At 37.9% G+C, this 115148-nt stretch overlaps 2 protein-coding genes across 3 annotated transcripts; both read left to right on the top strand.

Moving 5' to 3' along the window:
• Window positions 1–12644: 12644 nt before the first annotated feature.
• SOSTDC1 (sclerostin domain containing 1) lies at window positions 12645–17171 on the top strand. The gene is made up of 2 exons (XM_053466515.1): window positions 12645–12917; window positions 16399–17171. Exons 1-2 carry the CDS (start codon window positions 12713–12715, stop codon window positions 16830–16832), a joined length of 639 nt encoding a protein of 212 aa, XP_053322490.1. The 5' UTR covers window positions 12645–12712; the 3' UTR covers window positions 16833–17171.
• Window positions 17172–29520: 12349 nt separating this feature from the next.
• On the top strand, window positions 29521–111137 carry CRPPA (CDP-L-ribitol pyrophosphorylase A). Of its 2 annotated transcripts, none has more exons than XM_053466986.1 (10): window positions 29521–29929; window positions 32829–33108; window positions 48772–48921; window positions 63390–63494; window positions 64238–64283; window positions 74455–74552; window positions 78063–78155; window positions 78512–78604; window positions 83102–83174; window positions 110870–111137. In XM_053466986.1, exons 1-10 carry the CDS (start codon window positions 29706–29708, stop codon window positions 110899–110901), a joined length of 1194 nt encoding a protein of 397 aa, XP_053322961.1. In that variant the 5' UTR covers window positions 29521–29705; the 3' UTR covers window positions 110902–111137. The 2 variants fall into 2 exon arrangements, with proteins under 2 accessions (XP_053322961.1, XP_053322960.1); XM_053466985.1 differs by having other exon boundaries at window positions 83102–83221.
• Window positions 111138–115148: the final 4011 nt, after the last annotated feature.

Raw genomic sequence — 115148 nt, 5'->3', positions numbered from 1 at the left:
AATGGCTGCATGAAAAGTGGTAGAAATATCTACAAAAATATTACTGATAGAAAAGACATGTTTTATAGATTTAGTTATGCTAAAAATTAACAACCCTAATGACGGAAGGCAGATTTACGAAACGCACAGATACAGGACTGCTTTTAGGGGAAGCAAAGACTCTATGTACTGTGTCTTCGGCCGGCAAAAGCAAAGTAATGGACCACGGTCCAAGGAGCAGTGAGCAGAATCAGAACTGTAATATTAAATGCTGTTGTGATTTTTAATCCTGTAAGTATTATTATTAAAGTGTGTGCAGAATGAGCGTTTGTACCGGTTACACTATGGATGCCTCTTATTTCCTGTATGAAAATGGGATTCCAACATAAAGAACGGATGGACCATTATTATAAAATCGTGGATGGATTTAACTATTTATCTGTACAATATTATCGTGGCAAGGACTCCTTTCTAGAGTAGATTCTCGCTAACTACTTTTGAGTTTTTAGGAAGATATACGGTGTGTCGAAAGTATCTATGGAAATAACAAGTGGATGTGGTGCCTGCTATATGGTATATCAGCTAACGGTGAGGTTTAGATCCCATAGGAACCAATGAGAACAGACTAGAGTCATGTGATTGCTGTGGTCACAAGTCACGCGTAAGACCATAAAGGTGCAACTTTGTTAAAATAAAAATACCCTCCAGAGAAAGGGTTCAGCACTAAATACAACATGGACTATGGTAAATGTAACCATTATTGACATATCTAAAGGAGACTGAATGTTTGCATTATGTGTCACTGGAGCTTTCTGATGCATCAATGCTGTTTCCTCATCATCAAAATATACATTTGATGTAATTACAGGGGTGGATACAATCGGTCTAGGCTGAAATATTCAATGTATATTATGACTCATTGGCTATTCATGTCCACATTAAGGGTTGTTGTTCAATGCCTGTACTGATTTTTTTAGTGCAAATAGCATTATATTTGGCACAAGAAGGCTTGTGATCTCTTTGTGTTTGTGTCTGTATTGCTGCTATTTTAATTAAACTTTTCTTTCTGAGCCTATAGGTTGTTTTAGGACAGGTTTTCATAGAGACAATCTTAGCAGACCAAGTATTAGTTTGGCAGACTGTACACCCATAGTCACATTCCCACATTCCAGGCCTGTCTCTTAAAACACATCATCAAAAGCTGCCTAGATCTTTATATGAAGAGATGTCCTTTCAGATCTATTCAACAGAAAGATTTGATCAGCTCTAAATGAACATTATGTGGAGCCAGTGGGATGGAGACTCACACAGCCACTACAATACTAAGAAGCTGCTAGAAAGTTATTTATTAGAAAATAGTTTGGCAAAAAGTACACAAAATTCTCATGTGTATTCTTTGTGTGTATGGAACGTTATTTTTGTGCGGTTTCTGTGTCATCCTCAAAAAGTTAATGGAAACGGTATTATCCAGGACAGCTCAGTGAATAAGGGGATCTTCACTACTATCCTAAAGTTTACTATTAAGGGTTAAAGATTTGTATTGTGGAGACCTGGCTTAAATTGAGAAAGGATTGAGAAACGCTGATATAGATATACTTGCATGATTTACTAAGAAAAACAAAAAACGGTTAACCCGGTTTTGGGTATAGACTTGTGAAATGCCCACTTGCTCGATATCCATACACACCAAGGGGTTTGTATAGTAAAAGGCACAAATATATATCTGGATGGGTTAAGGGTTAAAAAACAACAAACAAACAAAAAACACTGGTGCTGGAACGGTGGTCAGATTGGCCTTAAATTTGACTGGGTTAACTCCACTGACTGAACATATGAAGGCCATCGATACATGATGTTGATCTGCAGGTCTGGACAGCTAAAAACTAGTGATGATTTATACGAATATCATTCTAAATAAACTGCAATATCATATAATGTTCCCAGCAGGATATTTATTTCATCACAATGAGGTGCCGTGCCGTGTTTTCACCCAACTAGGGTCTTTCTCATTTTGAAAGCTTATAGTCCAGCAGGCAGCCACACAAGCAAAGATAAGAGTAAGTGGGAGACTTTGGGACATTTTGGCCAATTGCTAGCCCTGGTGTTGCTGCACATATTTCTTTAATGGAATTACTGGTGCAAAAACTGGTCTATTTTTTTTTTTGATAAATTATGTGCTAAACAATTCTTTTTCTATCCTGATGAGTGTCAAGAGGTCTCGCTAGTCAAAAGTGATGTTACCTTGGATCAAAACAACAAACATATATTTTTATATTGGTTTATCAATCATATTCTTTGAATATTTGTTATATTTTTCTCTATTAGACGTGTCATATACCGTATTTCCCCATGTATAAGACGCACCTTTTTGAGAAAAAAATTGCGGTCTAAAAACTGGGTGCGTCTTATACAGTGGTGTTAGATTTTGTTTTTATTTAGTTTTTTTTACGGAAAGGGGACCTGCTGCTCACCTCTGTGTTGCTCAGCAGCGTCTCGATCCATCGAGGTGACACGGCCTACCACAGAAGTCTGTGAGCGGCACCAGAAGATCTGCAGTTCAGGTAAGGGTGGGGGAGTAAATGAATGAATTTATGTGTGTGTGATAGCATGGATGCGTGTGTAGGGGGCACAGGGAGACTGAAAGTGATGTGCATGTACTGGCTGCCTGAGCATGATAGGAGTGTGATTGCTAACAATTGCTAGTAGCTAACATCAATCACACTCATATCATGCCCAGGCAGCCAGTTCAATAACTTTATGTAATATTTTTTTTTTCAAATTTCGGGCCCCAAAATTAAGATACGTCTTATACATGGGGAAATACGGTATATTGTGACTAACCCAGTAAATTCAGAATTTACCTTCTATTGGCAATTGCAGGGTTTTTGCTGTAATCTGAGCTATATTTTCATGGATTTTGCAAGTGCTGAAGTGGAAAGTGTACTTTGCGGGTATGTGTGAGCAATAAAAGATAATCCAAAGGGGGAAGTGAATGAGACAGGATCCCCTTCCTCTCCATGATTCCACAGATGTCATATACTAGATGCATACACCATACACCGACACTTACATATCCGTTTGGAAAGATTTTCGCTTATTCTGATCATATCTCTTATTTTCTTTTTCTTTATTTTTATAAAATTTTCATTTTATTAAAAAGCACCATATCGTATCAGAGAATTAGAAATAAATCAGATATTTTAAAAAAGTATTAAATGGCACCACATTGTCATGTTGATATTAGAAACATTAACCCCTTCATGACAAAGCCCGTACAGGCTCACAATGCAAAAAAAACTTATTCCTAACTTCCCCAACTCAAAGTTTTTCAGGAATCATTTCTAAAATGTAAATTGTACTCAAACGTGGTCAGATTTGGGACTTTAGCCTCTAACAAACCCGTAGTAGAGCGCTGTCAATTCATAAAGAGATTATTTTCTTAAAAAAATGAACTAGATAGCATTAAGTATACTTTGATACTTGCGGCTGTAGGGTTCTTGTATAAACTTTGGTTAAGGTTCACTTGTCAAGGTTATTTTTATTTCTTTTAATGTACAATGAATAGAAAATAGATATACAAGAACAAGAGGTCATAATCTAGGCAGGGAGGGCCAACAGATAGCTACACAACTGTCATAGAGCGATGGTTCATGTGATTCTCAGTTGGCCTGAACCAAGAAGTTAAGCACAGTGATGTTCCTCATGGTTTATTATCCATTTGCTTTAATATGAGTATGAGAGGAGGCTGGCTATAGGATCTGGGGGGTTTGAGGGAGACAAAGCTACCTATTTAGGGGGAACAGTAACAGCTCGTCTGTGCCACAAACTATAGAGGGATGAAGAATGAAAATGTATTTTCAGTGCGGTTTGGATGGTAGGGTGAGTTACCCCACCAAAAATCTTAAAGCATTTTAAATGATTGATCTAATACTAATAAATCTCTCATTGGTTTTACTTGGCCTCGCCTTTTGATCTACAATATGCAGCGTGGTCAGCAGTCTCACATAGGGGCCAAGGGCTGGTAATTGCACAGCGAGCCTAATGAGACACATTTACAGTTGATTGAAGTATTTGGAAGGCGTGAGCCCGCACACAGAAGCCACTGAAAGGTTTAAGTGAAATGAAACATTAACTATGGCCCGAAGTGGCTTTTCCCACATACAGCCCCTTCTTCCCCTCCAGTTATTATTCACCGTCTATTGTCTCTAGCTGGGATCACACCCATTATTAATTTGGCCGGGTAAAGAGGCACCTCCTGTCATGTATCCTGGATCCTCCTTACTGTATAGATCGGCTTCTCCCGCCATTGTTCTGTTCCACATTCATTGTACGTCTGCTTTTGTGACCATTAAAGCTGTCAAGTGAGGACAAAGCCAAACATCTGATCCCTTGCTATGGACAAATTAAAGATACTAAGTATCATATTTGCGGCTGTTCCTTTTTGTTAATAACCCCAGCCCACTGTGGAGACCGGTTCCCACTGTGGCTCTTGAATAGTCTTTTTTTTTTTTTGGACTTTCCTTCTTCATGAATTCCACACCGCCTGCTCAGAGAATTTTTTTCTTACCGTATAATTACAGGCCTCTTTTCTGGTAACATTAACAAGTTTTTTTTAAACAATTGTAAAGTTATTAACCCCCTTCTTTTTGAGACAATTAACCACGGAATGTCTTAATAAGTAGTTGCCTAATCCGGCAGCGTATCGGAGTAACTGTAAAATGTTTATTCACATAACGGTGAGCTGCGGATGTGTCGTACTCATAGGAAACATTTTATCTGCCACTTTTCCTAAATCCTACAATTAGTTTTATACACTAAATAAATGTATCTGATGGTTTTTATGAATTAAGACCATAGGAGCAGCTATCTTAATTTCTTTTTTGCAGGATCTGCATGATTATTCCTCCCCGTTCATTTTTCTCCCTATTGTTAGGCTGCTGAGAGTTGCCCTGGCATGTCTCCTCAAATTAGCCCTGCCACTCGTCCCACCACGGAGCAGGAAGCCCTCCAGGGTGGCAGCCATCTCAGCTTTTTTTTTAATACCTCCTAACTGGACAGTCACTTTTTCTGTGGCCAGAATATATATATATATCTATATATATATATAGATATATCTATATATATATATAGATATATATATATATATATATATTATAAATATATTATTAATTGCCCCTGACCAGCAGGATAGGCTCATTTATATAGCAGATTATTTTTGTGAATTGTGTGTGACTTTCAAACAAAAGCATACATTTATTAAAAGCCAGAATAAAACACCATCAGTTTTTGGACACCATTGACAAATTTCACAAGAATAATCCATATGCATAAAAATGAAAAAATAATAAACTCAAGCTAAGAGCAACAAAATGTATATATTTATAAAACTATACTTTGATTAAGAGAAATTCTGCATGGCCAAGCAAACTGTCAAACTAAAGAGGATGGTATATCACAGCTTTAGATTATTAGAAGATGATTAAATGAAGCAAATCAACTGTATCCAACACCAATTATACTGCTATTTCTGCAATTCCACCTCTAGCTCAGTTTTATAAACGTAACATTTTCGACAATGTTATTTATCTCAGTAAAGCCTTAGGCACATTCGATCATTTCTCCGCAAACGCAGCCTTTAAATGGGTGTCCTAAAAAAAGTGAAAACATTATAGGCCAGCATAACAGGCAGAGAATTGAGAACGCGGGGGGGGGGGGGGGCGGCGTATTTGTCTTTCTTACATATGTTATCAATATTTGTGATGGAACACAAAGTCTGTCCAAAGTACTCCCCTTTTTTTCCATGATGTCCTAGTCAAAGATCTGAGATTCTTAAAAAGTCAGGCAGCTGCTTGTGTGGTCTTAATAAGATCTGAATGTTTTGCCGCACACTGTAAGCAAAGCCCACGGCTCACGAGACAGTGATCATCTGCGCTGTTTAGAGTGCGAGACAGTTTCACGAGACAGAAGTAGCAGCTGTCAATCACAGCGTGGTCTTTTGGGTCACCCGGTGCTTTTAGTAGCCTCTATATATATTATGGCTGCTATAAATATGTCTTTTTTTTGTGATTGATGATCATTTGATTGGGATCATAAAAATTCACCACTGGCATGATGCAGAATGTTAACTCTTAAATGACTGGCTCATAAACCTTTTAATTTCTATTGTACTCAAATGAGAATCGTGTGATTTCAACTTTCCCTAACGCCGCTCCGGCCACATGAACTAATTCTGAATATAATCTCCCAATTAGACACATAATTCAATTATTGATAGGAATAGATGTGTTTTGGGATTAAGCAGATTTTTAAAGAATTGGAAATGGTAGCAAACACATCAGTGACTTTCTCTCTCTTTATGACATCACACATCCCGCTGTGTCTTTTAAACCCGTGTGTTGTTGTACAGTCCCATTATTTGCAAGAACAAAGGTAAACTATGAATACGGAGGGATTATGCAAATGGATCTATTGAATTCAAAATAAGTTATTTTTCTCAAATTGTGCTTTATTCATAGAGGTAAAGACAGAACTAGCTAGCGCGGCCAACATTTCCTTCTCTAGTCTCCTCTGTGTTTGAAAAGAAAGTCTAACAAAATAGTTATTTCTTTGACCTTGGGATGTAAAGAAGTTTCAATATGTTCCGAAGGAAATGGGATTGACCATGTTTCTCCAATGGGTTTATTTTGTCTGTAATAGATCTATACTTCTGCCACTCAAGAAATAACACACGGAGGCTGTCTAGCCTTACACTTTGTTCAATTTAGTCTAGGCTTTTGCTTATAGACACCTCAAGATTGACCAGGGTACTGCAGTGTTTGTCAAACCTGCCCCTAGGGACCACTAATGGTTCAGGTTGTATGGATAATCCTTATACAATCCCAATGGACAACCTTTGGTGGTCCTTGATGAATGGTTTGATAACAAGTGTTATAGGGTGGGGGGTGATATGTTATGGGAATTGTGTGTAAAAATGTGGTCCATTAACCATTACTTCATCTCCTGCATCTCTACACAGCATTCTGAAGCCTAATACATGGTAACTAACGAGAAGGGGCCATTGTTACTTTTTAGTGATTTCTCAGCATATCATGGAGTGCAATTCCCATAATTCTCTTCCAATACTCTAATTTCCATCTCTAATGTCTTGGAGGTATCATGGGGTAGCAATTTTGCTTGGTTGATGTCCCAGACAGTTTTGGAGCAGGATTATTCTACTGAAGGCTTGGTCTGCATATCCATACCGCCACCAGATCACCAGTTACTGGATTCCCGATGGCACCCAGCACCCCGACAACACATACATGTTTAAATACAAGGGATTCTCCTTTAAAACGGTGTGCCTTTAAATTGTTATGCTAGTGTGCATGGCCCGGACCTAGGTGGGACATCACAACTCGCCACGGTGCATTAACATAAACAGACACAAATGGGAGCATTGATTGTATGTTAAAATACATTTTCACGCTAAATATCAAAGAGGCAATGAGTTGTAATCTCCCTGAATGAGCGTTCATACCACAGTTTGAAATCATTTATTTTATGAGATTTCCTGTCTCTTTATCCCAACAAACTGCCTTTGAAGATTTTTCTTACATTGTTTACCCATCTTTTTTTGTGTTAATTATCGAGCTAATCCTCACTTTCCATTTTTACTATTTTCTTTGGCCAACACTTAAAAGTTAGAAACTCAACTAATTGAGAGAGATGAGGGAATTGAGCATCATGGGTAAAGTATAATTCGAGGAAATAGAACAATGATGTTCTAAAAAAAAAAGGGGAAAATTATAGTTTTATAAATTTACTTAAATTATGTACAATCTCACTTGGTTTCCAATAGCTTCCTAATTCATATCAATCCCAATGTCCATATAATTTAGATTTTTTTATTGAGAGACCCTCAGATGCAAGTTCTCTCATTCTCATTTCTACATTACTGAGCAAGAAAATACGAGATCAGGCCATTGGGGAGATGTAATGATTACTCCAGTAGTTACTCCAGATGACTCCATAGGTCCCAAGGAACCTATATATACCCCCCCCCCTCACTATAACAGATAAGATGAATGGTTTATCTGCTATCTTTCATGTGATGGAACCCTTTCGACTTTCTTGCTAAATATATTCCTGTTTGCCAAAAGAAGGCAAACCTGGAAATGATATTTTGGAGAGATTTCTCTCCTAACATGAGAAGAGTATGGCAGCCAATGGCACTTATCCAGGACTGCTCATAAACTGAATGACATCCCAGACAAGAATACTCTTTGCTCCCACATTATTTTTATTTTTATGTTTTTAGACAATTGTTATGTTTTTTTTGCAGTTTCATATAAAAACCGATTTTCTGCTTTGCGTTTCTGTTTTCCGTAAAAAATATTGTGACAACGTGATACACGCACACCCAGCAAATATTCTGAGCTCCTGGAAAAGAGGGGCATTGGGGGTGGAAGAAGACACAGACAGGGCGATCTGCCTCTAGTAAAGCATCGGAGGGGCTGTTATCACTTCAGATCTGCGTCTCTATGGAAAATATGTCACTGCTCAGTGTCCCCATGCTAAGACCCGCCATGAGCAAGGGAACTGATGCAAGTTTCACCCGTTTCTCAAAATGTTGGTCAATGTTGGTGCCCATTCAGAGAAATAGTAAGATAAAATAAATAAAAAACAGCAGCAACCTCAGACGCCGTGACACCTGAGGAGTATGCGGCGGAGGAACTATCCATGGAGCCCGATATGGTTTCTTGACATAGAAGAAAGTGAATGGAGGCAAACATTTCCACAGATCCTCATGGGGTTCTCATTTACTTAGTTACCGCTTCCCTGAACTGTTGACTGCTTAAAGAAGTACACTTAAATGTTCATTAAATAAATGTTGTTTCACCAATTATTTTTAAATTACCTTGTATCATATAAAGCACCAAAAAATATTTTACGAAACTGAAATAATTAGCTTTAGGTATATCTTTTGATATTTCCTAATATTATTTCTTAAATACCAACATATTTCAGAGTGATTTTCCGTAAGAGTCCAAGGAAAATAACCTTGATGATATTATGCATTTCCTTTAAATATATTCCATGAAGCAACACTGAAAAAAAAATCACATATTTCTGGATGTCTGGAAATCGTTAATACTCAAATGGATCACAGTCACCATCTGTTTTAGGGGATATTTATAATTTTCAGCAAATTATTTGTTCACTAGATGGTGCTGCAGACATCTCAGATAACTTCAGGTTAAGGCAAGAACTTCTGTCAAGGTCGCAGGATCTCAGCTAATCATGTATGACATCTTTGCAAAGAAACTCTAAATCCTATAACACTTCTTTCACTGCAGAGTTTTAGAGAAAGACTTTCTTGACGGTTCTGTTTGTACATAGTGTCTGCTTCCACTTTGGTTTCACAGGGTAAATTGACTATGATATTTTAACTCCAGTTCTGCATAGAAGCATCTAAATCACTATATAAACTGAACAGGGTATCCATGATCCACCAGAAAATAATGAACATAGTTTGATGGTCAGGCTTGGGTTTAAGACCAACCAGAGCTGGCCAAGATATTTTCACTGTCATGCAAATATGTGAGTGCATGTAGTGCGAGTGTGTGAGTGCGAAAAAAATACATTCAGACAACAGAACCAGAAGGATCTTTGGTTTACAGCCACTGAGTGGAACGAGTGATTTAAAAGAAAGTCCAGGTTGACAATGCAATTCCAATTTGGGACAGGATGGCAAGAGTTGTATCAATCAAGCAGCTGGAGATTCACCGATGCTCATCACACGGGATATTAGGGGTCAAGACAGGGGGATACACAAGGGGTATACACAAGACCCCAAATCTCTTGGTAGTGACAGAAAATCAGATCACCTGGTAGGCTGGTACCCTTGTGTGTCAAAGCAGATCTATAAATCTATATAATGCTACATGAATATATTCACTAAAACCCCATCAAGTATGTATACAATGAGAAAAGTGTGTTAACGTTCTCTTCTTATAATTCACATAATCATTCCTTCTTTGTTAAGCTGGAGATTTCCATTGATTGGTTTAGAAAATGGGTGAGAAAGAAGGGAGATAACAAGACAGAAACTTGATTACATGATGTTGGGCTGCCACTTTTCTCCACCAGGTAAACGTTTAAACATAATATCTCCAAAACAATTACACTTATTAAAAAAAAACAACAAGCTATAAACTGTATAGATAAACTCCATTAATCATTTTAATGGAGCAGTTTGTCTGAAGCGGTAACCGGTAGCTCAGATCCTGCCAAAAATATGATTCTTGCCCGTTACCACAATGCTTTGTGGTGCAAGTGACGCCATATTCCTGGATTCCAATAGGTTCCATGTGAAAATGAGGCAATTGTGAAATATCCTCCCCTGAGAGGAAATATATAGGGTAGACATTTGACAATTTAGCCCTGACTTCATTCCGTTATACTTAAAGGACTGCTTAGGTCCCCATGCTTACTTAGATCCATAGTGGCCTTTTCCTTTTTGTTTTGGATTTTTACCACTAACAGCACTAGAGTGAAATATTCCAGTCAAGGAAAGGTTTGAACACAACTCTTGACTGGGCAATAGACAACTGATGTGTTTTTCAAATTACCCATAACATTCTAGGACACACAAGGAAGTCAGCAAATAACGGGGGCACCGTCTGATCTAATAGCCTTGTCATTCCTTAAGCTGTGGTAGCCTCAGTGACAATGGATATTACCAGTATTATAATATTTGCAATCATTTCCGAACTGGACATCTGGCACACCAGTCAAATGCCCAGGCCACTGGCGGACAGCACCACCAAATCTACCACCACAGTGGCAGATCAGGTGCTGTAGTGTGTGTGTGTGTGTGTGTGTGTGTGTGTGTGTGTGTGTGTGTGTGTGGCCAGTGGCTGGATATATTCGAATGCATGCTATATGACCATAAAAATGTAGGGTGCACATATGTCATCAGGTAGCTACTGGCCTTAAAGTGCCAGGGCCACTGATCATTGACAGTGTGCAATAAGAATTATTCTCAAGTATAAGCCAATCATACCAGGTATAACCTAATGAAGAATCAGCTGTATTCTATTTAAAAGCATACATTTTCTCTTTGAGGGGATGGGATCTGTTGCACTGTTATCAATGAAGCACATAGTGTATTGATCAACAATCCTATAGCTATGCAAGCCAGCCTTGCTAAACCATAATTCACAGTAGGGCCAAGCCACATCTTGGGCTTGGGTCAACGAGCAATCCATGAGTACAGATATATGTGAAGAATCTAATAGATTATGAAACTCTACACCGGATAACCCGGCTACAAGCTCTCTCCAGTTTACCTGCTTCAGAACCACAAATTTCAATATATATTTTGAAACAATTAAATCTAGCAATTAAACTAACCTTTTAGGAGGTACTGCTCCTCAGACTTAACACAAGCAGGCCCCAGGACTGCAGATATTCACAATAACCAGAAAGTACTAGATGAAGGCTACAAATGGTTGGGGATCCAACATGAAAAGCATGTATATAAAAATATTTATCCCAAGTTCCATATTCCGCCATTAGGACATGACATATTCCAACAAGGTGATTTACTGCTTTCTTATTAAAGTAGCAGGAGATGTATTTGGAATTGCTGTCCTACCCTGTTAGGATATCAGATGTCTGTCTCTCCAATGGTTTATATTATGGAAGACACCGAACAAAGAGAAGTGCATGCCTCAATAGGTAACAATATGCATGTTTTAGTTACTCTTAAGGAATGTTAATACCAGGACATTATGGAACCAAAGCCGGCATAGCCAGAATGTTTAGTCTGAGCATAGGAAGAGAAGTCAGTTCAGTTTTCATTTAGGTTATTTCATATTATAACAAAATTTACAATTTCAGATAAAGATCACAGTCATGAATGTTAACAGGGTTTACTTAGCTAACAGTTTAGCATCATTATTTTACCCTCTGTGTATGTGCTGTGTCTTCTTGACTCTAAAACAGCCTATAGGACAGCATACAGTGAGACCCCCCCAAAAAAAACATAAGGAGAACCCCAAAGCAAGACCCTAAAGTTAACTTTTGTAAAATATTTCATTAAAAAAGTTGCAAGTTTCATTAGAACCAAGGTAAGCATTAAGTATATAAATCCAAGATATATTTGATTGTCCATATACTGTTATACAAATATCTTATCATTATTATTTTATATTATTTATTTGAAAAAAACAACAAACTGTTCAATCCAAATTCACCAGCAGGTTTTCCTTATAAATGTTTAATTGCAGAAAACTGACAATATTAAAAAGAAACTTGAAGTTTGCATTTCAGGTCCAGATTTTATATATTCTGCATTTTCACAAACAGCATCTCGCACTTGGTTTTACAATTACAGTCAGGGCAGAAAATATGTATTGTCAATATATTAAAATTTTAATATTTCTATGAGTTTTAGAAGGGCTGCTCCTGATGCCAGTGCATTATGAACATTATATGAATTCTATCCAGCCCCAGGCAGGCAGGGAGGCAGGCAGGCAGGCAGGCAGGCAGGCAGGGAGGCAGGGATCAGACTCTGGGCAGCCCTGTACTGTCTAAAGCAGGGAAGTTATTCTCCTCCCACCAGTTCCTTGACACCTGAATGCATGCCAAGCCCTCCTGGGTATATAAATGGGAGTCAGCAGCAGGCAAGTTCACAGTTACGGGCGAGAGAGGAGTAGATTTGGGCTGCGGACGCACATCAGACGCGATCATGATCGTCCCGAGACTTCAGTGCTTTGTCTTCTACTTCGCCTGCATCCTCTTTAAGAGCTGCCTGTCTTTCAAGAACGATGCCACCGAGATCCTTTACTCCCACGTGGATAAAAACACCCCGGAGAACAACGCCAACAGCAGCAGCCTCAACCAAGCCCGCAACGGGGGCCGGCACCCCGGGAACGCTGCCACGGACAGGACCGGTAAGTGTTATCACAAAGCTGACAACCACCGGAGATCGCGTGCGGTTATTAGGGATGCCGGGTGGGGATATCAATGTGGAATAATCAAAATAGAAAATAATTATTCAATGGGTGTTTAGCATTGTTTGGGGGCGATCAGTCTGGTATAATGCAGCACAGTGTATGTATATATATATATATATATATATATTTTACATAATGCACATAATGATCATATTCCAATATTAAATTAGAAGTGACATGACATATATAGCTTGACTCTGATATTTACTAAAAGGTGATCATATCAAAGCCCCTACTGCTCCCTGAGCTGCTTGCAGTTTTTTAAGGGGTAGAGGTTCCAAAAAAGAACATGCTATACTGAGATTGCTTTAATACTGCTTTTTATACCTGACCTACAGTACATTAACCAGCATATTACTTTATATACCATATTAGATTAGAAGTAACTGCATTAACCCTTGTGATCTTGCATCTATCTGTGCTGAAGTTAGCCTAGTGTGTGTGTGTGTGTGTGTGTGTGTGTGTGTGTGTATTTATGTGTATGTGTATATATATATATATATATATATATATATATATATATATATATATATATATATATATATATATATATATATATATATATATATATATATATAAGACCCTGTATATGTGAGAACATGAATAGTGGGTGGTAGATCAGAAAACACCTTGGTGATAACTGAATGTGTTAATAAGTGAACATAATACAAACCAGCATGGCCCAATCCAAGTATCCAAGTATATTTTGAATAGACATGCATATACTCTATGCAGTACAGTGTTGTGTTTAAATATTGTGATTTCTACCTATTTAACTTATTCTACAGATGCCAATTCTTTTGCCTGTTGGCATTTCTTATACACCCATCAAGCCTCTCTGCCCCACCTGCTCAGTGGGAAGGGGTAAAAATATCAGAGATGCTAAGAATGCTAATGACTGGGTTCATAACAAATAACACAGACCATTGTTCACCATCAAAGATCATGTGTAATTACTTAATTGTGTGCTGTGTTAAATAAAACCTCTACTTTTGAAACTTTTTTTTTAGCCCATCAGACATAAATATCAATATACTAAGTGTTGTGTTTGTAAAAATGTCTGATTTACAATATATAGAATTTTTTTCTTGCGTATTGAAATTATAAACTAAGGGGCATGAATAAGCTTTTCACACATCATATGCTGTAAACTACTTTTCCTAACAGTCTTAACCAGCTTAAAGAAAGGTCAGGATGCATGGAGGATATAGGTCACAACAGCTGGATGGATATAGGATACCACTTCCTGCTTAAACTCTCCCTCGCCTTGTTGAATATATATATATATATATATATATATATATATTGTATATACAATTGTGCATGAATTTGGACACTTTAAAGCATATACCATTGCACATTGCTGCGGTATCACTATATAAAACAATAAATAATAATAATAATGTACTAATTGTACTTTAGAACACAGGGGCAGCCAACCCCCTCAAGCTGTTGTAGAACTACACCTCGTATAATTCTCAGCCTGTGTCCACGAGGGGTTTGAGCCTTTTGGCTGCGCCTGAAATATTACAACTCGATTCCTTGGCAATTTATTTAACGTGATGTTCCTTGTGCTCGATACACCCTTTAACATTTTGTCCCCAAAACTGATCTTTATAAACATGGCCAACTGGGATGCCTGATATTTATGGAGGAATTATATGCATGTTTTAGTTGTTGTAAGGACCCACTTCACATCACCTGTAAATACAGGAAGGCAAGATAATGGTTATGCCTCTTCCCACTCTCACCTGTCTGTGGCACTTCAGAAATGTAAAGCGTTATCCAGACTTGAAAGACTTTGACTTAAATCCAGCATTTGTTTTCACTTCCTGGCTAAGTACTTATGAGCTGAGGCCTCTGGCTAAAGTAAACATAAGCACATTCTAATGAAATCTCCACCACCCTCGGTTTTCGCCTTCAGCATTTTACCAATTTTAGTTGTCTACACTAGAGGAGGGGGTGGAATCTGGATCAGGATGAACAGAAGTAACACTTGGCTTGATTCCCATGGCACATTAATCACATGGTATATACAAAAGTTCTGCTGTTTTGAGGAACATAAGGGGTCCTCATAAACTCAGCGATGCCAGATTGGCAAGTGAAGAAGAGCTTAATAAAGTGCAGAAGCGCGGGTAATAATTCACACAACCTGACTATAGATTTGCAAGCAGCCACTATGTTGATCCAGGAAGAGTTTCCTTGGTGAGGCTTGACTCGTCAATTCCAGCTTCCTCAACAATGAAGAATAACAAGCATGAACCAGTTTCGGTTTTCGCTTTTGATACGATATGCGAGTAATGCAGAATGCTACAATTTTTGGTGCCTCAGTTTTTGTTTACTTTTTCAATATTGGCTATATCATTAAGATGCAGTATAGTCTTACTTTTTTTCTGTAATCATTCAAAAGTTATCACATCAGGAGATATTATCACATAAGAGATTCTGGGTGCGCTTCGTGGCTTTTGCATCTTGTGGTGGCGCTTCTTTATAGATGATTTTTCTTTGGCAGGCACCTTGTGCTCATAAAATACATAATATATTAGCATCCCACACAATGTAAAGCACACTGAGCTTAGAGGACTTAAACAAAAAAAAGTTGTTTTCCTGCTGAATGGGACAGGAAGGAAGGCACTACATTATATATTTTTCCTGTGTAATTAGTGGCACTTTCCTTTAAGCATATGGTTGTGTCTGAGATTCCATGCGGAAATAATTAAGACAAGATTTTGGAGGGTGTGTTGGATTTCCTTTGTTAATTTTGACATGTAGAGTTCATAAAATCTTCAACAGAACCAAAAAAGAAACAAAAAATGTTACAGTTAATACATTTGTAGTAAATTGTGTTAAGGCTATACTATAATAATTTAATAAAATACTACTATAATAAAAGACACTCATAGAAATTGTATAGTTACATGAAGGTGACACATTATACAATTATATCACCATACAGTTGACAAATTCTACCATCAGTGATATGTTGAGGAGTTAAGAAAATCTTGTAAGACTGGGCAGGCATGTAGATGCTCAATGAGGTTTTAGCAATGCCGTAAGGTATATCTGTGCCCAGTTAGGTGTTAGTGGGAAGAACGTGACCCAGGGGCTAATAAGAACTAAAGTTGACTAAGTGCAACCTCTCCCACGTGGCCGGCATGTGCCATGTTTCGTCTGGCTTTCCTAAATGTACATTTTCTATAGGAAGTAATGCCCAGTACAGCAGACTTGAAGGCCACCTGACCCTAAAGTAAGGCGACATCTATAGGAATATTTCACATGAAAAATCAACCTACATCTTCCAAAAATAGAGTTTGAGGATTTTGTACAGTGTTGGCTATTACTTTTATTTATTTTTTTTACATTGCTCTGGATATTTTTTATAATTATTCATTTTGTCATTTTGTTCTTCTCTTTGAAGGTCCTCATCAAGTTGGCTGCAGAGAACTTAGATCTACAAAGTATATTTCTGATGGCCAGTGCACCAGTTTAAGACCTTTAAAGGAACTGGTTTGTGCCGGAGAATGCTTACCTCTTCCAATTCTGCCCAACTGGATCGGGGGTGGCTATGGTCTCAAATACTGGAGTCGCAGAAGTTCCCAAGAGTGGAGATGTGTTAATGACAAGACCCGCACTCAACGTATCCAACTTCAGTGTGAAGATGGGACCAGCAGAACCTACAAAGTTACTGTGGTGACTTCCTGCAAATGCAAAAGATACACAAGGCAGCACAATGAATCCAACCATAACTATGACATAGCTTCTCCTGCAAAGCCCATCCACCCTCATCATCACTCACAATCAAACCGAGATAGGAAAAGACTCACCAAGATTGCCAAGCACACCGCCAGCTAGACGAAAGGATGCCAAGACTTTCAACTGAACTTTCTTCCAGTACATTGAATGTCACAGCTGACTAAGACTGCTTGTATTCTACTTTTCCTAAATGGAAATATTCACGTTGCTCAATTTTTAAAAGAGATCTTTGGCATATGGTGAACACACTCCCGTTTTCATATTGTTTTGAAGGACTGAATGTTTCCAGAAAATGTGTTTTTTTTAAAGCTATTATTCAGAGGAACTGAGGTGCTTAAATGGGTTTAAACAAATAATGTAGTACAATTGTAAGTCAAAATAATTTATAAAGTCCCAGTTTTTTTTTCCCTGAGAATTTTTATTTTATAACCATCCCTTATTCATAAAAAAATGTAACACTTTAATTGAATGTTATATACACTATATAAAAAACAATTCAACATAGAAATTGAGAATGAAAATATAATAAATATATTTATTTGTCAGTGTAATTATCCTGGAACTTCTGTGCCAGACTGAGTTTCTGCCAGTTACCACGACTCGCGATTCTGGCGCTGGAGGTGGTTTCAGAGCTTTTGAATGTTATTGTTCCTTTGTACAGTACTGCCTTCTCATGTATCAAAGTATTTTCCTACAACTTGTAAGTAGATTTACCATCTGCATTTTTGTAGATAATGTAAAATATGTAGTATTTGTGTTATATTTTTACATTGTGATATTTTATTGGCTAAAACATTTCTTTGAATGTTTATTAAAAAGCTACTTTGTGCAATCAAGAACCATACTGTTGTTTTTTTTTTAATCTCATCATGTTTTGGGGTCCTTGTACATGAAAGTATGGTGGAGCGATGGAAATACAATCTAAGCTACTCATTACATTTCATTACTGAGTTTGCCAAATGCACCTTGAATACATCACATGTAGCTAACCATAAAATAACATCTAACATACAGTGTCAATTAAAAAATAGATGTTTTTATACTGGCAGAAGAGCAGTCCTTTAAGTTATTGGACCTGCCTAAATATCTTTATTTTTTATTAAGGTCCCAATAGGATGTGTAGGTTGTTTTTTTTTTGTAAAGATGCTCAATTTATATATATATATCCATATGTTTTACCTATAAAATGCTAAAAGTGGTTAAAACTGAATTTTAGTGAATTGAGAAGAAATATGCCCTAAGGGTATGGAGATTTACACACCTGGAAACATTTAAACTGAGTAGACCTGGAGACCTTTGAAAATGTTAATCTCTATGGAGCTTCATTGCACATTACAAGTGATGAGTTACTGCTTGTTTTCACCCGATTATATGAAGCGTCTAATAAATTGTGACACGAGGGACGTAGAACAGCGAGTAAAAGTTGTAAACATTCACACCCCTTTTAATTCAATAGGTTCTTTTTGTTATATAAAACAAATGATACAGCCGTTAAATATATCCTGATATTTCAACTAATACATTCATATGGTTAATATTTCCTTTTAAAGGCAAATGCTACCTAATAGAGAAAAGAGGCAATAACATATAATTAGGGAATTCAAAGAGGTACAAGAAAAAATGCTGTAACTCTGTTTACTATGGAATAAAGATATATATATATATATATATATATATATATATATATATTTGCAATTCAGAGGGTCTTTGTTTTAAGTACCATATAAAAGGTAATTATTGTTCAGGGAGAAGACATCTCTGGTCTGCTGGCTGCATGTGTCGTGGCAAAGGTCTTTTCTGGCACTTATCAGAATCTTTTGATGATGCATCAATTTGTTTCATGGTAATAAAATATGACGAATTGCCCTGACTTTGGTGCACCAGTGTTTTATTAATTTTTTTTTATTAGCATAGAACTAATATTTAAAAATAATAAATCTGTCTTCTTTTGAAACTTTCATATTCATCTACAGAACTACAAAAAACTCCAACTCACCATCTTGTCTGTTTTTTAATGCCCTCACATATGGTGAATGTCCTTGCCCTCTGTTAAGTTGTAATGCTTCACATACTTTTTGGATAACCTCAGAGGTTCCTGTAAGGTCCCTCTTCTGGGTAGTGCTTTCCACAGCAATAATTCAACCTAAACCACTTGGGATTTTCAAAAGAACTTAAGTACTAAGGCCCAGATCAGTAGATTGAAGTAAAAACTGTCCATGTAATATTTCTTAGGCACCAAAAGGCATTTGGCAAGACCAAGAAATCGCAGTGAACAAATGAACCCCTCAAACTGGGGAGTCAGAAGGAGACAGAAAACAACACTATAGCAAACGGTGGAAAGGTGTTTGCTTTCTGTAGCACAGACGAGTAAATCAACAATCTCCCCAAATCCTGATTACGTGAATATTCACCCCTTTCTAGCTCGGCTCTCCTTCAACAATACCCAGGCTCCATCTTGCGAATATTCTAGGTCCTTATGGCTTTGCTCTTAATAGCCTCTTAAAATCCAGCCATTCCAGTGATCCTGTGTTATATGAACCAAGTCCCCCAGAATTGTATACACATTTCCCACCAGGGATCGGTTTAAACAGAGCAGTTGTTTTGATCTTCACTATAAGAATTCCTGGACATCGAGGGCATTCTGGTCTTTGTATTTCATCTTCACTTTGGTGAGCTTTGGAACCTAAAATCCACATAACGTAAACATGGCAAGCCAAGATGAAAGGCTGATATGGTACACCCTCTATATAAGTATGTGCCACTCACAATAAAACCAGGAACATTTATGTCTCGTTTTTGCACATTATCTTAAAAAATGAACTGTCACTGGCTTTATCTTGACGTTTGGTGTTTGGAATTTGGGTGTACTTCCCATTGAGAATATTAGGGAGGTGTTAAATAATGAAGTTAGCATTGCTTAATTGTAAGGGTCTGACCTAATATCACTCTCTTAAGATAAAGTTCTTGATTTATTTGGAAAAGTGATAGATATTTCCTGCAAATGCAGAAACACTGTCCAAGCCTGATATGGGTCTCTTCTCTTAATTCATTCACCACACTTTGGTTTAGCTCAGTGGTTCTCAACCTTCCTAATGCTGCGACCCTTTAATACAGTTCCTCATGTTGTGGACACCCCTAACATTAAAATTATGTAATTATATATTGTGAAATGTGTTTTCCGATGGTCTTAGGCGACCCCTGTGAAAGATGGGAAGATGGGAAGAATGTGTTTTATGCTTGTGGGACTAAGACCTAGCATACAAAATTAGTTCAGTGCGACATTTTGATATCACCCAACACCACACAACTGCTACAATGAGGTGCACCAGCCCCCTGTGTGGTCTCGTTTGTAAGCCATTTTGGCTGCTTGAAGCAGCCAATCAGATGCAAAGAAGCACTCTCACTGAAATCAACGGTAATTTAAAGCGGAAACAGCTGTCATATTCATTAAAGTGCAAATTATGGCTGGAGTTTCCCTTTGTGGGTCCAAAAATGTTTATATGGGACTTCCCCTATAAGGTGGAGAACTCTCCTCTACGTTGGTCTGCAAGGCGCATAAAACCCCAACAGGGGTTAGTTATATGCGGAATGTGGAATGTGATTGTTGTGTGTGTTTATCTGTTGCTGAAATATAATATACCTCACATTTGTTACAGTATCATTCCTGTGTGGTCTCTGTGTGTTTTGTGTGTTTGAAATTCCCGATGAATTGTAAACAAAATGTTGGCATCAACGAGGACACCTTTTTAGAGCCAGCACCTTATTATAAAACACCCTTATATTAACACAGTATTTCCCAGTAGTTCTCAAACAGAAATGAAATGCCACTGTCATAAGGAAGTATAGGATGTTACCATGTAATATAATATTTCAATAAGCTTTCAACTCTGTGATTGTGTATAACAAATACACCATGTACACCCTTTCATGGACACAGTATTCCTGATGGCATCGGCTTGTTTCAGCAGGATAATACACAACGAGTTCAAGGTGTTGACTTGGCCTCCAAATTCCCCAGATCTTAATCCAATCCAGCATCTGTGGGATGTGCTGTACAAATAGGACCGATCCTTGCAAATTACAGGACTTAAAGTATCTAGTGATAATGTCTTGGTGCCAGTTACCAAACAGTATTATCAGCTTTTATTTATATAGCGCCAACAGGTTATGCAGCTTAATACAATACATATATTCAAGGGGTATGACAAGACAAGAATTGACAGACTAAGACAAACCGATACATTAGGTGGAGAGAGCCCTGCTCGCAAGCTTACAATCTTGAGGATAACCTCCAGAGGGCTAGTGAAGTCCATGCCTTGACAGGTCAGGGCTGTTTTGGTAGCAAAAGGGGGACCTACACAATATTAGGTTGCAAAAGCAAAGCAAAAGCTTGAACAAAGCATGTTATCTTGGCTAAACCTCAGAGGAAGGGTTCTTGCCACAATGGTTGCCAGTATCATCAATGATCCTCCTTTATTGAGGGCCAGACTGGCAATGATTGGGCGGAGATGGCACTTTAGGGCTCGAGTAGAGTTTTTATTCTCACATAGCATGGGGCAGGGCATGTCCACCCGCTGGCCACACGTTACAGCACCTGATCTGGTTCTGAACAGGCACATTAGGTGAGTGTGTGGCACTGACAACCAGCACCGCACCAGGCATTTGCCCTATGTGGCTGATGGCCAGTCTGGGCCTGCCCTAACTCCTTTGTGCCTGGAAGTGATGTCAATTCTGGGCATGCAGCACAGTGAGGGAGCTACCAGCCATAAGGAACATCCAGGAGACTGTGAATTCAGTAAGTGCTTGGTGGGGGACGTGGCAAAATGGCCCTTTTTATAACTGTTTCAGGGCCTCATGTGCCTTAAACTGGCCTTGTATTCAGGCATTCATTGTACCGTAGTATAAGCGGAAGGTGTATATACCAAACATGGTTATATTAGGCAGTATTAACTATTTGCCACAAAGCAACTCGCTTAAATCACATTTTCTCTATATTATACCACTATACCTAATGGTCAATTGAAGGTGCAGTGCTGAATTCAAAACGTTTGTAACTAAATACAATATTAGAAACACTATTCCTAGTACTGTTGAATTTCCAAACCCTTTCCACAAATAATTCTTTAATCATGTAATAATCTTTCATAATTTGTCTGGCTCATTTTTCATGTAAAATATTTCACGCACAGGTTTCTGCATTTGTGCCTTCATGGGAAATAAACTACTATAAATATGTGAATTTTCAAAAATGAATAAATATACAATAATGTTTCAATGGTATTTGGAATATTACAGCTGTTTTTTTCCTTATAATCTTATTTATATCCTTGCAACAATTTATTTAATGCATTATGAGTACCCAGGTGAAGCTAATTTGCAATTTTGTAGCTTTATAATGTTAATGGGGAAAAAAGCAGAAGCAGTCGACCTTAATAAAAGATGGAAAATCAAAACATTTGATTCAAGTTACTTACAACCCAGGGAAACCTGATCCGCCAGATAGCTGTTTCAATGTTATCCACTGGTTTAGTGCAGTGCAAATGATAAGGCTGCTTTTCATTAGCAGTGAAAATCAGTTGGTCACAGGCATCACCATAACACGTACCTTATGGTTTTACATCATGCCTCCTATTTTTTACATTCAGAAGACACAAAAATGTTGCACATTAGTAAAGTTACATTAAGCTTAACTTCTAAAGTGCCAGCAGACTCTATAGTGCTATTAAAACTATAGAAGAATATAAGTCTAACACATTCAAAATGAGATGTGCCAATGGGCCAAAAACAAATTTTAAAGCAACCAATTACCTTCCGTGCCCATTCAGTTTGGACGCCAATTTGTCCTTTAATTCAGGAATTAAATTCATTGCTCGGTTCCCACATTTACTCTCACTCTCAGGTAGGGTAACCTTTTGAGGGTGTGAAAAAGTGAACTAGATTGTGAGAGACTGTTAATGAAATGAAAATTTCGAGCTTTTTGCTTCTTCTTCCTCCGCTTCCTGGGGGGCTAGGCTTGTTTTCATAGCTTTGTGCGAATGCACAATAACATGAACAAATATAAGACATACTGGTACAGAAGGAGAGGGTTGTTTTTATGCTACAATATTTTACTTTTGCTTCAAAATGGTTCTTTTCTGTAGAATTCTCTGTTGAAATGAAGAAGAACCTAGCTATATACCGCTATGTGATATGAAATTCTCTGTAAATAGAACATTCATCTGTAAATGATCAGGTGGGCAGAGATGCATAATCTTTTGTCTGGCCAAAGGGCAGAAGTAAAAGGCAGGGTCTTAGTCCCAAGGGACACATCATATAGCCGGAACACTTTAGATTTGCTTTTATCTAGTTATTGTCCGGTGTGTTAATTTTCAGGTTGTCACAGAGAAAAAAGTTTGTAATTTTAAACACAACATTCCTTAGTTTATAAATATTTGTAATTGTATCAATTGTGTTATATTTCTTTTTTTGCTTACCAGCTCTTATTATTAACATTCAGCCACCCTTAAGAAATTAACCAAAATATGTTTAGGAACTTTTACTATTATAAGTTTGTATGTTTTCTTTCTTGACATTTAATAAAGAAAGGGCTAGTAAATAAAAATAAATATGTTATTTTATTACACAAAAAAGGTGTAGTGTAATACAAAATAATACTGTGTATCTAATTTTAAATGTTATAACCAAAAAAAAAAACTTTTTTGTGTACCAAGACATTTTTTTTAAAGAATATACTGCTTACAAGAGAATTTAGGCAGGTTGAAATTTTGGGAGAACTTGTTATAAGGTCTAATACGAAGCAAACGTAACAACTGAACTAAAACACTACTAATAATAAAGTTACGATATTAACGGAATATATATATAAGCATTCTGCCAAGTGATACAGGGTCCCACACGAGCGCTAAGTATTTCCTTTAGAAAAGAGCTTCAAAATAATATATTTAACTATCATAATTATTATGTAAGTCATCACTAGGCAGTCATGAATTAATTAGGAGGCATTCATATTGTAATTGTAGAAAATCTTGAAAGAACAAATGATAAATGCATAAACAGGAATTTTGCACAGGTTCCCAGCACTATAATTTGTGGATTTGCATTCTTAAAAAAATGAATTGCATATTATACCATAAACACAGAAGACATGCCAAGCTTGGTTTATACTACCTTCAAATATAATTATTTAGTATGTTATAGAATTCACGTGACTCCATTTACATGCATGTATGTTCTTCTAGAATTCTATTTTAAAGAAACTGTAAGAAAATGTGCTACTACCATTCTCACAAATACTAAGATCTCATTATCTACCCATAACATTCCTTAAAAGACTGACAGGTAGATTGTACACAGTATTTGCACACCTCTTCTAGACCAAACCATTATTGAATCGTACTGTAAATACACGGGGGATCTAGAAAGAGGAGAAACTGAGCAGATATCCTGTGTGCTTGCAGCTGGGATGCTGATAGTATGGCTCAATAGGAGATTAATAATTCTTTTGCTGCACCAATGTCAAGTGAAGTGTCTATAACACTGTCCAGGACTGCACACTGTGCTAAAGGTACTAAATTGAACTTAACCTCTGGGATATCAGAACAACTTTTCCTTCCATCCCCGATCCCATTACTCTCTTTGTAACCTGGAGTTGGGGGTTTATAACCATTAATCACAAAACAAAGAACCATCATGGATTAATGTGCTTTCTCTTCTAAGCGAAGGTTAGATAACTCACGTAATTCTGTATATATTTAAAGGGTATCCTGGTGTATTTTAACCGTTATGTTTTTAGGAAGTATTTAGGAAGTTGTATTTTTTTGTTATCCTTACCACTTAGCAAGTGCTGATACTATTTTAAAGAAAATCAGTAAAAAAATCTGTTTTTGACTTATGAATGCCTAGTAATTCACATGATAGAATGGAGGCGAGTAGAACAGGAAACAAATGTGAACTCGTTATAGTATTTATTTATTAATCGGACACGCCAACCATTATATGCATTTTAAACTTATGTGGAGTCCCACTTTCAAATGCATCGGGGGATTCTACAGAATCCCATCGTATGCATTTGCCCCTTTTGCCCATCTTCCAGCTAGTTTCCATGCAGGAGATACGCTTGCAGCATTTCCTGTCATGTGATTTGCCTATCACCAATCAGCTCAAGCACTGGCTCAGCGAACACCCCGAGCAGGGTGGTCTAACAATTTCTACGAGAGCTCTTTCCTGCCACTGATTGACTGCTTAAAGCACAAACGTCAGATCACAGAGAAAGCGAGCTCTTCATTTGTTCTTTACATTTTGATCAATGCATATAAAGGAACTTGCATTGGTTGTTCAGGGAGCTTCTTTGGTTACTGGGTTGTCCCTTTAAGTATTTATTTATTTTAAAGTTCAATCAGACTTCTGGTCCCCCAGGGTAATCTATAAGATCATCAGAGCCAAAGACATAATGTAATAGATTCCAGGGCTCCCCAATACCACAACAGAGACGGTTTGGACTTACTTTGCAAGGGAGGATTGTAAGCTGAAGGGGTCAAATTAGTTCCAAGAATCTGACAGATAACAGGTGTTTATGAACACTAGTCATAAAACCGTACATTCTAATTAAGATGTGTTTCATACGTACAAACTCAAAAAGGTATCTTACGTTCATTATATTAACAATAAATGCAGAAAGAGAAGTTGTTGAAGGACCATGTTAGACTAAAGCAATGAATCTAAGGAGGCAGAATACTTTGTGAGGGTGGGGTAAGGAAAAGCGAGATAATATCAGGGCAGGAAGTCGATTAGATATGCTAGTTCGGCCATTTTATGAAAAAAATAGCAGGATCTGCAAACTTTTAAACCAAACGAAACCAGAATAATAGCACCAACTGGGGAAAAAAAAGCTATTCGGAAACATGTCATACCATCAACGGGTACACCTGCATTAAAAGGTGCCATAAAAGCCTTTATATAACAAGAGCGATATAGTGCGCTAAATAAATGCAAGTTACGCAATTATATATTGTAGTATAGTCTCATGTATCCAATATACAAAAACACACACCATAAAAGAAAAAAGGAAACGAACAAATATAGTGCAGCATTGCAAAAGTATAACTTTTTAGAAAAGTTTGAAAGAGTAGGTCCCAGGTCTCTCCAGCAGGTTGAGGGTTAAAAGAGATGCTCCTGTTACCAGTTAATAACTTAAAACCAATCATTTTTATCAGTAATATTACTTGCACCTTCCACACCTACAAAAAAGTAAGCAAAAGTGACTACACAAGGGATGGTCAAGATGAACAATAACAAATAAAAAACAATAATAAAAAGGGATAGCTTTCTTTAACCCCTTCAGGACCGACGTTTGCATACTGCGTCTTCCCTTTAAGACCGCGGTTTTTAAAAAATATTTAAATTCCATGCTCGTGATTGGCTTCAAAGCGATCATGTGCACGGAATTGAGGGGGAGTGGCTGCTACGGATCGCTGGGGACACCCAGCGGTCAGTAGCAGCCGCCCCTCATGATCCCAGCTTTTATAGCGACGCTAGATCGCGCATCATCGATGACGTGCCGGTGATCTTTGACCAGGAAGTACCAGGTACGTCCCGGTCTTGAAGGGGTTAAGCAATGCATTTCGCTCTGTAGTATGCGATTTCTCCAGGCATTTTCAGTAGTTGCGATAGTGCCTTCCGGGTCTCGTGAGACTTCGCAACCTCAACCAATATGGCCGCTTGCATAGATGTTGATCGTGTCCATTGCAACCAATAGTTCCATGCTTCCCTCCGCTTGTTTACAAGGAGGGATACTGTAACAGGGACACAGTTAGACATGCTTTTCTTTCTCCTGCTTTCAGTCCATGTAAATTAAAAGCACGAAAATTTACTGCCATTAGAAGGGCCCTTGACTGTCCATTTCGGAGCCCGAGATGAATGGGGGACATGCACTGACCAAGTACTGCAGCATGGGAGGAATCTTGTTGCACAAAACCAGAACTTTCCCTTTGATGGCTCCATTAATACAATGTTTTACTGATTCTGCAGAATCATGCATTTCACCTTTTTCCCCCACAACCCAACGTTATTCATTAGTGAGGCTGCTAGGACGGTCCCATTAACTTTCCCATAAAAAATGCTTCACATCAGTATACAATGTAAAATTGCAAGTAGCCATACATTAAATAATAAAGACCATGTTGCTGATAGACACTATGCACTGCAGGGGGGGTGGGGCTACTTTACTTAATACTATAGAGAAGCTAAAATGTGCTTATTTTAACTGAATTTGGCAGCCAGATGAACCCTGGCTTTCAAAATATCCTAAGGATGTAGCAGATTTTTAATAGAAAGAACAAATAGTGCTTCTTTGAACTCACTTCTATCGGAACTTTTTTATCCTAACAAACCTTGCCCCAGAAGGGGTAATTGTTTTAGCTGCAAATCAAACACAATATATATTTAGAAACTTAATAGTTTTAAGACAATCTATTTGGTCATGAATTTCAATATTACCAAATGGTGTTATTGGAAGGAGCTCTACTGCAGTCTTGGAAGAGATCAACTGTCATGTAAATATTAAAGTCATCATGATGTATTCCGCACTTACATTAGTTAAAGACAATCGATAGCCAAGGTTGCTCAGATGAACAAAATAACTCATTTATTTACTAAGCACCGAGTAAGGTAGCTATAACTCGAAGATCACTATTTGCAAAACCTCTCTCAAATTTTGCACATTAGAATGACAATAAGAGTCCTTAAGAGTTGGCGAACATGTATGGACTATCATTCAACTTCAACCTTTTCTTTATCTTGCACCAAATTTTACCTAAACCCGAGGTAAAATTTTAAATCATCCAGATTATGAACACGCTTTCAATTTTTGTTTTGGGTTACACTGAGTCCTAAGTGGAAAGTACAAGTTTTTGTTAAAGGGCCACTTCAGCTGAGATTTCCCTATACATTTTTTCCTTATGTTGGCAGAATTCCCCCCCATACGCATCTTCCCCACTGCCTACCTCCCCGGCTAATTTCCATGCAGAAGAGGTGGCACGTGACATTCTTACTGCCAATAAGCACTGGCTCGCAAACGTGTGCATGCATAGAAAGTGCTCCTATTGATTTTAAGCAGCCAATGAGTGTCAGGAATTGCTAGACTATGGAGGAGGGAGGTAGCTGCAGTTCTAGAGATTCAGCTTCACATTGTACTTAAGTACACACTCTTCTATGAGGCTGACAGGAGAAGTAAACTTTTCCTTAGAAACTAACACATGCCGTAAGGTAACCTTGTGCTTTTCTTTTCAGTAGGAGAACATACAACTTGATACAGATTTTTCATTTATCAGAATTAGTTTTTTTAAACCGTGAGGAAAGAAAAACACTTCTTCTAATATCAAATAAAACCACAGATTCTCAACATGAAAAAGAGAGGGAATGAGAACATGCAGGAAAAAAGAAAGAGGGAGAAATCAAAATAAAATAAGTAAAAGGACAATAGAAGTGATTAGAAAGCCAGGAAGCCCAAACCTTGTGAAAGGCCACTGAAGTGTGATGAACCATAGCTGGCAGCGTATCCACGGACATGGTGTCCATGGGACTATGGAGTACCCTCAAAACGGTAGTTTTTACCAGTGCTGTCAGGCCGATAAGCTAGATCCGGCCACCTTTGTTTTCGGGTTTAGTAAGAGAGTCGCATGCTTTAGAGAGCAGGAATATCCATAGGCACAAATGGATAGGTAGAAATCCAGAGCATCTGATTCCAGAACCCAATCAAGCATGGGCATGACCACTATGTGTGAATATACGATCCTCATTACCCAGCCCCTGCAACACAAATCTATGATATTTGATATATTACAGCTGGAGTTGTATACCATCTGAAAACAGTTTTATATACAGTACTTGCTCTTTCACCATTACACATATAGTAAGCTGACATGGCCTCCCAGACATTTGCCCAATCCTCACCCCAGAGGTATCCCAAGGTTCTTCTCCCACGAGAAGTGTGTAAAAAATGTGGCAGAAAATTGTCAACCAGGCAGCTTCAATGTTACACACTTCTACACAGTATGTATAATGAGCTTTATGTCATCCGTTTCACCTCTGGCTTTGAAGCAAAGGTACACTATTGCATATACCGTATATTGAAAGACATCCCTAGTGGTAGGAGGACCAGACATGTTCGCAGACCCAAAGCTAAGCACTGCACCACCTCGGCATAGTCCAACTGCTTCAGATCCAGACCTGGGGGAAACGCCTGCTATGAAGAAAGGGGACAAACGACGAGGGCACAGTGAGGTAACCATGTTTAAATACCAGTCTTTCCCATTTTATCAATGAGTTCAATATACCAGGGCATTGGGTAGTAGATAGAAGCATGTCACATCTGGGAGCAAGAAACGGGGATGGTCAAGGAGCGCAAGATCTAATCCTAGGCCCATTCACTGTGGGGAGTCCATACTGGTTGGTTAATGGAGTGCCACAGTAATATAGCATAAGGAAGCCACATACGGAATCTGCTGGCGCTATACAAATAAATGTAATGTAATAATGACAATACTCCGGCTTCTCGCAGCAGACACTGAGAAACAACACAAGAAAACTTTTTTTTTTTTCGCATTTGCACACATTTTCTCCCCATTTGTGTACGATTTATATACATGTAAAAATGAAAATTGGATTCATTAAAAGGTAATAGTGGGGTAAACCCTACTCCAATATGATAATTATCTGTATATATTTGTATGGGTATGCTAATTGCAAAAACACAATAAATGCTGGTCCTGCAGTGTGAAGCAGTCCTGGAAGTAAAGGGGTTAATAGTAATAATACTGAGAGTAATAATAAGGCAGTATATGCATTCTCCGGTATAATGTCGGAGGCCCCGGGCCCTGACCTTTCCCCAGCCCACACACACTTCACTCTGCCAGGATCTCGCTATTAATACACAGCCGTGTAATCACCGGCGCGGCGTGGGCACAGGCCCTGGGCATGCCGCTATTGGCTGCAGCGGGAGAAGTGGGTGCAGGGCCGGAGAAGACTGTGCAGCGCTCCCCGGGAACGATGGAGGCAGATCAGGATACCTCAGTGCTGCGTGTCGCTGCCGTGCTGCCGGCCGGAGGCTGTGGAGAGAGGCTCGGGAGCCGCACCCCGAAACAATTCTGCCCCGTGCTGGGGAGGCCCCTGATCAGCCACACCTTGGAGGCGTTTGAGAGGTAACAGTGCGGGCTGACACAGCTCAGGGAGCGGGGTCTATGTGCTGCAGAGCCCGGGGCTCCGTGGCCGGCTCCCGTCCGCTAGTAGCCCAGCAACGCGCCTGCACCGGCGTTACACGAGCATGAATGCACATAGGAGGGGCTTCCATATCACAAACTACACCGCACATCCCTTAAAGAGAACCTGTCACCGGCGTGTTACTAAAAGGCGCCATGTTTCCTCCTCACTTGGGGTTTACGCATACTCATCCTGGTCTACTTATCTCGGCTGCGCTGGTGAATTTGTCGGCTTCGGCTTAGGGCAGGTGCCTCTCTACGAGCCCTCGGTATGAGTTGCTGATGCATTTGTCTGGGCCAACAGTTTATACCAAGCCATTGTTATTCAATATTAAACAAGCAATAATGATAATTAAATTTACATAAAATAAACTTCCCTCTCATTGCAATTGTTTCTATTCGCCTTGAGCACACGTGGGTTTCTGCTTGCTTCCAGCGCACGCGGGCTTCTACTCGCTTTTAACACTCACGGGTTTCTACTCGCTTCCAGTGCACGCGGGCTTCTACTCGCTTTTAACACTCATGGGTTTCTACTCGCTTTTAACACTCACGTGTTTCTGCTCACTTCCAGCGCACGCGGGCTACTACTCGCTTTTAACACTCACGGGCTTCTACTCGCCTCCAGCGCACGCGGGCTTCTACTCGCCTCCAGCGCACGCGGGCTTCTACTCGCTTTTAACACTCATGGGTTTCTACTCGCTTTTAACACTCATGGGTTTCTACTCGCTTTTAACACTCACGTGTTTCTGCTCGCTTCCAGCGCACGCGGGCTACTACTCGCTTTTAACACTCACGGGCTTCTACTCGCCTCCAGCGCACGCGGGCTTCTACTCGCCTCCAGCGCACGCGGGCTTCTACTCGCTTTTAACACTCACGGGTTTCTACTCGCTTCCAGCGCACGCGGGCTTCTACTCGCTTTTAACACTCACGGGTTTCTACTCGCTTCCAGCGCACACGGGCTTCTACTCGCTTCCAGCGCACGCGGGCTTCTACTCGCTTCCAGCGCACGCGGGCTTCTACTCGCTTTTAACACTCACGGGCTTCTACTCGCTTTTAACACTCACGGGCTTCTACTCGCTTTTAACACTCACGGGCTTCTACTCGCTTTTAACACTCACGGGCTTCTACTCGCTTTTAACACTCGCGGGTTTCTGCTCGCTTCCAGCGCACGCGGGCTTCTACTCGCTTTTAACACTCACGGGTTTCTGCTCGCTTCCAGCGCACGCGGGCTACTACTCGCTTTTAACACTCACGGGCTTCTACTCGCCTCCAGCGCACGCGGGCTTCTACTCGCCTCCAGCGCACGCGGGCTTCTACTCGCTTTTAACACTCACGGGTTTCTACTCGCTTCCAGCGCACGCGGGCTTCTACTCGCTTCCAGCGCACGCGGGCTTCTACTCGCTTTTAACACTCACGGGCTTCTACTCGCTTTTAACACTCGCGGGTTTCTACTCGCCTCCAGCGCTCGCGGGTTTCTACTCGCCTCCAGCGCTTGCGGGTTTCTACTCGCCTCCAGCGCTTGCGGGTTTCTACTCGCCTCCAGCGCTCGCGGGTTTCTACTCGCCTCCAGCGCTCGCGGGTTTCTACTCGCCTCCAGCGCTCGCAGGTTTTTACTTGCCTCTAACGGACGCGGGATTCTACTCACTTCCAGCCACGCGGGTGTTAACCCGCCTCTAACGTACGTGGGTTTCTACTCGCTTCCAGGGTACGCGGGTTTCTACTCGCTTCCAGGGTACGCGGGTTTCTACTCGCTTCCAGGGTACGCGGGTTTCTACTCGCTTCCAGGGTACGCGGGTTTCTACTCGCTTCCAGGGTACGTGGGTTTCTACTCGCTTCCAGGGTACGCGGGTTTCTACTCGTTTCCAGCGCACGGGGTTTTCTACTCGCTTCCAGTGCACGCGGGTTTCTACTCGCTTCCAGCGCACGCGGGTTTCTACTCGCTTCCAGCGCTCGCGGGTTTCTACTCGCCTCCAGCGCACGCGGGTTTCTACTCGCTTCCAGGGCGCGCGTGTTTCTACTCGCTTCCAGGGCGCGCGGGTTTCTACTCGCTTCCAGGGCGCGCGGGTTTCTACTCGCTTCCAGCGCGCGCGGGTTTCTACTCGCTTCCAGCGCACGCGGGTTTCTACTCGCTTCCAGCGCACGCGGGTTTCTACTCGCTTCCAGCGCACGCGGGTTTCTACTCGCTTCCAGCGCACGCCGGTTTCTACTCGCTTCCAGCGCATGCGGGTTTCTACTCGCTTCCAGCGCACGCGGGTTTCTACTCGCTTCCAGCGCACGCTGGCTTCTACTCGCTTATGAGTGGAAACGCTGACTGCAATATTAAAAACTCCAAATTCTAAATTGAATTTTTTTTCTTTTTTTAAATTTTATTGCACATAAAGAGTGTTTAATGCAATACTTTTCTGTTAAATACCGGTAGATTTTAGATCCAATGGAAAGTAGGTAAGACTTTTGTCGAAATGTGCACTAGAGTTAAGCGTAAGCCTATCCAGGATTTTAAGTCGGTAGAGCCCTCATTCCAATTGCGTGCTTTTTATGGCAATAGACTAAGGATCAAAATAAAGGAAATATATTTTTTATCAGTCATCTATGAGGTTCTGATTAATTGTTTGGAGTGCCTCGGAACTTTTGGATGGCTTACAAAAATAGACCACTTAATACCTATGTTAAAAATGTATATAACAAATTCAGTTCCAAACATAACTGCTGGCAAAATGGCAGGAGTTCCCCAGAGTCCATCTGAGTTGACTTTCTAGCAGACTGAGTTTATCTGAGCAAGATGTCTACGACAGACTACCACGGTGTGCTCACAGTCTCTATAAATAAAATGTCTCTCTTTCAGAGTCAGCTGGATAGAAGACATTGTGGTGGTTGTAGCAGCAGAAAGCATTCACTTAATGAAGACAGTTATTGAGAAGTATGGCCATAAGCGCGTCACTCTGGTGGAAGGTGGGGCGACGCGTCACAGGTCCATCTTGAACGGACTCAAAGTATTTTTAGGAGACCACACTCTGGGCACCACAGTCCAGAAACCGGAGGTGGTGATTATCCATGATGCTGTGCGACCTTTTGTGGAAGAAGAAATCCTACTACAAGTGGCAACATCTGCCAAGCAACATGGGGTAAGGTCATAACTTAACAGAGCCTGATAAAAGCTATTATAAGTTAGATAGCTGTGGCTACTACTCACGGATATACAATATCCATGAATTCCTTGAGGGCTAAGCCTGTAATGCATTAGTAAGCAACATTAGAGTCATGCAATTCGCACCCTGGGGCATCTGCTTTATATTCAGCCTCTCGTTGGTATCAAAGCAGCACATAAAGTTTTAATAATTACCCAAAAAGAACAAATATTAGTTAAGATAATTTTCTTCTACTGGATTAGAATCTGAAAGAATTCTAAATATGTGTTTTCCTGTCTTTTGGGGGGTTAGCTGCCATTTCTCCACGTGGGAACATGGTGGTACATTCATAGAATTTGGGAATGCTGAGTCGCATCTCATAGTGCATTTCCAGGTTTGAACCGAGACGTGATATGTTCATGACAGCTATCCTGCTAAAGTCTAGGGCACTAGCTGGTGGAAGAGGGAGGCCAAGCAGCCTTTCAGACAGAAATGCCCCAGGGCACAGGAATGCTGCAGGAACAGAATCTAGGAAAAAGGTCATGAAGAAATTAAATAAATTATGTATATATAAACATACATATATGTCAGTTTCTTTTAAATGATGCATGTAAACCAAAAAAAAGCACACAAAATCCACCGGTTTGTAGTCAACATTCTCAGTCTGATGTTTGGAACTGTTGCAGAATTTAAAATAAATCCATGAAAAATAGTTGTTTAGATAAGGAGATCACTATATATGTATATGTATATATATATATCTATATATATATCTATATATATATATATAGATATATATATATATATATATATATATATATATATATATATAGTTGAACACCATACTGTTTACATTGTAAGTTATTAAAGCTGCTATCCAGCTTCCTGTTTCTGCATAGCTCCATATCAACCCTCTAGTAAAAACACCAGCATTGTTTAAATAGTTGATGGCACTAAGGCATTTTATTTTTTAAGTGCTTTCTTCCGGCAGACGCAAATCACATAATTTATACAAGGGCAATTGAAAGAGGAAATCTAGAAATAATACAGGCGGTGATATGATAACACCAAAGGGAACCCACATTCTTGCAAGTAAATAATTAAGACAGAAAACAGTCTGAATGCCATTGTTTAACGCAGCCTGGAAAGAATAACAACTCATTCTACGATTATGTCTGGAATAGAAAGTTGAAGCCATAGTTGACTGAAAAAATACAAAGAATGCCCGCATAAAGAGCAATGCCCATGCATGTCCTATTAATCCAGCGAACAATATGTTTTGCCATGTGAGTTATTGTATGCTTCGCAGCGTTTAACCTTTTCAGTTCCAGGACGGGGTATTTAAATGTGGAACATATTTGTTCATGCCTGTCGTCTGAGACAGACATTTTGTGAAAACATAGATGGCAGAGTATTGTTTTAGGAATTCAGACACAACCACTTTGTCATTGACAATAGTTTCATCAAGTCTGTGATGAACAGGGCAGAAACAGAGCTTTGCAACTGTCCGGGAAGCGCTTCAGTCGCACACTGCGATTTCAGAGAGACCACCACCAAGGAGATCATTAATCAAGCCAGTGTGTTCAGACAGGAGAGGGGCCATCTTCAAGACAAAGATGAAATACTTTATTTTTAGATTTGTTTAGAGGGAAACTATAGGTAAATGCAAATTATTGTCCGAAGTAGTTAAAATGTGTTGCATTTGCGTGAGGGAAACTATTTTCTGTTGCACACATTACTTCCTGCTGCCCAATGCATGAAAAGTGCTCAAGAATTTCCCAAACCTACGATTTCAGTAACGGAAGTAATTTGAGACGCATTAATAAGTAAATGCTGGCATGTTGCCATTCAGAATATAAATGGCCTGCACAGCAATACATTAACCCCTTAATGTAGTTTATACTACAGGACCAGAGCAATTGTTATTCGACTGTGGTATTTAGCGTACCCCAATAAATTATATATTTTTTAAGGACAAGTAGGGCTTTCTTTTGCAGTCGTAGTAATATATGCACTATATAGACAAAAGTATTGGACACTTGACCAGTACACCAACAGGGACTTTGATGGCATTCTATATACATAGACATTAATATTTAGTTGGACCCCGTTTGCAGCTATAGCAGCTTTCTCTCTTCTGGGAAGGCTCTCCACATGATTTTGGAGTGTTTCTGTTGGAATTGTTGTCCATTGATTCAGTAGAGCATTTGTGAGGTCAGGCACTGATGTTGCATGAGAAAGCCTGGCTCGCAAACTCCAAAGTCACGTTCTTTCACCCAAAACTCATCCAACCATGTCTTTATGAACCATGCTTTGTGCACTGGGGCAGTCATGCTGGAATAGAAAAGAGCCTTCCCCAAGCTGTTCCCACAAAGCTGGAAGCATAGCATTTTTCAAAATGTCTTGTTATGCTGAAGCATTAAGATTTCCCCTCACCGGACGTAAGGGGCCTAACTCCTAAAAACAGCTCCAGGCCATTATCTCTCCTCCACCATACTTTACAATTGGCACACTGCAGTAAGGCAGGTACGTTCTTCTGGCATACGCCAGACTCGCCCATCAGACTGCCAGAGAATGGAGATCCGTCACTCCACAGAATGCGTTTCCACTGCTCCAGAGTCCAGTGACAGCGTGCTTTGCACACGTCGATCTGACGGTATTGTACTTAGTGATGTGAGACTTGCATGTAGTGTGAGCTTCCATTAAGCTCACGCCGCACAGTTTTTGTGCTGAAATGAATTCCATTGCAAAGGTGGCATCCTATCACATTAACACGCTTGAATTCACTGACCTCTTCAGAAAGGCCCTGGTATAGGCACCAAAATTGCTCATGGTGGACAATTACTGGGGTCTGTGGTGGACAATTTAATGATGTTCTATGGACCTTCACAACCCTTGCTACAAACACTGGTGTCGTTGCACGGACACTTTTCCCCGGAGTCTCTTCATAGGAGAGGAGGGTAATCCAGACGTGGTTTGTAATCACCGTACCTTTAGAGATAGTAAGCTCAGTGACAAGGTGTTGGAAGAGCCTGGAAATGCTCTAAATGTTGTACGGGATTCGTTTGTTTGACATTTCAGATTTTGACTATCTTTATGGGTGTAAGTGTGATGTTTGTGAACCTTGTGCGATATGCTTTTGAGACAGCCCAAATAAACTAGTTCTTCTTCAGCAATCATATCTGTCCTCATATTCACCCATGTTTCACACTTTGTATTTTCTTCACCTCTGAATGACAGGATAACTCTGTTAAAGTTTTTTTTCCCTAAGACTGATGAAGTCAGACCATGTTGCAATGCCTTGAAAATGTAGGGAAATTTGTTTATGCTGAGTTACCTCCATGGTAAACTCAAACTCACACATTTGAATGAACAATGGATCAGCTGAGCATTCTTTCTCGCTTAGATGCCTGATTGGCTCAGACTCTGTATAGCGCTTGCTTAGTAACTGCCTACTGTGGATAATGTGGATGGATCTGAAGACACTAATCATTTTTATTGCTGTGATAAGAAAGTTGACTGTGGCACTGATGAGGTGGGGCAAACCCAGACCCTGAGTTTCTGAACTGCACAAGCCTGAGGCAAGCCAGACTTGGCCCTCACTTAGGTCTTCTGGGGGGCTTGAAGAAGGCATTTTAGCTCATATGTGAACCTGTAAGGCCTACTTTTTAGGGACCCCTTAAACCCCCTATTACTTTGGTACTACACTATTTGTATGCAAAGCATTAAAAAATGGACACTCCAGCCATCATATGGACTTTAATGCCTAAGATAGCTAAGTAGTCTCTTTATATATTCATGCAAATGCATGGGGGGATTTGGCAGAATCTTCCCATATACATTTTTCCTGTTTCCCGTACTGTTTGTCAGACATTCGGTATACTTATTGCCAGTCGGTTACACTACTCTCTCAGCTAGCGTTCTGGAGAGAAAGTGCTCCCGTTGCCTCTGCAGTATTATAGTATATAGTCCATAGTATATACAGCAGACGAATCTAACACGAGGACCTTGTCTGATCTATAGATCTCCAGTCAATTTGTGTAATCATAATAAATTGTATTATAATGTGGCGTTTTTATAAAGGTACGAGTGAACGCCTGCTAAAGCCTTTTTTAATTTCTATCATTTACCCAGGATGTCTGGTTTTGCTGTTTTTCCGTATAAGCACATCCTTTTATCTTTTAAAGATGGCTAGCGAAAGAGGCACCAAGAAATCTTCAGAGACAGTCAAAGAGACCATAGCAAATGCCTGCCTCGCCTTTAATGTTAGACTACAAAAAGTAATTGCTTCCTTTTGCAGTCTCCATGTGAGTGATTTTCTGATATTAAGTCTGGCATACCCGACATACAAAGTCACCATTAAACAAGAAAAAGTCATCTTTCCTATTCATGTTGTATATGTAAGATCGATAGCATAGCTGTCCTGATATTTCATGTATCTGTGAAGAGCAGTCAGTCAGGTCATTTATAATACTTTAGAATCCCGTATGTTGGACAAGTAAATGACTTCATGGCATTTATAATCAGGCGCATATTCCTCCAGAATTCCAAAGATTTAAATGACTTGCAGATACGTTATGCCTCGATTCTTCTGTAGTGTCAATTAACTCATTGATAAAGAAGCTATTTTATCAAATGCACCCTTTGTTTCCTTTTTTTTGCAATAAACAAAGAAATCTTTATCAGTATCTAAGTATCTAAGAAATGAACTCTCTGAACATATCAGGAAAGAGAATTTGTGTATTCAGCATGTTTGGCAGAGGTTGCTAATATAGGGATTGTGCTCTTGAGATTTAATTATTATTTTTTTTGTTTTTAATTTTTATCATCTTATAATATTGCTCCAAACTTTTATATAATGCTTTGTATAGTATGTAAAATAATTCTAAGGTTATAATCAAGGTCCGTCTTTTTAAATTGCCCGTCATTTACCGGCATGTGAAAAATAAATTCATATTGTGCAAATGAAATGCACCATTGGCAAGTAATTGACGTAAGCAGGAAAGTGTAAAGTTTTTAGTCAAACAAGCAGAACTGTACTGAAATGCTGCGCTCTGGTATACAGCTGGGAATAGAAATCCCAAGTACCTACACGGCCAAATTATATTTAGAAATATAGGCATTTCTGTTGATGTAATCAAAGATCACTTTCTATGAACTATGTAAAACACAGGGGCTGACAAATTAGGTTTGGATGGAGCCAGCCAAAAAATGTACAGTATGTTTTTTTTTTTTCTTTCAACAATACCAACCAACCCACATACAGACATACTTACACATACATACTAACATATACATGCAGTAACATACTTACCTGTACACGCACACTAAGACACACGCACACACCTTTTCATTTCTACCTTTGTTGGCTCAGGGCAGCTCTTCTGCTGCCTGCTCCCCTGCGGCCCTCACACGCTGCTTGCATCTGAGGCCTAGGAAATTACCTGATATCCCCGCTCTGACACTTAGCGTCATGTCCGGCTCTGAGGGTCCTGGAGGGTGCAATGCTGGGGACCCTCTTTTACACAGAGTACAACACACACACCTTAGCGCTATATTTACTGGTGATTATACCAAAGGTGCGTGTTGTACTCTTGTACAGTTAACACAGTGCTCCCCTGAAAAATCCTATGTACCAGAAAGTGATTTTTTTTGTCATGGTGGCTGGAGGTAAAACAGAAATAGGAACAAAGTAAATAGTAGCCAATGAACAAAATGAGATACTTCACAGTACCCCCAGACTTGAGCTGATCTATGTAGGCTTATGGTAGATTGTGTTTTGCCAACAGCCTACCTAATGAGCCGTATGTTCCTAGGTCTTGTCAGTCCCAATACTACAAACAGACACCCTTGCAAGTGGAGTTTCCAACCGATAAGACCCACCATAGTCCATGGCAAAGAAGCCATGTCTAACATGTCTAAATTGCCTGGTACTTCACTACCTGTTGCAGCCTTGTGTGAGTTACTAGGAGAACAGTCACACGTCCTACCTATCTGATGACAGACCTTTGCATGTAAAGAATTATTTTTAGCTATTGAAAGAAATCATGGAAGTCTCTTGTTTTGCAGCAATTATATTTTGTAGTCCTATGGGCAGGTCCTGTTAGCGATTCATAGAAAGATACATTTGTGGTTGCATTGATGTTCTGAACGCTGCCTCTAATATTAGACATGGACCTCTTCAGATCTCTCAAGATCATTTTCAGCTTTCAAGTCACACCCTGAACCAGCTTCCTGCTATGTTTTTATTACATTCGCGGAAATAATTAAAAAGTATATTGCTCCATCTCTTAAAAAAAGAGTGAGATTGCAGATTGCCAGCAGTTTAGGGGATTGAATATGATGGGCAGTTTAGCAACCATGTTTAAAAGTGGAGTTGGGGAGAATGAACCAGGTTACTCTGTTGACCTTCAGATTTTTTTATTCTTATATTTACACTTACATTTTCTATTGATTACAATGGTCAAAAGTGGTAAGTGGTGTCCCTCAGGGTTCTGTTCTGGGACCAATTTTATTCAACATATTTATAAATGACCTGGCAGTAGGCGTTGAAAGTCATGTTTCTGTGTTTGCAGATGACACTAAACTAGGTAAAGTAATACAATGCGAGCAGGATATTACTGTGCTGCAGAGGGATCTAGATAGACTGGGGGACTGGGCACACAAATGGCAGATGAAATTCAATGTAGATAAATGTAAAGTTATGCACTTCGGGGTAGGGAATGTACAAGCAACCTACACCCTAAACGGTAGTGAATTAGGGGTAACGACAAATGAGAAGGATTTGGGAATTGTTATAGACAACAAAGTAGGCAACAATGTGCAATGTCAGTCTGCGGTTGCTAAGGCCAGTAAGGTATTGTCATGTATAAAAAGGGGCATCAAGTCGCGGGATAAAGATATAATGTTGCCTCTGTATAAATCAATGGTAAGGCCGCACCTTGAATATGCTGTGCAATTTTGGGCACCTTTTCTAAAGAAGGATATCATAGCACTAGAAAGGGTGCAGAGGCGGGCTACAAAATTAATAAAAGGAATGGAGCACTATAGTTATGAAGAAAGGTTAACTAATTTAAATCTGTTTAGTTTAGAAAAATGTCGCCTCAGAGGGGATATGATAACATTATATAAATATATTCGCATAGGACTATGCATAGGACACGTGGTCATGCTTTCAGACTGGAAGAAAGGAGATTTAGACTAAAGCAGAGGAAAGGGTTTTTTACAGTAAGGACAATAAGGATGTGGAATTCTCTGCCTGCAGAGGTAGTTTTATCGGAGTCTGTACAGACGTTTAAACTGCAACTGGATGGATACCTGGAAAAACATAATATTCAGGGATATAATCTGTAATTATGGGGAAACAGTTTATTGATCCAAGGAGAAATCTGACTGCCATTTTGGGGTCAAGAAGAAAATTTTTTCCCTGGTTAGTGCAAAATTGAAAAGAGCGAAACCGGGTTTTTTTTGCCTTCTTTTGGATCAACAGCAACAAATTACAGATATAGGAAAGGCTGAACTTGATGGACGCATGTCTTTTTTCAGCCTATATAACGATGTAACTATGTAACTATGTAACTAATGTATCTTTTTAAAAAATCCACAATCGCTATTAAGGGTTTAGTCGGGGAGTTGAATGACAGACCATACATTTTAAACTATAACAAACACCCTTCAAAATGCTGTTCCACCTGCCCTGCTGAATTTAACTATTTTGATAACTAAATACAGTACTAAACACCTAGTACTGCTGAATCCCCAAACCTTTCTGAGAACTTATTCTTTAATCATGTAAAATGTTACCTTATTCTTAACTTAACTGTCACGTGACACACAATCAAGCATTGATGGGTTGTTGCCATAGAAACTGAAAAGGCATCCTAAAAGTGTACAATGAAAGATCTACTAAGGTTTACTTAATATAGTAGCGAGTGCAAAAAAATCTTTAACCTTTAACTCTACAACCTTAAATTATCTGCTTACAGCAAATTATCTGTTATTTTAGAGACCAGGTATTAAAAAATATATATTTAAAAAAAAAAAAAAAAGTGAAATATTTTAATCTCATAATTGGCAAAAATGCTTATAGCTCTGAGAAAACCAGACTATAAACTTTGTGTAAGTGAAGAAAACTAAAAGTTTAATTATAGTACGTGGTGGAGGTATTTTAATTAGTTGTGCAGATGTATGAAGACATGCGTGTTTCGGCCTGCCGAAGGCACAGGCCTTATTAATAGCCCACATTTTACCTCTGAGAAACAAGTAATTGCCTACAAAATAACTGCTAATGATGCAGAGCCTATACAATGTGTCCTGTGAATGTGTAAAGCTTCTATTATGTTCTATAACACCACCAGTATACACGGTTCCAGAGTAAGAATGGGAAAATGGCACATCTGTCACCGGAATTTAAAAGGGCAGCGGAGAATACGTGGCCTATTCTCGTATGGATGACAAATGGCTTTGGCTGAGGAATAACATTCTTACAATCAAATGGGTATTTGTCCTCTGCCGTATTGCCTGTAATCCAGCATTTATGTGTGAGGTGTTTTCATGTTATCTAATATTATTTTTATTATTACTACAAAATTGTATTTGTTAAAGAAAAGGCCAACTTTAGGGAATGCGAGCGTATTAGCTTAGATAACATCTGTGGATATGTTCCTGCAGATATAGTGTATAAATAACCTTTAAGATGGTTATATTTATTCTTAACTGTCCTAGTTTGTTCCTAGCAAGCTGATATGGCAGATATTAGACACTTGTGGTATTACAAACTTCATTCTGTCTGCATTAACTTGACAGAATCTTGGCGAACTTTTTCTCACATTCTATACCACAGGTATATCTTTAGAGGGTATAGAGTGGGGGCAATTGTTGTTATGATGTGTAAAGCAAAAGCCTTAGTTACTGTCATGCCACTTCTGCCACAGTCATTGCTCCTTCTGCTACCGCATCTCGTATTGTGTCTCCTGATTGCTGTTCATGCCAAAATATTGATGTTACATGCGTCTTTTCTGACAGATGTCTCTTACATACTTTGGCGTCACTTCTGGGATCTTGGTGAGGTATCTTTCCCAGTATATTCCTAGTCCACCATTTTATTAGTATCTGTTCAAACGTGTTCCTTTAGTGTCTTACGATGAGCAGTTATTTTGGCCCCTCTGCTATTAATTCCTGCTAGTCCTGATGATCAGACTGACTCTCACGCTATCTTATCTTGTTCTGGCTCGCTGATCTTGTCTTTTTTTCCTGGACTTGATTTTTGATGGACATTGATGACTTGATTGGAGATTGTCCAATTTCAGAATCTGCAGTCTTAGCAAGGGCATTGCCTCATGAACACAGTAATATCCAAGTGCCCCAATAATTTTATTTTAATATATTTAAACCATGTGCAACATTTCTCATACTCATATGTTTAGTGGTTTGTTTCTCAATTATTTGTATAGAAACATGGCATAACACAGTGAAAAATACAGAAAGCAAGATGCACGTTTTTAAAATTTCTTTGCTAATTGTTAGCAGGCTCCAGACTTCCTGTCACACACAAAGTATTTGGAATTGGCATTCTAGAAATATGGAACGGAAAATGTGTTGGGATTTAAAAATAAATAGAATTGAAAAATGCATCTATATGATACACAACCTTATGGAGCAAGTTTGAACTTTCTATTTTTTGGTGATAATAATAGTTATCATTATTATTTGTAAACCAAAGTCTATAAATCTTAGATTTTTTTGTAAAAGACCAAAAATGTAAAGAAAAATGTAAAAATATAAAGCTATAGCATTAGATAACAATTACTGATACAGTACAAGTACAGATACTCACACGTAGAGTGCTCCTACAACTAGCCAAGTCACTGCTTGATCTCTGACCACCTATGTGGGCTGACTACCAAATCTTCCTAAAGAACGGTTGGCATATACCATTTCTGGGGATCTTCACTTGGCTTCTGGGGGTTTAGGAAGAAAGAAGAATAAAGGTTAAGGCCTAACGTTCCTATTTATTGTGAACTCGACACAGATTAGCCAGGAAGCTGTCACGTGGATTCAAGCTGACTCAATAAACGGCAGATAAGAACCACTCAGCCCATCTAGTCTGCCCATGTATTCTAATGTAAAGACTTTGATCTTTATCACTCCTTGATCTTGTCTTACATTCAGGAAAGCCCTAGATTCCTCAACCTCCGATGTCCTCTACCTTGCATATAATGTATTGTATGTAATGTAATTATGCACTTTTGTCATTTGTTTGGGGTTTTTTTTCTTTCTTTTTTTTCATTTGAGTTGTTGGCTGCTTTTTTACATGGAGCTAAAAAAGTAGATTGAAGTTTCGATTATCAAACATGCATTTGATAGCGAAAGAAGGAATGTGAAACAACAGCCTTGCCATAGAGTATGTTTTTTTAATCAAGATGTAAAACAAGCATCAGTAATTGAAGTCGCATTACAAGGCAGTAAACTTTCTCTCCAGTGGATTGTAGAGGTGTGCAAGCCGGTTGAAGCATCCCATGGACCATGGAGCCAGACAGATGCTGTGCACTTATGTAAAAGCAAGGGTTCTTAATCAAATTATTATATATTAAAGTTAAGATTTAAATGAAACACCAGGTAAAACCAGTTACCTAATATAACTACCTGGAATAAAAAAAATGCCTTACAGCAGGTTTTCTGACAGTTTTATACCCTAACTCAGCTACTTCTCTAATTAAGTAGACTCCCTTGTCACATAAATAGATGAAGATTATGGATATCATGGTATATATATGATTCCTTTGACTTATGTAATCATCAAAGAAAATTATGTCTAATGCCCATACACGTTTATAGTCATATTTAATAAGGAACTGTAACCAATTGGAATTTTAATCATTGGCATAGACCGTCTATATGTTACAGTAAGACACACATGTAACTCCTTCCCATCTCTTTTCAAGGACTAATTCCACACAGGAGACATGCTGCTGCATGGTCCCATTAGGTAATATGTAATTGATCCATATAGTTATTCACTGTGGTGCTATTTCCTGGAAAAAATGGCTCTCCTCTTCTAGGAAAGGAAGCAGTGCATGGTGACGGAGAAGATACAAAGCTCAGAGGATGATTGATATTATATAGCCTTAAATACACAAGTTGTCTATCTTCATCTACCACCATCTCATTTGAGGAGTCTTCCTTTGACCAGTTGCGTTGTTCTTAAACAACACCAAAAAAGAACCTATAGTAAACTATTTTATGAGTACTTTAATATGCATTATTTAAAACAGTTACAAAAATGAAAAAGTACTTTGCTTAAGGGGGGAAAACTGGGAGTGCTCCCAATATACCCCCCACACACAATGTTCATTGAGGCAGCAGTGGCATTGACTAGTGGTACCCCAAAAAAGCCATGGGGTATGGAAAGGGGCACATGCATATGGGGGGATTTGGAGAACCCACCATGCATTTGCAAGTAGGACACCCTGTAAATTGAAATGGACATCTCAGGTATTGTATGGCTTAAAGTTCATATAATGACTGGAGTGTCCCTAAAGTGTTTATGTGAAGTTCTGTTTTAAAATGACATAAAATATTAAGAATTGAATAGGATGTTTATTCTTTCTGAGTAATTTAACCTTAAGTTGAAAGAAATGAATTAATTACAGATAAGACACCTGACCATCCCATCTATTTGAACTTATTGGACATTCCATTCCAAAACCATAGACGTTAAAATATAGATTTGGCCCCTTTTGTGCCTAGAACATCCTCTACTCTTCTGGGAAAGCGTTCCTCAAGATTTTGGATTGTGTCTGTAGGAATTTGTGCCCGTTGAGCCAAAAGAGTATATTTGAGGTCAGGCACTGATGTTGGACGAGAAAGCCTGGGGTTGAGGTCAGGGCTCTGTGCGGGCCAGTCAAGTTATCCACACCAAACCCATCAAACCATGTCTTTATGCACAGGCGCACAGTCATGCTGGAACAGGAAAGGGTCATCCCCAAACTGGTGCAACAAAGTTGGAAGCATTCAATTGTGTAAACTGTATTTGTATGCTGTAGCATTAACATTGCTCTTCATTGGAACTAAGGGGCCTAAACCATAAAAAACAGCCCCAAACTTTACAGTAGACACTATGCATTTCAGTAGATAGTGTTCTTCTGGCATCTGCCAAACCCAGATTAATCATGTTTCTACTGCTCCAGACTCCATTGGTGGTGTGCTTTACGCCACTCCAGCCAACGCTTGACATTGTGTGATCTCTGGCACGTGTGCAGCTCCTCGGCCATGGAAACCTATTTCATGAAGCACAGTGTTTGTGCTGATGTTGCTTCCAGAGGTAATTTGGAACTCTGTTGCCAGCAATGCCACAGAGGACAGGCAATTTTTACAGCGCACACACTGTAGCATTCAGCAGCCCTACTGTGTGACTGTGAGTAGTCTACTGCTTCATGGCTGAACGCCTAGACGCTTCCCTTTGACCCTTCTGCTGCCAATGTTTGTCTATGGAGATGCTTGCCTATGTGCTTGATTTTATACTCCTGTTAGCAACGGATGTGGCTGAAACACCTAACCTTAATAATTAGTGTACAGCCCCGGGGAGATGTTTTGCTGTATTTTATGCACGGATCATGTGCAAATTGTATTTATGGATCATGGGGCTGGAGCATATGGAGAGCAGGACAAATGTTCCAACTCCGTTATTGCAGCATAAGGCAGGAATACACAATCCAGTCCAGGATTTTAATGAAGCCTGTAAAATGTGGAAAGCATGGACAATGTGGGAGACTGTTGAGGGAAGACAGAGTTCCCCTGTGGACCTGTGGCAAAGAGAAGCTCTAAAGAAAGTCCCTGATCCAAGTGTGGCATTACCTACATGGACCTGTGTGTTATCTGGGGGAGGTTTTCCAGAGCCTGGCGTAGCTGTCTCTGGCAGGGTGGTTGATGTTAGTGGGTGTGTGTTTAGCCTGGTCGGCCTGGGCCAGCCCGGAGAGGGCTCCAGTGGTAGCCGGGCTTTTTTAATAATAATTGGGGATGTTTTGTTTGTGGATTTGTAAATAAAAACGCACAGTTCGCTATAATTCAGTGTTCCTTATTGCCCTAGGGGACCGTCACTCACTAAAAGAGACTTTATCGACTACTATTTCATAATTTTATCCAAAATAAGACTTACATTTTCATATTTTCTGTTTTTATTGTTTTTTTTTTTTTTTTAAACTGTTTATGCCAAATCATTAATGTTTAGCCTTCCCATAATATTTTCTGTCTCTACTTTTTCATTTAATACAGGCTTCTGGATTACTATGCTGTAGGGAATGTTTATATTTATTAGCGAGGTTAATGACTAATCCATTTAAACTACAAATCTATTATATTTCAACTGTACCAAAATGGCACGGAATGTAAACCGTGAAGCAGGTCCTAATTAGTTCCTTGCTTTTTATTCATTCTAATATGGCATGCAAGACATAGTTTATTTTATAACGCTTCAGGAATATACGTATTATGAGTTCTTAATTACAGCTGAGAAAATAAGCGAGCACAGAGTGCGTATTGATTAAACATTGCATAACAATTTCCACAAATGTCCATTTCCTTGATAAATAAGATAATAAGAGACGTTTTCTTGGAAATATCTATTACAAATGTTTAAATGAAGCATAGGCTGCAATTATTTCTCTTCGGGTTTGGATAGTAATTCCATATCTTTCTGTGGTGGAGGAAAACTACTTTTGGGTGGGTCACTGGTGCATTCCAGTAAACAATGTGGTTTTCGAGTCATTATCAGTTGGGAACTGAAATGTGTTTTTGTTTTTATTTTCACAACTTGAATTGGTTCTTGTGAATAGATTCTTTCCACACGAGACAACTTTCCAAATCTCCTCTGTTGTACCTTATTATAGCGAAGAAGAGCTAATGATTTTTGTGATACAACATTCATATTCTTTTAATAAATCTGTGTCTTAAATGGTCTTGGTTGGAAACCTGAACTCAAGAATTGATATGGGCAAATTGCTAACTTTATTCTCCAGTTCCCCCTTTTTTCTGCCATCTTCTTCAAAAAGTAATTCCCTACACCTTTTGTCATTCCCTTCACCTTTTGTCATTCCCTTACTATGGCTTTTCTACTCATTGGACTCATTCTTCGCACTCCATCTCTCTCTTTTTTCTTTGTTATTTTTACTTTCTTGTCTCTCCTCTACACGTTGCTGTCTCACTCTGTTTTCAGTAGGAAAATCCAGATTATTTACATATACGTGATTATACATAACAAATCTACAAGTTTGCTCATTCGTAAAAGATTTATTATTAAAATTACACAATTTCACGTGGCCAACAGTCTCGTGCAGCCGCTAGACCTACCAGTATTTGCCACCCACGAGGAAAAAATCCTCAGGAACAAACACAATGTAATGATATTTCTGACACAAAACACAGATTCTGCTGCAAACAATAGTCAGCTTGTGGGAGTGTCTGATTTGAAATTGATAAGAACAAAGCTAAATTCTAATAATTTAATTAAAACAGATAAGGAAAAAACAAAAGTAAACTAAGCTAGGTTTAGTCAAATAAAGATTTCCCTCAAAATAATTATCACATGTAGCCAAATAAGCAGCTGACAGCCAGGCCTCCAGAAAATGCCTAACACATGTTTCAATGGAAACTGTTCAAAAGTGAAAAAAAAAATTGAGAACTCCAAAGTTTAGTTCTAGAGCAACCTGTCATGTTTATAAAGGAGATCGCATTGTGTTTCGTTATCCGTACCACTATGGACAGGATTATGTAGCTTTATACTTCAAAATAAAATTAGTTGTATGTAAGCATTATGTATGTGTGTTTTAGAACTGTTATTTTTGCCCAATCTCTACTAGACATATCAAACTATTCATTGGTTATAATTTCTCAGGATGATCCATAAGAGTCTATAGGTAAATGCGTCACAATGGATTTGTTAAAGGGAACCAGTTTTGTTGTCAAAAGTATCAAAATAAAACTGAGTTTTCAAAATGATCTTGCTTTGTCTTCTTATGCCTACGAAGAATATACACCATCATTTACCATATACAACCTTCTGACTCTATAATGTAGATCGAGGAGTGAATATACTGTAGGTGACTGGTAACATTAAATAAAATGCTCTTTATTGCGCTCCATTTAACGAATAAGGATTAAACGCCCACCAAGCTTTTATTGATGAGGTCAGGCTATCCAGTTGGTTTGCAGAGAAAAAGGGGCGCTTGGAAGTATTTTTTGTTACATGTCAATATAACACTTCCATTGAACCAATATCAAATGTATACCTTTAGAGGCATTTTGTATTTTCATTTAACCTGAGTTGTATTAGTAGATAGACCTGATAGCTTGAAACATATTGGAAACATTTGTAGCAAAAATGTACCTGTAGTCAGGATTGGAAAACTTTATGAACTTTGGGAGCCTATGTTCATAAAAATAAGTCGCTACTGATTTGTAACTTTTTTTCAGTATTTTGAACAACGTTCTATGGTAAGCATCCAATAAAATGCCGGTGGCAATAATAACACCCCATGTTGCTCTAGTGCATTACATAATATTGTATGTATTGTATTTTCTTTATATAAATAATCGCAAAAAATGCTCCTTGTTTCTTCTAGCATTCCAATGAGAAAACTTCCAGTAACTTGTTGTGTTCCGCAGGCAGCTGGAGCTGTACGACCGCTTGTATCTACCGTAATTGCGTCCTCCTCTGATGGATGTTTGGACTATTCCCTGGAACGATCAAAACACCGAGCAAGTGAAATGCCACAAGCGTTTTTATTTGATGTCATTTACGAAGCATATCTTAAGGTGGGTGTGAGGCTAAAAAAGGTGAGACCACAGTTCAATGTTTACTTCCAAGAAGCATAATTGTCTCTTTGTCATGTTGCTTGTTGCTGCCAAAGTGCCTTGTAAGACCTATATAATGGTATATATTATACCTTTTAGAAGATTAAAGGATTGTCCTTTAGAAACAAAGCAGCAATCTGAAAAGATATATGTCAGTGAGGTTTGTACAATGCCAGATTATCCACTAGGCACATGAGGCACTTGCCTTGGGGCGCCTGGTGCTTTCATGAATAATCTGGCTCTGCTGTCTCCACACGGCTGGTGCTTAGCAGGGTCTCACAGCGTTACAGGACCTCATGCTACTAGCACATCCTTCCTGCCGCATCCAAGCAGTAGTGCAGCCAGTCATCTGATAAGTAAGCAGATTTGTGCATACCTCGCATCCAGCACTGGTTTTGTGTGTACAAAGCAACACTGGGCAGGTCATTCGTAAATTGGTCATCCATGAACCCTGTTTTGCTTGCTGAACACCAAATATCTGATACAAAGAATAACCTATAAAACTTCTTATATGTATGAAAGGCAGTCAGTGGGTGTAAATCTCAGATTTCTTAGTAAATAGACATTTGCAGGCCTGTGGCTGGCTGACCATTGTCAAAGTTGCAGTCCTTCAAAAATTTGAAAAAGCATACACTCAAAAAAATCCCTAGATAAAAATCTATACATATATTAGGGGACTGGGCCTATCGATCTATCTATCTATCATCTATCTATCTATCTATCTATCTATCTATCTATCTATCTATCTATCTATCTATCACAGTTGGTAGAGGGTGTGCGCTGCAGATTGGCTTTGGGCCAACGCTATGGAAGCCCTCTTATAGAAACTAATAACCATCAAAGACTGATAACTTACTTGTAAGCCATAAATAGAGAAAGAGAAGGATCAATTTTACTTTGTGCACTTCAAACAGAAGAGAGCATGTTATTGCAATAATTAGTATTCAAGCTATCTAAAGAGCTACAACTATCATGCCACCTTCCTATTTCCAAGAAGTACCAATTAAGGTTTTTGATCTTTCTTTAATAATGCACCAAACATAATATTTGCTGGCTGTTTTGGTTCAACCAGAGATAATTGAGACCTATTTTCAAGAATGAGTCATATTGCTTAGCAAAAAAAAGAGAAAAGTGCAGTCACCCCATTGATGTTTTCAAGAAGGCATTGATTTGTTCGTTATACTTTAAAGTCCTGTAATGTCACTGTTCTGTTCCTTGAATCATTCAGCCTTTTGGTGCTTAGAGAACACAGCTGCGTCTCAAAAGGTGTTGTTAATGACCAATGCTCATTCAGATTAAAATATTTCTTCTGGGAATGGTGTTTGCATATAACCTGTGTCTGTCTTTATTCTGCACCTGCATCTTTACTATATGGACTCCATAAATGTTCAAACAATGCCTGTAAGTAATAATGTTTGTTCCTTATTCATCTAGGTTTGGCCCCAGGGGCAGAAATACAAACCCAACCAGTTATGTAACAGGTTACAGTGGATTGGAGGTTGACTTGTATTATTTTTATTTGAGAAAGCCCACAATAGCCCGGAAATCAGTGTAACAATCCTTGATGGAGCACATGTGAGCAGAGAAATGTATGCTGTTTAGTTCCAACTCACAAATTTCAACTTGCAGCCCTTGAGGGTTGCAAGGCGACTTGCGAGTATCTCCTGCTTTATTAAATATGACAATAAATGTATTAAAAAAATATGACCCACCCATGACCCTCTTTTAACCAGGGGTTATTAACTTCCCTCAACCTGTGCGCAATGGGTTTAATTAAATAAACCTGGGGTTATATATTCCCTCCCTTATCTCCCTTATGGGACCAGTCCTGCCTCCCCCTACCTCCATTGTGTTTTTAGTGGGAATTTGGGTAAAATTATCCTGTTCCCAGTAAGGCCTTGTGTGCCTCCTTACCACTTCACATTGGGATGAAGTGGTCCAAAATAAATACAGTCCCCTGTGAAAGGACACGTACCCCATCCCTCGAACCTTCTGTGAAATGGAGAGGGCTAAGCAAAATTAATTAATTAAAAAATATATTTGGCCCATGGACAGGGACCATCCCAAAAGAAAATAAATTAAAAAAATTAAAAAGAAAAGAATAATAAGCCATCCCTGACTGAAGGCTGCTGGCTGCGCATTCTTACACACCAATCCACACAGCGCTCTCCAGTGTTATGGAGCCCATTGAAGTCTATGGGGATGCAATACAGGCTTCTAACATTGGAGGCCACCGGTATAGGAGTGGCCCTTGAATGTAAGTGTATTAAGTTATGTGAGGCATTACACAAATACTTTGGGAAAGTGTATAATTGTGTAGCCTTTGGCTCAAGGTCTGTTGTTTCCAAAGGAAAATAAACACAAAAGTATACAATGTGATATGTAGAAACATATTAAAATCTCCATTTCATTTTGTTTCTGTATTTTTCCCTTCGTTTTGCACTTTGGTGTTGTTATAGATGTCCTTCCTTATCAGATAAAGCTGAAATTAAGAAACCTCTGTCTTTGAAGTCTGTTCTGTACAGGCAAGTCGTCTTGCTCCTTAGTTTATATCAAGCTAGATGAATGGCCAATTGTGTTGTTTTTTTTTGTGTGCAAATTCTTTTGGGCTTTTCCAGCACTATCACAATAGCCTCCATGTTCCCTTCATCATGTCCTCACTCCTTCTGTCTTCCTTCCTAATGATGGTAGGAGACTGTTTGCTTTGTCTAATCGGATACAGACTACATTCCATAGGTTATAAGTCCGAGAAACAGTAGTGTCTGAAGAGCGGATTTGGTTTCAGATATGCTAATTGGGAGCTTCCTCTTTCCTTATTTGCCTCTTGAGGGCTGGGATCATCTAGTGTTTAACCCCAACATTTCTGGAACTTTTTTTGCGAGTATAACAATATACAACTATTGTTATAGTTCCTTTTAACTTGGAAATGCCAGAAGTACATTTGTTTGATTGCGTACCAAAAGGAAAACATAGTGGTGGTGGTGGGGGGGTTTACATACTGGATCATTTTTCTTTCTAATCAACATAATTAAGAAAAAACATGGCTACATCCTATTAAGTATTTTTTTTTGCTCAGCTGTTTTCTTTAACCTTTGCATGTGTTGAGCCAGAACTGTAATATCTTGAGTAATCCATTCTCTTGCATGAAGTGAATAATGCAATATACTTGTTATACTAGTTGTTCACACAAATTGGCAAATTAGAAAAGAGATACTGATACACAACCCACACATGTAAATTGGAGAACTATTTGAAAAAATGCCAAGAATTCAATTAACTTAAGGGTTACTATTGAAATCATGTGATATTGGATAGAAAAATATCACTTTATACCATTCCTTGATCTGTTTTATGTTAATGGGAAATATGGTTCTTACAATTTATATAAAGCCCAACTATTGCATTAAGAAAGAGTTCTTGGTGATAGATCCCAGCAACTTGACCAGGCTCAGATTTTGATAACCGTTCCCGCACCTACACAAAGTCCACACTGGGAATGAAAGTGTGATTTAATTACTTATGGATTTTGATATTGTGATCCCGGGCCCCTGTGTAAACATAGATAACACTTTTCCTCTTTTCCTTAGTTGATTATTGCACATTAAGTCCGACACAGATGAGAAGTACATGCAGTGGGATTGTGGCTTATTAAATGTTCATTTGTGTTCATGACATTTTATTGGCTTTGTGGCTTAGTTCTTTTACCGAGGTGTTGATTTATTTTAGTAGCTGATCGTTCTTAGCTCAGCCTTAGATTAGTTATATCGTGACAAAAGGCTAAAGGGTTAGTCTTTTACTTTGGAGTCATGTGTCTTTCTCAAACATCTCAAGAAGTTCTGTTTCACCAACGATTGGCCGTGAAACATGACTAAAAGATGAGCATCTTAGGTACGTGATGAAAATAAACTAGACATATACATAATTCATTTGACCGCTTTTAACATTTTAATTTATTTCAATTATGTTTTTGGTTTTCCTGATGAGAAATTGTATTGCTATTGACCCCTCATTGACATATTGTCTTATTTATATAAAGATTTAGATTATCTTCTGCCCTTAACGCTCCCTGACTTGGCAGCAAAGTGAAGAAAAAGATTATTTTCTACTATTGAAATTTAGTATACATAAAAGAAAAAAACTGGAACTTTCCCAAATCACGGAATGTACAGTAAGCTCTCGAGCAGACGCATGTAATTGTTTCTTTTTTTGGGACTCTGTGTAGTAAAAACGTGTTGATTTGTGCAGTGACGTTTTCTGTGTACCTGCTACCGACGAGGAGGGAAGGAGACAAGGCCACACTTGCCAGTAAAGACAAAATCAACATGGTTGCACTTGAGTTGACATTTGCGAATTAACCAAGAACACAATCATGTAAAGCAAACAATTTCCGTTCAACAAGAATAACTTTTATTAGCATGTCCCGGGTTAAACGGGCATTTAATTTGCAACTCTTGTATTCTATAAAGCCCAATGACAAATCTGCCCCTGCATTAAACCCACGAATTCTGGTTGTTGAATCGTTTTCTCTCTTTCTTGTTTTGGATTAAAGTTTCAGATTATTTGACAGGGAAGGAAACAGGGGACAATCGGACATGGGTCACAGGGACATTGGATGTTTGGAATCTGGTCAGAAATCCTCCAAAAGATATTTAATACAATGGAATCTTTGAGTAGCCTGACAGGAAGGACTTATCACTTCATTGGGAAAATGTGAGCACATGTATTATAATGTAGATAATAGCAAAGAAATGGTTCCAGAAAGGGAAACATCACTCTGATTGCTTTGTTCAGCGAGATAACAATTACATTACTTTCATGGGATCAATAGTTAGCCGGAGCTATGCAATAATTAGTATACCCTGGATTTTATCGTCAAATAGCTGGCTAAATATAAATTGGGACTTTGAAGTTATTTACAAGGAGCGTTCCTTAATAACCTTGTGATGTGCACAATTTTATTCATAAATACTGATTTAAAGTAAACTAAAAGACGATAAGGGTGGAACTGTCACATATATAAAACGTTCCACATTCCAACAATTGCCTTGTGCTAAACAAAAGAATGCCTCAGCCTTAATCACTCAGAGGGACTTACAGTGTATGGAGGAATGGACTTAATTAGATAAACAGAACATAATATGACATTGCCATAAAGAATCTGCTCAGTGTTTTTAAGCAGGGAAAGTTGTGTAGCTAAAGGAAGATTAGTGGGGCTAAAACAAATACTCCTTTCTTCGTACGTTACTGTATACTGTGCTGCATTTTCTGTACACCCAACTACACTACAGAAAGGTATTTTTAGCAATCACACATATTGGTCGCTAGGTAGAGCGGTGAGAGTGCCGCTAGGGATACATACCTGGCCCCCAGAGCCCATTTTGCCGGCTACGTGTCTCCTATATAGATAGCACTATAGAGGATAAGCTCTAAAATACACCATCGATACGCTTATAGCGTTCCCTTGTGTTCCTCTCAGTTCATGTCCAAGGCTTCCACCCTGTCAGATTCACACCTTGTTATAACATAGCAGGCCTAAAAGGATTAAATGTTTCTTTAAAATTAATTTTAGTAGAACATAAAGCTTCAAGAATGCAATAGTGCTTTGATAGTGAATATAATGGGACATCGTAACAACATGCATCTATATTGAAAAGAAGAGAACATACTCTAAAATTCATTTAAGAAACTTAATTAAATAACCTTGTTAAGAGTTGAGGATGTGTGGAATAGCTGCTTACGGGAGCTTCCCTTACGTTTAAGAATGCTCCTAAAATGTTTATTTACTTTGGAGACGATGTTGGGATTTTGTGTGTTTTAAACAATTAGCAAGTTGTGTGACCCCATTATTTTTCCTAAATCCTCACTCTGTCCTCTTCAACCCTTTCACCCTACTTACCTTATACCCCTTTCATTCTTTGCCATTTGTAATACTTCTTTCATCCCCCTTTCTATACTCTCCCTGTCTTCCATCTCCTCTGTTTCCATCCTCTTCTAGCTTTCCCTCCCTCTTTCTGCCTGGTTCTTATGTACGGTAGGAGTCCATGATGGCCAGCACTGTGATTCAATACCAGGTTTCAACATACTCCATCCTAAAGCAAGCTTCCTTTCAGCTCAGGGAAAGATAATGGGGAAATATTAGTGTCTCTCATTGGCCCGCATAGCTCTTGACCCCTGTTTTCCATTGCTGGGCCCTTATACTCCTCACCATCATGACCGACACACAGTTTACATGGTGTCTTTAGAGAATAGTTCATATTTCCTAGGCCTGGTAACACAGCTTTGTTTCCCATAAGGCAGCCCTAGAACATGCTTTCTTGTCAATCATCAAAATACACGCATATTCCTGTTTGTAAATGGGTCTCCGAAAATGAAAGGAAGATGGCTCAGAGATAAATGTTATTTAGCGCATGGATATCCTTCATTAGTAGAATGTAAGCACTTTCAGGAAACATCTTGTCTTCGTAAAAGGAATTCCTTTTTGTGTATCAATGGTGGGCTGCATGAGAATGTTTGTTTGCTGTTTGGAATTTATACTGTGTTTATTGATAACCACTTAATAAACCTGATTTGCTGTAAAAGCTAGCAGCTCCACACTTACATCCTTAAAGTCCACATATCATGAAAACAATGTAAAATATAGCGTATGTATAGTGCAAGCCACAAAGGAGACGTATCCCATACAAGAGTTGGACCGTCCCAAAAATAACTCCTTGGTTAGTAATATAGCCATGATACATTAGATAGAACTCGCCAAACTTGGGGTAGCGTCAGGCTAAAAACATATGGCCATATAGTGTGACGTAATCCCCAATATTTATGCCTCAGGTGCTCTTGAATGGTATTCTCTGGGTATGCGCTCAGCTCTTGCTTTGTATTGTGACTTAATCCAGAATATCTCTATGATCTGGCACATACTGGGTTTCACAGGATCATTATTAGAGCCATTTTTTGTCACCATAAGTGAGTCACTACGACTGAATTTCTGTCTAAGGGTTAACACCCCACTATCATCTTATTAACAAAGTCCCCCCCGTGTATGTGAAACATCTTTCATCAAAAAGGTTGCTGTTTGGTAAAAAGCATACTCATCACCGAACATACATTCTGAACACAAGCCAGGAAATCTGATAATCAAAAACTAAACCTAAAAACAACTTTGTTCTGCTAACATATGTGCCAGAGGACTAGCTGCCAACACAACTGAAATGTTGTAATGTTGTTATAATGGATACCAAATTTCAAACTATATTGGTGGTCCACTGCATGAACTTGACTTGTTAAAAAGTTCTGTGTTTAATTAGCTTACTGGCGTTAGAGCAGGATCCAGGATATTAAATAAGTCCTGTAGTTGGGGAAAATTATGACACATTTGAAGAATGTTTTCCATAAGTAGTTTAAACCATACCCTCAAAAAGAAGAGAAAAAAACACAATTTCAGATTATTTCAGTTTTCAACAAAAGAAAAAAGAAAGTTTTAATATGTTTTATATGTCCTTGTCACTTGTGTATATGCTGCATTATCAGCATACGGAGTCTATTTTTATACTATGCTTCCCATCATCCACAGTCATGGGAATTGTTGCCTCTGCTTGAGATCCTCGGGCATTCCCGCTCACATGGAGAGCTTCCTATCACATACTGGAAGTCATCTTCATAGTGATTATGATGGGATTGTAGATGGAGAAACACAGGTAGGACCATTCCATACAATAATATCCCTGAAAGAATAAGATACAGAGCAGTAAGCGGCGCCAAATAAAAAGCTACAATGTCACGACACAGATGATTTCTTATTTCAGAGCATTGATCGTTAATGTAACCTTTCTTCGTATCATTATTTATAAATCCAATGGCTTTCTAATTAGAATTTCACTGTTTTAATTAGAAATATTGTAATTTTCTATTGGCAGTTGTAGAAAAGAGAATAGCTATAGTATATGTCATATTGTGGATGCACTACAAAGATGTGACTGAGCAGGACTCTCCACACTTAGATCTTTTTCTGTTATTATTATTATTATTATATATTATTATGGCTATCTCTATTGTACCATCCTACCAAGTCTATTGCTATTTAATAACATAAAGATAGGAATGATAACAGTTTAGTTTATAGCACATAGGTTGGTGCGTCGTTTCATGAGAAGGAGCAGGACCCTCCTCATTTTCTGTTTGTTTAAATAGAGTGTAATTGTGTAACCACTATTTTAACGCCTTAAAGATGTTTTTTTTTTAAACATACTTTTTCTCCAAACTATTATATATTTTTTTCCCCCGGAAAAAAATTGTGCTTTCTGTTAATCATATAATGTATAAAGTATGAATTTGTATTAAATAAATATATAAGAAAAGAACAATTGATTGAAAATAAAAAAAAACATTATTGTTGATTTACCCATTATAACGAATACCCGTAAAAAAAAACAGTCAAACCATATTAACCATATTAGTTCACAGGCAAATATTAGAAGGTGTGCATCATATTAAAAGCAATAATTGTTTTTATTTTTTCATATTTGGTCTGTAGCTATAATAGCACTCGCACATTCCCAAACCAGCCCACAAAAATATGTATTTCTGAAATAGCAAAAAACCCAGGCTATTTTAAAATGACAAAGCTACCACTTTTCAGCCGTATCACCACCAACCTCTCATAAAGTATGTGGCAAAAAAATAAAACCTGGGCATTTTTGTACAGAATTTCTTCCATAGAATATGCATTACTGGTAACATGTTAAAATATATATAAAATAACAAAACCACATTAATAAAAACACTTTATATTCAGCAACAGTATCGGACAGTTTTAACCATTGGCTTTATATGATGAGTACTCAAGTCATTGGCGTGAAAAGGTTAAAGACTAATAAATCCATTGATGAAATATAAAAATATTAATAATCTTGTTGCAAATATTATTAAATAAGGTATTATTTTGAAACATTTTTGTTCTCCTGTACAATATACTGTAGAGCACAAATTTCAGATACAAACTACTTGAAAATGTGTAGAGTTCTTTATATCTGCAAAAGAAAAGGAAATTGAGTTGTTTTCCGGTTGTAAAAAGTCCACCTTTGGTTGAGCCCTTGCATCAGGTCCACGTCCACATCTTCAACTCTGTTCCGAAGACACACGGTGGGTTAACGTCTCGTACAGTATCGGATTTGTGTAAAGCAAAACAATTCATGATTTGTGCTTTCTTGTCCGATGTGTTTATGTTGTACCAATGTTAACAAAATATGTAAAAGAGGATAGTATGCCTTGTTTATGTTTAAGAACCATTTCTGCATTTGAGATGAGGAATGTGATTTAGGAGAAACATGCCGTGTCCTCTTCCTCTTCTTGTGTGTTGATTATCTGTCCTCATTCAATTACAAGTTTGTTATCTGATCAAAATTTCCTTCCTATAGAATGTAGTATAAACAAGCAGCACCGAGGCGGTAGCAAAATCTGTATTTCATCCTGTACTCTTTCAAGCAAAAACTGGCAAGCGGCGGAAGAAAGTGTGTATATGTTAAATATGTTTCTTCAAAACAAACTTTGAAATAGAATTTAGATTTCAAGCACTCCCATGGACTCATGGGTCTGCAAATCACGAGAGTTTATTGAAGGTCTCTGTAACTTACATCGTAGATGAGATCTCAGATCTCTTGATAGAGTCACCGAAACCTCTTGTAGAATGACAGATTGATGTGGAGGCTATCCATGCTAACATCTAGAGTAAGTTAAGAAAATGCTTTATAGAATGACCTGAAGCAGACAGTAAGTGGTTACTTCTGTAGGTAACAGACATGTGCTGGGTAATTATACACACAGACACAGTGTTTAAGGAAAATGTTTTATAAAAGTGTAAGTTGGCTAGTAGCAGCCTCCTATCAAACCATATTTAGATCTTTCTTGTATTTTATGTTGTTCCCCTTTGCTTAGTTCTGCTCATTTTCTTTTCACTTGGTTTTACTAGAAACATAGAATTTGAATGCAGATAAGAACTATTTGGTCGAGCCTGAGGATTTTTGATCCTCATCTTGCACATCATCCCATACACTGCCATTTAGGGTCTATTAGATTTTCTGACTTTTCTTTACTCATTCAACACCCATTACCTGGTTGTCTCTCTTAGATGGTAATTACTCCCCACACCTGTAAGCTTCGTCTACTACCATTTGTCAATGGACATGTTGATGTTGGCGCCTATTGATGACGAATAGGTGCAATTAACCTACCTTAGTAGATACCACACCATGTTAGAATGAACATAATTGGCTCACAGGATATGTGTCATACTTGAGCATTGATGCTAAATGTACACAGACTTTAATAAATAAATGTAACACATGTACCTCCCACCAATTTACTGTGACCACCCCAGTCATATTTGTGATTAATATAGTATCAGCCAGGGCCATAGCTATGGGAATTGGAAGGGAACAGTTGAAAATTTTAACCCATTATATCCTGTATACAACAAAGAACACCAGATTTGTACAATTTGGCCGTAATAGGATGGGATGGGAAAACATTACTGTACTGGCAAAAGTATGTTCTCTCTCTTGCCAGTATTTTTATATGTGTGTGTGTGTGGACATATATGTATATGAAAGAAGTAGAAGAAATACACAAGGCCCAACCAAAGGGTTTATTTCACTAAGACAGGAGTTTGCAGTTGAGCTCACAGAGTTACCAACCTGAGTAGACATTACAAATGGCCAACCTCAGTAAGGAATAGCTTGGTTGGCTCTTTGTAAAACATTCTTGGCTAATCACAGATTAAGTCATACCTTATGCCAGAGTTGGATACATATGTGTAGAATGTAGGAGCCAAACAGGCAAATCTGGGAGCTAGTTCCTCTTCAAACTCCCCCTTTAAAAAATAGTAAATCCTCAAGTATTTTGCTACTAGCGATATACTTGTTTTGTGCTTCCACAAGCCAGAGCGAGAGAAGCACCTCATCATTAACCTTTTATACCTCTAACACCTTTCCCGTGGACAAAGGCTGTTCCGTAGTATTCAAGTGGATATAATGTCATATCCAGATGCACTCTGGATATCAACTCAACCAATTGTCTTGGGCTGTTCTGTATAGAGGATCGTTCGTTAGTATGTAGATAGGTTGAGTAAGGTAAGGTTTGGATGTGGGCTTTTAAAATAAAAGTGAAGTGTGTTGCATAATTCTTTCCTTTCTTTAACCCCTTGACTGCTAACGACGGCATGGTGCCGTCGCTAGCAGTCCCAGTCAGGTGCTAACGACGGCACCATGCCGTCGCTAGCACTCTCCTACCTTGATGGGGGTCTGTGGACCCCCATCACCACCTACCCCGGCGATCTGCCCCTCATTTTGAAGGGCATCACTGGGACCACCCGATCCGGCCGGTGACGTCGCGCGTAATGACGCGATGACGTCACCGCGCAACTTTATTGAAAACTGACAATTGTCAGTTTTCACGGTATGGGGGCATGCTGCTTAGATGCCTGTATCTCAGGCATCTGAGCAGCTACAGACCCCCAACATATACCGTTGGAAAGGTAATCGCCTCACCTTTCCAACGGTATAATGCTTGTAAAAAAAGAATAAAAAATATTATGTTAAAAAAATAAAAATGTACAAAAAAAGTAAAAAAAATGATTCGGGGGTCTCTAAAGGCAGATAAATAAAGATCAAAATTGCCTAGAGACCCCCAAATTAAATTATCTAAACATAAACTGGTTTAACTTTAAAAAAAAAAAAAAAGTTTAAGTATTCTAGCTAAATGATCACTGTGGTAGCCAATGTTACCACAGTGATCATACAGCTATAAAAAGTCACATTCCCTTTTTAAAAATAGCCGATACTAAATTTTAACCCCATGATCCCTTTGATCATGGGGTTAAATTTAGCCAATGGTAGAGGAAGGCAATTTTTGAAATCCAGATGAACTGCAAAAATCAGCCGTATAGCCTGTAGTACGTAAGTTAACCATGTCATCCCTGGAGCCCCTTGCATTTTTACAGCAAAACTTATTTTTGCTGTAAAAGTGTTTTTTTTCTCCCTTTACCATCATTTCTTTGGGATTGTAAGGGGAAAGAATGGTGTGTGCTTCTGTGAGTGAATGTATGGAAAGTATGGTGTGTGCTTCTGCGAGTGAATGGAGATATGAAAAGCGTGTGAATGGTCAGTAATTAGGGTTGAAGCATTGACGTGGCATTACTGCTCACGTAAGAAGTTAAATTATGGCACAAAAAGTACATATTTTCATAAACTACACCCCTCGGCGCATCAAATGAGGGGCTGCATGTGTTTCTAGGACAAACCTGGAGTGCGCAAGACACAAATGACCATGTCACTATGGTTAGAAAAAACATATTTTCTAGCCAAAGCGACATATTCCATCATTATCTGTGAACTTAACTTTTGTCCTAGAAATACATGTAACCCCTCATTTGAAGCTCCAAGGGGTGTAGTTTCTTGAAATGTGTACTTTATGTACCCTAATTTAACTTCCCAGATGTCTAGACCACTTTAACTTCAGATATGGCAGATTGGAGAATCTTGTTAAAAAATTGTCTTAAAACATTTAGGGGTGATGCCTGCATTTAGACAGCTCTAGACAGCTGGGAAGTTAAATTATGGTACATAAAGTATATATTTTCAGAAACTACACCCCTTGGCGCATCAAATGAGGGGCTGCATGTGTTGCTAGGACAAACCTGGAGTGTGGAAGACATAAATGAACTTGTCGCTTTTAATTTTATTTATTTATTTTTTTTATTTGTGTGATATTCACTTATTTGTTGTGCACGTCAGATTTGTGATACAAATACAAATAAGACCTCATTTGCTGCGGCTGGGGGTGTAGTTTCTAAAAATATATAGTTTTGTTGGCATATTTTAACATCCCGGGCAGCTAGAGCTGTTTAATTGACGCAGCCATGCATTAAATTTAAATATGAATTTTGTGATAGTCTAATAAATTTAACTTTTAGCAATAAAATATTAGAAAAACACAGTCTACTGTTCTCAATGTCTGTTTATTTTAGACCGGTTACCTACTACAAATATTTAGCAACACAGGTTTTGATATTAGAGTTTAGAAAAATAACATTACGAACTAGTTTTTATTGAGTTGGAAGTGAAAAATTACACTTTTTTCCAATTTTTGGTTGTATTTTGCAAACCTAATGAGACATACACATATAAAAATGGTATATTTGGAATCTGCTGGGTGTGCTGAAAAAAACAATATATGGTTTGTATAGTTTATTCCCAAGAAATTTACTTGAAACACGTTTAAACGTGAGATGCACCAAAATGCCGAAAACTAGCTTAGCACCAGGGTGTGAAATGGCTTAGCAGCCAAGGGGTTAATTGTTAGTTGTCTGCTACACATGGCAATACAATATATTCCCATGACCTAATCTACCATTGAAAAGGTTCACAGGTGTTTTTTTAAATATATTAATCAGACTCTGGGAGTTCAGAAATAGGTTCCCTAGTTCCTTTTCTTAAGACTTAATTCATTTTAGTTCCAGTCATTGTAAACATTTAAAGGATTTTATTGTAAAAAGAAATGAAACGAACTGAAGAAAAAGGAAGTATTTTAATGTGTACATTGACATTTATTTTTTAAACAAATGATATAAGCCCCTTTTCTGTTTAAGATTTAAAAGTTATTTAAATGGATAGGAATGGCTTAAAATACCACCGTGACGTCGATCTCAGGAACACCTGCAATATATCATGGGCCATTTAGTGCAGGAACCACTGGACTTTCCTCTTGTCATCAGCCTAAAGAAGATAAACGTGATAGGACAAGATGCTGACAATTCTTCTTTTTAACTAAACCAACAAATATATTTGAGATGGTCAGCGAGGTTACGTATTTCGATTTGTTACTACAGCGTATTTATAATAGGAATAAGCGCACAATTATTTCTACTGTATTTTAGAAAATAAAATTTAAAAAAAAATTGCAAATGTTTGAATATACCCTATATTTTAGTGGATTTATTTTTATACAATATAGTACAATTAAATGTAATATAGGTTAATTGAATTGGTTTGGACCGTTATTACATTACATTATCCTTATTCATGTTGTTGTATGTATAGGCTATTTTGCATAAATGAATATGATACCTAGGGACGTAAGAAATATTTGTTTGGGACCAAAAGACTTTGTCGCCATAAAATAAACTTCTTCATCCAGCCACAAAGTTTCCAAAAAGCGTCTGCAGACAGCACAGCAATTATCTTAGTTGTAAAGCAGAAAATTGAAATCATGTGAGTCAATTTGAGGCTCCCGGTAGCTTTAGGGTAGGGTGTGCTTTCCTTTCTTTACTGTTTGCTTATTTGGGAGAAACCAGACAAAATTAAACATATTCTCAAAGTAAGTCTTAAGTTACAATTTTACAAATTGTTGTCTAAATAATTGTATTTGTTTTATAACAACAGTGTACTGACTATGACCTGGACTTTGGAACAGAATGCCTGCACTTGGCACTGGAACACGGTAACACGAAAGCCAAGCTGCTAGAAGGACCACCTGATCTTTGGAAGGTAAGGTAAACATTCTATATTACATATCTCCGCAGAGAGTTTGTTTGCTTTACATTTACTTATTCCATATACAGTTGATGCAATGACTATTTAACCAATCCATGGTCACTGGAGCCTACAGATTACATCAACATCATGCCACCCCTAAGTTAGGTTTGCACAGTCTGTGTTTAATTGAGTGGGTGATGTTCCACTAGAGTAACATTTAATGCACACAAATCTCTGTTGGAATGGTCTAAACAATAACTCCCAAGCTGCTGAAGACTGGATATGTTTAACAATTTGTTTAACCAAGTTTTACTGTCCGTTTTGCCTTTTAAATGCATTCTGTATAGAATCACATTGATAGAATTTATCCCCAAACCTCTTCTTTTATCCATATCTTTTACATTTTTAAATAAAAATATATACTCCCTTTTTTCCTGATTGTGTCACTACAGCTCAACAGTTATTTTTTATATTTGTTTATATGGCTCATTTTCCACTTTAAGTGACATTGAAGGAAAAATATTGACCCTATTGGAATAAACCATTAATTCTCCGAATTAATAAACTGTCCCAGCACACATTCAGAAACCGTGCTCTGTGAGTAGGAAATCGGCCCGTTTCCCAGACACGCCTGTAATATTTGGTGTAATTAGCTGACAAAATCACAAAAAAGTACAGCTGTGGGGCGCTCTTTTTATTGATATGAAAGTCCTTCCTGCTCACTGTAATTAACGAGGTACTCATTTGTGCTCTAGGTGACCTACAAGCGTGATTTATATGCAGCTGAATCAATTATTAAGGGTAGGTATTTTTTTCCATTATTATTTTAACGTACAATGTCAACATGCATTTCATTTTAATTTCTCGTTGAACTGAATGATTAGCTAAGTCGTCTAGCATGTCACTGAATAGCGGCTCATTTGCAGGCGCTATAAAACTACAAATGTATTAAAAAGAAATAGCTACAGGTAAGTAAAGTTTTTGGCATTTACTTATTCTACCATCTCTGTTTCCTGCACTATAATAAGATTGCTATGTATGCTGGTTTTCAGATTGTGTTTTTTTATTAAATCATAGTAATTGTGTCGTGCTCCAGTCTGTTTTAATATAATGGTAACAACATCTGGAATGTGATATTGTGATGGGGAATCACCCCAGCTGCAGTTCAGGTTCATGTTCGTATATCGCATTCTGGTCACCATGGGATGTCTTGTGTGAGACGTTAGGAGCGTCACTTTGTACGGATCAGTGGTGGGCTTTAAATAAGGAGTTCTCTCTACAGTGTGTCCACCTCCTGTGTTTATAGTACCTAAACAACACAGACATATGAACTTTTATGGATTGGCCTGTCGCTCAGCCATTTTCTACTTCCACCTATTCATAGAGAAGATTACGTTAAACCTTGACTAGTAGGTCAATGGGTTTAATACCTCGCCTGATCTCTGTTTAGGTTTTTACAGGTAAATATTTTGTTACTTTTTCTGAATCTATCTTTGCGGCGTGAGGTTTTCCTGTATTTGAGCTCGGAGTCAATTATAATGTAGCAGACTACTTAATAAGAGCCTCTACTCCGCTGGTGAGGTCAGTCTTGTTCCCTCCTGAAACCACATATCTTCTGGCTGATGCTGTTTGTTTACTCCGTATGTCTTCGATTTGCAGACTTATTATGAATTATGTGCTCTATATTTTGCAAAATGTAGGTTGCTGGGAGGGGGAGTGTGTTTTTGTCTGTTTTGTGCTTTTTTTTGGATCTCTGGTTCCAGCTGCTTAACTTTCCTTTCAAGTATGGCTGATCCCTGACCTGGAATTTTAGGTCTCTGGGCTGTATTTTGTTAAAATACTGTTTTTACAATTTCTTTTTTATACAGTGTTTGTATGCTTTTACTTAAGTTTTACTTAAATATGGATTTTAAATCATACTTCACACTTCTTGCTTTCTACCATTAAAAAATTAATGTATTAAATGTGGCTTTAAAACATTAACAAACAAATGCACTGTCTACCATTAAAATATCAAATGCATAATTCAGTTAGTAATACTGTTATAGTTTAATTATATTAGCAGAAATGCATACTACCATGTATCCGTGTATAGTTATCACCCACAATTCTTACGTGATCAGAGTCACGTTCAGGAGGTCGGCAGAGATGGCGCTATCGTTACAGGGGGCTTCTTAAATAGAGTTTTCTTATACCCACCCTCTCAGTCCTGCCTCTAATGTAGTGTCCAGTTCCTGGTGACTATTTGGTTGACAGGGAAAGGGGGTGAGATAAGTCAGCCATGTACTCCTTTTGTATGGATTAAAGTAATTTCTCCACGCGTGGTCTTCACTGCATTATGATTGACCACCCGCTTTAGCTTTGGGGTGGAATGCCTAAATTGGGCCTGTATATCCATACAGCACTGGAAGACTGGCCCAGTTTTAGCACAGAGGCCTGGGTAATATTCATATTAAACTACTAGCCATTTGGAAACACCACTGTATCATATAGAATAGGTATATATACCAGACTCCCTTCCAGACATCCATGCTGCGTTCCTGAAATCCATTTAAAGGCAGCCCACGAGATACTGTTAGAGTCTGGATAAGAAGATATATATTAAGGGGAAGATTTGTGAGTGCATTAATGTTTATAATGTACAAAAACCCCAAATAAAAATACCTACGTTATGGAGAAGCTGCAGCTCAAGTGCGTAAGAAGAACTCTTCATCTGAGGTCTAATGATTCACACCATCAGACCAATCGGTGCGTTTTCTGCCCATGTGCACGGGTATCTTATTAGATCCCTCCCCTAACATGGAAGTGCATATGATGGCTGACGTGACCCTTAAAGGACACCCCCTTACATATAAATTATGAGAGCAGCCATATTAACTTTTTGTTCCAGGAATTTGCATCATTATTCCTCCCATTATTTCTAAGCATTTTGATGATTGAAAGAAGATAAATTCAGAGCAGGCTTATTTTGTCAGATCTTAGCTTCTGTAGATAAATAGATTCACAAAATTTCCCCTAAACCATTAAACTTAAAGTACAACTTTGCTTTTGGTAATAAGTGAATGAAGTTATAATAAAATGTGAAGGTGACGATTCACTTCTAGTCAGGGTGGGTAAGATAATGGTTCTAATAATATGGCTAGACAAACGGGGTAGAGTATGGTATCATTAAGATAAAACTTACATCGAGACTCCTCGCTCTTCTTGTCATATAGTACAGGTTTGCACAAGTTTGTGCAACCAGCGTCGCAGTGTGCTCAGGATGTTTGCATAAGCTTTCCCTGACCTTTCCAGCGTACAGATGAAGAAGCAGAGAGAGAGAGAGAGAAGTGTAAAGGCAAGCGAGGGACCGGATGACAGGGGAAGGCAGACAAGTGTATTGAAGAGTATGACAGTTTGTCAGTGACTTGTCAGGCCACTCACATGCCTGCTTGACTTGCAGTGAGCTTGAAAGATATGCATGTTCGTTTTTACCTACAGCAGTGACTGTGCTATCTTTTTAATGTTAGTTTAGTCGGATTTGGTAAACAGATTAAATTGTCTTTTGTAAGCATGTTACGATGTTGATTTAATAACCCTTTTTATAACATATAATGGCAATTCGTGCTATCCTTTTTTTTTTATAATTCCCTGCAGCTCTTTCAGGGCATGTGCTTCTTTTGCAATTGGTCTCTTTGAACCCTTTATATAGTGACATGATCCAGATAAGTAATTTATCAACTCTTTTAAACGTTCTCTTTATCCCCAAGACTGTACTATATGTGTCCCAACATTTTCAGATTTCCCACTTGTTTTTCGCCTGAAAGCTTTAGTGGGAGCTTGGATTAATGGAACTTGCTGAAATCTTGAGATGGTTTTCCTCCAAGTTCCATCACTGGTGGAATGTTCAGTAAGGTTTTCATTGAACTCATCAGGGTCCTCAGTAAACATCTCAAATTAATGTATCCTCTGATATAGGATGGGCTGTAATGAATCCAGTTTAATGACTGCACCATTTGAGTATCTACGTAGGTTAATTTGGCAAGTGAGCCTGCAAGTAATTGTTCCAATAGGCCAGCTTACACCTTTTTACCTGTGAGGATGGAGAGCAGGCTTAAGATATTAATAACAAATTAAAATATTGAAGCACTTGCGGGTCTTGGAAGTGAGGAGATCAGGTCCAGAAGCACATACATACCTTTTTAGATCACTAAATATGCGTTTAGCTAGTTTAAGACTATGTTGTAACTAGAGGTTTATGAGAGAATAATAGATGTTTGTGGTTTAGCTTATTCCTCATAAATTAATTTATAATTTTGCAGTCTAGTCAATAAGTCCAAATCATGCAAGTTTGGCTAAATAGCCTACTGGCATATTCACAATGAGCCACCTACACCTGAGTCAGCTCAACAACTTGATAGTCCAGATGCACCAAGTTGAGGGGAAAAAGTATTCGCCAACCTAGAGCTGTGACTAGGGAGGCCGCAACATGGATTTCCAGATTCTCAGAGTCCCTCCACCCCAATTACATTAAATGGAAACTAAAAAAACATATATCTGGGTTCTGAGAACTAGCATACACCCATACAAGAAAAGACTAGATTTCTTTTTCACCAGATTTTTTAATTTTCTCTCTCTCTCTCGCTATGTGTGTATATATATATATATATATATATATATATATATATGTATGTATGTGTGCATGTATATATATATAGAACTGTGTAAAAGTTTTAGGCAGGTGTGAAAAAATGGTGTAAGGTAAATTCTTTCAAACATACATGTTAATAGTTTATTTTTATCATTCATTTTATCACCTGCCTAAAACTTTTGCTCAGCACTACATACGTATAGAATTTTGAAATTTCATATAGATATCTCATCGAAATGTTTTGAAAATGACTTATTAAGTGAGTCTTGAGGATTAAGAAAACATTACCTCAACTCCACATTCAGTAATTCCTAAAAAATCTGCTAATTGTTTTAATAGATTTCTGGAGTATGGCATGTGTTTCTCAGAGGTAAATAATGGGTTGCTAGTTGCACCCACGCAGTGGGGTGAAAATAAAAGGGAAGGTTTGCTCTTTAACCCCTTGTTTCTCTTAATGATAAGCGACACAACGGGGAGCCCTGTTGTCATACCTCTGCAAGAGGGCCTTGTCTTTTTTACTTTTTTACTTTCCCAATGTACGTTTGCTTGATCATAGGGTTGTACAGCCCTAAAAGACACAATGTGTATAGGAACAACAGAAATATTCAGAATGTGCGAAGAAATTACATTCTTCTTCTTCTTAATTCTTAACCTAATTAAATAAATAGATATCGATGTGTCACAGTCACATAAAACCCTGTGGCAAACCCTGCTCCTAATCACACTCACTAAAACATAAGTTTACCACCTTTGGCGGTTTAACTGTTGGGATGTATGTGTTCTTTCTCCTGCCTAGTGTCGCTGGTAACTTAATCAATACTTTGTTATGGCAAGCCTGGTGATTATTTGTGTCCCTAAGCTCCCCATTTTGTTTGGTTTGAATTGGTAACTCTAATTTCGTTGCATCATGTCAGTCTTATTTTGAATGGAAATGGGGGAGTCTGTAAAAGCATGGCAGGAGACTAGTTAGAGCCATTCCAAAGCCCAGCCCTGGCTTGTCATGTGCAAGCCAAGCAATGGCCACTTGAGCGGGGGATATACCAATAATCCAGTACCAAAGCACGTGTCTTCTAACAGCAATCCATGTATCTGGCTGTAAGTCACACTGATCCTTCCAGAATAGTAATTCTACAGCTAGAACCTGGGAAAGACCAAGGAGACCATAAAAAGGAGCGGGTTTACTGAGGATGTCAAGACAAAATGGGTCAGAACCGATGGTAACAGACAGACCAGAAGACTGGATAAGTAGAAGAGAATGGCGACACAAAATAGAAACCAGAAGAACTGAGTTTCCTGTATGAGATTTCTATCAGAGTGAATGGTCTTCACAACGTACGATAGAAAATGTTAGATATCAGTGTACTTAAAGTGGTTCCAACAGCTCTTTTCTGCTACCATTTTTCAATGGCAAATCATATAAATGTGTCAAACTGGTGCACATGGTGGGCTACAGCTAGACCCACAATTTGTTTTATTACATTGTTATGGCAGTAACTTTCCACAAGACGTACACGCTTACTAAATATGTTTTGTGGTTGTCAGGAAATTCATAACATCCAGGTCTATCAGGGTAAACCACAGTAACATGAGTGATATTCTTACAAGGTGCAACTTTCCATTATGCTACTATACATAGAGTAACTCCACACCTCCAGAAAGTTTACTGTGGTTAGCAGAATTATGTCATTGTGTTAAGATCAACAATATTTTTATTATAGTTCTAGAAATACAGAAATAATACAGGACTAACTTTAGTTATTTTAAAATTATTGGAAGTATATTTTTGTTTATTATGTACTTTTCAATAATGCATAAATTATTAGAGCCACACATCTCCCAAGTGACTTTGTATGGGACCCCAATTTAGCTGTCTCTCTTTGCACCCCCTCTCTTCCAGGAGATCAGAATGTTTGGCTGGTAAGAGTGTATTCCAGTGTTCCTCAGATCTAACTGTCAAGATAAAATTTGTATATAACCACCAAAATATATATTATGGTTTATATATAGATTAAATTGTGCAAATTAAAATTAGTTGTCAGTAGTCACATTTCATAAAAAGGACCTCCCCATAACGACATCTCTAAACTCCAAAAGCGGCTTTTATTCGGTGAAAACAACACTGATTGCTAAAACATTTCCCTGCTGAAGTTGAAGTACTCTGCGAAACATGGGCCGGGAATACCACGCCAGGCAGTGTGTTTGTTACCGCCTATGCGCGTGGGGCTTATCCCTGCTTATGTGTTTACTTCACCAGGTAAGCTTTTATATTCTTTCCTTTTTTCAATGATAGGGAAAGTATAATGATGGGTTGGAGAGACAGGGTATGAACTGTATAGCCCTACTCTCCCTCCCCCACTTTACATATGGTTATCTATCATGCAGAATTTCATGAGACTGGTTCAAAGGGTGTAGTATTTGATCTCCCGGCTGTCTTATGACCAAGACCGTTACAGATCATCTGCTACTGGGTCATTTAATATTATATATTATATATATATTATAATCTTTTTTTTTTAAATCATAGTCCAGTTGCTTGTTAATGATCTCATACTATGAAATTTGGCAACATAGCTGGCAGCCTGTAGGTCTGTGCGGGGAGTTTGTTTCAAATCCTTTTATGTAATATGATCAAGGTTATTAGCTGTCTTTCTCCCCCGCAATCATTTCTTTTGTATTACGGAGGTCATTAACAATAGAGGACATTTTTAATAATCTTCTGCCCAGGCTAGTGCCGAATTAGCACCTTATACCTTAAGCCAACATGTAGCGCACATTGAGCATGTTATCTACAAAACCTATTGTGGGCTGCTGTATTACTGGTAGATTTGGCCCCCCACGCTGAACATTGCCATCCCTTCACTGATAATAATGTGAGCAGAGAATGCCAAGCAGCTATGCCACAACACTCTCGCATACCCACATTCCTTCTGGACCAACCAATACAAAACGTTGCAAGTTACTTAAAAATCCCATTTTGTTTTTTCTTTAAATCTGGTCATCTTACAATAGCAGAAATCCTAAGAATCTGCTTTTTATAGTCTTTTCAATACAGGCGTGATGAGGAGCGACCGGATGTAGCTTTCTTTAATGCTCACAGACCACAACAAGTCCCAGAATCGTGTTGTAATAGAGGTGTAGAAAGAAGAGGAAATACTCTGTTTTATTTTCGCCTTCAATTTTGTACCGATAACAAACAAGGACATGACTCACAGCCCCGTACTGTTGTATGGCTCTCTGTAGGCTCTGTAAGGAATTGTTTGCCTGGATTAAGCAAGGAAGTTAAATGGAATGTGTATGTTGCTTATTTTTCAAATTGCTAGTTAAACTTTTTTTTTCTTAAGGCATTTCAGGGACTTTAGGAGTTTTTTTTTTATGTCTGGGCATGTAGAGAAGGTTTGGGAGGGCTGAACAAGTTCCTGTGACAGATGTATAATACTTGCTTATTAAGTCAGCGGGTTTATGTATGTGTATAGATTCATAATCAAACAAAGCATCCACTCTCTTCTTTTCTCTTTAACACTGGTCGATTACAGCCGCAGCTGAGAAAACTTTGAGCCTGGTTTTTACAGCGGCTGTGGCTAAGTTACAATTGTCATGATTAAATACGGACTTATGAAGCAATAATATACCTTTTTCAACTTAACGTCTGTATTTGTTGCCGGACATGACAAGTCCTCTTTTCTCCCACTTTAAAATGTTACAACCATAGAACACTGTATCAAAGAGGGGATTAATAATTATTTAACATGTCTTTCTCCTCTAAATGGTCACGTCAACACTGCATTTGTCATAGTTGTTAAAGTGGACAAGTCTTCGAAAATGAACTTTGTGTTAGTCAAAAGAGTATTTGGTACATCTGTATTAGAATTTCTTAAAGGGACATTTAATGCATATGATAGGTGAGTAGGCCTTTTCATGACACCCCGCTTGCATATTCATGGGGAGGATCTCAGTATGTATAACCTGGAGGAATACTTGGGTGTCAGCCCCCCCAAAACATTGGCTGTTGTATTTATATGGCTACCATGAAATAAAGAGATTTTGTCCTTGCTTTCTTAATTTTAGTTTCCAATAGAACTGCACGAAGGTTTTGCAGCTTTTTCTATGAAAAGGAAAGTTGTCCACAAGAATTGTTCTTGAGCTGATTGATTGGTGAAAGTTGAAATTAGCAAACAGGGACTGCAAATAGGTTAAACCAACTGGGAATTAAATAATCCAAGCCATAGCAGTTGCTTATTAAAATGTCATGGTCTGCAACAATGAATGCTGGTGCGTTCTACTTGAATGATGATTAAGAATCAAGCCTTTCTCCTGACACTAGGAGGTTACTAGGTTTCAACCTTATGCTTTTGCAGAATAGTGTAGATCCTGGATTTCATGACTGACCAAGTGGGCTTCCAGCTGAATCTCCTTTTCTGATTAAAGTTTCTAGTAACAAAAGGCTTGACATTTGTACTTACACACACAGGATGGATCTTTTATAAAAAAGACAGAGGTCTGTTTGAATTTGAACCTTATGTACTGTTTTCCTTTTGCCATACTTCATTCATTGCAAGATGATTATAAATGGGTTGTACTATATGAATAATGATGTTGGCCTCTGTTAGCTACATTAATGAACATAATGAATTGAATGAAAGTTGATAACTTTTTTTGGGGTCAACATAGAAAAGGAAGCCAATGAACATAGGCTATTGAGACCTCAGATGGCTTTTTTGTTTAGATCAGAAAAATACTTCTGAGGTTCTGAAGGCCTATGTGACTTTACATCTTTTTTTATGGGTCTCATAAAATGTATCAACTTCAACTAACGACCCCACATGATTTGGATGCTATCAAGTAGACATTCTGGGTTACTTGTTGGGAAGTAAGTTACCTGATCGGGATCCAGCAGCCTAATTTGGTTTGTCTTTGATTATTTAATTCAGGAATTTTAGCTGCAAGAGTCAGACCCAAATATATTTATTTATTATTTATTTATTAAATTTAAATGTTTACAATGTATTTTTATTTCATGGTTTTGGGGAACCAGGATCGAGTTATTTGACTCTTGATGAACTATAGAAATTTGAGATGATACGTGAACACATGCAGAACTTCTTGGCACAGTTCCTTTGTATAGGAAGTGCTATTAGTGTATCACATACCAGATTTACGGTTTTCCACTTAAATTTAATGGCAATGACATTGCAATGTGCCTCAGGTGTATATGACGCAATTCCAAGAAGCTGTGGCTGTTATTCCTAGCAGCTCAATGCATTAATAGTTAAGACTATTAGTCATTTTAATGAAGGGTAAATTGTGGCAGTCGGTGTCTTAATATAATCAGACGTTTTTGACATTAAAATGAATGCAGACATTGATTGTGGTGTTATAAGAGACATGCAGTAAGCCAAAAAGACTCTGAGTATTAGATCAAATTTATATATTAAATCAGTGTAAAAAAAGGTAACCAATTTTCCGTGTTGGTGTGGTTACTGATATGCGTTCACTATATTCTATTGTGTTTATTAGAATTATACTCCATAGGGAGACTTCTTAATCAGTCCTCAAGATTGTAAACTTGCAAGCCGGGCTTTCTCCACCTAATGTATCGGTTTGTCTTAGTCTGTCAATTTTAGTCTTGTCATACTCCTAGAATATATGTATTGCAAGAAGGGCTGCGTACATTGTTGGCACTTTATAAATAAAAGATAATAATAGTAATTGCATATTGATATTGAGTACCATATTTTTATAGCATGAGGTTTAGTTTTCTTTTTTTGCAAGTCTGAAGCGTGCAGGAATTGTAATATGTATAGATTTTGATATTGTAAGGGAGAAAGTGGGCATGAAGTAGTTCCCTTTTTTTGTTGATCAATTGGTGTAATCGAGATATTTATTAAGTATGAGACTTTTTTTTTTTTTTTTGAAATCTGACATCTGCAGGGAAAGGTTATTTCTCCTCATCCAGATAGGGGGACAGAGAACTCGATGATGAGGAATAATCATGCTAATCCTTCACAATAATTTCGGACTAATATGTATAATTGTATATTTTAACTGTTAAATGCCATTACATAGATTTATTTAGTGTCCCGAGCTGTAAAATTTATTTTATGGGAAAAGTGTCAGATCTTCTTTAATGCTTTGGTGGTCCTAGGTAGACCCGTCTTATGTGGTCTTCATGCAACAAAAGTGAGGCCTTCAGTATAACACACTGCAGGTTCTGTTTTAATTTCTTCTTTGAAGGGGCGATACAAGGAGCAGAAATGATATAGTTACTTACAACCCCACGTTCTGTTCAGATGGTGAGACAATGTTCTCCACATCATTAATCTATATATTTTCTTGTGCCTACAGAACGTCTCTCCCAGCAGCTGTGCATTATAACCAGTATGAGAGAAGAAGCAGTCGAAGTAGGATTCTTACTTCATGAAAATCTGAAAAATCACATCAAAGTGAGTAGTAAAATTCTGAGCCCACATCTAATAATCTAGGTTTGCCTAATATGACGAAAAAATATAAATCCTGTATGTGAGACTAAATGTTAGAGGGGTTTGGTTTCTTTTCTCTGCGTTTGGTGAATTACTTGGCATTGTCCCCAGTGACACTCTCTTACTATGTTTCCCTTTTTGACCCTTTTCAATGTGTTTATTGACTGGTACCTGGGGAGTCAGTTCCTTTAAGATAATGAAGCCGGCTGGGTAGACTGGAGAGAGAGTGGGGGCGACACCACTCCACCCCCTGTTAAAGTAGAACTAGATGTTCAGGAAGAGTACATGTTTCTCCCTATTGCCCTCCAAGTTCATACCAGGATAGCCTCTGGTTATGGCAGAACAGGTACAGCTATGGGACAAAAGACCAGACATTTAAGGAGGGGGGACTTTTTACTCTGTTATGTGTCCCACTTAAAGAGCCAAATCCCCCTTCTCCTCAGCCCATCTTTCTCTCTTTTATGCTCATGTTTCTAGGAGTTTAAAATGTTTGTGGGGTATATGTGTATCCCAGTGTTCTGCAATCCTAAATGTCACAATAATGTGGATAGAAATAATGTTTATAAACTAAACTGTGAGATAAAAGTACATTATTCTTCTAATAGACATCAGTTTTACGAATAGCTTTGATCAGGTCACAAAGTTACCTTTAAGGTTTTGGTAAATCACCACTTGATTCACGTGTCTAACCATAACCCCACAATAATTTAATCATCTGAAATGTTCAGAGGCGTGATAATGTACTGTTCTCTATATATAATGTACAGGACAGCATCCTATTTATAAGCTTAGCTTGGGGTACACAATACTATTAATGATGAAGTTTGATATATATGCAAACAAAACCAAATGATCAGCAAAAGTTTATTTCAAAGTCTACTTTAAAACATGCAGTGTTTTAACCCCCATGATAAATTTTCCTAAAGTTAAAGGCAGTGATTAAACTGAATTATCACACCCTACATTTTGCTGTTAAATTGTAGTGTTTTTACAGAAGCCTGTTTAAGTCTAATTTACTTGGGTTTTACCTCCCAAATGAATGAGAAATTACAATTAGGTACCAAAAGAATTCTGTGCGCTAGTATAGCTGTACGAGGTCACTAGGTCTCAAATATGCTGAATTATCTCCGGTCATGTTGTCTTTTAGAATTCTTAACTGGCAGGAACCTTGCTGATTAGTTCCTTGTATTTGCTCACCTTTTTGAGAAACTATAACAAAAGTCTTAACTCGAGCATGACTGCTTGGGCGAGGACTTAAGGAACCCCCATCTCAACAAGTCAAAAGACGTTCCTCATAGCCCCTGACACAGGAAATCACGAGTTCCGAAGTATTTCTATTGTGAAGGGCATACATATTTCAAGCTCCACTGCATTTTGCACGTGGATATGATGACATATTCTCTTCAACTGGATTACACCCACATATTTTTTTCTTGACAACATGCTAAGTAAATATAAAATTGGCTAACTTATAGACCCCAACTTTGAACGATTTTATTTAATCCACATACCATGGCCTCTTTAGTCTCAAAGAACAGCCTGGTATCCTGGTAACCATAGTTGCGTCTTCTTGATGACTACGTTGGATGACCGTATCCATATCAGAGAGATCTGACTGCCATTCTGGGGTCAAGAAGGATTTTTTTTCCCTAGCTTGTGCAAAATTGGAAAGAGCTCAACTGGGTTTTTTTTTGCCTTCTTTTGAATCAACAGCAAGAAATACAGATATGGGAAAGGCTGAACTTGATGGACGTATGTCTTTTTTCAGCCTATCTAACTATGTAACTGTGGTCATAGATCTATTCTGTAGGCATCTTTTTTCCAAGGCTCTTTCAGTCTTGTGATTGTCAGATGCGCTCAACACTAAAGAACGTTTTTAGGTGACCATGGCGTCCCTTCTCCAAGGGACAGAAGTATCATCTTGTGTGCCTGTGCTCTCTCTGCTCTTCCAGTCTACACCAGTGATATTATACAACCTATAATACTACACAATCTGCTCAGTTATATGAACATACAGATATTGAATGTGATATTTCTGTCAGGTCTATCACTGTCTAGATAAAATTATATCATTATTAATACAAGTAACAAATGCATCTGAGAATGGAAAAATACTGTAGAATTATCATAAAAAGATTAAGTATAAGTAGACTTGGAGATGTTAATCTTATCTCTGCCAGAGGCACCAGGGGGTGGATAATACAAATGGCAATCATGTTGTCTACGCTTTACAAGAAATGTCTCCCAAACTTGTCAGTTCAAATAAGTTGGCTTAATGATACTACATTTTATGGCGACTATTATTGCATCCCTTGTGATAAAACAAATATTGTATCTTTTTCATAAAAGTTGTGTCCAGTTTCACTTACAGTTTTAGAGCATCATTCTATACATAACTAATAGATAAGTCAGGACTGAATGGATAATAAGGTACACAAAAAACAAGTTTTTAACATTTAAGGGGCTTTAACTTGTTTTAAATACTTTTTTTGTACAATTTGTATCATTGTTACCATGGGTAACACAATGTCTTTTTAGAAATATCTGGCAATGTAAAGAAGTACCCTGAATATAACTTGCTATTTGAAGATGTGTCCAGTCCCAAGGTGACAGAAAATAATCACACTGTTTCTTATTGGCTTTTGTTAATACAGCACAACAGATAAGGATCCTGAATGATTTGATCCACAGCATAATGTTAGTACTTTGCCTATGAGATCTATAAAAGGGGGTTAGATATATGGCAAAATGATCTCAATGGGATGTTACGTCTCCTAATGGACTATATATTATGTGTTCTTTCAAAAAGAAAACACTGAAATGCATCTGATTTCCAGGTGTGTCTTTGAGAAAATATGCTAAAAATGTATAAATATATTAAATTGTCAAGCTCTTTGGGACAGGGTCCACATTTCCCAATGTATTCATACCTATTGTACCCCATTTATAATGTGTGTGTAGAGCCTTTGTACCCTTATTAGAATTAAAACTGTAAAGGACTCAGCACTAAACATTTTAAAATATGCATGCATATAGTGCATATACAGCTGCAAACTAAGATGATATATTATTAGGGGTTAAAATGGTCAGATTCCTTTTCTTCTAGGTAGATTATTCCAAATTTGCCCAGATTTATACTTGAAGACGTGCTTGCATACTTCTGTGTGCAACCATTAGTAAATCCTAATTAGAAAAGTAAGTAGGGTCTACGGCTTTTCACTTCTTTATGATGGGGCCATATTGCATACGGTTGCAGTTTTTGTCAATAATGTAAATGTTCTAATTCATTTAACGTAAGCAATATTTAGTTGTCTGTTGTATGTGAATTGTATTTTTCCTTAATGCAATACGTATTCACCAATTTTGATTGATCTCATCATATATTGCATTCATTGTTTTATTTTTAAGTGTATATTGTGTGTGTATTGTTATTATGTTGTATTTAATCACAAATTTCCATTTTTTTTTTTTAAGCACGTGAGAGCTATTTCATCATCGATGTGCAAAACGCCTCAAGCTCTACAGGGTGTTTTTCATGGGCCGTGCTTTAATTTTATTTGCATAAATGTAAGTTGAAAAATTTGCAGTTAAAATCATATTTTTCTGTCTGTCTATTAATCATCTACCTGTCTGTTATTTTACGATGGTGAGACTTGGGTAAAAGATTGGGTAACATTTTGTCTTTCCTCCAGTGGCCAGTCAACTAAACCACTTTAAGAACAAAATGAACCAAACCTATTACCCATAGAAACCTTACATTTGACCAGATGACCCAAAATCTGCTATGGATAAGAAATGTACTTGTTAACAAGAAAACAGTGATTATTATATATCTGACACGGCTACTGTTTTCCAAAATTCCATTTGGTGTGTAATTTCTTATTTTTTTCCACTTTAGTCATTATTTACATTTGCTTTTTAAGGTAAAGGAGTCTGATTTTGAGGAAACTCGTAACTTAATATACATACTTCAGAGTGAGAAAGTCAGCTGTTCCAATCCATCGGTTGTTGTGTCAGTAAGTAAAATGACATTAATCAACATTTTGCATGACAATTGAATTTTTTTAAATTCAAGTAAAGCAAAAGAAAGTCTGCACCGGACAGCAGAACATACACGTGATCTATATTTTTTACAATAAATGTTTTAGTTGTTTTGATATTGTTAGCGGTATGGAAATGAATGCAAAACAATCTATACCAGCAATTTTTTTACTTTTTTTTTTTTAAACACAGTAGAACCTAATATTATTCCTAACGTTCATTCATCAGGTTTAGCTTGTCACAAAAATAATAATAACAAAAGATTTAGATCAAAATCAAATGAGGCAAGGTTGTACATGATTAGAGAATTGTTTTCAGGAAGGTTTTGGGCTTTCCCAAGCGCTAGGAGTGATTCTTCTAATACTGCATTTAGATGCAGAATTGTAAATTCAGCAGAGTAGGGAGAACAGCAGCTTTAAGTGGTCGAAAAAAAATATTAAGGAAAACACTTATTGTTTTACTTTTCCAAACTGACTAAAGCAAAGCCGTATGAAGGTGACAGGTCTGCTTTAAATATCAGTGTAATGATAAACAATAGGTTAATCAGTTTGATTGTATGGTGGACATTTTAACATTCCCTGCAGGAAGAATCCTATACTTCCAAATAATGTATAATGATTCTTTGACGAATTATAGATACCTGTACCTGTCAATCACGTCTAACCCTCTGATTGTGGAAATACAAGTGTGCCTGTGGAAGCTTGTCAGAATACACCATTCTAGACACAAATATTAATTCAGCGTATGTCTGGGGCGTTGACTTTAATAGGACCCCTCAGGGATGCTTTTATTCCCACTTATATGGGAGTATCCATGATTGACAGCCAGCGTCTTCTAGCAATTAGATAGACTGATATTATGGCTATGGGGTTTACTTTTATTGGGCCAAGATGCCTTTCAGTCTGTGAAGTGGGAATAGAGATATCTAAAAATTATATACGGTATTTATCATAAACCAGTAGCTATTTTCTAATCCAAATCTAAATGTAATGGGATTTGGAGGTTTATTCATTAACCTGTGACTTGAAGTGAGGTCAAGAAATTTCATCTCCCCTGGCACAGTGTGAGTGTCTCCTTCAGAAAGGTTGATTTGACCCAGAAAAATGCATAGTTAAATTGCTAAGGGTTTGTGTTACATCTTGCAGATTTGTTTAAGCATTTAATTATGCATAATGCAGGGCCAGCTCATTCTTCTTACAGAAGAAACTTGCTAGGGATCGCCCTTCATAATGCCCAGGGAAGCCGGTAAAAGTTGCAGACTCACCTGAACCGGTTTTCAATACACTGTAAGTAGTAGGGTTCCAGTGGGACCCAGCGACGTACAGGGGGTCACTCTTGTTTCATTGTGCCAAACCTAACTCTATTTAACGGTTGTCACATAAAATGAGTTGCAGAATACTCTTGCATATTCTATATTTCTGCTTTGATCACGTTTCATACATACATACATACATATGACAGCACATGCCTTTACAAACATATTTCTCGGCTTGTCTGTCTTTTTGCTTTGCCGTCCATCCATCCGATACAACCTATGGATCAGCGCAGAACGGTCATATTTTGATATTTAGAGAATTTACCTAATCCCTGCTTCCTTACTCTTTTTATTTATTGACAATAAAGATTATACAATTATACCTGTCATTCCCTGTACTGTGTTTTATCTCTGTAATCCTTAGGTGGGTCCTCCATAGGGGAGTGGAGAGACCTTTAAAGACTTAGAACCCCTCCCTTCTTTGAGCGGAGAGTCTTCAAGACGCCATATGTAATTCCTAGTGTTAAACCAGCAGCAAAAAGTGTATATGTGTATATATATATATACCGTATTGGCCCGAATATAGGCCGCACTTTTTTCCCCCACTTTAAGTCTTTAAAGTGGGGGTGCGGCCTATATTCGGGGTCTAGCGCCCGACGCCCGGGACATGCAGTCCCGGGCGCCGGGCAGGCAGCGGGGTCAGGATACAGATCCCCCGCAGCGGTGCAGGGGACCTGTATCCTACTGTCTGATACACTCAGACAGCCTCCCCTGCCGGCACTTTCCACGGGGGGAGTACCGGCACGGGAGGTTGTCTAAGCGCATCGCGTGGACGTTCGCATGATGCATTTTACACCCCCCCCCCCGACTTACCAGAGCAGACTCCTGGGTGTCTTGCAGGGCCAGCGGAAGACATCTATGCACATCGCGTATACAACTTCCGGTGCCGGCACTTCCGCTGAGTGCTGGCACCGGGAGTTGTATACACGATGTGCATAGATGTCCCCCTCCGGCCCCGCAAGACACCCGGGAGTCTGCTCTGGTAAGTCGGGGGGGGGGGAGGACAGAGTGGCAGCATGGGTTGGGGGGGCAGAGTGGCAGCATATCTCGGGGGGGGGACGACAGAGTGGCAGCATATCTCGGGGGGGGGACAGAGTGGCAGCATATCTCGGGGGGGGGGGCAGAGTGGCAGCATATCTCGGGGGGGAGAGGACAGAGTGGCAGGATGTTTTTTTGGTGCTTTTTTAAAGAAAAAAACTTTTTCTTTAAAAAAGCACCAAACTTTTAGGGTGCGGCCTATATACGGGGGCGGCCTATATCCGAGCCAATACGGTATATATATATATATATATATATATATATATATATATATATATATATATATATATATATTCATTTTTAAGCCCCCTACCCCTAATGTGTAACCTTTTGGATTTGTTAGGTGCTTTGCATTTATATTAAGCAACATTACTCATTTAATCAAGTATAATTCCATTAGTTCATATAACAAACAGAATAAAACATATAAGACATTTCCACAGCTATAAATAAAGTACATTTCGTTCTTCTTGTTAAGTTAAAGACAGTAGGTAGTAGGTAGGTAGATAAATTCCATGGTGTTATAGCGAAGTTTCATTCTTCATCTTAACATATTTGTCAAAGGGAAATATCACCAACATTATAGTCACGCTGCCCTTCCTTTGATGTAGTCATTATGCAATTAAATGCATGAGATTTTTCAACACAAATTGAGTATATGCATAGCCATGAACCTACTCTAATGCTTAATTTATGCCAACCCACAAACTTACATCATGCTTAATTTATGCATTCCCACAAACTCAGTACGTAATTTGTATCAAAGAATTTCCGAATAATTTGGAATTGTACTTTGGGTGACATTTTCATGTGCCAAATGCACGCAAGTGAAATAGCCTTTGATCATTGTTTCCAGGCCTGCTTTTGGCTAGTGTACAATAGACCGAGTCTAGCTTAACTTTTATATCTCACTTTACCTACCTATTAACTATTATTAACTAACATTAGCTATTATTACAGCAATGTCCCATCATATGAGGTGGAACATATCAGTGGAGGCCTCTACAGAAAGTGGCTTCTGAAACTCTCCGTCATGTACTAAGTGGATGCACTTATTATAATCCTACAATTTCATTTCCAAGATGGTTTCAGCCATCCAGTGGTAGCCAGCGGGTAGCATGTTGGTTTATCAATAATCCCTTTGTCCAGCTACACAGTAGTGGATCATGTGAACTGTAGTTCCCCAAGACCCAGGGAGGTATATTTTGCCCATTCCGGCTTAAACAGTGGCCCATATAAGCTTGGACAGTGGCTGGAGTTTTTTCTTTGTCAATTTTATATATTCCCAAATAGAGATATTTTAAAAAGAAGCATAACATAAAGTATGCCACGGAGTAACACGGCTTCAGAGTCACAGTCTCCTGTCTGATGAGCAATATCGGGATGGGTTCACTGAATTCCAGCACAGATATTGACAGAATAAAGGAACTAAAGATTAGAGCAAAACTTTATAAAGAATACATAGTTCAAAACAGCTTACTTAACAATAAATAAAATGTAATTTTATACTAATTCAAATCAAAATAACTTCTAAAGTTGTGATCTTTTCACTTACTTAAAAAGCTGATGAGTGATATGGAACTCTGGAATACCTTTCAAATATAAAATCTATCCCATTAGCAGAATATAGCCAGTGAAAAAAAACCTGAAACCAATGATTTATGCAATGTTAGCAATCATATTTACATTTCTATACAGGGAATGCAAATCTGCAGTCAATCATATAGCTAAACAGTTCTAAAATTGCATACAACTATGTATAAAAATTGTGTGTTTGTATGTATATATAGATATCTATATACATATATATATGTATATATATAGTGTGTGTATATTAATATATTAAACAACAACGAAAAATTATTGTTGGAAGAATGTAATAAAATGAAAATATAAGACATGTTAAAATGTATGTTTATCAAACATTGTACAATAAGATGTGATAAATGCTCAGTTAGTTTTGTTACTTTCATTTCTTTAAAGACTCACTTTCATAATATTCTTTATGCAACAAATTGTAAAAATATGAACTAAAAGTATTTGTAATGTGTCATGGTCTAAATAAGTCCAGAGTGCTATCCAGAAGATAGTAAAGTGCTGTCTCCTATTGCCTTTTAAGGTTCATTTAACTGGTCCTGAAAGCTGCAGCCGTGGAATTAAAACTGGAATCCGTGAGCTTGCAAAGGAAGCAAGTAAGACAAATATTTCCGTGTATGGCCTTCTGATAACCCTTTCAAAGGTAGGTAAAATTAGGCAATATATATATATATATTATAGACATATATAGTAATTGTTAAGGATATAAGAATATGTCTCACTACCTAGACAGGTACTGACCACCCACCCATTATTTGGGGTTCTGTTATAGTAGAGCAATTTATATTGGAGCAGAACACCTAAAAACTCTGACCCCATTTGATAAAATGTAAGTACACTTCACTCTAGGGTGTTTTACTTTGTTGTTTTTTTTCTATGATGACTAAATATCATATTTTTGTATTAAAATGTATAACAAGATATCTAGAAATCTGTGTTGAATTCATCGGAGCTACACCCACATCACAATGTTACTCCATACTGTATGTGACACAAAGACAGTTAGCCCTTTATAACGAATAATAATTCAGGGACCTGAATCTGTGCAAAAAAACCTAATGTCTGCATCGTTCTGAGCATAGGAGATGCTGTTTTCTAAGCCAACATGTTAAACCATATCGTTCATGGGCATGCACCTAATTGTGCAGTTACGTTGGAGCGGGTTCTTTTGACGGAAGGATTAAATTGACCATATCCAAATTCTGACAGATGACGCCAGCTGAAGCCATTTGGGGCTGAAAAAGAAGGAAACTGCTGTTAAAAAGCCTTCCAAATATCTGAACTACTCAGACATAAACAACATTCTAAAGGTGCTTATCCTTTAAAGTTTTGTGACACTTGACGGCACATAAAAGTTGTGTATCACAAGTAATCATCCAACTGTAATACTTGTAGACTTGAATGACAGTTTTAAGAGCTTGACGTTTTTGTAGCAATGTTTCTTCGAGATGTTACTGAAGATAATTGCATTTCTGGATCTTGTAAATGATCCAAATGGGAATCAAATATGGACAAATGCTTATGAGATAATATATCGAGTTAATGCACATCATCCGCATATTAAGGATTGGGCCGTTGTAATTTGCATTAATAGTTGGCTTTATCATTGTAGCCATTAAATGCTAAAATCAAACAATGACCACTTGCCTGGTTGGTCTCGCTACAAAGGCGCTTAAGGTGAGTATTTAATTAGCAAGCGCACGATATATAATATATTAATATATAACTGATAATATAAAAAACACACTAAAATACACTGCCTTCCCACAAAAATCCAAATGATCTCATAAACATGTATTTGTTTTTTCTTTCTGAAATGGATTTTGAAATCATAATAAAACTAAATGTGATATCAAAGATGAGAATGTGGCATTTTGACATTGCTGTCGCTTTTTCTAACATGTATTCTTCCATTGAAAATTATACCTTTTCTAGTAGGTGCTTCTATTGTGAACAATGTTGAGATTATAGATATATGTTCTTCATACTATAAATATTTCCAGTACTGCTGGACTTATTTATGATGTATTTCATCTCGATAGTTTTATCACTCAGAGGTGGAATTTTTCTTAATGAATTACTGTTTTCTAGAAAGGATATTCTCAAATAATTGACTGCTACATGGTTTCTTCACCTTTCTCGTATTACCGAGAAAATCTCGTGTTTTGTTTTAAATGCATTACAGGAAATACAAAGCACGTTAACACCTATCGTCATCCTAGGGAAACCTAGTAGTTGGAAATGACCCATGAGATCTTGAAACAAACTTCCTCAAAGTTTCATGGAGGTGTCTTTGTTATGTCTTAACTGATATGTGTGAATGCACTTAGATGTGCTGGTTTGTTTTTGTGACAAAAATCATGTAAATTATCATGAAAAATATAATTTTGTTAATTTCATTGTAAGGCAGAAAAATACACTTTAGAGTTTTCAAAAGAAAAAGTAATTATTTTATTTTGTGTTTTATGTACCGGCTAGATAACATTTTAATGCTTGCTGTGTATGTGTTTGCAAGTGATTAATTGATGTGGGAGGCATCTTCTATTATTAAAGGATTGTAGTCTAAATATGTATTATGACTTGCCAGAATGACGTAACCTAACCTATTTCACTTCTGCTGTGAGAGAGTGGTAGATAAGTAGAAGTGTTAATAGAGTAAGGGGATTTTAAATTGATGGGGTATACATATGCAGAATATAAGACAAGACCGAGAACATATATGGTTTGTTGTTTTACAGCAGTAGAAAATAGACTGATTTTGTACTTCTCTTCTAAATCAATGATAAAGAAAAATCTTAACTCTTTATAATACCTTTGCCTTCTTGTCATTGATTTATAACAAATATTTGGTTACAATTTGCATTGTGATTAAGGCCAAATAGAGTATTAAGATATTAATGCTTGGTGTTCTTTTTCATTTGACAATTATATTGCACCACTAACTTGTCAATTAACTAGTTAATAAACAACTAAACCGCTGTTTCAATCTTTACTCATTTAGTGTCTCCTAGTCTGAGATATTTCTTAATGACAATGCCAACTATGGCTACTGTGAAATCAGAACACGATGGGTATCAGCTCTCCCTCTAGTGAAAACAGAAGAGTTTGTAGGAGAGTTGTGTTTCAGCTCAGTGACTTCACTCTACATAAAATCCAACCCCAATGAGCTTCTGCTGTAGGAAGAACATGTATATTGTTTTAAACTTCATCCATTGAATTATACATTATACAGGACTATGTACTTACTAGAGAAGTTTACCAGTGTTAGACCCTCCTAATAAATAGTGAAGTGAGGGAGTTGAAACCACGAGTATCCTGCAAACTCTCCTGACAACTCCCTTTTAGTGAATACACCCCAACAATGAATGTCAACATTTGAAAATATTTTATAAACATACATATGTTGACGGAATCTCGTTGCATTTTCACTCTCTCTATTGACATGTTCTGGCAGCATGGCTCTACAGATGGGGAACTTTTTCCTGTAGTGTCTCACAGATTTGGCAACTGGTAACTCAGGCTTACAATCCTTACCATGCTGAAATAGACTTGAAATGGGTGGAAATAATAGGAATTGTAGTCCAGAACAGCTGGGATATGGGATTTTGCTCTCCCTACTACTTTTGTTGTACATTCTTTCCTTTTGCATCATCAGTGTTTCATATATAATTGGATGGAAAAGTCTACACAGATGTACTCCTAGTTCGTAGATCCTACTAAAGTCTTGGAATTATTTGAAACACATGCACATTTCAGCAAACCCATTGTCTATGCACCAACACAAGACTTCATAACCAGAAACAATGCGAAACATGTACTACAATGAAAAAGTCTGAGCTTGGAAGTGTGAAAGGTTTTGTAAAAACAAGGGGGGGGCGTAAGGAGCTACATTCAGGTATCTTAGCTGAGATTATGTGAACATGATACTAGCAGCTAGCATTATGATTGAGAGAGGACTGTAACACTGGAAGATCACTGCCAGCAGCTCTGAATAAAGACTGTATAAAGGGCAAAATACTGACTCTGTAACTCTATCCTCTTCCCATCCTTCCTGACATAAACTGTCATTCCAGCTGCAGAGTATATATCATTAAACTCTAAAAAGTACCTTCTTTCATTTATTATTCAATATCCCTGTTTGCCATCCTATTTTCAATCTCATTCATTGACAGCATAGCTCTCCAGATCAGGGACTTTTTCCTGTAGGGTGTCTATAGTATGAAGACATTGGGTGCCTCTTGACATCAGATACACCTCGAGAAGCAATAACATTAGTTGGATGTAATTGATTTTGTTGTGGACCTCAAGTCCTTACGTTATTATGATAAATTAACCACAACATTTCTGCAGTGTGGTTATGAATGACATAGTACCTTTCTAGCAGTTCTAGCAATTTTTTTGTCCTTAATGCAGATTAGCAACTTTATAACACTGACTAAAGAATTAAATACTCCTTTATACATGCTACACACAGTCCCATGTCATGCAAAGAGGTGTGTTCAGAAGGCAGTGCGCAAACTAAACTAGTGCTGTCCAATGTCTTACAGTAGAGGATCGGTTTGTACAATATTACATAAATTATGATGCCCAACCGCATGCGCTGCAGCACTGGTATAAAAAGTAGAAGAGTTTTGTCTGGTTCTGAGTACTCATTTAGAGTACACTCTTGGCCACTGGAACAGGGCTGGTTTTTTTAGCATAGCTTATTTTGATCTAAACTGGGCCTTGGGTCAACTCGTCACCCCCCCCTTATCTCTACCCTCCTATCCAAATACACCCCTGACCACCCTTTGTTCCTCTCATGACCTCCGTCTCTCTTCTACTGTCATTACCTCTTCTTACTCCTGTGTTCAGGATATCACCCGCACTGCCCCCTTCTGTGGAATTCCCTTCCCCGTTCCGTCAGACTTTCTCCCTCGTACGGACTTTTAAAAGCTCCCTGAAAACCCACCTTTTTTAAGAAGCGTGCAAACCTTTCCTCCTAACACTCTCAGCCATCATCCTAATCAAGCCATGTGAACGAGCAACAACCTCAACAACAGATCATCTCCACCCTATCAACTCATCACCCATCAAATAAATCCCATATAAATAAATGTGATGTCAAGATAATGGCCCACAGTTAAAGCAGGAAAGGGCAAAAAGCACACTCAAAGGTGGCTCTAGTAACAAAACAAAAATATTGTTCCATCAATGTACACAACATAATGAAGTGGAAAATAGAGACAATGCCAAGTGCTTTTTTGTTCCCAATGGCTTATAATTATAGATAGGTTTATCTGTGGTTAAAGGAGCTGAGACAGTTAAGACCATAGCTATTAATGGTGCCTGGCTGTATTTTCTGCTGTTATAACCTGTTGCTCAAGAGAATTTTCACGTACAAATGGAGTAGCTGGAAGCGTTAGAAATATGTAACGTTCTTTTAACAAGCTGTCAGGGTGATAGCTTTTTTTTAGGTGTTTTTTGTCTCCCTCATCCCGGTTGTTTTTTTTTTATGTAAAATGTCCCTTTTCTTTAAAAAAGTAAATATTCCAGCTAGATGTCAGGTAAGTTAGTCGCTCCATTCTAGCACTTTCAGGGTTAAAACCTTATAGAAAAATTGTTAAACACTGCAAACCATATTTACAAGCCACAGACTCATGTTGTCTTTGGGAGAACAGGCATTACTCTTTCAAAAGAAACAAAATATTGGTCGTGACACTTCAATCCAAGTTTGTATAGCAATTTTATAAATATAAATTAACGTTTAAACATGTGCCAAGGGTCTATTTTCGGAAAACAAAAATTCAAAACAAGCAAAAACAACATAGTTATTTTTCGGGACTATTTTTGTAATAATTATCCATATACACATACTCTGATAAATATAGAGAGAGGTCACCTTAGTGGTTACTGTGTTTCCAATAGAAATTTTAAATAGACAGTCACCCCAAAAGAAAGAAAGAAATCTATTAGAAAAATAAAGCAAATAGAGATTGTGGTTCACTTAACTATTCTCAATGTTGTACATGTCAGTACTGTGAGAAATGGAGCAATGGCCCTACAGTGCTTTAGGGTCACGTCCGGTTCACCCATCTTGCAGTGCCCCTGGGAAAACTTCTGCCAGAGGATAATTATGTTGATACCATTTCTTCATTAAAGGGTAAAACCCACAAGCTACTGAAGAATCAGATCATACATATGTGATACGACTAAAGTCTTGTACCTGAGTAGATCTTTAGGCAAGTTAGGGTCGGTAACCAGGTGGGCAAGCAGCTGGTGTAAGCCGGAGTCAAGGACTGGAGAAGGCAAGGTTGGTCTAGAGGCAAGCCGGGTCGGTATTTAGACGTGCTTCCATACGGCAAGGTACTAGCTATTGGTACCAGCGTATGACTTTGTGGGAGTCCGTGCACCTTAGAGAAGCAGCCTTGGAGAAGGATGCCAGGTGCTGGTATCGAAGGACCCCAGGAGGATGTCCGGACGTGAAGGCGGTTACCGGATCCTACAGTAACAGTTTTGAAAATTATACAGGTCAGAGATCAAGTTGTTATCCATTGGTTTCAAACACAACTTAAGTGGAGTCTAATAACTACATACAAATATTAGAATGTCTCAGGAGTATTTTGAATAATCCACTAAGTAACTAAAATGACCCTTATTTGGCTGCAGTTTCATGGTTTGTAAAACCCATAACAAAAAACATTTTAGACCTCACAGCTCTTTGGGTATATACTGTTTTTGGCATGCAGGTCTTCTTTGTAATATTTACTTTAATCAGGCTGAAATTCCTTAATTATAATTTACCGTAATTATTTTCTTCCCTCGCATTCCTCCTTTTTTTTAACTCACTGTTGGTTCTTTATATTGTAAGAGCCTAAGAAAGATGTATTTACAATGTATTAACTTATTATCAGACTCAATGCGGAACTGGTGATGTTGTAACTTAGAATAAAATACATTTTAATAGAATACTGTTTATGCACGTTCGACGTGTGTGGTACTGGCAGAAGGCAATGAGTTCTTTTATATCTGTTTTTGGCTGTGTTTCAATTTTTAACTTTCTCCCAGTATTATTATTTCTTTGAACAAAGGCAGATATCACTTTTACACTTAAAATACAAAATGTTGTAAGCACCTGTGCTTTTTTTGCCATATTCATTAACTTCAGACATTCTTTATATAACCACAGAAGAATTCCATCTCAATTTTTTTTAGGTAATGAACAATAATGTTTCTTGTATTTAACTAAAATTTAAAACCAATATTAAAGAAACTACAAGTAAAAATAAAGAAAAACAAAAAATATAATGTTGTTTGGGCTTCTGAATATTTTTTTAATTCAAATTATCAAAAACATTTTTAGCTGGAAATACCGTAATATGTGCTTGCGTAGTTGGCACTATTCATATGAAGTATCCTGTTTCAAATTCCACCACCAATTTTAAAGTTGTTCTGTTCTCTGAGACTAATGCAATTACTGCTCATCCAAACCCTTTAATGAGATCCACCATACTGGTCCATGTGTACGAGTAACGGTTTAATGAGAAAAATGTAATTATCCCTGTGTGAACTAAGCTAGGACCAAGCCATACCCCGTACTTAGCACAAGCCTTGCCGGACTTACCTGCAGTACAAGTTGGAAGCCATCAAGTAAGTCATAGAGGCGGTTTGGCTTCCAATCCTTCCCTTCTAATGAATTATGCCAGACAAGTTCTTGGGCTTGACTCTTTATCAGTTCATCCAGGCCTAAATACATGCTTTTATACAAGTATTCTTGTAAAACAGAATACACTGGCTGGGGGTCGATTTATAAGTTTTGGGTAATTTGTGCACAAAGGTGTATTTAAAACATGTCAATTACAGCATAAGCTAGGAGTGAAAGTTCTACAGATTGGTGGGGTTATGGTTAGACATGTGATATTTCAAACTAGGATTTTGGAAGGTCCATGCTAAGAGTACTACCACTCCAGCTTTGGTGATTCTTTACACTACATGGGACAACACACAAAGACAGAGTTTACTTGAATTTATAGTGGGAGTTCAATGTCAAGTATGTATTGAAAGCAGAGCTTAACATTTAGTGGATCAAGGACATTCATTTAAAGTGAAATGAGCAGCCTGGTCTCTATAAAGTGACCTATATAATACAGTATAAAACATAAATGTAAACCTTGTCAAAAAAGACAGCAACAAGTATCGCTAACAGAGGATGTATTAGTTTTATTTTTTTGTTAAGCTCGTTGAAGCTTTTTCAACACACTCTGGAGATCTCCAGTGATGTATCAACATGTAATAACATTTGACCCACTTAATGAAGACACAAAGGAGACTTTAGTGGTTACTTGTATTCATACATACATCTTACACCGACACTTCAGGAGCTTTTTCACCTTGTGTAGAGGATATTTTGGAAAACTCAAAAGCCCCAGTATCTGGCTTAGAGGGAGAGGAAACGGCATTTATTTCAGAAACTGCACTGGGAAATGTCTTTTTGTGTCTTTAAGTACCACCTTGCATGCTATTACAAAAGACTTGCCATTCTTCTTTTCTTACTAGGCACCCATCTGTTAATGAGAATGATTCCTTAGAATAGTTCTATGAAACAGTATACTGCTGGGAAATTGTTATAGTACAAGATACAACACTGTAAGTGATATAGTGCTTTATGTGGAGGAAAGAAATAGCACAAGAGGGGAAATGGATCTAACAAACTGGAGTGATGTGCTCACAGAAAGTGAGCCCACAACCTTGAAAGAAATCATAGTATAAGATGAAAAAGTATCTTAGCGTGAGGGGCTGAATCCGAGGAGTGCGCTTTCAGTAGTGAGAAAATGGATATTAACATATTGGTCCAAAAGAAGATTTACTCTTATTGGGCCAACATAGAAAAAGCTGCAGAGTTACTTAACCTCGGTGGTCTCATCAAATAATTAGACATGCAGGAATATACTTCATCACTAGAAATCCTACTGTTGAGAAAAATGTCTTCTAATGTGTATTCTGGAAACCTACAGAATTAGGAAAGATCTCTTCAGATGTAGTGAGGGATACAAGAGAAAACGTATTAGTTGGATTTTTAGCTAATGATGTTTAATGAGAATTCATGTTTAAAGGAATAGTTTGCAGAGCCAAAAACCATAGGCATGGAAAGTAGAGTCATATTAAGTAGTGACACCTAGGGTAGCTATTCTTCCAAGGAGAGTATGTTTTTATCTGCATGGTCTGGCTATGCTTATCCACAAACACCGTTGCTGGTATCAAGAGTGTTAAAAGTACACCAGTAGATTGACATTTGTGGGTTGGTAGATGTAAACGAAACCACGAGCTACAATCTTGTATGAGAACTGATTGCATCTAGCCACAGATGTGACGCCTAAGGCATCATTCAGTAACAGTTTTCAGTAATTGTTACAGGATATAAGGTGTCGTTTATAAACAGGATTATATGTTTTCTTGGTTTAGTGTTTATGTGTCTTAAGCCATATGTCTGTTACCCAGAATTCATGCTGCAAAATTAGTCAAGATGGTAACAAATGTTAACTTCGGACACCCAGCGCTGCATGTGTTATAACTCGGTATGCATCAGAACGCGTGGTGTCATCGACATGACAGACGCATGAATTAATCTATAATCAACCCACGTGTTAACGCAGGGATGTTTTGACAACCGGCATAAGCGTTGGGGTGCTATGGAGATATGTCTTTCTCTACAACTTATACTGCTGTTGTTTGCCTGCTACCTCAATACTACAACCTGCTTTGCTGTGTAACTTCCGGGCCTGGATGGCTTATGCCCCGAGGGCCTGCATTGTCGTGTGTGACCTGAGGACCCAAATTACTGTGTACCAAATGCTCTGCATTGCTTTGTAATTTTAGGACCTGCATTGTTGTATAACCCAAGGACATTGGGTAGCTTATGTTGAACTTAAAAGAACATACTACAAGCTACAACTAAAGCTTTTCTGTCTATCAACTCCCCTTTTAGTGAATAGACCTCTCTGTGATTATGTTTGTATTTGTCATATGCAAAGCCAGTCATGAATTATTACTGTGATTTTAGAGAGTTCATATCAGTAAATTGCCTAGTGTTTAATATCCATCATATTTATTCGAGGCAGCTTTATGATACGCTGACTTTCTAGGTGGCAGCAAAGGAATCTCTCTCAATGAATGGAAAGGCTCAAGGTGTGTCATCTGAACGGCGCTTGCTATTTTTTCAGTTTGCGGATTGTCAGGTTTCCATTCACCAAATGCTTTTGTAGACAGAGAAGAGGGCTATGTTGGCCCCACTAATGCGTGGACTCCCTGTGAATTGCCACGTGTCCTGTTCATGTCAATGTTCATACATAACCACAACAGACATTCTATTGTATAGTACTAGTGGTTCCAGGACGAATTTCCATTCTTCATTGTTCGTCGTCAAATGGTTGTTGCAGCCATGTTGGCGCTGTTTTCGTAAGATGCTTTGGCGTTACATAATGCAGGCCGGACCACTTCAGTCAGCTGAGGAACCACTAACACAGCAAAGCAGGGATTCCATCCAAATTCCGTTTATTTTTCTCAATTCCAAAAAATTAAATACATCCTTTAAAGAACAACTTTGACAGAGAGCTACAGTCAAAAGTGTTGTTTGAGTTTAATGGGAAAAAAAAATGACATCTGAAAAAACAAGGAAGCGGTTGTACTAGAGGTGACTTTGTGGACCACCCAAACATAGAAAGTGTTAATCACATTAATTTGTGTTCATGACTGACAGGTATATTCTAGGCGCCATAACAGTTCTGGCAACCTTTAGAACGTGTTGTTTCCTTGACAGCCCGTGACCAGATCAGTTAGTAATGGAGGAGAAAGTAACCCCCTCGTAGACGAAAGGGACCTATCAGAATTTTGACTTCTAAGGGAGTAATTTGTGCCAAATGCGAGATGTTAGTGCAAGGGCAAATTATTTTATTCCAACGTGTAAAAAGTTTCTTTTTTTTTAGGCTTTTAAGAATACTGCGGCAAGCCTTACAATGTAAACACTACAATATATACAGAAGCAGTATAATCAAAAAATGATTGTTCTTTTTTAGATATATGTATAATAACTGCGATATTAACATCAAGAAAGTACACGCTTATTGACCTCGACTTTATCTGACTTCCTGTGCAGAATCAACATGTCCTTCCAGCTGTTTGCTTGTGTGTATAACCAAGGCTTATATAAAACACTAGAGCACGATGATCGTGTAGGGCCACACTGCAGAAAAGCAATCATATCTAGCAACCTCTTGTATAAACACCGGGGAGGCAGGCGGAAATTCCATATTTAATTTGTTTGCATTGTCATGTTGCCTGCACTAGTCGGGATTAGTTTGAAATGATAATAAGGGCCTTTATACAGAAACCGAAGTGAAAACAGTTACCTTTCCTGTTAAGAACGCTGACCTACACACAGAAAGCAAAAAAAATCAGGTTCAGAACAAAACAGCCCAACTCTTCCTAAACTGCATTTTCATTGTACCGCGGCCAATTCAACACAGAATAATACCTCTGCAAAATTACACAATTGGATACTTTCAATAGGCGCATATAGTTTTGTTAAAACAAAATGCAATGAGGCTATATATAAATGTTTACATAGATGTTTCAAGGCTAATTTACGTTCGACTATATGCTGTAGCCCCCCCCCTCAGGTTTAGATGCTAAACTAAAAGCAAACAACCACTATTATTGTTTTTTTATGTAGTTAGTTAAAACCCTGGAAGGTTAAATTACCGAATATTAGCAAGCAGATGTGCTTGAATAAACACCTTTTATTACAAAGCAACACTCCATGTGCAAGGAAGGGCAAGCCATAGGGATCTATGGGAAACAGGTGGAAAGGGGGAATTAGTGCAACGTGACTGTTCTTTCCAGAACTGCCACTCAAGCAGCTTCTAGATGTCTAACCCAAATTGGATTACTTGAACATTGAAGTCCTCTGACAGTGATATACTTTTGCTTACTTGCAGAGAAAAAAAAAAGAATAGCATTTTTTTTCACCTTAAAATTTCATATAGTAAAATAGTTACATGTTTCTTTCTCATGTGCGTTCCATCATCACTGTGGTGATGGTAAATAGCCCTAAACATTTGTTCCCATGAATGTGATTGATTGCAAGGTACCCATTCTTATTGTTTAGTAAACAACTGAACGCACAGACAAAAAGGTGTCATGTGTGAATTGTCAAACAGAACAGATGGATTATTAAATTAACTTGTTCTCAATTTTCTCCATATTTTTTCCTGCTTTAGAAACCTTAGAAGGAAAAAAGTCTAGGAAGATATTTGTTTTGTATTGATGGAGGATATTAATTGCCAGCATCCTGGAGGCTACTCTGCCTTCCTCGTCACTGGAGTGTTTCGGTTCTTGGTTTTGACTTGCTCAAAATATTGTGAGGAAATTTAAATGCGCATGGGACAGACACATTGCTGTTCTGAAAGCTTTGGTCTAGGTGCTAGGTTGAAGATGGCGTTTGGGTTCTTCTGACACTGATCCATCAAAAACAGCTGCCTAAAGATACAGTGCTTAAAAAAATATCCCCTCCCTTATTTCTCCTATTTATGCGTCACATTTAAACATTTCAGATCATCCATCTAATTTTAATATAAGACAAAAACAACATCAACATCATTTAATTTATTGATGGTAAAGAGTTAATCAAGACTTATATTACCCATGTGAAAAAGTAATTGTCTCCTTAAACCTAATAACTGTTTGTGCCACCCTTGCAATGAATCATTTACATCACTCAGAATTTTGGCCACTCTTCTTGGCAGAGACATTTAGAGGTGGACTTGCTTGTGTGCTTTGGATGATGATTGTTCTGCTGAATAACCCAACTGGGCTTGAGCTTTATTCCAAGTGGAAATTACCTAAAATTTATACCCAGACTATATTATACTTCTGCACATGAAAAGAACAAAATTCCCAAGGCTTATTAACTTTTAAGACTTAAAAGTAAATAGTCCATATCTATAATATTTTATATCCAAATACCTGGAGAGGTATACATTTCTAAACTCCAGTTTGACAGCTAAAAAAAACTTGACATGGCATGAATATCCTTTTGGATGAAAGTCACTCACAATAATTTAAACAAGGTGTGTTAGTAAGAAGAGACTAAGCAGACTGATTGACGGAAGACAACAGATCATGCAAAGCCTTTGGCATCAGACTCTGTGTCATTAGTTATATTAATTTTTTTTTTTATAATAAAGTGCCCTAAAGCCAAGGGATACCTAGTCAAATACCATGCTCTCATCAAGAAATATTAGAAGTCTTATCACATGATTGCTGGCTTGTATAATGATTCCGATGAATGAATAATCAACATATTTATTGATAGAAAACCTTAACTTCTAGCAATATACAACTGCTCATATATGCATTTCTCATGAACTAATTGAGCTGCAATTTCATGAATGATGTAATTCTTGCTCTTGAAACAAATTACAGTATTTGGTCGATTATAAGACGACCCCCCAAAATTTGAATATTCATTTAGGAAAAAAAGAAAAATCCCGAATATAAGACTACCTTATAAGAAAAAAGTTTTACTAGTAAATATTAATTCACATGTAAACCATTTTTTTCTGCCCCCCAGATATACACCCTTAAATGCCACTCTGCCCGCTCCCGCAATGTGGGTGTTCCACTCCCGCCCGCTCCCGTCACATTTGTGGCCACTCCCGGCCGCTCCCGACACATTTGTGGCCAATCACACCCACCTCCTTACCTGTGTGAGCAAGCAGGTGGTCGCCCTATATTGAACAGTAATTCAATGCAAACCATAAATTACATAGTAATACTTTCACGGAAGCAGAAATACTGTATATACAAACCGTCTTAGCTAACATACTTACAGGGCTGCACAAAAGCCATTACTATAGCTGAAATAGTTAATGAAAATGTCAATGTAATAATTCTATGTTTATGGAAATATACAAACAAATATGTGCATTCACAAATCAATGATGTTTATGGTTTTTCCAAAAAAGCTTGAGAAATATGTTTAAGGCTTTTTGACATGGAGATGCCAAGTTTGGAGGATTAATTTAGTGTTTTTGACTATTTCATGAAAAAAATTCATGAAAGAAAGTCATCTTTGATTAAAGCACTGTTTCATTCGACAGATTAATTTTCTTTTTAATCTACGTAAGTATGAGCTAAGCATAATATGAACAAATGTCTGAAGAACAACATAAACATTCTTCAACGTAATGCATCCATCCATCAGACTTTTCCATAAAAAATATACAAACGACATGACCATTCTATTGTTTTTGCTAAATGTTTGTCAGTCTTTCTTAAATGCGCCTATTGGCGAGTTCTGGGTTAGTGCATCGCATTACTGATATTTTTTAACATGTGGACCGTTCCACATGTAGACCTTAAAGTATTCACAGCTTTCCCACGTATCTAAACTTGTTTTTATTCATAATACACGTTAATCAGGAGATAGGCATTTAAAACCACTAGGACATATAAACAGAATCGTGCATACCCCTTGTAATCCAAAAACTATGTTTAGACAAGGAACAAACTTTATAAAACCCTACACAGTGGTCTTGCTTGCATGCCATCCGATCTGGCTACCTGCCCATTTGTATACCCTATCAGTCATGGCGTGCTAGCCATTTAAATGTCTTTCCACATGTACAGTAGGCCCTCTTAGAAACTTGTTTGGCTTTGGATAATTTTTGTTTCTTTTTTTAATGTTTTTGTCTTTGTAAAACTGACAGGTAGAGACATAATTCGGTGAATTACGTTATGCCACAGGCATCTGATCACTAGAGCAGTTTCCAGCGAATTGGCAAAACAATGGATTACTTTATAACCAGACAACATAGGGGGTCCCTGACAAGCCTGTTTTAAGAAAGCCAAATATTATTATAATTTCTTTAGATCTTTTTTTTTCATACTTGGCTGCGTGAGTTAAAGTGCTTTTTTTTTTATAAACTGCAATAATTAAAAATGTTAATGCTACCTATACATAAACAAGGTATTTTATACAATTGTTGCACTACTGTAAATTCTAAGTAATTGTTTGACAAGTGCTTTTTATCAGTAATTTCATACAGTATATTTTCTTTAATACAAAGCTTGGCACCAAAGAGAAGAAAAAAAAAAACAATCTCAGACACTATTTCTATATTAAGTATTGTATATCAAAGGGCTTTCTCTTGATATTTAAATTTAAGAACTTTCTTGCTTTCGAAATAAGGGTAAGGATAGTATTGATCATGACAGTCCTAAAATTCCAGATGAAATACAAATAGACAGCATGTGAAAACCTGATGGCAATGCCTTCTTCTACCACCCCAATTATAAATGGCTTCTTGTGCCCATTGGTTATGCCCCCCAATACAGAATAAAGGTAAATCCCAGGTTCTGAATTAACCTCATTATGACTCAGTTGATGACCATACAAGTCTCATTCTGCAGGGGAGATTTGGAAGCTTCTCTCTCTACTTGCCTCTGCTTTGCTTTTCTCCTCTTTTTACCCTCATCTCTTTCCTCCCTTCTCTCTATCATTTATTTCCCTCTCTTGTCCTTTCTCTCTTTTGCCTTTTCTTATTTCTCTTTTCTCTCATTTCATCACTCCTTTTCAATTCTCTCTCTACTAACTCAAACATTTTAGCTGTCGATTGTAAACATATGCCCATGTCCACACTCCATGCCCCCAGATGCACCTTCTCAAAGAGCATCCATGAAGTGGTGCAACATAGGAAATCTTTGTCTCTACTCTCTTGTCCTTCTTTTCTCTATTCTTTCCTTTCTCTGTATTACACCGCATGCACAGTCTCATTAAGAGCAGGAAGTGACATAGCAAAAGGTGGCAACCCCACTTTTTTCCATCTCTAGCACTTGTTGCTTTTCTTCTCTGGCATTGTCATTGCTTTCTCCTCTCTCTGATGTGGAGTGTCCTTCTCTCCTGTCATTACCTTTGCCCCATCTATGCCAGTGATTACATTTCTCACCCTCTCTGGATGCCCACTCTAGCACTGCTCCCATCTCAGAAGTAACACTTTATCAATGCACACATTGGTCATAATGAGTGATTGCACCATGAGATTAAAGGATTAGCCAAATTACTGAGCAGGGGAGAGCTGGAAACCTTTAGTCCTTGGATCATTTCCAGCCTGGTGGGCCCAAAGGACATTCGAAGACAAGAATGCCCAATTAGCACTATCCTCTCTGGTCTGAAACACATTAACAGAAAAAAAGTATGTTTCCCCTACAAGACCTGTTATGCTAAGCACCCTGGCGGCTTTATGTGGGATTTGAACCACTCAATTAAGGTTCAGGCAGTAGCACAAAATCATTAAATCAGAGCAACCCAAGGTGCTCCTATGCCAGCACTCCCTTGTTACTATGCAAATGTCTATCCCATGTAACATGCACATATGACATGAGAAAGGATCATTCACATGACACAGCTTTTTGTAATTTCTCCCAAATACATGTTTATTCCATGTTTACTTTTATTTATTACCAAGTATTCAAGAAATACTAAGCAGTATATACTTCCACTGGACGTGTGTAGCATTGAAGAGAACTGTATTTTATTCTTTTTTTTCGTTAAACCTCTTGTGATCCTCATTATATGTAAGTTGGGTCCATCCTCTCATCCATCCTGTTTTATATTAATTTTCTTACCTGATCTTTTGAATACAAATGGTTTGTCCTGTAACTATTAGCAGGCACTGAACGGGTAAATATTACATTGTTCTGCCTATATGTGAAGATTTGCCATAATTAAATTAATTTATCAAAACTACTTATAGTTAGTATGTTTTGTTTGCAATGAGTTGTTTTCTTTATATTTGATTTTAAAGTAAGGGACTATTTTAACTTATGGAAGCTGCCTTATGAAGAATGCCAAACCTAGCTTCTACCAAATGGGAACAGTAACCATAAGGCTTGACTGGAAACTCTTAGCACAGAGGACTGGCTCAGTAATCACATTTCGTAGACATCATGCCCAGCAGTTACTGTCTGCTTCTATCACAATTTTGGCAAAATAGACGGCATATAAAGAGCACAGAATGGATCTAGTAGTAGAGCAAAGTGTTCCTAAATCTGTGTTTCACTCCATTGCCCTCCTCCTAATCCCACAAAAGGGAATAATTTGAGAAATGATCTCAAAGGTAGGCTTTACAGTTAATACAAACTGGCCTCTGTATTTTGTAAACCTCGTTCCTTAGGCTACAAAACAGGACACAATATATCTCCATCTTCACAAATTGAATAAATCAATCTGACAGAGTCACCGATTACTCTATAGGTAGGGAATAAATACAGATGCAGGGACACCGTTAAAACACCCTCTGTTTTGTGCCCTCAGGACTTATGTCTAGCCAGTTGTACTTCTTGAAAAACATAATGTGGAAATAATTATAGAAATTAATGTGATATTTCCTATTCTGTTATCAGTGACATATATTCATGACAACGTAATCTGCAGAAGTTTCACCAATGTTTCTACCCAAAGAATAGTTTAGTAATTAAAATGGTATTTTTGTAATGCATGTTAGAGTCAATTTTGCATGGATTTTATCACGTACCAACAAGTGCAGACATAATTAGTTATTGGAATTCTTCTGTCCCATCTTACTCCTTACATGGCTGCCTGTACTGAATAATTAAAATGGAATACATTCTGTATCAGCAGTTTTAACATACTGTTGTACATATAAATAACTGGCCAGATTCAATGGGTTCCATCGGAGGAAAAAACATTTTGTGTCTGAAAACTGGTTTGTTTATTCTTAAATCCAAACACATGCCTACAGAAATGCATGGGAAATATATTCGGACCAATTTAATGAGCTCTCATGCTAATGAAAAACATAGTTTATGTTAAAAATAGACTCCATCATGTTCCATCTTTCTTTATCCCTGCCCCTACGGTTGATGAAGAAAAAGTAATTATGCATTAAAAAGTGAGAAAATACTTTCCTAACTCCCCCTTTCTTACCGGATCAAGAAGTTATAATCAATTATGTCCTCATTAACTTGTTACCAGTGTATATTATGCTTTGCCAAAAAGCACCTGGCTGCAGGTGGGAGTACGGCCCTTCTGCTCAGGGGGACACAGGCCCTTTGAGAAACACCTGCCAAAGAGTCTTCTTTTGATGAATGCATAAGTGTTAATGAATTGGTCACCCCAAGGGGGTTGGAACCTCTGGAGATTAGGGTGATTAAGGTTAAAATGTGCAAGGGAGCACCTAAAGAGGATTAAAATTTAGTTGGCAGGATTCTCCACCTTGGGCCATTCACTAAAGGAAGAATTTGCAGGAGACCTCTCCATATCATTTACCTGACTTCACTATGCATTATGAAGAGACAGCCAGAGTCAGTATTCCTTACAAGGAGTTCTAATGTACATAATGGATAAATAAGTATAGAAAAGCACTCATTCTTTTCTGGTATAATGAGGGATATTTGTAGTTTTCAAATGCTTCCATTTTTTTAGTCTAGGTATGTAGAGATTATTATATTAAATAGCATGTATATCGCATAATGCATTTCCTTGCTCCTTTCCTACTCTCCATGGCTACATAATATGGTAGGCAATTGTTACAATTTGTTTTATATGTTTTGTACTTTTGCTTTGAGTTTGTATCATATTTGTGTTACAGTAAAATATTTAAGAGAAAGATATGTTATGTTTATTTAGTTGTAGTGCGATGTAATATTTAATCTCACCGTATGAACTATACATTATAATGGGCCAACACCACATGTTTCTTCTAGAATAGGGTTTCTCCTTTATAGTGCATAGTTAAATATGTGAATTAAATTCCTCTCTACCCAACCCATCTACAGTTTATCATTTAGTAAATAAACCTTCTTTTATTTACTTACCAGTATGGTATGTTTATACTGCTTTCAATTTTGTTCTCTATAAGACATATTAAGGTTTGGTTGCTTGAGTGCCACTGTATTGACATGAAGTGAGTACAGCTGTGGCATTGGGTTTTGTTAAGACAGAAAGTATACCTTTTTAAAATGTTTACACCAATGTAACAGCAGAATTGAAAATCTGAATTTCTGATTTGCATGAAAATTTAGCATTTTGAATGTTTACATTTTAATGAGAACTTCAAGCAAAACAAATACTAATCCATTTCCGTAGCCAATAATGGGAAATTATAATGAATAGACTAAAATATGTCTTAACCCGTTAGTATTGCTTTATTTTGACATTCCTGTTGAAAAAAACATCAAATTTAATATAGGTTGTATAGACAGATTGCAACAATTTGTAACGTGGACTTAAAAAGTAAATTTAGATCTTGTTACATGTTGGCCAGTCAGTGATAAAATAAACCTTCCCAACTGTTATTCTTTTCTGCTTACAGTAATATTTTACTTAATGGATTTACACGGACTGCTTGTCGCGAGCAGCCTTATATCCACATGCAGTTTTTACAGCATACGTTTTTACATTTTTGGTTGTCTTAATGTGTTCTAATTGGTACCATCTGAGGAATCAAAATTCGGAAAAAGAGAAATTGAGGAAGTCTTACAAATATTACTTTGTATAGTTACCAGTAATTAAGTATATAGTTCACATATTAAAATCTTAGGTGACCACAACAAAAATAAACAAAACATTTTTGTTATAGATTCACACAGTAAAGAATAGTGAACCTTCTATTCCACATCCTATTTATTTTTCTGTGAAAAAACATGTTTTAGTTAAGATTGGTGATACAAGTTTACCTGAAAATATTTCTTGCCTCTTGAAAATCAACACATGACTTTGATTGCAAAGTACTTTGTGGGTGGGCTCGTTGGCCCAGAAATTGCTATCTAGGTGTCTTCCAGCTGTTTAAATATATATCGATTTAGTTTGGAATAGGAAATTTGGAAGGGATCCAGTAGCTTCTACATTTACCATCTTCTAGATCAGGGGCGTCCAACATGCGGCCCGCGGGCCAAATGCGGCCCGCGAGACCTCGAGGTGCGGCCCGCGTAAGATCGGCAGCCAGGGCAACCGATCTCACGCGAGCCGCACCTCAAGCCCTGCTACTTACTTGTGGGAGGGTCTTCTGGACTGCACACAGAGGAAGCGGAGTTCACGTGACATCCTACTTCCTCTGTGCTTTAGCAGAGAAGGCAGAGGGAGGCCGCGCCCCCTGCTGAAGTCTGTAAGCGGCATCGAGGAGCTGCAGTACAGGTAAGGGGGTGGGGAGGGTGTTTGAATGAGTGTGTGTGATTGAGGGAATGAATCTGTGAATGAATGATTATATGAATAAATGAGTGTGTGTGTGATAGCATGGATGTGTAAGTGCTGGAACCTAGGCATGATGGGACTGTGATTGCTGTTAGCAATCACACTCCTATCATGCCAAGTCAGCCAGTACATGCTGAAACCTGGCCAGCTGCCCCCCTTGTGTATTGATGCTGCCAGCAGTATGGGGTCTGCACTTACAGCCACCCTGTACCAGCATGTACTGGCTGACTTGGCATGATAGGAGTGTGATTGCTAACAGCAATCACAGTCCCATAATGCCTAGGCTCCAGTATTTACTGGATGGATGTGTAAGTGCTGGAACCTAGGCATGATGGGACTGTGATTGCTGTTAGCAATCACACTCCTATCATGCCAAGTCAGCCAGTACATGCTGAAACCTGGCTAGCTGCCCCCCTTGTGTATTGATGCTGCCAGCAGTATGGGGTCTGCACATCACTTACAGCCACCCTGTACCAGCGTGTATTGGCTGACTTGGCATGATAGGAGTGTGATTGCTAACAGCAATCACAGTCCCATCATGCCTAGGTTCCAGTATTTACTGAATGGATGTGTAAGTGCTGGAACCTAGGCATGATGGGACTGTGACTACTGTTAGCAATCACACTCCTATCATGACAAGTCAGCCAGTACATGCTGAAACCTAGCTAGCTGCCCCCCTTGTGTAGTGATGCTGCCAGCAGTATGGGGTCTGCACATCACTTACAGCCACCCTGTACCAGCATGTACTGGCTGACTTGGCATGATAGGAGTGTGATTGCTAACAGCAATCACAGCGAGCACAGTCCCATCATGCCTAGGTACCATCATTTACTGGTTGCCTGGGTTGCCAGCATTTACTGGTTGCCAAGTCATATTGCTAATTTTGTCCAGTTGTGTGTTACCTACTTTTATTAAAAATGTGAGTTTTTATTATTATTTTTAAAGGTGGGGGTCATTTTCGGTTTTGGCTAAGTGAACCCTGAATGTTTTGGTCCAGAATTTTCATTTTAGTTCATCCCTAGAATAAATCTAGGGAATCCTGAATTTGTAGTCGCAAAACTTTCTAGGCCCAGAAATCAGTGAGAGGAAGAGTAAAGGTTTTGTGTTATTTACTTTATTTTAATCTGCATATTTTATTAAAGGCCATATTTTTTGTCACAGTGAAAAATGAGTGCGGCCCGCGCACGTATACAATTCTGATGAAGTGGCCCACTGCAGAAAAAACTTGGACACCCCTGTTCTAGATCATAGGTTGAAGACCAGCAGATCTCCAGCTGTTAATGGACCACAACTCTTAGCCTCTGGAATCTCATAAAATTCTTCAACATATCAATGAGAATTTTCCAAGAACATGAAAGAACCAGAGATGCCTTCATATGACTTCTGAACCATCTTACTACATATCTGGATTCTCACGCTTTTTTAACCAAGACGTGTGCGACTGCTGTTTACAGCCATAAGTGTACATGTTCCTACAGGGCCATACATGTTTTGTATCGTAATGGGTATACCCATTCTTTAAATGGACTCCAATACACAAGGGCTTTGAAGAAAAAAAGATTACGCAGTTGTAGAAATGGTTTTAAATTAAATGAAATGTTTTAGAAGACACTCATCAATGTTTAGCTATTTAAAGGTCTCCAGTACAGTGTTTAGATGTGCGGTCCCATTTACTTTATTATTTGATACTTTTAAAACTGCATGCAGCATCTTACACGTCATTCCAATTATTGTTGAACACCCAAACCTTGGGTCTTGTTTTCATGTGAATAATCCCTCAGTTGGCAGATGGGCTAAAGTTTATTTGTGTAACATAGTAGCAGGGATAAGCAAAGTGTCTGTACAAGGACACCAGTGCCTGTGGCAAGGTTTGTATGTCCATAGAACATCATGACATTGTCCACCACAGACCCCAGTAAATGTCCACCATAAGCAATGTTGGTGCCTATCCCTACATACTAGAGAGTACAACTAATGTTTTTTGGAGCAACACCTTTTAGAATTCTATACCTCCCAAATATCCTGATTTTTAGGAACTGCCTCACTGTCCTTTGAAGGTAATGGTGATCATGGACCAGTTGTGGAAATATCCCCTATCTGACCCAGGGAACTGTAAAATCAATGAGATTCTGTGTTATTACAGATACCACATGACCACCACCCACTCCCACTTCTAGTCCTCCCCACACACAACAGGTGTCACATTTTGGAACATCCAAAATGTTGGAAGTTAAGGATTTTAGAGCTTAACATGCGAACTTTAATAATACAAGCAACAAATCCGTAAGAGCACAAAACTCTCATACTATGCATTTCATACTCCTTCCCCAACAAAATTGTCCCTTTGAAATGTAATGTTTGGTGTAAATAATAACATACATAAAATTCCATTACAAACTATGTCTTGTTTGTGGTTGGTTGCATACTAAACCATCACAGTGCCCACACACACACATTCGTCACAAGACAAATGCATATTCCTCACCTGTTGTCTCTGTAAGTTAAATTGTTGTGTTACATACCACTTGTTTTGTCCTGTCTACCCATTGTACAGCGCTACGGAATTTGATGGCGCTATATAAAACAATAAATAATAATAATATTTTAAACCTGGTAAACATATATCTATAATTTTAAAATGACATGTAGATATCTGTGCCTTAATATAAAATACTAATTTAGACTATTCATAGCCTCACATTTTATGACAAAAAATACATTTAAAGATATCTAAATAGTCGATATTCTAACATACTATTCCTGTATATTTGCCACTGGCCATCTGATTGGTATAATTTTAATTAAATGCCTTAAGCATTTGTTAATGTTTATGCCTCATATTAAAACAAGTTTCCCCTGTTTTTTTTCTTAATGGAAAACTCTCGTGAAGCCATGTCTTAAGAATTTGTTTTTAGGATTTTTCCTATTAAAAATACATTTATTGCAAATGTAACCAGATATTCCATTAGTAACATCAATATTATTAAAGAACTCACAGGAAGGAGAAAAAAAAAATAATTCAATTATAATGCTTGTGTTTTTGTGGGTCCCATAATTGATTCAAATAATCACCCCATGTGCTTAGGGTAGATGGTTTATAATACAATAATACATTGGAGGATCTACACGTTTTTTGTACTCCATGCTTCTAACATGATTGTACGTTCAAGGTCAGTTTATTTTCGTAAAGGTCTTTACAAATGGTGAAAAGTTAGCTTGCGTAATCCGTATGCCTCATATGATTACAAGGCTTCATGTCTTTCTGCTAAATCACTTGGATCGTGGGTGGTCAGTAATGCAGGATAATTGTTGACGGCTGAATGTGAAATCACAATGGCAGTCTGTTTTTCAACTCGATGCTACATCTCCCTATTTGTGGATAAACTTTTAACACAGCCATATGAGTAAATGGGTAAACTATTTATTGTAAGAAGCTGTTTATGATCTGTTCCTGGCATCCAGTTACAAAAAAAAAACTTCTATAAAGGCTTCGTTTGGTGCTGACACCATATTAACATTAACCAAAGTACTTTTTATATATGAATTTAATTTGACTTAAACCATAACCCTGGAAGCATCTAGTGACTTACATATAGTGTAATGCCACCGCTGAAAGACAGATCAACGTATGTTTTTCCATTAACTATCATAAGATAGTTTCATTTATGTTCGGTTTAATAGCAAACTTAATTTTTGGTTAGGCATCGAGATTTTTAAGATCTATATGGCCGGCCAGATCTCAGGAGATGATATTTAACTTTACCGACTTAGATCAGAAACGTAAATTTTATTTTTTTCTATGATATGGCTCTTTTTGGATGCATTCCTGGCTGCCTCCTGAAATATGTTTAGTATAATTCAGTTTAAAAAAAAAAACATTCTCCTGTTTGTTTGTGAGAATGATAAATTCCTGTCAAACTGAAGTTACATACTGACAGGTGTGATGCTTTACCCAACCTATTAAGATGGTCATTACCTATTTTAATGTGTCACAGCGGATGATATATACCACCCAAGTGTCTCCATTTGTGACCGAAATCCCTCTGTCCCTCTCTGTTCCCCTGGTTTCTCATTTTGAAGGGAACACAAATTGTTTGGAGGATATATCAAAGTGTTCTACAACCCTAAGAATAATTTCTAGATAAAAAGCAGAAATGAGTTTATAATATGCAAATACAATATATTATTCTTCTTATTTTTTCTGTTGGCATATATTTCTATTTATGTTTTATAATTTTACATTTTAAAGACATAGAACAATAGAGAATAAGATTACTACAGCAATATTAAGTAATCTTATTTTATGAGGTATATAACACTAGAAAAAATAATATAGAGTCAGACAGGATCCAACAGTATACAATAAATGAATAGTGTTGCTCTGTATAGTTGTATGTGGCATTATTGGCTGGAGCAAGGAGCGAGAGGTTAGGGATGTATAGCATCCAACTCACATACAGGCTTTAAATCATTTGAATAAATTGAATCAGTTGAATAAACTTGTCCATGGAAATTTCTTCAGAGGTATTCTTCTTATTCTAGATTATTCTTATTATTCTAGATTACTAAATCATAAAACTAGTGACAGAGCCGTTCCAGATTGACCAGGGAAAGGCCAGATTGACTGGCGACAAAGAGCAATCTTTTACTGAATTATCACTTTCTTATTTTTACACAACATGATCTCTGCATCCACCTCTACAGTATACACGATTGAATTGCTAGTTTTAAACTAGATTTTCATACACCTATCATTCTTTTCTATGTATTATTCCAATAACTGTTCCCTACTTCTTCTTCAATAATGATATCGCGGAATATTTTTTTTTTATAATGAGTACGTTGAATAACTAATTAATATTTTTGCCCTTTGCTAATAAAAAAAAGTAAGAATCAAACGAAAAGCCAGTAAAACTATCAATGGCAATTATTACAGTGAGTTAACCTCTTATACACTCACACATTCCAGTTACACCCACGCACATTAAAATGTCATCACTGGAGCCAAACGGGATTTTTTTGTCTTCTGCCTACTGAGAAGAAATTGTGAAAGTTTTATTTGTAGTTAGATTTAATTACTATGACATCAGCACATCTATAAACATAATTGTATGTAAGGAAATTAGGATTGATTTAGGCATCACTTGCTATGGGGGTTTGGTGGCCTGAAGTAGCCACGTGTCACAAAACTGGCAGGCTGAAAAAGAAAAAAAGGAGAAATGCACCATTAGACAAACTTTTGTCTTCCTTTTTTGCCTCTGGGGAAATACTGGATGTTAATGCTGTTCTAGGAAGCGTCAGGATTCAGAGGATGGATGAACTAGTTTCAATTTCATTCAGGCAATAAAGTCTTGGTTGTGACGATAATCAAACAGCAATATTTTAAAAGAACCGGCAGCCTGCATCAACTGCTTACAACATCGGAAGCCTGAAGAATTAGCGCTGAATATTTACCAACTCTTATGGATTTGACTTAACAGGGCTTTAAATTAGTGCTCAGGGGAGACTGGGAAACACTTGGCCTTAGAAAACAAATGGTTAAAAAGAGATTTCTTGGTGGAAATAATATTGTATTTTTACATTATGTGGGTTTTTTATTGGATTATTCTTATTTGAGTTTAGGTTAACACATCTTAATCTACTCAGAGTAAAGAAAATTCTTCTTTGTGGTGCTAAATCCTGCTATTTTACGTAGCATCTATTGGTATAATTGGTAACAACTATAGGATTATATTTACATATGCAGGATACATAAAAAACAATAAGTATTGCAGGGTCCTGAGACAGTTCTTAGTCATTTTAAATATTGCTATAACATGTTAATGAACTACAATAGTGAATGACATCTGTATTTTTGTTTAGGGCTGATACTTGTATTGGTAGCTGTTTATTTTCTCTTTCATTGGAAATAACATGAAAAATTAGTCAGGTTTATGTGGTTTGGGGGGAAATAAAATAGTGACCATGTTCCAGTTGCTCCTTGTCCTTTTTCAGAACTATGACAACAATAGTGATATAATATAACCCTGACCAGATAACTCTTAAACATCTTAAAGCTGAATTATATAGCAATAGAAACTTGGTTAAAATTAAAATGACTTCCATAATAAAAGCTGCACAAGACAAGCTGTTTTATTCCATACGAACAAGTTTGATGGCATCTCCTTTATTTTACATACATTTTTACGCCATATGATTATGCATTTGACTTCTGCTTTTAACTCTTATGAATCTTACACAAAGATGGATAGAATGATAGACAGAAATATCATTTATAAATCTTCCAGAATCTATATATTAAAAGCAACCGAGGCAGTCATAACAGGGTTCCTTCAGATTCACCCATTTGATGAAACTGCTGCCCCCTTCCTCACATTGTGATCCATGTTTAAATGTTAATATCTGGCCATCCCAATAAATATTCAGTATTCAGTGTAAACTATGATCTACAAAGGGCTTATGCTTCTAAGAATGCTACAGTATGCACATGGTTTCCATTGCCCAGTCTTCCTGTGTTATTCTCCCACACAAAGCTGATCCTAATTTAAATTTGTCTATCTCGAGCTTTGTAAATGTTTGGGATTTATTCATTAAAAAAGGAAGTTGCAGGAGAACCAAATATTTCTATTCCTTGATAGAATTATGCATTACAAAGGGCAAACCTTTGTGTAAAAAAAATATATTACCTTTGTGAAAAATAATATATATGACTTATAGTATAAGCTTGCATCCATCCAGTGCATCCATCCAAAAAGTATGAAAAGGAAATGTGCTTCTTTGCATGTTATCATACGTGATAACTTCCCAGGGCTGGCCACCTGGTACTCTCTTGTGGCTAAGATGAGAGGCAAGGATCCCCAGGCATGGGGGAGGAGGGCAATAAATGGGTATCTGGGTGGGTAGTGCTAATGTATCTTACTGAATACATCACCGTATTTTATGCAGGGATTAGCATGGACTTGGTTCTTTTTTTAAAGCTGCCCTGCATTTTTTAATTTAAAATAAAACTAAATAGTTCCCCCAGGTTAAAAATTGTGAACAAATCTTTATATTCCCTTTATTAAGGCCCCAAAAAGAACAGCAATGGATAGACTGTCAAAATACATCCACATGCCGGGCCGTGCACTCACATGTGTTCACACTTGCCCTTACACACAAACATAGCTTATTTGTCCTTACACAGACACACACTTGGCCTAACATACATATTTTTGTTCACAAAAACACTTTAAAAACACACTCTCTCTCTCCCCTGCCCTTGTTTTTGTGTCGGTTAAAAGGAGGTCAATGATCTCCACAACCGGTCCTCCTCCTGCAACAGCAGAGCGGCCGGGTGATGGACACCACCAATCGTCTGACACCTTGCCGACCCCTGATTTCATGCTCAAGAAGAAAAATATTTTTTCTTTCATGGGACTTACCCTTTAACCCTTTAACCTCTGATGCTGAAGCTCAGAATTCTATGTGTAGTAAGCCTCTTCAATGGTGAAATGCAAAACTTCTGTGTTTATATGCATGTATGTGTTTAGCCTTTTCATTGCTGGAATACATGTGTAGTTGAGCTATTTGAGATATGTTGGAGTGCAAAAATACTCTCTGATGGCTATATAAATAGTTTAAATTATCTGTACACAAATTGTATCCCCAAGTTGGGTCACAAAGCTGAAATAAGGGTTTGGCAGCAGGGGGTGACCTAATATCACATGATTACCTACTATGATGACCTCCAGATATATACCTCTTTTCAACACCACACTATTGTAGAGCACATTGGTTTCAAGCAAACTCTTTTCATGGTGCTCCATCTTTTAAACTGTCGTATTTACTGTATTGGATAAAACTTTTAGGGATGACAAAAGCTGTATGTTGTGATCGGCTGCCCCTAATGTGTCATTCAACCCTCTGTTACTTAAAGAGTGGTGAATCTTCAACAAGATGTGCGCCTCCATTTGGTAAGGGGAGTACAGCTTTAAGAAAGAGGTAGAAAACGATCACCCTGTGAAGAACAATGCAATTGATACTTTTTCTTTTACATCTGTGCAGGATGCATCTCAGCTACAAGAAACTGTGTGTGACGGATCGGCTATCATCGCTGCCCTGATGAAGGACAGAAACCCTGCGCTTGCTGGACAGCTCATGACTGCATGAGAGCAGCAAGGGGAACGTTTCGATGCCGTGGAACAGTTCTCTTCATGTATATCAACTGTTTGCAATACAGCTTTTCGGGACTGTTGTCCTCAGGCATACGTTTGCATTTGTTTATAAAAATCTACGTTTACATGGGCTTGTTTAGATACTTTATTCTGTTAGAAGTACACTACCGATCGCCAAAAGATGGGGCCAACTCAAATAAAATCCCGCTGTATATCTTATATGTATGTTATGGAACTGCCAGTTACGGAGCAGCGCAGACAGGGTGGCACTGGAGAGAATGCAGTAGGCTATACCTGCAAGCACCAGTACATCGCTGTATGAATCACTACAGAATAGTGTAAAAGTGTCTGAAGCCATCGATTTTATGTTTTGTTTTTTTGTTGTTGTTAATTGCGTTTTCCCGGCAGTGTGCTACCTAAACCAGATGTTTACAAGAGATTTAAACATTGTAACATCCTGTTATCACTGTGTATTACAAAGGGCACGTTCCAGCGAGTGTCTTCTACAACAAGCAGTTGATTTCCCTTAATGCACAGTAATTATGGAAAGATTTAATTTCCCTTTATTCAGTATGAATAATAAAGGTTGAATTTAGCCATTCTTCCATTAGTCTATAATGCATTGCAGTATCATTGAGTTGACATGTTCCTCCTGACAACTTATGGTTTAGTGAATACACTAACACCAAAACTGGCATTTTGCTTCGGTACTACCCCAGAAAGAATGATGAGATGAAGTTAGATAAACCACAGCATACTTTTAAAGATGAACGAATCCACTGTTTTCCTGTTAAATGGAACCTACACCTAAAGTTAATAATGCCACCTTTTCTACAGACCTTCTCTGTATGATTTGCTAAAAAACATTCAGCGCCAGTGAAAGAAGAGAATATGGGGACGATTTTTATAGGTGTCATAGGCATCAAAATCAGGGCCAGACTAGGGATGATGAGGCGGTGCTGGCACTTTAAGGCCGGCAGCAGCCAGTGACGCAAGTGTGGCCAACAGATGGATTTGACAAGCCACGCCATGTGTCTGTACTCCGATATACGCCCAATCTGCAGGTAAATGTAGATGTAAATGTTTTCAGAATACAACAGCCACACCAATAATAGGTCATACAGTTTTGCCATAAAGCTGTATGCTGTATATAAATATTTGTTGAGCTGGCATTAGAACCTCTACAAAAGAAATATAGTGCGTGTAAAGGCAGTTTATTCTGTTTATGAATACTGTTGCGCCGCGTGTGCCGTTTTAGGCATCCTGGCTAGATCCATTACGTAGAATGCCCAATCGTTAATGTGAATGAAACCTACCATTGCATTTAATGTTATTTACATTGATACAGCACCTATACAAAATCAAATCATCTTGTGCCAATTGCTAAAACGTTTTGACTACTGCTCAGATATATACGGTGTTATAATAAAATGTTGCTGTGTGGTTCCTTTGTGTTATATACAATCACTCGCATATTTCTTGCTGTTAAAATAATAAATTAACTAACTTGAATAACTGTGAAATTATAAAACTGAAGATATTTACAAGGTTTGCATTGAATCTCTTATTACAAAGCAGCAAAAACCCATTTTAATCAATATTATTCAAAGGGTTTTAGTTTTAGCAACTCATTTTTTTTCTGCCGACAGCGGCTTTAGCGATACGCGTGAACAGTGATACTGAGTAAAAGGCTTGATACATATCTATATTTCACAGCCTTAAATGCAGCTCGACATAAAAGATTTACATATGCTGAATGGGTTATAAATGAAAACTAGATTTACCGTAATACTTTGTCTGCAAAATGGGTGTGCAATGCAAACTTTACATGGTGGCAAATGCACGGTACAACCTGCACGGCAGTGATTCACACTTGTTTTTAATATATAATAAGGTTTACATTTTGTTTGAGTGATGCTAAAAATGCCTTATCGCTGCAAAGTATAGTTTTTTAATGCTGGTTCAGGCTGAAAGACATCGCAAGAAAACATATCTAATAAAAATAAAAGCAAACTTGTTTTTTCTTTCTCTTTATTTTAGCTCTGATCAGGATAATATAATAAATATATATATAGTGTGTGTGTGTATATATATATATATATATGTGTGTGTATATATATGTATATATATGTGTGTGTGTGTAGAATAAAAACCATCTAGTTTGCCCCATACATCCTGCTGTTAAAACGGTAAATCTTATTTAGTCCTTGGTTTGGTCTTATGTTCAAGAATTTTAGACTACGACTTCTTATGATTTGTTCAATCCACTTATGTATTTAATGCATATGATAGCTATATCGTCCCTTTAATTTGTTGTGGTATCACCATTGCAAATGTATGGGGGATTCTGCAGCTATTTTATATGTAGGAGATCTCCTTGCACGTGATGTATTTACCTGCACTCAGCTCCAGTGCTGGCTTAGCGAATGGTGCGGATGGGGGATCTGCACATGCGCAAAAGCCTCTTCTAAGTTATTTATATGGAAACATAGACTTTGACACAGATAGCCATTCAGCCCATTAAGTCTACCCTTTTTTCCTTATGTACGTCCCTGATCTTGTCTATTTAGGATAGCTTTATGCCTATACAATGCGTGCTTAAATTCCCTTAATGTATTGGCCTCTACCACACCTGATGAGAGGCTGTTCCATGTATCTTCCACCCTCTCCGTACAGTAAAACTTCCTTACATTACATCTAAACCTTTGACCCTCTACTTATAGAATGTGATATTTTGTTTTTTTTGAATACATTTCCCTCTTTCTTTTTTTTTTGGTCCATGCTACATATATTGAGCTCCCTTAGTCTTTCCTGATAATTTCAATGGCAACACTTTCCTGCCACTAACTATCTGCTCCAGGAATACTTTTCTGGTAATTCTTGTGCTGTAACAGCCCTTCTCTGAACTAACTCTAGAATGTCTGTAGCCTTCTGCAGATGGGGTCTCCAGAACAGAACTGTATGTATCCCTCTAGGTGAGATCTGAACACCTCCGTCTTGTGTTACTAATGCCTCTAGATATACAACGCAGCACTGTGTTTGTGTTTTCCTGCCTACCTTTAAGTTCTCAGAAGTAAATGCCCCTCATCCATTTTCTCTCATGTAGATAGACAGTTCAATATCCTTTACAATATCCAGTCCCAAGTGCGTTATTTTTATCAAAATTGAACTGGATGTGCCACCTTCTTGCCCATTCCTCTAATAGCAATATGGCTTATTCCATCAGGAACGTCTTCCCTGTTACAGACCTTTGTATCACTAGCAAATACCTTACCTTCGAGACCTTCTATATAATTGCTGATACAATTGCTAATAAAAAGAATGTTATTTTAAGTACAAGATCTTCCTCTGAATATTTGGAATTTATGAAGCCATTAGTTTATGCTTTCCTATCAATTATAGGTGTTTTAGAAAAGGCTTACTTTGCATATTCTTATTCACGTTCACTGGATGCCCTACCACGTATTCCCTGACAGAAGTAATACTGCTTACCACCCAGGCATCTAATTGATTACGTGAGGGTAATAAAATCTATTTGACACAAACACTGGCCCCCTGCCTGGATACAGAAGAAACTGACCTAGAGATCCAGAAAAGTCAGACCCCTACTTACACGCAAGGATCCTTAATTGTGATCCCACTTGAAATCCTTACTATAAAACCGCTCTTCCCTGTTATTAAAATAAATGACACAAAGCACCTACATTTATATTAAATGATTGTATATTTTTAATTAAAGCATTGGGCTGATGAGCTTTTGTAGACTGCAACTCACATCACCCTCAGCTAGAAAAATGATGATGATTGGAGTCGTAGTCATCTAAAGCTGATGCACCAGGGGCGCAAAAAGAATGTCATAATCTGGAAATGTATATTCTTTAGATATATCATAGAATGTAAGTGTTATTTATGCCGACCCTGTGTTACATCGTATGCATATCTTTTAGATTAATTTAACAAGGGGTTGGGCATTTTTTTTTAACCCATAACATTCACCTGCGGCAGATCAGGTTCTGCAGTGTCCAGCTGCTGGCTGGATACGTGCGGCTATAGGCTGGCATAAAAGCGCATTGAAGGACCGGGCCCAGTGAGTCATCCCCAGTCCGACCCTGGTTTGTAGTGCATGACTATGACTAATAGTCATCCACTAAACAAAGACATTTAATATT

This window comes from Spea bombifrons, chromosome 5, assembly GCF_027358695.1.
Source record: "Spea bombifrons isolate aSpeBom1 chromosome 5, aSpeBom1.2.pri, whole genome shotgun sequence".
Classification (NCBI taxonomy): Eukaryota; Metazoa; Chordata; class Amphibia; order Anura; family Pelobatidae; genus Spea; species Spea bombifrons.
The sequence above is the reverse complement of the archived record's forward strand: the minus strand, read 5'-3'. Positions and strand labels throughout refer to the sequence as shown.

Excerpts from the sequence above, each read along its gene's own strand:
- SOSTDC1 (XM_053466515.1), top strand. The coding sequence starts at position 12,713 with ATGATCGTCCCGAGACTTCAGTGCTTTGTCTTCTACTTCGCCTGCATC. Across the intron at positions 12,918-16,398 it reads CGCTGCCACGGACAGGACCG|GTCCTCATCAAGTTGGCTGC; the intron begins GTAAGTGTTATC and ends TTCTCTTTGAAG.
- CRPPA (XM_053466985.1), top strand. The coding sequence starts at position 29,706 with ATGCCGCTATTGGCTGCAGCGGGAGAAGTGGGTGCAGGGCCGGAGAAG. Across the intron at positions 29,930-32,828 it reads ACCTTGGAGGCGTTTGAGAG|AGTCAGCTGGATAGAAGACA; the intron begins GTAACAGTGCGG and ends TCTCTCTTTCAG. Across the intron at positions 83,222-110,869 it reads TTCTGATAACCCTTTCAAAG|GATGCATCTCAGCTACAAGA; the intron begins GTAGGTAAAATT and ends ACATCTGTGCAG.